The sequence below is a fragment of the Diceros bicornis genome, chromosome 5 (genome assembly GCF_020826845.1).
Source record: "Diceros bicornis minor isolate mBicDic1 chromosome 5, mDicBic1.mat.cur, whole genome shotgun sequence".
Classification (NCBI taxonomy): domain Eukaryota; kingdom Metazoa; phylum Chordata; class Mammalia; order Perissodactyla; family Rhinocerotidae; genus Diceros; species Diceros bicornis.
In genome coordinates this window covers 31,398,558-31,542,736 of record NC_080744.1, presented here as the reverse complement: position 1 = coordinate 31,542,736, position 144,179 = coordinate 31,398,558, and the positions used below count along the sequence as shown (strand labels likewise).

Below are 144,179 nucleotides of genomic sequence, written 5' to 3'. Positions count from 1 at the left end.
AATCCTTTATTAAGAATGATGTTTGCTGTAGATTTTTGGTAGATCTCCTTTTTTGGGTTAAGGATGGTCCCTTGTATACCTAATTAGCTAATTTTTTTCTTTTAAATTATGAATGGGTGGTGAATTTTATCGAATGCTTTTTGTTTGCATTTATGACATGATCAGTTTTTCTCTGTAATCTGTTAATATGGTTATCTACATTAATACATTTTGTAATTTTAAGTCAATCTTATACTCCTAGGATAAATCCAACTTTTTCATTATATATATTCTTTTTTATTCACAAATGGATAAAGTTTGCAATTTTTGGGGAGGGCGTTGTATCTATGCTCAAGATTGAGATTGGCCTCCAATTTTTCTTTCTCGTGCTTCTTTGACTAGTTTTGATTCATGATTATACTAGTCTCAAAGAATAATTGGAGGAATATCCCTCCATTTTGTTATCAAGGAGAGTTTGTATAATATTAGAATTATCAGGCCGGCCCCATGGCATAGCGGTTAAGTGCGCATGTTCCGCTGCTGGCTCCCCACGTTCGGGTCATGGGCACTCACCGACGCACCGCTTGTCAGGCCATGCTGTGGTGGCATCCCACGTAAAGTGGAGGAAGATGGGCACGGATGTTAGCTCAGTGCCAGTCTTCCTCAGCAAAAAGAGGAGGATTGGCATGGATGTTAGCTCAAGGCTGATCTTCCTCACCAAAAAAAAAAGATTAGAATTATCTGTTTTTGAAATTTTGGTAGAACTGCTTCCTTAGTAAAACTACCTGAGCTCTGTTTTCTCTGTGACAAAATATTGTAATTATTTCTTCAGTTTTTCTAAGAATATAAAATTTTTCAGGCCTTCTATTATTTTCTTGAATGAGTGCTGATTAGTTATATTTATACTTAAATAATTTGTCTATTTCATCTTTTTGGTTTTAAAATTCATTGCCATAATTTTTTTGTGGTAGTTTTATTATTATTATTACTTACGATATATCTGTATCATGTAGATATATTCTCTTCTTGGTTCTCTCTCTCTCTCTGTACTTGTCTTTCTCATGTATACAATTTTATGAATTTGAACATATTCAAACATCTGTGATACCATCACCACATTCAAGGTAATAGACATGCAACATCTCCCAAAGTTTCCTTGTGTCTCTTAGTTTTTTTTTCATTTCTCTTTTTTTTGTGGTAAGAACATTTAACATTAAGTTTACCCTTTTAACACATTTTGAAGCGTATAATACAATATAGTTTAAACTTTAGGAATTGTGTTGTACAGCAGATCTGTAGACCTTATTCATCGATAATAATTCAATTTTTTTGCCCATTGGAAAACAATTCCTCATTTCCCAGCCCTTGGCAAGCACTATTTTATTCTCTACTTCTATATTTGACTATTTTAGATACCTTATATAAGTGGAATCATGCAGTATTTATCCTTCTGTGAATGGCTTATTCCACTTAGCATAATGTCCTCTAGGTTTATTCTTGTTGTCACAAATGGCAGGAGTTCCTTCTTTTTCTTTTTAAAGGCTGAATAATATTCCACTGAATGTAAATACCATGTTTTCTTTATCCCTTCATCTGATGATACACACTTGGGTTGTTTCCATGTCTTGGTTATTGTGAATAATGCTGCAATGAACATGGGAGAGTAGTTATCTCTTCAAGATACTCATATGTTAGTTCTATTTTTAATTTTTGAGGAACTTCTATACTATTTTCCACAATGGCTATACCAATTTACATTCCCAACAACAATATATGAGAGTTCCAATTTCTCCGTATCATCACCAACACTTGTTATATATATGTATATTGGTAATAGCCATCCTAACAGATGTGAGGTGATATTTCATCGTAGTTTTGATTTGCATTTGTAGGAAAATTAATGATGCTGAGGATCTTTTCATATACCAGTTGACCATTTGTATGATCTTGAGAAAGAAGAACAAAGCTGGAGGGAACACACATTCTGATTTCAAAGTATATTACAAAGCTAGAGTAATTAAAACCGTATGGTACTGGTATAAAGACAGACATATAGACCAATGGAACAGAATAGAGAACACAGAAATAAATCCATGCATATACAGTCAGCTGACCTTTGAAAAGAACGCCAAGAATACACAATGGGGAGAGGATAGTCTCTTTAACAAATTGTGTTGGGAAACCTAGATGTCCACGTGCAAAAAATGAAATTGGATCCCTAACTTACACCATACACAAAAATCAACTCAAAATGAATAAAGACTTAAATATAAGATCTGAAACTATAAAACTCCTAGGAGAAAACATAGGTGAAACTTCTTGACATTGGTCAATGATTGGCGATGATTTCTTGGATATAACACCAAAAGCACAGGTAGCAAAAATAAAAATAAACAATTGGGACTACATCAAACTAAAAAGTTTCTGCACAGCAAAGGAAACAATTAACAAAGTGAAAAGGGAACATATGAAATGGGAGGAAGTATTTGCAAACCATATATCTGATAATAGGTTATTTTCCAAAATATATAAGAAACTCAAACAGCTCAATAGCAAAAAACCAAATAAGCCAATTGAAAAATAAGCAAAGGACTTGAACAGACGTTTCGTCAGAAAAGACATACAAATATATAATTTTGTTTTGCTTGATTAAGTTGACAAAAGATTTGTCTAATTATTAGTCTTTTAACAGAACCAACTTCTGGCTTTGTTGATCTTCTCTATTTTATATTTATTTTCAGGTTCTTTGGTTTCTGCTCTTTTCTATTCTACTTCCTCTGAATTTTTTCTATTCCTTTTCTAACTTCTTATGTTGGAAATTTAGATATTTAACTTTTTGGCTTTTTTCTTTTCTCAGATATGCATTTCCACTGAAGTACATGTAGGCTTTCCTATTCCACAAGTTCAGTTCTAAGCATTTTAAAATTTCCACAAAGTTTTTATTGAAACACAAATTATTTAGAACTTTGAAAATTTGAAAATGTATGACAATCAGAAAAAAATCTCTTTCATAGACTTATAACTCGATAGTATTGTGATCAGAGATTTAGGTCTAACTGATATCGATTCTTTGAAATATGTTAAGACTTACTATGTTCTCTTCCTTGGTCAGTTTGTGTAATTCCTGCAAGTGTGTTTGAAAACTATGTGTATTATTCAATTGTTGGGTACAGAGTTCCATTATTTCATTTAGATCATGATTGTCTATTCAATCATTAATATTGTTCATAATTGTTCAAATCCAAAGCAATGCTATTTTTTTTGTGTACTTGAGTTATAGATGGTATAAGGAATGTATTGTAGAGTTATAGATGGTATAAGGAATGTATTGTATTCTATTATGTTGGAAAAATTTTGTATTTATTAATTTTTGGTTATATATTTTGGGATTACTATATTAATTATATACAAGATTAGAATGTTCCTGAAGAAATGCATTTTTAATCTTGGAATTGGATGGTTGATATAGATAATTTCTGAAGGTTCATCTCAAGTATTATAATTTTATGTATAAAACACATATTAAGTATATGTTATATTAGGCCGATGTTGGATACAGAGCTGCTGGAAGAAGCAGATGCTAATTTCAGTAAAAAAAATAATAGCACATGAAAGGATTCACCCACTATATAAACAAGACCCTTTGGAGCTGGACAATTCAGGTGAACTTCAACAGGGAATGATTGTTCTTGAAATCCAAATTTGAGGCTGGAAGATTAGATGCAATGGAGATCTTAAAGGACATAGGATAAAGATGAAAATCATGAAAGGTAGCAAAATAGGGAGGATAGATTCAGGAGACATAATATGTAAAACAAATAGCAGTTCCAGAGCTATAAAAAGGAATGGATTTAATTTAAATGGGGAGAGGAGGTGAGAAAAAGGGGAGGAAAATATTTTAAAGATCTCATTTCAATTGGTGTTGAGGGAAAATAGGAAGGAAATAGAACATTTTGGTAGGGAAAATAGTTGGCATCTTATTCTAAAATAAGAGTAGAGGAATGTGTCACTGGAAAAGGGATGATAAACATGAAAAAATAGGAAAGTATGGTAGGACTTCCATGTTAATAAGGGAGTGATGAAGTGAATACCATCTTAATCACATCAGTAAAAACTGAATATGAAAAACTTATCTCTTTTTGCTGATGACATTATTATAAACCTAGAAAACCCAAGATATTACAATAAAAAAACTATTACACTCAATAACAGAATGTAGTAAGGTGGCTACATGTAACAGACAAAAAGAAATAACTTTTTCCATTCTAGCAAGAAGAACCTAGAAATAGAAATGAGAAAAGAGATCGATTCATAATGCCACGAAAAAGGGCTGTAAAATATACAGGAATAATTTGAACAAAGAAGGCATAGAACATATATGGAAAAAAAAAGACAAAATCTTGTTGGAGGACATGAAACAGGTTTGAATAAATGGATGAGTGAACCATGTCCTTGAATGAGAAGACACCATCATAATAATGCTACTTCATTCGAAGTTAATATATAAATTTAATGCAATTCAAATCAGAAGTCCAACGGAAATTTTTTTGGGGGGGATTGAATAAAATGATCTTAAAGTTTATATGGAATAATATATGCTCAAGAATAGCAAAGTATCAAAAATAACAGTGAAGGAGGGACTTGCTTTATCAGATATAATGACATAGTAAAAAGCCACTGTTGTGAAATACTCTGACGTTTCTACAGAAATATACAAATATATCAGTGGAAACAGAATAAAGAATTCAGAAGCAAATCCCAAAATATCTGTGAATTTAGCATAATGCAAAAATGGTAGTTAAATTTAGTGAGGAAAGAATGGATCATTTAACACATGGTGGTTCTATTACAATTCTAGTCATCAGGAAGAAATTACAAGGAGACATATTTTAAAACATATACAAAAATAATAGAGCACAGTTCTAAACAGAAAACAAAAAATGATAAAATATTGAAAGAAAATATAAGGGTGTACAGGTATGATCCAGGAGCTAGAATGATCTTAACTAAGACTCAACTCAGTAGCTATAAAATAAGCAATAGCTGTTTTTAATCATATAACAATTAAAACTTGGGTACAGCAAAAGAAATCATAAATAAAATGAATGGATAATTGATTTAGAAAAAATACATAACAAATGACACAATCTCAAAATCTATAATATAAAAAGAGCCCTTAAAAATTGACAAGAAAAGCATATAAGGAAATAGGGAAAGACATGAATAGGCAATTCACAGAAAAGCAAATCCAAATAACGAGAAAACACATGTTCAAATTCACTGGTTGTCAGAGAGATGAAAATTAGAGTAACAGTGAGCTATCACTTTACATCCACTATACTGGCAATAGTTTGTAAAAGGGTTAACATTTATTCTTGTGGAAATATGTGTTGTTACAGTCTTTTTGGAAAGCAATCAAGAAAAACTACTAAAATTAATAATATATGTACTTTGACCCAGCAATCCCACTCCTGGGAATGTATGACACAGAAAGAAAAGTATTAATACACAAGAATGTATATATACGTATGCATATTCATTTGCAGCGTTGTCTTTTTTTTTTTTTTTGTGAGGAAGATCAGCCCTGAGCTAACATCCATGCTAATCCTCCTCTTTTTGCTGAGGAAGACCGGCTCTGAGCTAACATCTATTTCCAATCCTCCTCCTCTTTTTCCCCAAAGCCCCAGTAGATAGTTGTATGTCGTAGTTGCACATCCTTCTAGTTGCTGTATGTGGGACGTGGCCTCAGCATGGCCAGAGAAGCGGTGTGTCAGTGCACGCCCAGGATCCGAACCGGCCGCCAGTAGAGGAGCGCGTGCACTTAACCACCAAGTCACGGGGCTGGCCCCTGCAGCATTGTCTTTAAGGGCAAAGAAAACAGAAACAAGGTAAATGCTTTTTAATAGGGAAATAAGTAAATGAATTATGGTCTATCCACACTGTGACTATTAGGCAGCCATTAAAAAGAATAAATTAGCTCACCATTCCAGACAGTTGTCTGTGCCTTTTTGCACATATTTCCATTCTGTGGCATATTTAGGTGTAGAAATTAGGAAGTATAATTCCATTTCCTGATGCACCACTCCTTAAATTCTTACATGCCTTTGCCTACTTTTTCATTTCTTGATTATACGCTACAGCCCAAACTAAGTTTTAGGCATATGATTAAATGATACCAAAGATCTAAGCATGGAAAAATTTCTGGTGCTGGCTCTCTGTGATTCTTGTACTATGTAAACTCTAAGTAACTGTGTAAAATAGCAAGACGATCTTTATTTTTTTGACATTTGTGTCACTCCCTAGCCAAAACTTCCCTTTCAACTTAAAAATTATATTTCTCTCCCTCTTATGCTCTTCAGGTAACTTCAGGGTCAGCCTTGCACATGAAGTTGATGGATGGAGGAAATCATTGAGTGGTGTCTGAATTTTTGTTGCTGAGACTCACCAGTTCTTGGGAGATTCAGATTTTTCTTTTTCTGTTTTTCACAGTATTTTATATAGCAAGTATGCTAGGAAACCTTCTCATTGTGATCGCAATCATCTCAGACATTCACTTGCACTTCCCCTGTACATTTCACTGGCAAATCTCTCCTTCATTGATACAAGTGTTTCCAGCATTGCAACCCCGAAGATGATTTATGACCTTTTCAGAAAATATAAAGTCATCTCCTTGAAAGGATCTATTACTCAGATGTTCTTTATTCACACTGTTGGGGGTACAGAGGTGGTGCTGCTCATAGTCATGGCCTATGACTGATGCATTGCTATCTGGGAGCCCCTCCACTACCTGACCATCCTGAGCCTAAGAATGTGCTGTTCCCTTTTGGCTGTTGCTTGGACCATTGGACTCATCCATTCTGTGGCCCCACTGGCTTTTGTTGTAAACTTATCCTTTTGTGGGCCCAACAAAATGGATAGCTTTTATTGTGATTTTCCTCGGTTCATCAAACTTGCATGTGCAGACACATATAGATTGGAGTTTCTGGTCACTGCCAACAGTGGTTTCATTTCCATGGGCACCTTCTTCATCTTGATTGCGTCTTACTTCTTCATCCTGGTCACAGTTTGCAAACACTCTTCAGGTGGTTCATCCAAGGCCCTCTCCACTCTTTCAGCTCACATCACTGTAGTGGTCTTTTTCTTTGGTCCTTGTATTATTGTCTATGTGTGGCCATTCCCTACCTTACCCATAGATAAATTTTTAGCCATTTTTGATACCCTTGTCACTCCTTTTATGAATCCTATTATCTATACATTTAGAAATAAGGAGATGAAGGTGGCAATGAGGAGACTGTTTGGTAAGGTTTTAAATTTCAGGAAGAGTTCTTTCATGCACAGTCCAAGAAATTCAGATTCATCTTGACTACTCTTGGAAATTAATCTCTTTACACTTTTCACAAATCTTTTCAGTTTAGTTAGTGATTTCAATAGCTGTTGTGAAATCTTTCCTCAAGGACTCTGTTCTGGTCAGTTTTTCATAGAGACCCTTGCTCTAAGGATCCTGAAAATATTGAGGAGGAGTCAATTTAGCCTTGGAATGTGATGTCCTTCTAGTGTATTATCAAAGACTTTGGTGAAGGCTGAAATCTCACATTCTGGGCACATTTTCCATTAAACAAAATGTTGGATACTCTTCTCTTTGGTAGTGACTCTTAAAGACATGTATCTCCTAATATACATATGTACTATTATTCATGATCTTTGAGTTTTTCAGTGTCTATACACCTGGTGGAATGAGCAAAATGAAGATAATTGCCTAGGTACCTTTGAAAATGAGACTTCTAACCTCTGGATTTGCCCATCCACACTAAGATTTAGATAGTACTATGGTTTTAGATTTAGTTAGGATTGGAAGGTGAAATTTGGGATAAATCGTAGAGGGACAACTCAGAAAACTTTAAAGTTATTAATTAACCAAATGTTTTGAGACCAACAGATATAAATTCCTACATCACTAACGGTGTATGATCATTATTTTTACACCAATTATTTCCTAAACAACTATGATTATTTTTATATGGCAAATAAAACTATGTGAATATCAAAAAATTATAAATGTATTGAATATTTTGGAACTAGAAGAGGTAACATTGGTTTATGAATAAATGAATAAAATGCAAAATATTCCTATATTATGTGAACCAGGTTTATAACTAAATGAAAAACAAATACAAAGTGTAAAAATTAAAAATAAAATTTATTACAAAACTGGAGATATAAAGCTATAATGAAGCAATATATTAAACTTTCCATGTGATAAAATGTATTATATATAATGATCCTAAAATAAGTATATTGTTCAGAAATAGTATAAATAACTATTCAAAGAATAACTCACTTTTCTTTCTGAGTTAACAAATGTATAGGGACAGGTGTGGAGTGAAGGTATTATTATTCACATGTAGGTTGGTCAACTTGTTATGAAACTAGCCTGCCATCTGTGAGCAGCCAAATGATCATCATCAACAGTAGACTCTTAGTAAAAGATGGGAAGAGTAATATTCAAGGTTGCGATCAATGTTTCTGACAAATCTTGAGCCTCACCCCTGCACAAATTTGCCAGTGAATCTCAGGTGAAAGATCCGACCCTCTCAAGCTTGAGGAAAGATATATTGGCACTCCTCACTTGTAGTCCTTGGCTTTGTGTATTACAAATTTTCTTCTATTTTTTATTGTTATAATTGATATATAACATTATATTAGTTCCAGTGTACAACATAATGATTTGATATTTGTGTATCTTGTGAAATGATCACCACAGTAAATCTAGTTAACATTCATCAGCACACACAGTTACAAATTTCTTTTTCTTATGGTGAGAACTTTTAAGATCTATTCTCTTAGCAACTTTGAAATATACAATATGGTATTATTAACTACAGTCACCATGTTGTACATTACATCACCAGGACTTATTTATTTTACAACTGGAAGTTTGTACCATAATTTTTTTTTTTTTTTTTTTTTTTTTTTTTTTTTTTTTGTGAGGAGATCAGCCCTGAGCTAACATCCGCCAATCCTCCTCTTTTTTTGCTGAGGAAGACGGCCCTGGGCTAACATCGGTGCCTATCTTCCTCCACTTTATATGGGACGCCGCCACAGCATGGCTTACCAAGCAGTACTTCGGTGCGCGCCCGGGATCCGAACCAGCGAACCCCGGGCCGCCGCAGCGGAACGCGCGCACTTAACCGCTTGCGCCACCGGGCCGGCCCCTGTACCATAATTTTTTAAGCCAGCTTTCCTTTGGTGTATATGTAATGAGTCATCAAATTTCACTAATAGGAAGCATGCTATAATACATCATTGTGTACTTTTCTGATTATTTTCTTAGAATAAAATCTTAGATATGTAACTACTGGGCAAAGAGTAACCATATACTTAAGGCTTTTGGTTCATATTACTAATTGTTCTCCTGAATGAGGAGGATTTTGTTTAAAGAGTTGGACACTGATCTAAACGTTTTCATTTTCATTCAAATCAGTATATATTCAAAATTTCCTCGATTTATTTAAAAATTTCAAGCTTAATAGCATTCTACCTTTTACAATTTAGGGCACCTCGTTTGCTAAGTTTTCACCATGAATATGTGTTGTATTTTTTCAAATGTTATATCTTGTTGAACATTTTGTGTCATAGTTTTTTGTTCATTTGTTTCTTTTTGTTTTTTGGATGGGATGATCTCAATCTGGAAAGTCAAGTCTTCTTTTATTTCTGGAAAGTCTTCTTAAGTGGTAGCCTTGAGGATGTGTTCTCTTCCATTGTGTTTCAGTTTGGGATTCTAATTGTGTGTGTATTGCGTCTTTCGTATCTATTTCTTCTCTCTACACCTTTTATTCCCTTAATTCATTTCCATTTCATTAGGCTCTTCTCTCTGTCTTTCTCTCTCTCCTGTTGTGTTTCAACAGTGGTTGCTTTCCCCTGCTCTCTTTCCAATTTTACCTTAACATCTGTGATGAATATTTTTTTCCTACTATTTTTTTTGCGATATATCTGTTCATATTTAATCTCTTTTTCTGGCTTATCTTTTGGAGCTTTTAAATCTCTGTGTCTTTTATAAAGTTGATCAGTCTCGTAAGTTTAAAAAATTCATGGTATCAAATATGGCCCTGACTTTCATCTGCTTTGTGGCAATATTTTTCTGGAGTCTTTTCTTTGCCATTTGTTTTCATGTTTATTTTATCTTTTTCAATTTTGCAGATCTTGTGCTGGATCTTTTTATTTTTAATTTTTTAAATTTAAAGTTTTCATTTTTTTGCATGTGGCTATCCAGTTTTTCCAACACCATTTGTTGAAGAGACTTTCTTTTCCCCATTGTATGTTCTTGGCTTGCCACATGCAAAGAAATGAAAGTAGACCCTTACCTTACACCATACACAAAAATTAACTCCAAATGGATTAAAGACTTGAATGTAAGACCTGAAACTATGAAACTTCTAGAAGAAAACATAGGCAGTACACTCTTCGACATCGGTCTTAGCAACATCTTTTCAAACACCACATCTGACCGGGCAAGAGAAACAATAGAAAAAATAAACAAATGGGACTACATCAAACTAAAAAGCTTCTGCACAGCAAAGGAAACCATCAACAAAACGAAAAGACAATCTAACAATTGGGAGAAGATATTTGCAAACCATACGTCTGATAAGGGCTTAATCTCCAAAATATATAAAGAACTCATGCATCTCAACAACAAAAAAACTACCAACCCAATTAAAAAATGGGCAAAAGACCTGAACAGACATTTCTCCAAAGAAGATATACAGATGGCCAACAGACACATGAAAAGATGTTCAAAATCACTAACTATCAGGGAAATGCAAATTAAAACTACAATGAGATATCACCTCACGCCCGTCAGAATGGCTATAATTAACAAGACAGGAAACAACATGTGTTGGAGAGGATGTGGAGAGAAGGGAACTCTCATACACTGCTGGTGGGAGTGCAAACTGGTGCAGCCACTATGGAAAACAGTATGGAGATTCCTCAAAAAATCAAGGATAGAACTACCATATGATCCAGCTATTCCACTGTTGGGTATTTATCCAAAGAACTTGAAAACACCAATTTGCAAAGGTACATGCACCCCTGTGTTCATTGCAGCGTTATTCACAATAGCCAAGACTTGGAAGCAACCTAAGTGCCCATCAAGGGATGAATGGATAAAGAAGCTGTGGTATATATACACAATGGAATACTACTCAGCCATAAGAAACGATAAAATCCAGCCATTTGTGACAACATGGATGGACATTGAGGGTATAATGCAAAGTGAAATAAGTCAGAGGGAGAATGTCAAATACCGTATGATTTCCTTCATTAAGTAGTAGATAATAACAACAATAAACAAACACATAGAGACAGAGATTGGATTGGTGGTTACCAGAGGGGAAGGGGGGAGGGAGGAGGGTGAAAGGGATAATTCGGTACATGTGTGTGTTGATGGGTTGTAATTAGTATTTTGGTGGTGAACATGATGTAATCTATGCAGAAATAGAAGTACAATGATGTACACCTGAAACTTTTACAATGTTATAAACCAATGTTACTGCAATAAACAAAAAATTAAAAAAAAAAAGTTTTCAATGTTTGTTTTTAATAAATTACCACACATTAATATTTTACAGTTTAGAAAGCAGAGTTCTTTTACTGTGATATCTTACAGGATTTCCTATTACAGAATTTTAATTTGCTTTATTATCTTGTTTTATGTATCCTTTTACCCTCTTTTCATCTCTTTCCTCCTTCTGTTTCTTATGCCTAGGGGTCTACTCTTCATTCTGTCTCTGAGCCTGGGACGGAGGTAGGTAAGGACAAGGCAGAGTGATGTTACACACACGAAGGTATATTGTCTTGGTCACTACAGACTCACACCCTGTCTGTGCTCTTTCCCCCAAGTTCCTAGCTTCTAGGGGCAATGCAGTGTTCTTTCTTTGTTTTTTTGGTGTTGAGTACTTTAAAAATATATTCTCTTAGCTCCTGGCTCTTTTTAAAATGTGTTATATTTTCCTGCACCAACTCTTTGTAGGAGTTTCATGTCAGTGAGGGAATGGAACTGTGTTTTATCTTAGTAGGATTATTTTCCTCACTGTGTAAGCTTTTCTTCTCCTTTACTTCTATGAGCATTTGGAGTTAGTCAGCCAGTTATAGGGCTGTAAATAATGCAAAAAGATTTTCTTTTATCTCTGCCTTTCACATCAAACAGTTATACTATTTCTCACAATTTGTATTTACTACTTCTATAATCAGTAAAAAAAAGGCTAGGATTGCATTGTATTTATCTTCTAAATTTTCTCTTTCTTATGTTTGCTAAGTCATATATGCAACAGTGGACCATCTATCTGATACTTCTTCTTTGATGTTTATCTCCTCTTTTTGTACTCTCTTCCTTTCTCCCCTGAATCAATGGGAATACTACAGCTGTATACGACATAGGAAGCTTTGGAACTGGAAAGGGCTGTAAAAATCATTTTCTATAGCCTGCTCATTTTACAGGTGAGGAAATACTGTAGAGGTAAGAAGTGAGTTATCCAAAGCTATAGAGTGAGTTACTGACCAAACTTGAATAGAATTTAAGTTTTCTGATTCATTATCCATAACCAAGTTCAATACACTACAGTTGTTTCTGACTTAAAAGTATTATTTTTAGTGTGAAATTATGGATAGTGTAATAGAATCTATAGCTAAACATTTCCACAAGGATTATGAATATGCTAGATTTTTTTTATTAATGTCATAATAGTTTATAACATTGTGAACTTTTAGTTTTACATTATTGTTTGTCAGTCACCATATAAATGCGTCCCTTCACCCCTTCTGCCCACCCCCCAATGCCTTTCCCCCTGGTAACCACCAACTGTTCCTTCTGTCAGTGTGTTAGTTTATCTTCCACCTATGAGTGAAATCATGCGGTGTCTGTCTTTATGAATATGCTAGCTTTTGATTGTAGTAAAGAATAGCCTTACAAATAATTAAACCCACACACACACATCCTGGGGGTTTCTGTCAAGTTTTCTGTTTTACATACCAAGGTTCTTTATTGGAGTTGATTTTAATATAAATATAAGAAAATTATATTTACATATTCCTTGGAAATCCTTCTTTAACCTTACTCACGAAATAAATGTTTCAAAGTAAGTAAAGAAAACGGTGTTTCTTAAAATTTTTTTTCATCTCTTTTTCCTCCCTTTTGTGGCTCATTAACAGGTCCCTCTATTGGTGTGACAGGATTCTGGGTGACAATTCCCTTGGATAAATGAACTCATACTGACGATCTCAACTCTCTGCAATATCATTTGGTCAGTACTCTCCTGTGTGCCAATTAGCTGTATCTCCTACAGTAATAGCATTTTTATAGTTATTTGTGCATTAAGTAGTGCTAGTTTTAACCAGGGGGAGGTTGAATGTGGTTAACTCTTTGGAAACAGTCACATGTGAGGTCTTTAAATGAGTGGGTTGGTGGCAAATATTGAAATAGCTTAGGGATATGGATGTACAATGCTGAACTCCCCAAAGGCCAATGTTGGATAGATCTTTCCGGTGATGGAATTGTTTTGTGTAGCAGCTAAATGTTAAGAATTAAACGGTAACTTGTCCGATAGAAGCAGCTTTAATCAAGCTTAATGAGCAAGAATCGATACAAATGAGAAGAAAGAGGACGCACAGTCAGAAACTCAAATTACTTTTTTTGTTTTTATCTATTGCTATCCAAGGTTGAGATCCAAAAAAGGGAACCATAATGGTTAGAAGGCAGACTTGTAAATGGGAATGGAATCTGACGTGGTTTAGTTCTGGGTTTTCTTTCATTTCCTCACACGGAGACAGAGCACCTTTGTTTCTCTATTAGAGAGTAGTGAGAGCTGAGTCTCTTCTATGGGAAGCTAAAGAAGCTCACGTGGATCAAGACAATGGGGGTCTGGAAACTCAACCAGGATGCTCTGAGATGCAGGTATTCTACAGATTTACCTTCTCCTACCCTGGTTATTTAAACAGTCAGGATGAATTATAAATGTATTTGAAGTAGCTTAAGAAACCCACATGCTTATGAACACTTGAGGACAAAGCTTCCTTCTCGCTCACTTAGATCTTCTTAGATTGCCGAGGGTAGAACCTGGGCCTTCCAGAAAGGGACTAAGGTGTGTTCTACAATCAGAGCCATGAGAAAAAAGCAAAGTGTTCTTTACATACTGGTTAAGAGGCAGACAGAGTATTGATATCAGTTCCACCACTTATTGTTATGTTTCCCCTCTCTTAGTCTTGATTTCCTTTACTGTAAAAAGGAGCTAATAATATCAGCTTTTATGGCTTTTGTAAATATCAAACAAGATAACATATGTAAGGGAGTTACTGTGGCGTTTTGCACACGGTGGCCACTGTTTTTTTTTGTTTTTGGTTATTATTATTTTCATAGATAGCTCATCAACCACTGCTCCAGACTGGGAGATGTTCCCTCACTGTGTCTCAGTAATTCTTTAAGCTCAGATGTGAAGCTGTATATCCAAATAAATCATATCTATATCCTAAAGTGCAGCATAGGTCTTGATTTCTTTCTGAAGACAGCCCAGATTGCCCTGGCTTATGGATATCTTTCCTGCTTAAAAAATTATATAATCATATGACTTATTAGACATTCTTTATATAGTACATTTTGTATTATTTATATTTTTTTGTGTGCTAAATTATAAAAACCTTAAGGGGAGTGAATATTTTAGTACTTTAGTAAGTCCATACTGTCCTGGAACAATGCATTATGCATAGTAGGCTTTTAATAAACTTTTGTTAACTGCAGATGAGGGAAAAGATGGTGAATATGGTAGCAGTCTAATGCAGAAAATACCATCATTATGATGAACTTCATTACATACTGGTCTAGCACTGTGTTATAAAATCATAGAAATGTTAGACTTGGAATGATTACGTAGCATAACCCGCCTCAGACCCTTTATTTTACAGATGATGAAACTGAGTTCAAGATATGATCGAATAGTTAACAATGCTGTAATGCAGGTTTGAAAGTTGCTAAGAGAGTAAATCTTAAAAGTTCTCATCACAAGAAAAAATTCTTTAACTATGTATGGTGACAGATGTTAACTAGACTTGTGACAATCATTTTGCAATACACACAAATCTTGAATCATGACGTTATGCACCTGAAACCAATATAATGTTGCATGTCAATTATATCTCAATAAACAAAGATAATTGAATTTCTGACACATGGTACACCATGACTGAACCTTGCAGATACTATGCAAAGTGAAATAAGCCAAACACAAAAGGAAAAATACTGTATGCTTCCACTTATATGAGGTACCTAGAGTAGTCAAATTTATAGAGACAGAAAGTAGAATGGTGGTTGCCAGAGGCGGGGGGGAGGGGAGAATGGGAAGTTGTTGTTTAATGGGTATAGAGTTTCAGTTTGGGAAGATGAAAAAGTTCTGCAGATGGATGGCGATTATGGTTGCACAAAAATTTGAATGGACTTAATGCCACTGAAGTGTACACTTAAAAATGATTAAAACGGTAAATTTTATGTTATGTATATTTTATCACGATAAAAATTCTTTTTCTTGAGTGGACAAAAAGGAGTGAGTCGAGTGTAGAAGGGATGGGAGAAAAAACCTACTCAAGTTCCCACAGACTTAGGGATTGCACTTGATCACAACTCTTCTGATTCCAAATACAGTGTTCTTTCCAACATTCCATGAACCACGAAAATTGAACACGGCACGAACAATGATCTGGAAATATCAATCACATAGGATTTTGTTTGCTACATTGCATTAGCTCATCCATGCTTAGGTTTTGCAGCATAAATCTCTTTTCTGGCTTGTCCTTACTCTATCATATGCTGTCACAGCTCAAGCTTTGTGATCGCTTCCACACCCTGAGCTGGGCAATAGCTGGATACCTTTAGACTTTCTACATTAACTTTTCCCTTTATGAGGAAAAGGTGAATATGATTTGGTAAACCTGCAATAGCATGAGACTAAACATAAACGACTATTAATGAGACTGATAGCATTGCATGTGGAGGCAATCAAAGGCGTAAGAAAAATGAAGGTCATCAGAATTTGCCTGAGGTGCGGGGACATACATGGGCAGGAGTAACAAACTGTGAGGGAGAAATCAATGAGTTCCTTTCCATTTCTTCTTTCTTCTCTGATGTTATTCCAGGGCATTCCTAGTCTGCCTCTCATAAACCTTTGATTCAGCAGAAGATTTTGCCTAATCTTCTCTTGTTAAACCTAGGAATTTTAAGGAGGCTGGGGAATTAGAAGCAGTGCTTTGTAGCAGTGAGTTTTAGCCCTTTTCTGCAACTACTGTTTAAGGGGTTATATTAGAGGTGTTTGGCTGCATGAAGTAAGGCAATATTTTTCTTTATGTATTGAAACTCATGCAGGCAGTAACTCTCCACAAAGTTGATTTCCTCTTTACTCTCTTTTTCAGGTAAAATTTGTGTCAACTCTGCTTGCAGAGGAAATGGATGGAGCCAACGACTCTGTGGTGTCTGAGTTTGTGTTCCTGGGACTCTCCAATTCATGGGGAATCCAGCTTCTTCTTTTCCTCTTTTCCTCTGTGTTCTACACAGCAAGCCTGATGGGAAACCTCCTCATTGTGTTCTCTGTGAGGGCTGACCCTCACTTGCACTCCCCCATGTACTTCCTGCTGGCCAACCTCTCCTTCCTTGACCTGGGGGTTTGCTCTATTGCAGCTCCCAAAATGATTTATGATCTGTTCAGGAAACACAAAGCCATCTCTTTTGGGGGCTGTATAACTCAGATCTTCTTTATTCATGCTTTTGGGGGCACAGAAATGGTGCTGCTCATCGCCATGGCCTTTGACAGATACATTGCCATATGTAAGCCTCTCCACTACCTGACCATCATGAGCCTGAGAGTGTGCATTTTGATTTTGGCTGCAGCCTGGGTCCTTGGCCTCATCCACTCAGCGGCCCAATTGGCTTTTGTTGTAGACTTGCCCTTCTGTGGTCCTAATGTATTGGACAGCTTTTATTGTGACCTCCCTCAACTCATTAAACTTGCTTGCACAGAGACCAATAGACTGGAGCTCATGGTCACAGCCAACAGTGGACTCATCTCCGTGGGCTCCTTCTTCATTCTGATTATTTCTTACATCTTCATTCTGGGCACAGTTTGGAAACACTCCTCAGGTGGTTTATCCAAGGCCCTCTCCACTTTGTCAGCTCACGTCACTGTGGTGGTTTTATTCTTTGGACCATTGATCTTCTTCTACACCTGGCCCTTCCCCTCATCGCACTTGGACAAGTTTTTTGCTATCTTTGATGCAGTCCTCACTCCTTTTCTGAATCCAGTCATCTATACATTCAGGAACAAGGAGATGAAGGCAGCAATGAAGAAACTCTGCCATCAGTTTGTGAGTTACAGGAAGATATCCTAAATACTCTAAGGCTAAAAAAATTTAGCTCTACACTAAATGACAACAGAGAAAATAAAATCATTAAAATTTTATATCTCTATTAATTTTAGGTACTAGGTTGCATTTAGGCATTTACCCTGTTGCTGTGTATCTCTAGTACCCTAATTAATAAGGATAAAGGAGCTAACATTGGAGGCTTCTGTGTTTCAAACCCTGTGCTGGATGTTTTATACAAATTATTTTATTTAATATTCATGATACCTCTGTGCGGTATTTTTTTTTTTTTTGTGGTGAGGAAGATTAACCTTGAGTTAACATCTGTTGCCAATCCTCCTCTTTTTGCTGAGGAAGATTGGCCCTGGGCTAACATCTGTGCCCATCTTACTCTACTTTATATGTGGGATGGCTGCCACAGCATGGCTTGATAGTGGTGTGTACATCCACACCGGGGATCCAAACCTGGGAACCCTGGGCCACCGAAGAGGAGCGTGGGAACTTAGCCACTATGCCACTGAACTGGCCCCTGTGCTGTATTTTTATCTTGAGTTTTTTGATAAGTTAAGAAATGCTTTCTGCTCACATCCTTATAATTACTGTGTAAAATGTTTCAAACCAAAGCTGATTATCACCTTAATCCACCACTTCCAATTGTCTTTTTTCTCAAAAGGTGCCAAACAGAGAACATGTTCAACAATTCAGCATTGGAAATTAGTGTATTATTCCTTGTCATTGTTATACTTTCCCTGCTTTGAAGTGCTTAATGTTCTTTTCTCAAACTGCCTACCAATCTACAATATATACAATTGGTTTGATTCTTTTTCCTCTTAGTTTAATATCTGCTTGCTTCCTATTAGCCCACATCCTTCAGCTACATAGAGAACTATTGATTGCACAATAGAATTGTGGAGTTTTAGAACTGGAGTTTGAGAGATCATTTGTTCCAACCCATTTATTTTATAGATGATAATACTCAGGCACAGAGACATTAAGTGAGATATCTAGGGTGAGAATCAGGTCTCGCACTTCCGCCTCCAACTTTATTGAGGGATAATTGACAAACATAGTTGTATATATTTAAAGTGTACAACATGATGATTTGATATACCTAAATATGTGGAATGATTACCAAATCAAGATAATTAACACATCCATTGCCTGACATAGGTAACTCTTTTCTCATCCCTTTAGATTAAAAAAAATTGAAAAAAAAGTCTAGGTCTACTTGTTAATTTGGATTCTTGAGCTTTCCAGTAGCAGATACACCTCTGGCCTTCTAGTGCCTTTCTCCTGCTGGCCCCAATGATAGCACAAGTGACACCAGTGATGTCATTACTCTTTTCATTGGCATCAGTTTCATATAATTGTTTGTTGTTTCCAAGTTCCTTTTTTATTTGCAGCCCCACAAGAAATTTTTTGAGCAGAGTCCTGGTTATTTTATAACTGGATGATAATATCGTCACTCATCCATGGTCTCATCCATGGCTTTTATTTATGTCACTTACTAACAATCCACAGTTAAACAGTATTCCTCTGTCTGTATTGCTTTTCTACTGTACTGAACACTCGAAAGGGCATTCACCACAACTTTTCTTATTGCTACCAAGGTTTGGCAGTTATCTGAAGTAAGCTTCAAGAATTTCATGTATGAATATTACTGCATTCCTTTATCTGTTTATACTAGTGGATCATGGTTTCCATGACTGAACAGCTGAGACACTTTAAGACTTTTGGAATCCAAAGATAGTATAGACTGGAGACAAAATCATTCTGATCTATAAACAAACTAAGCTATTGATTTACAAACTAATAGCTGTGATAAAATGATACTAATGCCTACTTATTTTAAAGATTCTTTAAAAACGTCACATATATACTGGTATCCATGTAGGTTAGCAATTTTTGGTAGATCCTTGTAGTGAATCTACCTTCTTAAACCACTGAGTTTTCAGACTTCTTTTAGGAAGTTATTTTACTCTTTTACATTCACTTTTCTTCTTATTTTATTTTGGACTTCTTTAAAATTATTAATGCGTTTGTAAAATATGCATTTATTTGGACAATTATAGGGGAAGACATTAGCTTAACCTGGTGAGAAATATTTCTTTTTTGGCAAAATTAGCTTTTGGCTGAGGGTTGTCGTATGTATGAAATTGGTCATTTTTGCTTATGATGAGCTTTGTTTATACTTCTCTTTCTCCTGATGACCTCATACAGTGCTTTTTTGGATATCAGCCTTACAAGTATAATGTGATTCTTTGACTTTCTGTTTGACAACTGGAAACTTAGACGTGTAATTCCTCCAAATAAAATTCAGGTCAGATATATCATCGCTTTGCTTGCCTTCAACTGTTTCATTTACAAGCCTGGTTGAAACTGTCATAGCTCCTTTCTCATCTATCAGCATTCTCACAGGGATTTGAAAGCCCGTTCATTGTTTTTGTTCAACTACCACCATGTCCACCATTACCAACATTTACTGAACACTTATGATGCGGCAGGTACTATCCTAAGTTGTTTACACACATTATGTAATTTAGTTAGCTAATTTTATTACAGGTAGGTAATATTCTTTTTTTTTTTTGTGAGGAAGATCAGCCCTGAGCTAACATCTATCGTCGATCCTCCTCCTTTGTTTCCCTTTTTCTCCACAAAGCCCCAGTAGATAGTTGTATGTCATAGCTGCACATCCTTCTAGTTGCTGTATGTGGGACGCCGCCTCAGCATGGCCGGACATGCAGTGTGTCAGTGCGCGCCCGGGATCTGCGCCCGGGCCGCCAGTAGCAGAGCACGGGCACTTAACCGCTAAGCCACGGGGCCGCCCCAGTAGGTAATATTCTTATCCATATTTAACACATGAGAAAACTGAGGCACAGAAATATTTAGTAACTAGCCCAGGGACACACAGCTGGTAAGCGGTAGAGCTGGATTGTAAATCCAAGCAGCTCCTGCTCCAGCATCTCTGCTCTTAATCTCCATACTCCACCGCCTCCCAAGTAGGTGGGTCCCTCTTACCTGTACTTCTAAAATTTGAACATATTTTTTCTCTCTCCACTTAATAACATAAAGTAACAAACATAGAACATGAATCAATTCAATAAAATATAATGCTATTCGAGATTTGTGTTCTGTCATTTTAATCTGTCATTAAAATAGCCAACTATTTACTATGAAAGGGTGATTTATTCAGAATCAATTTATATATGAAAATAATTTTATAATTTCCTCATATTCAAACACAACTATGCGTGAGTGGAGAGCATGGCACCATCTACACCTTGGAGATATTTAGTCTGTGATAAGAGTCTTGTTATTTGAGGAAAAAATGGAAGGCTGAGTGGATACCTCTTGGGGATCCTTTATTCTCATAGAACCAGAGAATTTGCATTACACCAAGCAGAAGATGAGCCAATTTTAATAAGTTTTTGTTTGATTGACAGCTGGAAATGACTGAGCTGCTTCCTGATTCCACACCATGAGGCTCCTCCAAAGTACCCCAACAAGAGCTTAAAGAAAAAAAAAGAACACTAAGCTTTAAGTACTGCTCTTTCTGGCATACACAAAACTCTCTCTCCTTAGTTAACATATTTAACTAGTATGAGGTTGTTTTGAGAAGGTTTCTGCATCACATTAGTAGGTGTCAAAATAACAAGTGTCTATATTTCAACAGTTAGTGGACAGGAATTTGTCATTATTTCTTTTACCCCCAACTTCATTGAGGTATGATTGACAAATAAAAATTACATATATTAGGTTGTACACATGATGCTTTGATCTATGTATACATTGTGAAATGATTACCACAATCCAGCTAATTAACATATCCATCACCTCACATACTTACCTGCCTCCTTTTATTTGCGGTGAGAGGACTTGTGATCTACCCTCTCAGCACATTTCAAGTATATAATGCACTATGATTAACTATAGTCACCATGCTGTACATTAGATTTTCAGAACTTATCCATCTTGTAACTGAAAGTTTGTACCCTTTGACTAGGATCTCCCCTTTACCCCACCCCGAAGCCCCTAGTAACCACCGTTCTACTCTGTTAGTCTGTTACTTCTTTTTTTAGATTCTACATATTAGTGAGATCATTCAGTATTTGTCTTTCTGAGTGTGATTTAGTTCACTTAGCATAATCTCCTCCAGATTCATCCATGTTGTTGCCAATGGTAGGATTTCCTTCTTTTTTAAGGCTGAATAATATTCCACTGTATTTATATACTACATTTTCTTTATTCATTCACCTGTCAATGAACTTAGGTTATTTCCATCTCTTGGGTATTCTGAATAATGCCGTAATGAACATGGGAGTGCAGATATTCTTTGAGATAGTAATTCCCCCCCCCCCGCCCTTTTTTTTCCCTTTGGATATATATCTAGAAGTGGGCTTGCTGGATTATATGATAGTTCTACTTTTAGTTTTTTGAGAAATCTTCTTACTGTTTTCCATAGTAAATGTACCAATTTACATTCCCGCCAATAGTGTACAAGGGTTTCCTTTTCTCCACATCCTCACCCACACTTGCTATCTTTTGACTTTTTGATAATAGTTGTTCTAACAAGTGTGAGGTGATATCTCACTGTGACTTTGATTTGCATTTCCCAGATGATTAGTGATGTTGAGTATCTTTTCACATACCTCTTGGCCATTTGAATGTCTTCTTCAGAAAAATGTTTATTAAGGTCCTTTGCTCATTTTTTAATCTTTTTTTTTTTTTTTACTATTGAGTTGAATGAGTTCCTTATATATTTTGGATATTAATCCCTTATCAGATATGTTGTTTGCAAATATTTCTCCTATTCTGTAGGTTGCCTTTTCATGTGTTGTTTCTTTCCTTTGCTGTACAGAAACTTTTTAGTTTGGTGCAGTCCCACTTGTTTATTTTTCTGTGGTTGCCGGTGCTTTTGGTGTCAAATCCAAAAAAATCATTGCCATGACCAATGTCAGGGAAATTTCACCCACGTTTTTTTCTAAGAGTTTTATAGTTTCAGGTCTTATGTTTAAGTCCTTAATCCATTTTGAGTTGATTATTGTGTATGGTATATGATAAGGGTCTGACCTCCAAGTTGTCCACATGCCATGGCCTGAATCGCTGGGGACCTGCTCTGGACAGTCAGCTCTTTGCTTGCCTTATGCTTCTCCTCACAGCCTCTTCTCCCACAGAACAGATCTGGATCCTAGTTTCACAGGTCTTTCCTTGTATCACAGCCCTATCATTTGCAGAGAGCACAGGGACAGGCAGGAGTTGGAGTGGTGTGGGAAGGGGTGGAGAGGCTGTGCTAGAGGGTGGTCATGCACACCCTTGCTCTGTACCTGGAGTTACAGCCCATTCTAACACCAGGCCTTGCTGCTTAGTCTGGCCCTACTCTGCCGGATGTCTTTGCTTTCATAGTGACTTTCTCTCAGATGCACCAGACCACCCTCCTTTGGACACCTCAAATTCATCAGACAGTTCTGTATATGTCTGATCTTATTTGTTGATGGTGAGAAATTTCTTTATCACAGGACCTTTAGGCTCCTTTCAAATCAAGTAATGTGACTATGTCTCTGCCTCAGTTTCCTGAATATTCTTTGACAATTAGGAGGTGGGTCTGCCCTGGGCACAGAAGACTCTAGAAGGTCATGTGGCTTAACCTAGTCTCATATATAGTATCAGGATATGAACTCATTAAGAAAATGAAAATTAGGGGCCAGCCCAGTGGCGCAAGCGGTTAAGTGCGCACGCTCCACTGCAGTGGCCCGGGATTCGCTGGTTCGGATCCCGGGCGTGCACCGACGCACTGCTTGGCAAGCCATGCTGTGGCGGCGTCCCATATAAAGTGGAGGAAGATGGGCATGGATGTTAGCCCAGGGCCAGTCTTCCTCAGCAAAAAAAAAAAAAAGAGGAGGATTGGCAGATGTTAGCATAGAGCTGATCTCCTTACAAAAAAAAAAAAAAGAAAATTAATTATTACAAGTCTGTTGAATCTAAGGCAAAATCAGGAAAGGAAGAGATCTGATGCTCCTTTAGTTAGTGAAAGTTGGAGCAACAGCACCTTAGAGCCCTACCAGACACCTATCAGGTCCCTATATTAAAGTCATTTCTAACTGAGACGTAGCCACACAACACAACCAGAATGGGTCATTATAGAGTCTGTAGTTGATTGAAAAACATGGCTACAATATTTTGTACCTCTTCTCAGCAAGGGGTGGAGTTTATTTCCCCAACCATAAATCTGGCCTGGTCTTGTGCCTTGCTTTGACCAATGGAATGTGGCAAAGATGATGTTGCATGAATTCCAGAATTTAGGCATGGTTTGCTTTGCAGCTTCTGCCTTTATCCTCTTGTGATGTTCCCTATCACTCTGTGTGGAAGCTTGGGCAAGACTACTGAATGAGAAAAGGCCCCTTGGAGAGAGAAGCCCAGTAGTAGCCAGCATTAAGGCCCTAGACATGTGAAGGAGGCCATTTTTTTTTTTTTTGTGAGGAGATCAGCCCTGTGCTAACATCTGCCAAGCCTCCTCTTTTTTTTGCTGAGGAAGACTGGCCCTGGGCTAACATCTGTGCCCATCTTCCTCCACTTTATATGGGACGCCGCCACAGCATGGTTTGCCAAGCAGTGTGTCGGTGCGCGCCCGGGATCTGAACCTGCGAACCCCAGGCCGCCCCAGCGGAGCACACGCACCGTTTGTGCCACCGGGCGGGCCCCAATGAATGAGTCCATTTTAAACCCTCCAAACCCAGTCAGGCTGCCAGATAACTGATGCCTCATGGGAAAGCCCAGGTGAGACCAGCAGAAGAACTGTCCAGCTGAGCTTAGCCCTAATTGCAGACTTATGAGCAAGTAAAATGTTATTGATTTAAGCCACTTTGTTATACAGCAATAGATCACTGATCTAGAGTATTGTGTATAAATACGGTGCATCAATGGCCTTTTCACTGACTTTCTGCATAGTTTTCACGTAAGGATATAAAATATAACCAGAGGATGTTTTCTGTTGTGTTGATATTTCTTTTTAATTAGCTGAGAGGCCGGCCCAGTGGCGCAGCAGTTACGTGCACACGCTTTGCTTTGGTGGCCCAGGGTTGTCTGGTTGGGATCCCAGGCACGCACAGACGCACTGCTTGTTCAACCATGCTGTGACAGGTGTCCCACATATAAAGTAGAGGAAGATGGGCACGGGTATTAGCCCAGAGCCAATCTTCCTCAGCAAAAATGGGGAGGATGGGCATCGGATGTTAGCTCAGGGCTGATCTTCCTCACACAAAAAACAAAACAAAACAAACCAAACCAAAAAAAAAAAAAAATAGCAGACCTATGAGAGATTGAACTATTAGTGATTTGCCTCATCCCAGTTCCACTAGCATTTTGTGTTGATCTCTTTGTGCTGCTGTTATAACACCCTCTTCATCACTCCACATCACACACATAATAAAGTCCTAATTAACCATAGATGGACCATCTATATATCTTATTACCTCTAATTTAGTTATCCTTTCTAATAGGATACACATTCTAGTACCACATTGGAGGCCTGGTTTTCTTCCTCTTTCTCTCCCTCTATTCCTTCCTATGGAGATGATAAGCATTATTTTCACTCGTTGGAAGGTATTTGTTTTGATTCTTATGGAGTTTCTTCCTTCACAAACAAGAAAAACAAGCAGGTAACAAGATAAAAATCTGTAATTTTCCAAAAATTCCCTAGTCTCCCTTCCTCCTTCTCCTCAAGTGACCCAGTAACACCTTTTCCCCTAGGTTGCTGTAGCCAGATTTCTGTGGTCCTAGGAAACAATTCCCTTGGCTAAATGTACTCAGGATAGCAATCTCAGGTCTTTACAGGAGCATTTAAGTAGCTTTTCAGTGTTAATAATTAGCTGCTTTCCCTGCTGTGGAGGTGTTACATATGGCTTTTTATGCCAGGCCATGATAACATTTCAATGGCAGAGCTCTGCATTCTGTGGTCCTCTAACTCCATGATCATTTGGACACTGGTCGAGGTAGGTTAGTTGAAAGGAAGCGGTCTTTGATGTAGATCAGCTCTTCAAGTGGAAACAAACACAGCAGTGAGAGGAGGGAATAAAACTAACCAGAAGAAACGACTCAATTCTGTTATTCAACAAGTAGATTGCAGCAGATAAACTCAGAACCACAATACAGAACACAGCAGAGTGACTGGAGTCTAATCTTGACTTTATGTTCCATATTGGAGAAGCTATTCTAATGGCATTTGCACAGATGTCTTGGGTGTTGGTCTCCAGGCAAAGAATAAAGTAGGAGCAGAAGATTTGAGTCCAATGGGAGTAAAACATAAAGAATTTTGGGCAATGTTGAAAAAAGTAGCTTTGACGTATTCTGATTTCCTGGGCCACAGACTGGATGAAAAGTTTGGAACAGCACAGCAATAGAAGCATGGTATAGTGGAAATAACCTAGGTGGTCTGGAAGTCAAGGGTCAAATATATTAATTCTGGATTTAATATCAACTTGTTCCTTAGCTTCAGCAAAGCTATTTATCCTCTCTGTACCTTGGTTTCCTTAACTTCAAAAGAAAATGATTTTACAGTCATTAGCAAAGTTTCATTTAGGTCCTAGCAACAGCAACCTTCTACATGGCTTGCTGCATCGATAGCAGTAAAAATAACCATTTTGAGAGCATGCGTCTGCAGTGCTCATTCCTGTACTTCTTTCTACAATTCTGAATAGTGTCCTGAGCTCTTTTTACCCATCTCAGGAATAGCAAACTAGTGGGACATCTCTAGGATGATCAGATCAAGACGTGTCTCTGAAATTTTATTATATTCCAGTAATTCTAATTTCAACTCAACCTTGTTAGTATTTGAGACTAAGGGTAGGAAACAGGGGATTACAAATCTTTATCTGAGTGATCCCAAACATTGATCTGCTATTAAAAAAACCCACCAGAATTGTCAGCTGCTTGAATTGGTGGTAAGCCCATATTATTTATAATTTGTTTCCTATTTGTGTTGGCCAGCACAAGGATGAGCAGACCTGAGCAGAAAAGAAAGTCAACTGGTCAGTAGATGATCTCTGAGGAATATCTCATTTCATATATTTTATATTCTATATTTTATTGGTGGGAGTGTGGGCAGAGGTCAGTGCTCTGTGTGAAACAAAATTGTGGGATTTAGGCTGGCCCCGTGGCTTAGCCGTTAAGTGCGCGTGCTCCGCTGCTGGCGGCCTGGGTTTGATCCTGGGCGCGCCCGGACACACTGCTTCTCCAGCCATGCTGAGGCTGCGTCCCACATACAGCAACTAGAAGGAAGTGCAGCTATGACATACAACTATATACTGGGGCTTTGGGGGAAAAAAATAAATAAATAAAAATTAAAAAAAAAATTCTGGGATTCAGGACATGACAAAGCACACTGGAATTTAGTTGCTGATCACTATTGATAACCTGCTTTCCTTTCGCAGAAGTGACTTAAGTGGACAGTTGCACTCTGTCTTCACTGAAAAGATCAGATTTAAACTACTATTCTGCCCTTGTTTAAAATGGAAGATGTTTAGTGGAGACAGATACAAAGCATGGCGCCTAGAGACCTCAAGTTTTCAGTATAGACAGAACATGAAGGGCTGGCTAGGAAGCAGTGCCACCAACGAGTGTATAATCCTCTTCTCCAACTTGGTAAAAACTATCTAGAATTACCTAACTTTTTAACCTTTTCTAATCTGATATTAAAAAGTATGACCCAGTTTTTGGAAAGTAAAATAAGGTCTTGTGTAAAAATTAAAGTGTTTGGGCTTGAGTGGGAATTGGAAACATTGATAGAATAACTTTCAGCTTTTAGGTGAGAAGTCTAGAATTCAATTATTTGCCTGATACATTGCACCATTGGGGTGGTTGCTGATGATAACCCCTGTGAAAGGAACTGAATTGATTTCAAGTTGAGTTACTTTATTGTGAATGTGAATATCATTTATATCATTATCAAGAAAATGTCTAAAAATGACATTTTAAAATCATATTTAAAAGACTTTATTTATAGTGACAGAGAATTAAATAGTGGTCTTTGCTAAACCACTGATATAACACTGTTATTATTAGTGTTTTGGGTTTGATTACCACAAATTAAGAAAAATGTATCTTCACCTAGCGTATGTAAAAGTAAGAGTATCAGAGAGGACTTCATGGAGGGAGCTTTGCAGAGTGGGCTGTTGAAGAATGGGACGAATCAGAGAGACGTAACGAAGGCAAAGACATTGCAGGCCAAGGGAAGAATGTGGAGAAGCTGTGAGCTGGGTACTTGAGTGTGTGTGGGAGGGAGAATAGATACCACCTGAGTTCATGTCTAGGGAAGAGGAAGTAGTTTAGCTTAGAGTGCGGGGTATACGGAGGAGTGGAGTAACACAGCTAATTCTGAATATCTTAGGAGTAGCTTTGATCTTTGTTTTAATCTGGGAGGCGTTATGATTGTATCTTTGGAAGCTATGAATCTCTGAGAATATAAGTTGTGCAATTTTCCACATCCACATAATTGACCTTTTTGTGAAAGTGAAATTATGTTCACTCAAAAATTTTAGATAGTAGGTAAGAGCACAAAGTAAAAAGTACAAGATCCCTTTTCCTGAATAATTTTCTCAACCCCACTCCTTAGAGATAATTATTGTTAACATGTTTTTTTGTGTATCAACTTAGGCGTTTTCTATCCACTTATTCTTTTATTTATGAAATCTTATATATGTAATTTATTTATATAATTTTTTGAAAAGCCCAATGAGATAACACGAGTGCAAAGTACTCCCTCCCCCTTCCTTCTCTGTATCCTGTCTTCGTACTTTTGGGTCTACTTCAGCATTATAAATGGCTGCATAGTTCCATGCAAGGGATCTAATAGAAATTATTTAACTAGTCCCTTGTTTCTACGCATTAATTTTCAGCCTTTTGCAACAATGCTTCAGAAAACATCTCTATATCTTTTTTTCATCCACCTTGTTCATGTGCACACATACATATAACCAGAGATTTTTTTTTCTAGAAGTAGAGTAGCTGAGTCAAAATATATGAGCAAATAAAATTTTGGAAGACATTGCCAAATTGGTAAATTACCAATTTACTCTTCCACCACCAGTTATGTGACTACCTGCTTCCCCGTTTCCTCTCAAACCCTGAATTTTGTCAAATGCGTAAATCTCTGCCAAACTGATAAGACAAAACTAGCGACCTGTTATTTTAGTATGCATTTATTTAATCATGAATGAGGGTAAGTATTTTTATATATAATAAACAGAGCCATGTGTAAAGCCTCTGATATTGTCACTCTTACTCTTTCTCTTCTGCTTGGGATTTAAGACTCATTGTCATCCTGGTCCCATATTCTTTCTCCTCTCTACCCTACTCAGAATCTCTTCCACAGAACCCATAACTGGGTCACTTTCTCTAGCACTTATCCTCCCCTCTGGGATGGTGAGGGCCTTGCTCTGGCATCCTCTACTTCTTTCTTTCCTTCATTCCTCTAAATAACTCACCCTGTCTTCTTAATCTACAGAGAAGAGAAATTTACGTCACAGGTCTTAAAAAAACATTTCTAAAGATTTTGAAAGAACTTACTAATGTGATCACAGATATGACATCAATATACTGAGAGATGTCCAAATTAAGAAATCCACTGTCACATAATTATTTAATATAGTTAAGTTATTCATAAAAAGCCTTTTAATTTATAGTCATGTATGAGACATCATGATGAAATAATGACTCATAAATATAAAACAGAGCATTCAAATAAGTAAAAGGATCCTTACTCTATGCATTATTTTGGCAATGACATACAACGGAGGAATATATATATACATAGCTTTGTGATTGAAATGGTCTCCAACGGCATATATCAGCCTTTGCCTAGTTTTCTGAGAAGTATTGAATTTACCAAGATTCAGATCAGTGCCATTTCTTTGAATTCAGTTTCTCCTTACTCTCTCTTTCAGGTAGCATGAGAGCTCTCAGTGCTAAGAGGCAATGGATGAAGCCAATCACTCTGTGGTGTCTGAGTTTGTGTTCGTGGGACTCTCCAACTCATGGGAGATCCAGCTTCTCCTCTTCCTCTTTTCCTCTGTGTTCTATGTGGCAAGCCTGATGGGAAACCTCCTCATTGTTCTAACTGTGACCTTTGACCCACGTTTACGGACCCCCATGTACTTCCTGCTGGCCAACCTTTCGATCATTGACTTGATGTTTTGCTCCTCCACAGTTCCCAGGATGCTTTATGATCTTTTCAGAAAGTGCAAAACCATCTCTTTTTGGGGCTGTGTAGTTCAGATGTTCTTTACTCACGCAGTTGGGGGCACTGAGATGGTGCTGCTCATCGCCATGGCCTTAGACAGATACGTTGCCATATGTAAGCCTCTCCACTACCTGACCATCATGAGCCCACAAAGGTGCATTATATTTTTAGTCATTTCCTGGATTATTGGTCTTATTCATTCAGTGACTCAATTGGTTTTTGTTGTAGACTTGCCTTTCTGTGGCCCTAATGAATTTGACAGCTTTTTCTGTGCTCTTCCTCAATTTATTGATCTTGCTTGCATAGAGACATACGCATTGGAATTCATGGTTACTGCCAATAGTGGCTTGATTTCTGTGGCCTCCTTTTTAATTCTGATCATCTCTTACGTCTTTATTTTGGCGACTGTTCAGAAAAAATCTTCAGGTGGTATATCCAAAGTTCTCTCCACTCTGTCAGCTCATGTCACTGTGGTTGTTTTTTTCTTTGGGCCATTAATCTCTTTCTATGTGTGCCCGTTTCCCACATCACACTTAGATAAATTCTTTGCAATCTTTGATGCAGTTATCACTCCTTTTCTAAATCCAGTCATCTACACTTTTAGGAATAAAGAGATGAAGGTGGCAATGAGGAGACTATTTACCAAAGTTGTGAATTACGGTAAAATCTCTTAAATATACTGAGAAAGTATAAAAAGGCAAAGTATAGTAGAATTTCTGATGGATATGTACTAAACAAAGTTGTCAAATTTAACCAGAATGTCACTGTCTATTAGTAAGTGCTGTTTCCTATCCTTTTTTTCCCTCTCCTAATTGAATTGTGATGTCAATCTCTGGACTCTGCTTATGTAAGAGACTTGAGGACTAAAGGTCGTGGCTTTCTTAGCTCATCAGTAGTCTTACCTCTATATAGTGCCAAATAAAATTAATATAAATGTTGGAGAATCCCTTTTGAATGTCAGTATGTGGCTTATTGTCCATCATCTATGTTTCCCACGTTAAGTAAACTATCTTATTTTAAAAGTAAATATTGAATTTTACTTCATCTGATTTGTCTTACTAGACAGCTGATTTGTTTTCTATCTTTTTAGCTCCCTATCTGTTAGCTTCCCTCATTGTTTTATTGCTAATGTGTCTTTTTCAGGGTCTAGTAAGGAGACAGAAAACATACCCAGTTTTTTTTTTTTTTTTGCTGAGGAAGATTAGCCTTGAGCTAAATCTGTTGCCAATCCTCCTCTTTTTTTGTTGAGGAAGATTGGCCCTGGGCTAATATCTGTGCCCATCTTCCTCTACTTTATACGTAGGATACCTGCCACAGCATGGCTTGATAAGTGGTGCATATGTCTGTGCCCTGGAGCAGAACCTGTGAACCCCAGGCTGCCAAAGCAGAGTGTGGGAACTTAACCACTATGCCACTGGGCTGGCTCCCTATACCCAGTTTTTTGAACAGAGAAAATTTGACATAAAGAATTGTTAACTAGGTATAAAGTTGTTAACTAAGTGTAAAGTTGTTAACTAGTTTTTTGAAAAAGAATGGACTCTAAGATGTCACAGACATGGCATTTGTAGGAAGCAGCTTTCACCTCTAAGGATAGGAAATAAAGGGAAGCAGTTAGAATTATTACAACTTAAAAACAAAACAAAAAAATGATAAAAACTTTGGAGGTAGGACCTATGGATTTGAATCTCAAATATTTGAGGAGGGATGCTGCTTGGCTGGTGCTAGCGTCTCTGAGCTTAGAGGATGGCCTGTGGGGCAGGGACACAACCCCTGAGGAAGGGGGTGCTGCTGGCTAACACAGGTGTTCCTGAGGAGAGTGTGATGAGACGAGTTCCTCTAGTGCTGGAAAAACTGTAACTGGATTCAGCCCTCGCTTTGGAAAGTAATCAAGGTTGCTGAGGTGAGGTGCGTGGTTGGGTGAGGCTCACAGGTACGGTGAGCAGAGAGGAAGCCCACAAGCAGCAAACAGGAAGGAGCAGATAAGTCCCTTTTTCCTCCTCCAGACTTCCAATCTCCCTCTAGTGCCCTCTAGTGGCAGAGCTGACAAAAAAAGAAGGTAGTTTGCAAAACCTCAGCTCTTACATCATACAGGGTGTAGACAAGTACTTTAGACCTGAAAGATAATATAGCACATGTAGTTACATAGCTTATACAGCACATGTAGTTACTTAGAAAATTATTAAAATTCAATTAGGATCATACAGTTTTGGAATGTTAAAGTAAATTATAAATCATCTCATAGAGTTTCCCCATTTTAGAAAGTCTCGGGTACTGGAAAATTAACTACTTAGCTCATGATCATAAAACAAATACATAGAAGATCCAGATTTAGAATATAGGTTGACAGACTCCTGGTCCTTTGCTGTCTTCTGTCATTTTAGATCTTATTTGCTCATTTGCTGAGTCTCATATCTCCTTTAGACTGTTAATTTTTCACTGACACACACCATTATATTATGCATCTTGTATCTTGAACGTCCATTTGTCAAATAGCAGAGTTTCAATAAATGTTCATGAATGATTTTCACTTAATAAATCTATTCAGTCCTAGTTTACATTTCTTTTTCTTTTACGTATGTTTTTTCTTAAAGAAAGCTTTTATTTTGGAATAATTTTAGATTTACAGAGAAGTTGCAAAGATAGTCCAGAGAGTTCCTATATACTCCTCACCCAGTTTTAATTTCAGTTTCCTCTAATGTTGTCATCTTGTGTTTCCTTTTTCACATTTATCAAAACTGAGACATCAATACTGGTGAATAACTATTAACTAAACACAAGACTTTATTCAGATTTTAGTAATTTTTCCATTAATGTCCTTTTTCTGTTTCAGAGTGCAATCCAGGATACCACGTTACATTTAGTTATCATGTCTCCTTAGTCTCCTCTGGTTTGTGAGTTTCTAAATCTTACCTTGTTTGTCATGGCTGGGACAGCTTTGAGGAGTATTGGTCAGGTATTTTGTAGAATGTCCCTCAATTTGGGTTTGTCTGAAGTTTTTCCTTATAATTAGACTGAGGTTCTGGGCTTTTGTAAAGAATACCACAGAGGTGAAGTGGCTTTTTTTTTTTATTAACTCATATCAGGATGTTCTTAATATTCACATGTCATCACTAGTGATGTTAAACTTGCTCAGTTGGTTTATGATCTGATCCTAATATAAGAGAAGTGACTTATTGGATGTTACTTCTGCCATTTGCATTCTTTCTTCCTACTTGAGTTGTCAATCCCTTACCTCAAGTTTTGTAAGGACTTGATGATGGTTAATCATGATTTTTGTATATGTAACATATATTTCTTAGGGTGTCTAAACAAGAGGTTATTTCAACCCCATCCCACCTTGGTTGGACTACAAAGGCAAGCTGTGTAGATGATTGTTTATGGTCCTCTTTCCTTGCTCCTTCTTTGATTCAGCTACTTTTTTCCTTCTATCCATAGGAAACTCTTGACCTCTCTCTTTTTGAGTTTCTGGATCTTATGTCTTTAGAATTGATGTTTGTATCTCAAACCTCTATCAACACTTAGTTTTCCTCAGCATTTCTCATTGGAGTGTCTCTGGTAGTGTAATAGCCTTAGCCAACTCCTAGTGCCCCCACATTTTCTCAAGGCTCTCTAGTCTAATTTGACTTGGGTAGGCATTTGAATATTTTGTCATGAATCTTTGACACATAACTGTTACCACAGCAACACAAATGAATTAATGACTCCTCTCTGTAACCTCAACCTGGGGTTCAGGACAGTACAGATGAAAATTGTCTCCCCCCGTTCCGCTGGATATTATGTCTAGTGCTGGAATTCACTCCTCATTTAGATCAGCCATTTGTTTTATTTGTATTATTTTTTCTGTGCCACAAAAGAGTGATTAATAAAATAATAATTACTAGTTCAAAAGTCAGTGCTTCTTAAAGCATCAAGATGCACGATCATGGGCGTTGCAGATCATCAGGGAGACACATATTAGGGTGTTCATTGTAGTGTTGCTTTTACTACAGGGAAGGATTCAAAATATGAAATAACTGTATGGTATAGGCACTGACCCATCAGAACAGATGCTTGCCACGGAGTTGGAGCAGGGTCCTGGAGATCCCTGCTTTTCCAGGCGTTAACATTTAGCAGCTGATTCCTAAGGAATTCTGGGGAAAGAACTTGGGTGGCAGGTGCAACCCCAAGGGACTTGTGATAGTGGCTATATTCTAACCAGTGCGCACATAGTTTAGAATTTTAACATCCAGTTTTATCACTCGGCAGTGTTCCAGCTGAATATTAACATTATTGGGATGTGGGGGCTGGAGAAGTCAGAGGCACGGTCATCTAGTACGTGTACAATCATGTGTAGTGGCTCTAAAAAACTTGGAGATAATCTGGGTTTCTGTCATTAGGTGATTAGACGTGCAAAAAGTAGTGCATACCCACCATGGATTACTATGCAGCATTTGGAAATAATAGACTAGAGGTACACATAGCAGCATGGGCTAAGTAAAAAAAAAAAAAAGAATTGGAATTATATGTATAACAATATTTTATATGTATATGCATATAAACAGTATACATGTTTATGTGGACACATACAACACCAGGATACATTTTAAAAACACTAGAATGGTTGTCTCTGAGGGAAAGGGACTGGAAATGGAGACTGGAGATTAAAGAGAATAAACAGTAAGCAAGAGAGTGTTCCTTTGTAAACCATTGCTGATAAAGTACCATGGACTGAAGAATATGATCACCTCAATCTTCTGCACCTGAGACTAAAAAAGACAGAAGGAAACAAGTCCTGTTACTTCCTCTCAATATTTTGAAGTGAACCTCCTTATTCGTATTATTCCTACCTGCAAATGACAGGCACAGTAAGAGACAGTGGAATTATTTCAATGACTGGTTTGTTTTGTTAAGTTGAACAAATAAATATTAGGCCACTTTGATTGCAAAAAAGTGTGCAAGTTGTTTTGGAAGAAACAAATACAAGTTAGACAAAGCCTGTATCTTCAGAGAACCTATTATAATGTGGTAGATTTATTATTTATAAAAGTCACATTATGAGCTATTTTAAAATTAATTTTTGGAGTTTATTCTTTCACTTGCTTGGTTTATTTGTGTATAGTGCAAAATGATATTATAAGGCTGTTCCATATAATTTGTATGAATGTCTTGGAAAGTGAATATTATCAAATTACCCAGGGGTGCTTTCATTCATCATGATAGAGTTTAAATTGGCAAAAAAAAAAATGACAGATATTGATGTTCTTAAAGATTCCAGTGTCATTCCTCCCTCCTGTAATTCATTATCAACATTTTCCCTGTTGCTTTGATCACAACAAATATATTTTTAGGAGACGATTTCCTTGACTAATTGACTTTAGTTTTGCAGTCCCAGGTCACTATAGCATTATTTGGTCACTATCCTTCAGTGCAGTTAATTAGCTGCTTTTTGTATTTATAGAAACATTTTATATACCTCTGTGTCCTTGAGAAAATAGTTTGTGAATAGTTGTAAGGGAAGGATGGGGTAAGTTGACAATAGGAGGAAGATATTAAACTAGATAAACTTCAGCAACAAGGAAAACACAGATAACAGTTTGCTTTGTGCGTATATCAATTAAGCTTTGCCCTGGAGGCAGGAAGAAACAAGTGGTGGTGGTGAGATGACCAGCACACGGGAGAATAAATGTCAGTGGTTGTGGATGTGGAGAACAAGCATTATTCTTAATTTTTAATTAAGACTTGGAAATGACTTGGAGATCCAAAGGTGCAACTGAAGATACGCTGCAGAGTCTGGAGTCTACACTGTGGTCAGGACTAGGAGACGGGTTGAGTTGTTAACTGCACCTAGGGATTTTTAGGGAAATTTATTAGCACTGAAAGTAAAGACAAATATGTATGTTGTCTTCATAACAAGCTACTTGTCTGCTTTGCTTCTACCTTTAGAGAAGTAAGATATAAAGAGGAGAAAGCACATTAGGTACTAGTGATAAGCGACATTTTAAAAAATAAAATCCCAATATCATAGGATTAAGGTGGAAAAAGGATGACTGAAAACTTGCTTAGAAGAACAATATGTAGGGATTGTGGGGAGAGAAGGAGAATCCCCCTCTGCCCTTTCCCTTAAGGTTATTATGGCTGGCCAAATAATCAACAAGACGGGTTAGCAGGAGAAAATAATACCGAGTTTAATAACACGTATACGTGGGAGAAACTCAGAAATGAGCAACTCGTCCCTCTGTCTAAGCTGCTTGCTTAAGTCTTGTAGCTAAAGGTGAGGAAGATCTTGGGGGTGGGTAGTGGTCTGGGACTTCAGAGGGCAAGAAGAAAATTCTTTTCAGGGTCATCTATAGATAATGTGGTCAGGGAGAGATAGAGTTTTTTTGATAAAAGAGGCTTGGTGCCCCTTCCATTGTAACATCTGTTTTACATTATCATTACAGCCATCATGATAGAAGATCTGTTCCAGGAAGGAGCCACCATGTCAAATTCTTTAGGCAGTTAGTGGGGGAGGTCAAATGTCCCTCAGAGAAAACAATCAAGGTAAAGAGATATATTTCAGGGTGGCCAATCTTGATCTCCCACAGGATTGAACTTACCTTAAACTAAAGTAATGTAGTATCAGTTAAAATTAGGTGAAGAAGAATGTAGAGAAAATGTAAGAAACTAAATGTATAAAGTTTAACAACCAACAATCAATTCTCCCATTTTTGTTTATATTTTTTAAAAATGTATTAGAATTTTTTTCTAGGTCACTACAGTGAGATGTTTTGTGGTGAAATGGGGGTGGTAGACAGAGTGACAAAGATAAAGGGATAGAAGACGGGCCTGTGAGGAAAGGCTAAAGGAATGGAGGTGATTAAAAGTAGAGTGTACAGATGATGAGTAATATTTATTTGCTTTTGCCAAATTCAAGGATATTAAACATTTATCTGAGACAGTTGCTGACAACATTTTTATATTCACAGAGAAATAAGTAAGTGGACTTTGGCTTTCTTTTTGTAAAGAAGAACCTTTGGACCATTATGTTAATAAAAAGGAGGAAACTAAGGAAGAAAATGAACCTTTGAACTTTGTAAACTGCGGAAGACCTGACACGTCCTGGATGGAGAAACAAAAGAAAGGAACTGGGTCAGAACATATTTTTAGATCTCTTCCACTGAGTTATTTTATTGTTAGGAATAATGAACATCTTTTTTTTTTTTCCCCCAAATTTTAAAATGTAAAAGTACCGGGAATCTATTCTAAAAGGTTGCCCAATTCTAATTCCATGTAGATCAAGATGTTTAAATTATGATTCCATCAAATACTACAGACTCTGAATTTGTCACATATTATAATCGTTTAAGTAGTCTAAATAAATGATGGCTATGATTCATGTCAATAGTTGTGTGAGTATTAGCTAGACCAGAACAAAGAACTCAACAGTGGAATATCTTCTGATGGCAATGGTCTTAGGAGAGCAGCACTCTTTCCATGGAGGGTTGGGGATGCCTCAAAGTGACCAGGCACCCAGAACCTAGCATCTCCCTTTGGAAGCCATTCAGAGACTATAACTCAGAGCCCTTAGATGGATAGTCAAGAAATATGAAGACTTAAGAGAGGAGCTGGGTAAGTTTCCAGATCTGCTGATATTTGCCATTTGTATTACTTTGTCTTCTTTGCTGTTGAATGGATTGTAAAGTAAGTACATTTTGTCTTTGACCACATTTCTCCTTTTCTCAGCTTTAGCTCTCATTCATGAGGTCTGCCCCTCTCCTGCTGAGCTCATCTGCTCTTTACCTGTCTTCTGCAGCAACCTATCCAAGCTAATCCTTCTTGGGTAATGAATCAGGTTTACAATGGATCACTTATTTTTTCATTGTCAAAATTGTAATTTCTTGCATGCATAAGATCTCAGCTAAGGAAGCCGTCTGGTAACTTATTTGTTTGTTTGTAATAGCTAATGGAGTATCCTTCCCTTATCAATGTAAGTAAAACTAGGGAGTGCAGTATGTTAGCCTAAAAGAAGGCCACTCTAATGCTGGGTGCTAGTAGGAAATAATTTTGGGCACTGGGGCTTTTAAGACTGCACATCTGAACAAGCTCCCAGGCTGCCATTTCTTCTCCTTCATCATTGTTTTCCATCTAACTGACCATCTTGGTCTCCCGCTGCATTCAACAATCTGATTTTGCTTTGCCTTCATTTTTCTTATCTTTCTATTAATTTTCTTTCTGATTTAAATGTGTACTTAATTTCTCTTCTAAAAAAATGTCCTTCTTGCCCTCTGGCTAGACCCTGCCTTTATGTAAACTTTACACAGAATATCATATATATATTTTTTCTGAATCACTCAATGAATCTTGTTCTGGTTTTGCTAAGTCTATTTCTTGTAAATTCATTAACTCAAGTTTACCATCATTTCTTTTGCTATTCTCATCTGTTATTTTTTACTACTCAAACTTCTATTTGGAGGAAGCACCACTTATATTTTCACTTCATAGTACATTCTCATTGTTATTCCTACTTCATAGAAGCCTTAAAAAACTTTTGGTTAGAAGCATTTTTTCCCTTAGTGATCAGAAAGAATTCTTTTTGCCTTATTTTTGTGCTCACTCCCATAGAAATTTTGATTAGTTAGTTCATAGTTCATGACATGGAGGTTTGGTTATAAGTCATAAAATGGTTTATACAACTCTTACTTAAAATTGTTCTGACAACCTTAGAGTCCTATTTTGTATATGTTCAATTTCTTATTTCATTACTTTGTTCCACATAATTGATATCCATTATTTTTTCCTCTTTATATTATCTCTAAGGCTTAGCAGACTACTACGCACTTTACAGATGATTCATAAATATAAGTTGAATGAATAAGTGAATAAGCCAAGGAATCCGCTAAACATTATTTTGAGCTGCTTTTCAGTCAGCACAAAGAATTATGATACATGAAACTTGCTCCAAGTGTTTTATAATATATTTGGGGAGAAAAAACCCATGCATGCTTATTAGAAAGCCACTGAAAAATTAGTGTGATAGAAATTATAGATGTAAAACTTCAGATAAAGGAAGAAATCAGAATACTGAAAAGAGAATTCCTGAAGGTGGAAATTGAACCAGAATCAAGCAGAGTGTTTGACACTCCCCGGGGATTTGATAACTATAACATTTCTTCAAGTGTTCTTATCTTTTCTGGAGAAGGAGGATCCATATGTAACAAACCCAAATTGCATTTTCTGTCATGAATACGAACTCTACAAAGGCAGGAATTCTTGTCAATGCTCTATCCCCAATGCCAGGAATGATGCCTGGCATTCTGGGCACTCAAAACTGTTTATTGAATTAATGAACAAAAACCATTCAGAGAACCACTCAGGAGTCAATTGTATACCTACTTCTCCAAGAACATATCGGGTGGCTGATTATCATAGGTTCTCTGTCATCCGTGAACATTAGTTGTTCAGACTTGGTCCTCAATGCAGTTGGAGTCAGAAGACACTTACAGATAGTTTCAGGGGAAAAGTCAGCCCTACCCATCCTTCCTCCTTCAATATCTCTTCCATCTTTCTGGCCGGCTATCTGAGATGCCTTCTGTCAGATTCATTGCTTAGTTTTAAGATTTTTCTTTTTCTCATAAAATATTTGTTCATATGCAGGAAAGTTGTGGTTTACAGAGTAACGGCCCCCAAAGATGTCCATGTCTTAATCTCTGGACCTGTGAATATGTTACCTTACATGGCAAAAGGGACTTTGCAGATGTGACTAAGAATTTTGAGTTGGGAAAATAAGCCTGGATTATCTGTGTGAATCCACTATAATCACAAGGGTCCTTAAAAGAGGAAGACAGGAAGGTCAGAGTCAGAGATACGTGATGACAGAGGCAGAGTTTGGAGTGATGTACTTTGAAGAAGCAGGAAGGGGTCATGAACCAAAGGATCCAGGCAACCTTGGAAAAGGCAAGGAAACGGATGCATTCCTAGAAGGAATGCAACTCTGCTGATGCTTTAATTTTAGCTCGGAAGACACATTTTGGCCTTCTCATCTCCAGAACTGTGAGATAACACATTTGTGTTTTTTTAAGCCACTAAATTTCTGGTAATTTGTTACAGCAGAAATAGGAAACTAATACAAAGTCTATTTAATGCAAAGAACTTTCAACGGGAGTCAAGGGCTCTTGATCCTGGTATAAACTCTCCCACCAGTTACATTTGTGATGATGAGCAAGTCACCTCCTATATCTCTTTCTATGCACATTATTTCACTGAAAAACTATAGGTATTGTACTAAGTCAGGAACACCCCATTAAACAGTGGACCTCTGATGGTTTATCGCTGGCAATTTTTTAATCTCTGAAGAACTGTAATTTTCTCTTTACCTCCTCATGCTGGAATCTGACTACTGTCCCTTAGTTCTTTTTCTGGACTTTGTAACTCAATTATCGCTGTCTCTCAATTACAGACACAGACACTGTCTGGCTCTGTTCACCCAGTATTTTATTTCTGTCACTCTTTTAGCCATTCCAAACTTATTTTGATAAAAAAAAAGAGACTGCTTTTATGTGGCAGAGTTCTTATCTTTGGGGATCCAGTGAGTATGTGTGTGTGTGTATATATATACATACATATATATACTAGAGGTGGACATTATTTGTCTCAGCTTATCACATATTTTATGTTAGAAATTGAAATTTTTTTTGGGGAAGTGAGCATCATTCATAAAATAAAATGTTTTTTGCATTTTGAAACATATCAAAGGCCTTTTATTGATTAAATTAATAATTGATACCCCATATTTCTTCTGATGACTGAATTTTGTCGCACAAAGTTTACATTGTGTAGTTCTGCAACTGCGGGAATGAGGCGTGGGATCCTCTGCTAACTCCTGATTGGCAACACAAAACATACTATCAATATGAACTTTACTGAATTATGATATACTCTCTTGACTCCAGGGTCATTCTTCAGCCCAATTAATTTCTTCCTTCATTCAACAGGTGTGAAGCACTCATTAAACTACTGGTTGTGTTAGTGACTATTGGTGATTGTGATGGATGTAGGGGCTACTCAACTCATATGAACTGGACATGATTCCTGTACCCAAGAAGGTACATTTTAATTGAAGAGATGGAAATTGATATAACCATGAAAGGCAGAGTGAAATAAATGCCAACAGTGCGGAGAGAGTATGGAGATCTGGACAGGTTTGGAAGATTTCACAAATGAGGGAACATTTGAGCTGGGATGTTGAGAATTGGATTTTGTGAATCAGACAATAGAATGACAGAAATTTTGAAAATTGAAAGAAAGAAAATGTTTAAAGTCTAATTGAGCAATATGAATAACAGAACAGAGACTTTGAAAACAGTATACTGTGCATGAGGAATTGTTAGGTGCCTCATATGAATGGCTGAAATCATATCTATTCATAAGAAATCATAGTCAAAAGTGTTTAAAGATGACCTTTTATGTTACTGAAGGTGAAAACACTGGGCAGGAGGAAATGGGAAATATCTATGTAAGAGTAAAAGAAAGCAGAAGGGAAACAGGTCCAGAGATAGAATTAATTTAGTAGTAGTTTTTTTTTTAACTGAGGAAAATTCACCCTTAGCTAACATCTGTGCTAATCTTCCTCTATTTTGTATGTGGTCTGCCACGATGGCATGGCCACCAATGAGTGGTGTAGGTCCATGCCGGGGAACTGAACCCAAGCCACTGAATTGGAGAGTGCCAAACTTAGCCACTAGGCCACGGGGCTGGCACCTAGTAGCAGTAGTTTTGAAAACCATAGTGCCATATGGGAACCAGCTGACTCCTCTAAGTAGAAGTTAGATATGCATGTGATGAAAAATATTTGGCTGTGTGAGATGTTAATATGATTAATGTTTTCTCATGGACTCAAGGCCATCTTTCTTCTTTTTTTTTTTTTTGTGAGGAGATCAGCCCTGTGCTAACATCTGCTAATCTTCCTCTTTTTTTGCTGAGGAAGATTGGCCCTGGGCTAACATCTGTGCCTATCTTCCTCCACTTTATATGGGATGCCGCCACAGCATGGCTTGCCAAGCAGTGCGTCGGTGAGCGCCCAGGATCCGAACCGGTGAACCCCGGGCCACCGCCGCAGAGCACACGCACTTAACTGCTTGCGCCACCGGGCCAGGCCCTAGGCCTTCTTTCTTGAACACCAGTACTCGCCTAGGCAATTCTTTTTCATTTTCTTTGTCCTTTAGTAAAAATGAAAGCTGATTCTGATGTCTGAGGCAGTGGGTGGAAGGAATCACTCCATAGTATCAGAGTTTGGTTGCTGGGACTCGCCAATGCCTGGGAGATCCTGCTTCTCCTTTTCGATCTGCTTTGCAAGCATGATGGGAAACCTTGTCGTGTTCACTGTATCCCTGGATGCTCATCTGCACTCTCCCGTGTATTTCCTCCTGGTTAACCTCTCAGTCACTGATGTTATTTTGCTCAATCACAGCCCCTAAAATAACTTGTGATATTTTCAAGAAGCACAAAGCCATCTCCTTTTGCGGCTATATTACCCAGACCTTCTTGATTCACGCTGTTGGGGGCACTGAGATGGTGCTGCTCGTAGGCATGGCCTTCGACAGATATGTGGCCGTATGTAAGCCTCTCCACTACCTGACCATCATGAGTCCAAGAATGTGTCTATACATTTTTGTCACTTCCTGGATCATTGGCCTTGTCCATTCATTGGTTCAATTAGCTTTTGTGGTAGATTTGTCTTTTTGTGGCCCTAACATATTGGACAGTTTTTACTGTGACCTTCCCCGGCGCCTCAGACTTTCCTGCACAAACACCCAAGAACTGGAGTTCATGGTCACTGTCAATAGTGGGCTCATTTCTGTGGGCTCCTTTGTTTTGCTGGTCATTTCCTACATCTTCATTCTGTCCACTGTTTGGAAACATTCTTCTGGTGGTTCATCCAAGGCCCTCTCCACTTTGTCAGCTCACATCACTGTGGTGGTTTTGTTCTTCGGGCCACTGGTGTTTTTCTACACGTGGCCTTCTCCCACATTACACCTGGGTAAATATCTTGCTGTTTTTGATGTATTTATCACTCTTTTTCTGAATCCAGTCATCTACACATTCAGGAACAAAGAAATGAAAGTGGCAATGAGGAGATTGTGTTGTCTTGTGCACTACAGGAAGATTTCATAAATGGATGGCTGTGAAGATATGGAACTATAGATTCTCCCTCATGCTGGTTGTAGAAAAGACATTATGCAATTTCAGAGAAATACTCAAGACTTAAGCCCTGTTACATGCCTAGAAATCTACTCTCTATTAAAATATGGTGTCTATTTCACCATTAACTTAGAAGTGATGTTATTCTTTGACACTCTGTACATCAAAGTATTAAAACCAAATCATATGTCCTTTGCAACCTACATAGTCTAGGAGAGGGCCATGTAATTGAGCAAATAATAATATTTTATCTTTTTTTTTTCTTGGTGAGAAAGATCAGCCCTGAACTAACATCTGTTGCCAATCCTCCTCCTTTTTTTTTCCCCAAAGCCCCAGTAGATAGTTGTATGTCATAGTTGCTCATCCTTCTAGTTGCTCTATGTGGGATGCCGCCTCAGCACGGCCAGACAAGCAGTGTGTCGGCACACCTGGGATCTGAACCTGGGCTGCCAGTAGTGGAGCACGTGCACTTAACTGCTAAGCCATGGGGCTGGCCGCAATATTTTATCTTTTCCTATATGGACAGATCATTCTGTTGATAGACAAACTATGCACTCATATTATCATTCATCTACTTATTACCTTACTATCTTGATTTTAATTCTCTTTGTTCCTACTCTGTTTGCTTCTTATTTCCCCAGTTTTTACATATTTTGCCTTCTTATCTGGTGCTTCTATCTGGCAGTCTGCGAAATTGTTAGTCCTACGTTAGAATTTTTTTTTTTTTGCGAGGAAGACCAGCCCTGAGCTAACATCCGATGCCAATCCTACTCTTTTTTGCAGAGGAAGACTGACCCTGGGCTAACACTTGTGCCCATCTTCCTCTACTTTACATGGGATGCTGCCACAGCATGGCTTAACAAGCGGTGCGTTGGTGTGCGCAGGGGATCCAAACCGGCAAACCCCCGGCTGCCGCAGCGGATCTCGCGCACTTAACCGCTTGCGTCACCGGGCCAGCCCCAGAATTTTATAATTTAAAGCCGAGATGTATACCCAACATCATTTGTTTTAGTCCCTTCAGTTGCACATGCTAAAACCCGGGAATTGAGGGGTGACTGTAATTTGCCTGAGGGCACATAGCCAGAAATCAGCAGAGAGAGTCAGGCTCCAGAAACCACGCTTCTGGTTGCTAGGTCAGTGCCCTTTCATTTTCAAATCAATTTTGTATTTGAATTTCTGCTCATATTCCTCTCTTTCAGATTTTTCCTGTAGGTCTGTTTGAAGAGAGAGGTTTACACTCCTCATTTGTGTTCCTTCTTCCTAGTAAATTGTCATTAGCATTCAGCACTTTTTGTTTTATCATTTATAAATCTTCTCCTAATTTCTACCACTACCATACATTTCCTTGTTCAGGTCCTATCAAAGCCAAACTTTAAATCGTTGCTTTAATCATGAAAAAATGTTTAAAATTCATTATTAAACAGCATTCTTTTATCTACAGTGGTATTCAGGGAGATCTTTGATTAAACTGTATTTTGTATGGCTGAAATCCCCCAAAATACTTACAATTAATGATGTTCTTTCTTTTGTGGGAAACAAATGTGATTGGTGAATTGTGTACTCTGCTTAAGTCACCTCTCCTAGAAAGAAAAATTTAAAATATTTCAGCAAATAATAAATGAAATATTTATAAAATATCTGTGAAGTTCCTCTTTTTCCAGAAATCTTGCAGCCTGTTATTTAACATGGTTACTAAGGAACAGAAAGGGATCTATTCATTGAAGTTTCCTTCATGAAGCAATGGATTGTCTCTCATCATTTGTGTCCTAGGGGAGGTAATAACTGATGTGATTCATGTAATGATTTTTACAGTCTAGGCATTGTTCTAAGTCCTTTACCTTCAACCTTATGAAGCAGATACTCTCATTATCCTTATTTTACAGAGGAGGGATCTGAGGCACAGAGATGTTAAATATCCTCAAGGTCTGTTAGATAGTTAGCCTGGACACAAAGTCTTGCTGTTTGGGTCCCCTCCCTGCACTATAATGTCTCTCTGGTAATAAAAGATATCAGAATAACTCCTTTACTTGAAAACAATCCCTATTGGTGGGCCTTCCACTGGTGACCCCATCACCTCCAAAAGCCAGAATTTATAGAATTAATGAATTTACAAATATTTATTGTGTATAAAAACCTACCAGGTATTTTGTTCTAGGCACTCACTACTATTAAGGACGTTGAAACGCCACAATTCCGCTGATAGGTAGAGGAAGTAGTCTAGAGGCTTAAGAACATATCTGAGTGGATCTATTATGTGTAATCTACCTGGATAACCCCTAATTGTATGCTTCTGGGAGGAGCTCGGGGACATGGCATCACCAAGGCTGCTTTAATAAAAATGCCAGGAGGAACGACTGTGCAACAGCTCAGTAAGAATACATGGCAATGATTCTCCCAGTACTTTTTCCAAAAGTGCCAGTGACCATGTATTTGCGTAGTTATACACCAGGAAAAAAAGGAATATCACGACATTTTGAAGACTGTTGGACCAGGGTCTCAGTTGATATATACACCTAGATTCCTCAAGGGTCGTCATGGTCCTTTGTTTGAATGGAGTAGTGTGGGAGTTAGGTAGGTATACATGAAGTCCTGGTCTAGGTCTGGTGCATAGTGGGTTCACCGAATGACAACCCCCCAGTCATCATTACACCATTTCCTGAATGTATAATTTGAATGGGTATATTGGGTAGTTGGTACAACTCCCAGTGTTTGTCCTAGCTTTGTGGGTTACAGCTACTGAAGAGGGGTAGATACTGAAGCAGTCCATCCCCAGGCCAAGATAGCATTTCAAAAAGTTTATTACGTTCTTTAGAGGTAGGTGGCTAAAAGATACCCAAAGGTACAGAAACAGTGATCCCCAACATATCTCCATTTAGTTCACCACTGTGGCCCCTATAAAAGCCAGACAGATTCTGCAGAATGACAGTGGACTATTGTAAACTCAACCTAGTATTAGCCTTAATTGAGGCTGCTGTACCAAAGGTGGTATCTTTGCCAGAGCAGATTAATATAGGCTTGGGTATATGATATGTTATCATTGATCTTATAAATTTTCTTTTCCATTTCTATCAGAAAGGAGAAACAGAAACAGTTAGCATTTGCATGGAATGGAGAACAATATACATTTGCAGTTTTGTTCTTTGTTGTAATATAGTCTGAAGAGATCTGGACCATCTGAATATCTTATAGATCATAATAATTATCTATTATATTAATGACATCACACTATCAAACCACACGAGGAAGAAATGGTAAGTACATTGGATGCTTTGGTAATATACATGTGCTCTCAAGGGAGGGAATAAATTCTATGAAGAATAAGGAAATTGCCACATCATTAAAATTTTAGGAGTTCATGAAATAGATCAAAGACTTAAATGTAAGACTTGAAACCATAAAACTCCTAGAAGAAAACAGAAAAAGCTCCTTGACATTGGTCTTGGGAATGATTTCTTGGATAACACACCAAGAACACAGGTAACAAAATACGCTATTCACAGGAATATGCTATTCCTTCTGCATAGCAAAAGAAACAATCAATAAATTGAAAAGGCAATCCACAGAATGGGAGGGTTTTTTTTGTATACCATATAGCTGATAAAGGGTTGTATCCAAAAGATATAAGGAACTCACACAATTCAATAGCCAAAAAGCAATTATTCCAATTAAAAAGTAGGCAAAGGATCTGAACAGACATTTTTCCAAAGAAGATGTACAAATGGCCAATAGGCATATGAAAAGCTGCTCAACTTCAGTAATCATCTGGGAAATGCAAATCAAAACCACAATGAGATATCATTTCACACCTGTTAGAATGACCATTATCAAAAGGACAAGAGAACGAATGCTAGTGAGGATATGGAGAAAAGAGAACCCTTGTGTTGGTGGGAATGTAAACTGGTACAGCCACTATGGAAAACAGTATGGAGGTTCTTCAAAAAATTAAAACTAGAACTACCATATGATCCAGCAATCCCATTTCTGGGTATATATTTGAATGAAATGAGATCAGTATCTTGAAGAGTGACCTGCACATCCGTCTTCATTGCAGCATTATTCACAGTAGCTAAGATATGGAAACAATGTTAATGTCCTACAACATTAACAACATTATGGATAAAGAAAATAATGTGTATATATATACACACAATGGAATATTATTCAGCAATAGAAAAGAAAATCCTGCCATATACGACAACTTGGATAAGCCTGGAGTGTATTATGCCAAGTGAAATAAGCCAGACAGAGAAAGACAACTACTGTATGGTAGTCCTTTTATGTGGCATCTAAGGGAAAAAAAGCTAATTTTGGCTGGGGGGAGGGAACAATGAGGAAATGTAGGTCAAAATGTACAAACTTTCAGTCATAAGAAAAAGTTCAGAGGATCTAATGTACAGTGTGGTGACTATAGTTAATAATATGGTTATTGTGTACTTGAAAGATGCTGAAAGTAGATCTTAAGCAGCCTCACCACACACACGTACACACACACACACTTACACACAAAAGAGTTAATTCTTTGAGGTGATGGATGTGTTAATTTTCTTTATCTTGGTAATCATTTCACAATATCAAATCATCACGTTGTACACTTCAAGTATATACAATTGTATTTGTCAATTATTCCTCAATAAAATTGGAAAAATTTTTATGAGTTCAATATTTTGGAGCATGCCAGGGCATCCTCTTCAAAGTAAAGGGAAAACTATTGCATCTTGCTTCTCCTATCACTAATAAGGAAGCACAGTGTCTGGTAGATTTCTCCTGTTTCTGGAGGAAACATATTTTATACCAGGAATACCTCTCTAGCCCATGTATTAGAAGAAATGAAAGCCTGTCAACTTTGAGTGGGGTGCAGATCTGAAACAGATGTTTTTGCAGCAGTTCCAGAATGTGCAAATAGCCCTTCTACATGAACCATTTTACCTGGAATACCTTATGGTATTAGAAAAATTGGTAGTGAGAAGGGAAAAGATGTGAAGTTTACAGCAAGCACCACCAATTGGATAATCACAATACAAACTTTTAGGTTCTGGATCAACCATATTCTTAGGATTACAGAGTAATTAGTATACAGACATGGGATGCCACAAAACATCACATCATACTGTGGAACCACATTAAAGAAAAGGAGGTGTGGAAGTTGGCACATGACCTTGGATCTACTGGTCCTATCACATACTGTACCTCCCAGAATCTGCTGGTCTAATAGACCAATGGGATAGCTTACTGCAGGTGCAACTGAAGCAACAGCTTGGAGATAATATTTTGAGATATATATGTAAAATATATATTGTTGATGCTGTGTCCCCATTAGGTAGCATGCATGGGTCCAGGATCCAAGGTACAGTTGGGGAATTTGAGCTTCCCATCCCTGAAACTCTGGGCACTATGAAGTCCTGATTTCAATAACAAGAGAAAACATTTCCACCAGAGACACAACAAGAGTTCCATTAAGTTTTGGTCTATGACTATTGCCCAGGAAATTCAGGCTTCTTGCACCAAAAGCAAATAGAGAAGAGGAGGAATTACCACCCTGGCAGGGGTAATTGATCATTAGGAAGAAATAAGGCTGCTGTTATGCAGTGAGAGTAGGGAAGATGCAGTTTGGCACCAGTTGATCCACATGGGTGACTTTGAGAACACCCTTAACCAATTTTGGTGGTAAATGGACAAATGCAACAGCCATGGCTTAAGAAGAACATAGTAAACAGGGAATTGGAGTGCTCATGATGAGGGTCTAGTTCACCTTTCAGCTGAGCCAACTGGGCCAGCAGAGTTGTCAACTAAGGAATCTAGACCATATGATAGAGGAGAGATATGAGTACTAGTTGTAGTATCACCACCCACTTCAGGGGCAGGTGCTGTAATTCATCCTGTTAACTTTCTTCTTCTAAGACGCCCACAGGATAAGAAGTTTGCCAAAGTTCTTAAGAAGCTACTTCTAGAACTCAAATGAATCAAGGAGATGCAAGTAGCTTGGGGATGATTGTCACATATGTTATGTCTGTCACCAATATCCCCCTCTTCAGGACAGAAAGATTTATTCGGGACAGAAAGATTTATCCCCTAGCTGTCGGGAGTGTTGCTGTCTGACACTTCTCATTAATCTGCCCTTTTGGGAATGCCTGTGGCTAAAAAGAGCTGAAATACACAAGGCCATACACACTGTCTGTGTTAGTTTGTATCCAATGGTTGGTTATCAGTCCACTTGGGACAGTTCTGGAAACCCATTCCAGGTTCAGAGCTCCCTGCAAGTTTGGCTGAGGCCTTGTTGTAACTGTACTGTCACTTAACTTCCTCTTCTACATCCTGCTTAATTTCCTACCTCCAAACAGAATTGATCCTGATAGTGCTCCCTAACAAGCTTCCTGTGTGCTGATCTTTATCACAGAATCTGCTTCTCTGGGAGCCCAAACTTTGACACAATTTTCCTGATCTTTCTCATATTATTGTCAGAGAGGATACTTGAAGGTTTTGGTATCATATGGGATACTATGTTTGTCCATTACTCTAATGACGTCATGTTAATTAGACCTAATGAGCTAGAAGTAGTAAGACACACGTGTGCAGGATGATGAGATGAATCCATGAGAATTTCAGGGACGTTCCACATCAGTGACATCTCCAAGTGGTTTGGAACATTGAAGGTATCTCTTCAAAAGTTTCTGCATCTTGCAATACCCACCAGAGAAAGAGGAACAATACTTGGTGAATTTCTATATATTTTGGAGGCAACATATACCATAGTTGAGTATGTTGCTTCAATCTTTTTATTGAGTAATTCATAAGGCTGCCAGTTTTGAATTGTGACTGGAGCAAAAAAAGGCTCTGTAGACAGTCTGGAAACCAAAAGTAACCTATAAGAGCAGGAGGCTCAGACTCGGATGGTCTCCTCCCCTTTCACTACATGTCTCTCTTTGGACGTTGGAAATTCTCTATGACCAATTAATGGTGACAGAGAAAACACAACCTGGTTTATGAAGAGATATGCATGTTATGCTGGCATCAGCTATAAGCAATTGCCTTGAAGGATAGTGGTGAAGGAAAACCCTCCTAATGGGAAGAACCTAGGGAATACCTTTAGTTGTACACTTCCCTTGGAAAGAAGGAGGACTTGTGGTGCAAATCTTACTTATTTGTGGGCAGGCCTAATGATTCGTTTGGTTGTTCAGGGCCTAAGAAAGAATAAGCTTATAAAATTATTGGCACGGGGTTCTGGGGAGAAGTATGTAGCTGGACTTCTCAGAAAAGCACAGAGAATGACGGTATTCCTGTCTGTGTAAAAGCCTATTAGAGGTTATTCACCGTGCAGGAACAAGATGACCTGCCCCTGAGGATGTCAGTCAGCCTCTTTCACTCACTGTCCTAGAACTGCTTAATTGGCACTAAAAGTGGCCATAGCAGCATAGTTGATGTCTTTGCATAAAATGAGCAACGTGAATTTCCTCTCTCTAAGGCTCATCTGCCTATTACCACTGCTGACTGCTCAAGCTGCCAACACAAAAGTAAATGATCAGCACCCTGTATAGTACCACATCTCACCCTACTCTGAGAGGCGTAGCTGTCTTATCTTGTGGCAGGTGGAATAGAGTTAAACCTTTATTTTTTATTTATTTTTTCTCCCCAAAGCTCCAGTTCATAGCTGTGTATCATAGTTGTAGAGTTGCAGCTCTTCTATATGGGACACCACCTCAGCATGGCTTGATGAGTGGTGAGTATGTCCACGCCCAGGATCCGAACTGGCAAACCCTGGGCTGCCAAAGAGGAGTGCGCAAAATTAACCGCTGCACCACTGGGCTGGCCCTGAGTTAAACCTTTATTTTATGGAGTAGGGAGATATTTATCTTCATAGAGATATTTATCTCTACTTCTATTGATCTCTATTTCTCTATCTCTAATCTCTCTTCACAGGATAAATATTATATATATATAAATATATCTGATAAATGTATATTTTATATATAAATATATTATAAAATATTATAAATACATAAAACATGTAAATATATATTATATAAATATATAAAATACACATATTTATAATATATATGTAATATATGTCATAATGTAGAATATACTTACATAACATAAATTATCTACCGATATGTCTATTTTGAGTACTGCTTTGTCTTTCCCACCCATAGTACTGCTGCCAGCACTATAATTTATTGATTCACAGAATAAATTTACTGCCTTATCTGTTGCTATGGTGTCACATACAATATTTCATCTGGACATATTCTTATAGGAAGTGAAGTGTGACCATGGGCTTACACCCATAGCATTCACTGGACTTACTTGTGTTCCAACACCTGGAAACAATTGGCTTGATAGAGTAGTGGAATGGCCTAGAGAATGCTCAGCTTTTGTGCTAACTGCGAAGTGAACACTTCGCAAGTTTACGATGCTGTCAATTTGATGCGGTACCTATCTTAAACCAGTGGCCAATATATATATTGCTATCTGTCTTAAAACTGGAATATATGAACCCAAGGTGGAAAAAGTCACTCTAAAAATAAGACCAAAGAATTTACTGGGGAAATTTATGCTTCCTATTCTTGTGGACTTTGGTTTAGTGGGTTCAGAGGTACTAGGGCCCCAGGAAAGAATCTTTCCAAAGGGAACACTGCTGAGACTAGCCTTTGACTCCTTTGGGCCCCTCATGTCACTGAACTAGTAGAGAGAAAAGGACCTGCCTCTGACATTTGTGGGGACTGAGGGAAGAGTAAAAACGGAAGTCCATAAGCTATATGTTGAAATATTTGAAAGTTACAAATCAAGGTAACAAAGTATTGAGTTCAGTATGTTCTTTCCATCTATGTTGATAAATATGTATATGCTAACTATATATACATATCTATACCAAATCCTGGAAAGCCAAGTTTGTGTACTTGGGGGAAATTTGGAAAGAAATTCTTGGGTTTTGGGGACCACAGCCTCATCTAGAAGGATGGGTATAGGCTCCAGATAAAAATATCTCTTTGGTTCCTTGAAATCTTCACACCATGGTGAAGGGCATGACTGGGAAGGGGCCAATTTAAGGTCTTCTGTAAGGTAGGGACTAGGGCAGGGGATTCTCTTATTTGGGTCTAAGAATGGTACTGCTTGTCAGGTTGACAGATCTCAGTTACCAGGGGTAAATTTGTTTCCTGTTTCATATTGGCTACAAGGAGTATTAAGTCCAGAACTCAGGGGCTTTATTGGAGTACTTCTTAGAACTCCTTTGCCCAAATAATTCCCATCAATGGAAAATGGTGATATCTCATTAAACAAAGGATTATCTTGAGTGCCAGCCCGGTGGTGTAGTGGTTAAGTTCGCACACTCTGCTTTGGCAGCCTGGGTTCCCAGGTTCGGATCCTGGGCACGGACCTGCACACTGCTCATCAAGCCATGTTGTGCTGGCATCCCACATACCAAATAGAGGAGGATTGGCAACAGATGTTATCTCAGGGCCAGTCTTCCTCACCAAAAACAAAATAAATAAAAAAATAAAGGATCATCTCAGCACTGATCACCTATAGGAATGAAGTTTTGTTCATCCCACCAGCTAGAGTACCCTGTCCAGCCTAGGTACTGATGGAAGACAAGAAGGAATGAGAGAAACTCTATTATCAAAATAGGCCTCATGACCAGCTATACAAATGTGGCTTTTGATAGCTATGTTTTATATTAATTATCTTTTTCTTCCCCCCTTTTCCCTTCCATTATTCATACGAAGTACACTGGTGGAGGCTAATGCTTTGGGTTTAGATCACCTTGCAATGATATAATAGCTAATTATTCTTCTATGATGCTCAATTTCTTCTATTCTTATATTGTCTTTCCTGCTTTGTCCCCTGGATAAAAGACAAGAGTGGATGCAGAGGGTAAAAATATAGCTTCCACTTGCCCCTCCGATTCCACTCAACATTTTCCAGCTTTTATTGTGTTTATTGTGCTTTTATTAAGCTCTTTGCCAGTTACCTAATTTGGGTGTGCCATTTTTTGTCCTGGCAGGAACCTGACTGATACAAGTATACAAAATCGAAAGTCAAAATCCTTATTTTCTCACCTAACAATCCCGCTGTCCTGAAGTACTTATTGAAAAAAGTTTATTATTTATTTGTTCAAATATGTATACATATTTATAAAGTAGTCCTCCTTTGTGTGCAGTTTCACTTTCCATGGTTTCAGTTACCCGCTGTCAACCATGGTCTGAAAATACTAGTTGGAAAATTCCAGAAATAAACAATTCATAAGTTTTAAATTGTGTGCTGTTCTGAGTAGCATGATGTATTCTCTGCCATCCTGCTCCATCTTGCCTGGAAGGTGAATCATCTCTTTGTCCAGCGTGTCCACATTGTATATGCCGCCTACCTGTTTAGTCACTTAGTAGCCGTCTATTGACCGTTATGGTATAGCAATGCTTGTGTTCAAGTAACCCTTATTTTACTTAATAATGGCCCCAAAGTACAAGAGTGGTGATGCTGGCAATTTGGATATGTCAAAGAGAAGCCATAAAGCGCCTCCTTTAAGTGAAAAGGTGAAAGCTCTTGACTTAATAAGGAAAGAAAAAAATATTGTATGCTGAGGTTGCTAAGATCTACAGTAACTTTTGTTACAATATATTGTTATAATTGTGCCATTTTATTATTAGTTATTGTTGTTAATCTCTTACTGTGACTAATTTATAAATTAAACTTCATTACAGGTATGTATGGAAAAAACGTAGTGTATATAGGGTTCAGTACTACCCGCAGTTTCAAGAATTCACTGGGGGTCTTGGAATGTATCCCCGGCAGATAAAGGTGGGACTACTGAACGCACAGCAACATACTATACATGCTATTTTGCTACCCAGAGTTTCATTCAACAGTGTGCTATGGTTGTCTTTAACTATATAGAGTTTGAACTTGATTTTCAATGGCTTCAGAGAATTTGACCATATGGATGTATCATAATTTATTTAATTTATTGTCAGTTGACATATGTTTCAGTTGTTTCATTCACTTTTAAGCTCTATCCGTTGGAATAAGCTTCATTATAGCTAAATCTTTGTATACATCCATAATTACTCAATACATGATTGCATAAAAATGAAGTCTTGTGTACATTCGTCTACTATTTAAACTAGACTAAAAAATTAAACACATTGGATTTTTTGGAGATGATCAAGATGTTTATAGTTAATCTTTTGAGTTACTATTTACCTATTTTCAGAAATTAATTCTAATGTGTAATTACCAATATTTATAAAATTTCCAACAAAGTAGCACAAAGATATTAAACAAAAATATTCCACTCTTGTGTTTGTCTTCCTCTCCAGTGTATTATTATGAGTTTTTAGATCCTTTGTTTGCTCTGGTCAAACCAATAGTTCTCTAGGGGCAAAGTCCCCTGATCCATGAGCTTCTTCTCAACTGCCATGTTTTTGAAGTATCACTTGGTCACTGTTTTCTAGAGCTTTAACTGGCTTTATTTCTTCTTATGGCAAGATTTTATATACCACTTTCTGTTGGAGAAGACGGGAAAATCTCAGACTCTCTGAAGAAGCTGTTCCCTTTATACAGGTAAAAGGGAAGGACGGAAATAAATTTAACAATGCAAAGAGTGGCTTGCATTTCAGACATGATTTTGTGGTTAGAATTGCTATGAATATGAGTCATATCCTCAAGTACATGAGTGTTATCCTAAAACAAATTAGATAGATAAGGAACTGAATAGAACAGAAGAATAATTGTGAAAAAGTTTATTGACATATTGGAAAAGGTTAACTTGGCTTTTAGCTATAATTACATTGTGCCTAGGGTAATGTGAAAGACATTAGAAAAAGTCAAATGGCTTTGGAATATTTTGGATTCAGCATAGGTTGCAATTAATTACTCTGTTCCCAATGCTGATTAAGTGAAAGATTCTTACCATCTGCCACTTGACACACAGGCAAGAAAAATGATGATACCTGAAAATATTAAAAAAAGGGTAATTTTATTTTTATCTCCATCAGCTTTTCAAAAGAGATGAGTATAAACTGATCATCTTCTGTAAAAAGGGAAGCAAATTAGGCACTTATCAAATTTACAAGATGGAAAAGGATTTCATAGACATCCCAATAGAAAAAAAAGACATGGAGACCAAAAAATCCAAAGCTGAATCAATAATTTCCAGTGTAATGTCATTTTAAAATATGATGTGGAAAAATAAAAAAATAAAACATAAAACTACCAGGAGCTTGAACTAGTTTTCCCGGTCTCTTATGTGGTTTACAGTTAGAGCGTTTTAGAGTAATTTTATTTCTAAGCTGTAAGTAGAATGAAGAAAGGCTTAGAGAAGGCTGACAAAGGATTTTTTTTTTAGATGGAAGGGAGTAAGTGATCCTAAGAGGAAATATAAAAGGTATGGAATTTGTTGAATGCTGTGAACAGATAGCTAAGGGGTGACTTAATTTGTTGCACTTTTGTACATAAAAGGTCATTTGAAAAGGGCATGTAACTTTTTATATTTCCTACAGGTATAAAAAGTAAAAGTAGAAGTGGTCTTAAATTAGAGGAGGCAGAATTTTACTTGGGTGTAAAGAAGTTTTTGTGACAATTTGCAATAAAAAAATGCAGAAAGTTTGAACTGTGTGTTAAACTCACAATATTTTTAAATTGATGAGGACATTTATATGGGCAATGATTTAGATTAGTACCTTGCTCAAATCTCACGGCTGTCTGTAGATCCCTTTCAACTTGTTGATTCTATTATTTGGAACTTCAGTTACCAGTATTACCTTCATCTATAAAGGAGTGATTGTCTGGGAATCTGTTTGGAGGATTAATCAATTCTATATGGATCAAGAGAAAGGATTAATCACAACAGACGGCAAAGAGTCAGGCCTTGTTTTTCACATCATGGATATTTAATTAGTTAAAATACTGTATGATCTCACTCATTAAGTAGTAGATAATAACAACAACAAACAAACACGTAGGGACAGAGATTGGATTGGTGGTTACCAGAGGGGAAGGGTGGAGGGAGGAGGGCGAAAGGGATAATTCGGCACATGTGTGTGGTGATGGATTGTAATTAGTATTTGGGTGGTGAACATGATGTAATCTATGCAGAAATAGAAGTATAATGATGTACACATGAAATTTATACGTTATAAACCAATGTTACTGCAATAAACAAAAAATTAAAAAAAAATAAAAAATTCTGGGTATAATTAGTACATTTAAGAAAAGTTATTTCAAAGCATAGCCAATCTATAAGAGAAGATGATTTCAGGACACCATCATTCAGGAGTTTTTCCCTACGGGTATTTGATGACTTTTAAGTGAATAAACATCATATCCTTGTGCGTCCATTTAGAAACTTCTCTCTGACTTTTCTTGTGGACTAAGATTTGAATCCTGACTCTGTCTCAAGTGACTTTAACACTGTGATGACCCAAAGTTTTCACGTTTCTATATTCCCTGATATTTGAATGGGTATGTTCTTATCCTTTTAGTACATCTACGTTCCATGTTTATATCTTGTTCTGCTTTAAACTCGCTTTTCCTAAAATTCCCAATTCTTACCTAGTTGATGGTGAGTGGAGAGCCAAAAGACAAATAAATTCACAGCTTATGTGTATAGCTGGTACAGGTTTATTGAGAAACTCTTCCAAGAGCCTTAGCACTTAAAAGACACCTGGAGATATAATACTATAATTCGTTTATAATTATAGAATTTCTGAAGAGTTGGTCCAGAAAGTCATGCAAATCATACCTCGTAAGCTACCTTTACTTAATGTAAACTTTGTCCTTCTTTTTTTGTCATTATACATGTATTTTCTTAATTTCTTTGTCCTTTTTAGATTTTCCTTTTAATCTTGTTGATTTCTTCTTTTCCTCGAATTCTTCTTCCCCTTTGTAATCCTTTATTTTCTATTTTTTTTCTGTCACTTGGGAACTATGCACAGTCTCTATCCATCTTCCTTAGTTATATAATTAGACATATTTCCATGTATTTTTTAATCATCCAAATACATCTTCTTCAATCTTTCATCAAATACTTATTTCCTAAAATATTTACACATCCCTATTATGTACCTGGTGTAATTCTAAGTTTTGAGATACACTGGATAACAAGACAGATGTGGTCCTTAATTTATGGGAGTTACAGTCTCATCAGGAAGGAGAACAAAGAATCAATGAATCACATTTGCGGTCAGTACTACAAAGAAATATAGCGTGTTTTGAGAGCAAATATACTAAATCTACACAAGATGGTTTTTATTTTGATCATTAAAAGAGTATGAATACTATAATCTCCTACTATTATGTAGAAGGAGATAATCATAATATATTATTGAAATATCTTTTAGACATCGAATTTTGATGCTCTCTGCTGGCCAATACCATTTTGTATTCTTATCCATTCACTTATCTCATGTGTTGACCACTATTATGGACAAGTGAAAGAAAGGGAAGTAAAATGAACATTTACTGAATATTTACATATTAATACCTACACGCGATAAAATGATTGAAGTTTTGTAATTGTGTATTCAGTGTGTAGGTCCACTTACTGCTTACTCAGTAAGGAAGGGAGGAAGCAGAAGTTAATATTGTTAACTAAAATTTCATAGATAAACTGAGGTTGAAGATTTAAGTAACTTGATCAATATCAACTTGTCAGTTGCTGAACCATATCTAAATAAAACTAAAATTACAAGATAATGTGATGAGTCTTTACATAGAGGTTTGAACAAAATGATTTTCACTGTACCATGATGCCCATCACAGTTTTAAGATTCTCAGATTATGTATTAAATACAGTGTTTCTCAAATTATCTTTGGTGAAGAACCAGTTTTTTTTTTTGCCGAATCCTTCATGGACTGATACTTTAGTAAAGACAAACTCATACACTTGGGTTTTGTTGTGATGTAAAATTGCTAGAGAAGTTTCTAAACACTAACTCTGAATTTCGGCATGCAACATGATGCAAACTGGTAACAGACAATTCATGGACCTGCACCTCTGTGTGGACCACTTTTTCATTGTCTCAGGGAATCCAAATATGAATAAGTCATAATCCCTGCCTTCAAGAAGCTTTCAGTCTACTTGGTGATGTAGAACTGTATTCAGTTTACTAAAATACAAGAGATAGTAAGATAAATGCTAGTACTATAAAGCAAGACTTCACAGATATGGTTAAAATTTAATAAATCTTGAAGATAAATATGTTCTAGAGGTGGGGAGTCAGGAGGAAGTGTTTGTTTGCCAGAATAAGGCTTGTAGTTTTGGAAGCGGATGGAACAGTTGAGAAGTGGTGGAATTTTGTGTCACTGGGGCCAGATCATATTAATTTTGAATCTAAAATCAAAAGGTTTGGGGTTGAATTCCTGTTACTCCTGTTGACCATCTTGTATCTCATGAACAGTATCATGGTGTGGGAGGAAGCAGAGGGTATTAACTTCAGAGACAGCTTGGTGGTAGAGAACAGCTCCACATGACAGCCACCCATTTCTCTGTGATCCCATTTCAGAGGCCATGAGCATGTTAGGTCAGTTTTAATGCTAAAGTAGAAACAGACTTTCATAACCTTGACCTTTCTTCTTCTAATTTGTTAACCTAATCACCATAATTTACATTTTCTCCTGTTATTCTCCTTCAGGTAGCGATGCCAATAAAGCCAATGGATGGAGCGAATCACTCTGTAGTTTCAGAGTTTGTGTTCCTGGGACTCACCAATTCCTGGGAGATCCAACTTCTCCTCTTTGTGTTCTCTTGCACGTTTTATGTGGCAAGCATGATAGGAAACTCCCTCATTATGCTCACTGTGACCTCTGACCCTCACTTACACTCCCCCATGTACTTTCTGTTGGCCAACCTCTCCTTCATTGACCTGGGAGTTTCTTCTGTCAGTTCTCCCAAGATGATTTATGACCTTTTCAGAAAGCGTAAAGTCATCTCCTATAGTGGCTGCATCACTCAAATCTTCTTCATCCATTTCGTTGGTGGTGTGGAGATGGTGCTGCTCATAGCCATGGCCTTTGACAGATATGTTGCTGTATGTAAGCCTCTCTACTATTTGACCATCATGAACCCAAGGTTGTGCATCTTCTTTTTAGTGGCTGCCTGGATGACTGGCTTTATCCATTCCATGGTTCAATTGTTTTTTGTGGTAAACTTACCTTTCTGTGGTCCTAATGTGTTGGACAGCTTTTACTGCGACCTTCCTAGGTTCATCAAACTTGCCTGCACAGACACTGACCGACTAGAGTCCATGGTCACAGCCAATAGTGGATTCATCTCTGTTGGCTCCTTCTTCATACTGATTGTTTCCTATGTTGTCATCATTCTCACTGTTCAGAAACACTATTCAGCTGGTTCATCCAAGGCTCTGTCCACACTGTCAGCTCACATCACTGTGGTAGTCCTGTTCTTTGGTCCTTTGATATTTGTCTATACATGGCCATCTATGTCTATACACCTGGATAAGTTTCTGGCCATCTTTTATGCAGTTCTCACTCCTTTCCTGAATCCTCTCATTTACACATTCAGAAATCAAGAAATGAAGGTGGCAATGAGGAAAGTGTGCAGACAGTTAGTGAATTACAGGAAGATCTCTTAAGCGAAGCCTGTATTGTGAAGACCCCTTGTTGATTATTGAAGTTCATTATTGATAATCAAACTCAGAGAGAAACTTTTCTTTGTCCTACTTTGTTTTGAATAGACACACTGATATTGAGTCTATTTTGTCTTTCATGTAGGAGGGAGGGACATTCACTTCTGAAAAGAGAGATGGAGTTACATATGAAGTATTTACAATCAAAGATTATAATAATCTTGAGCCCCCATTCCTAAGGAATAATATGTATATGAAGTAATTATTAAAAATACAAAAGAGAGCAGGCTTCTTTAAGGCCTTCAGAACAGGGAAAACTCTCCCCCTCTCTTATTACAGACATCTATCTCACAGACAGGAATTCAGCTCTCAATGTGGGATTTGCTAAGGGAGGATTGAACTGAATGTTCATATTGCTTACTGCAGTTTGCTCACACTCTTTCCCTCCTTTGGGTCTCTGCCAGGGCTGTGTAAGAGGGCAGAATTCTTGAGAGCACACACACAGAATCTTTCAGAACACACATACAGGAGCCCAATGAGTGCACATCTCTGGATAGAAGCGATATGAGCTGTTCTTGGAACACAAAGAACTGGGAAAACACCAGGATTTTTCTCCCCAATTACCATTGTGCTACTCAAACCCATTACATTTCCATCCTCTTTTTCCTCCTATTTTTTCCTTTTCATTTTTCATCAGCCACTTATGGTCTCTGGGCTAGGAAGGTGTTTTCCTCTTTTCTCTCTCCTTTTCCAGGCTTCCATCCTTCTTCTTCCGTTCCATCATTCGCTCCTCTTTTCCCACTTCCCTTCACTTGCTGCTCTGCCTACTTCTAATTTACCCTACTGCTGTCCATTTTATTCATTAATTTTCTTCTTTTTTTTCATTGAGGTATAATTGACATATTCTATTAGTTTCAGGTGTACGACAAAATTATTCAATAATCATAAATATTGCAAAATGATCACCACAATGTCTCGTTAACATCCATCACCATACATTACTGCTGTTCCTTTTAAATTGCTCTATTATAATTATTATAAATTGCTTCCTCCACAGGTTTCATGTCTTGAAGAACTTGTTTTTGCCACAAGAGCTCAGCTGTGGAGTGTGAGTGAGGGTAGAATAGCTAAATGGCAAGTGTAGAGTCACTTAGAGTAGTGGCTTTCACACTTTTTGACAGTGACCCACAGTAAGGAATACAAGACGCATTGCAGTGTATGCCCTGCCCATCCCCATAAAGAATAGAACCAAAGTTTCATGTAACAATATTTTTTATGAAAATGTTATTCTTTCCTTTCCTTTTCTCTTCTATTAAAAATGTCTGTGTACAACCCACTTTGTGAGCCACAGAATCTGTTTACTAAGAATATTACACCAAAGCTGGAGAATTACATGTACTACTTTTACTTAAGAGCGGAATGAATAAATCAAGATAAATTCATGTCATCTAACAGAGAAAACCAAATTTTAGCCTTGCTTTAATATCCTATTAGATAATAAAGCATTTCTGTTTGTTTAAATAACCTCATCAAAGCTGAGCTGTGCAAACTTTGCCAAAATTTTAACATATATCATTGCCTCTTTTCAAACTCATTATTTGAAGTTCTACATATCACCAAAGCAAATAGAATACGCATCCTGAAAACCATCTACAGTTTTCTATATCCATTCAGTTTTGTCTTTTTTTTTTTTGTTTTTTTTGGTGAGGAGATCAGCCCTGTGCTAACATCCGGCAATCTTCCTCTTTTTTTGCTGAGAAAGACTAGCTCTGGGCTAACATCCGTGCCCACCTTCCTCCAGTTTACATGAGACGCCACCACAGCATGGCTTGCCAAACAGTGCGTCAGTGCGCGCCCAGGATCCGAACTGGCAAACCCTGGGCCGCCGCAGCGGAGGGCATGCACGTAACTGCTTGCGCCACCAGGCCAGCCCCCAGTTTTGTCTTATACTACCTTCTTTCACACTCTGGAATAACATTTTATCTTAAGATAAATGTACCTTTTTTCCCTTTAATAAACAAAACCAGATCCTATTACTTGCATAGTCAGTAAATTTTTTGGTCATGTTACTTCTAGTACAGTCTCAGTCACCCCTGTTAATTATGATTTTAATCAACATAAATAATTTCTATTTCACTGAGAGTTCTTGACAGTAATTGAGAATTTCTGTCATATACAATCATTTTAGTAAACCAGCAAAGCTCATGAGCACACTACATATAACCCCCAACAGACACCCCCATCCTACTTACATCTTCCTATAGGCAGCAAATGTTATTCTTTGGTTTTTTTGAGGAAGATTGGCCCTGAGCTAACACCTGTTAGCAATCTTTCTCTTTTTCTTTTTTTTCCTCCCCAAAGCCCCAGTACATAGTTGTATATCCTAGTTGTATGTCCTTCTAGTTCTTCTATGTGGGATGCCACCTCAGCATGGTTTGATGAGCAGTGAGCAAGTCTGTGCCCAGGATCCGAACCAGTGAACCCTTTGCTGCTGAAGCAGAAAGCACCAACTTAACCGCCATGTCATGGGGCTGGCCCCTTCAAATGTTATTCTTAACGTAGGAAAAATGAACACTTTGACTACCTTGATCAAAAGATACAGATACTATATAAGGATGTAAGAAAGTCACACATACACACATTTGCACACACACACAGTGACCAGTGTTTCAATATTTAATCTTATTTTAAAATTATCCAAAGAACGTCCACTAATTACTGTACTTAACACTAAACCAAGGTCTTAAAATTGCTAAGGATATTAGACATTATGTTTAAGTGGATACACTACAGAACTGTCAGAAGTATAACTCAAGTTGATTGAACACATAATGTTACATTTTTTCTAATTTTCATTGCTTGTTTTATACACTATACTGGTAAGGTCAGGGAGAAGACACAGCTGTTTCATAAAAAAATTATCATATCAGTCTGAATTATCCAAGAATTTATTTTGATTATGTGAATTTAGATTCTCACATAAAAATGCCTTAGAGCTAGTCATTTCTATGAGAAATCTTTGCCTGAATATTTAGCACTTAAAATAGTAGAAGTTCAGTTTTTAAAGTTTTTTTTTGGAGTATATTAGACTCATGTCAGCATTTATTAGTCTCTATAAACCAAGTCTTACAGAGCCTCTTTGTTTTTGGGCACTTTGTATAAAAGTTGTTAATGTCTCCTTGAGGTAGGAAAATATTTCACATTCACACAATGAGAGTAAAAGTTTTCTTAATTACAGAAACACAACCACACATAAAGTTGTGAGGTTCAGTTTTACAACCTCAGTTACAGATCAAAAGTAGAGTCAGATTTACCAATATCAAAAGTGGAGACACGAGGGGGCCGGCCCAGTGGCATAGTGGATAAATGTGCGTGCTCTGCTGTGGCGGGCTGGGGTTTGGATCCTGGCGCACCCACGCACCGCTTATCAAGCCATGCTGTGGCGGCATCCCATATAAAGTGGAGGAAGATGGGCACGGATGTTAGCCTAGGGCCGGTCTTCCTCAGCGAAAAGAGGAGGATTGGCATCGGATGTTAGCTCAGGGCTGATCTTCCTTACACACACACACACACACTAAAGTGGAGACACAAGACATTTGTTGAAGATGGTGGCCTAGGTGGACCCTGAACTCACCTTCTTCCATGGACACAACATATCTACAACTACTCTTGGAACAATTACCCCTGAGAGAGAACTGAAAACTGGAGAGGGGGAACCCTTGCAACAAATGACAGTCCTGATTGAGGTGGAAGAGGCAGAAATTTCCTTCTGGAGAGGAAAAAAAAAACCCCATCTTCACAACTTGCCATGCTTCACATCTGCCCTGGAGCACTCCAAAGGTACACAGCCTTCCCTGGAGGAGGAGGGGACCCGCGCCAGAGAGCCTTGCCCCTATAAGCATTTTTTGGACCCAGCACAGCTGAGATGAGTGTCATAATATCTGGCTTTCTGGCTACTTACAATAAGAGGGAATATCCCCAGAAAAGCTGGGATATAAGGAAATTAAAGCCGGCTCTTAAAGGGCCCGTGCACAAATTCACCCGTTTTGGAAAGCAACCTAAAATCACCAGAAAGAAAGGTACACAGTTCTTTGGTGAAAAAAGACTCACCTGATAGGCTCTAGGTGCATCTCAGTGAGAGGTGACACCTCTCCAGGGACTGAGACATTGGTAGTAGCCATTGTTGTGACCTGGAGCAGGTATGCTGACAAAGACACTGGCAGACACCATTGGAGTTCTTCCCTTGGCCTGCTAGCCCAGGGTCTGCCCCACCCACTGGAGCACGGATTTAATCCAGTTTAGCCAAGGCAAGCAGCCTGCTCTAGGGACTGGCCCCACCCAAGAACAAGCCCTCGGGCAACTTGTGGGCCTGTATAGGCTAGGTGTCTGGATTCTCTGCAGCCTGGCGAGTGGGTCCATGTCTGTGGGGCAGGTCATGTGTAAGGAGTGGGTGGAGTGTGTGGGGCTTAGGTGAAGTATGTGGTGCCTCTGTTGTGAGGCGAGTGGGTCCATTTCAGAGGGTTGGGGCATGCACACGGGGCAGGACTGTGTGGACAGTGTGTATGGCCCCGTGGGCGGTGGGGCTTGTCAGCTGCATGAGACTTGTGCTTCTCACACAGCCACATAGGGGATTGGCCCCACCTTCCAAAGCCTGAAACAATTGAGTGGTCCTAGAACCAGCCCCACCCAGCTGTAATCCTCAGAGAGCTGACAAGAGCCTTGTAGGCTGGAGGTCTATAGCAATTGTAAGCCCCTGAGCCTAACAACCAGCCACACTGGGGACCTAATCACTTAACAGAAAAACTGCAGCAGGAATGTACTATTAGACCTTGCAGCCAACTGTGCTGGGGCTCCTCCACAACCAATAGAGACTGAAAGGTCCACAACAACCACATGCAGCTGAACATTACAACCAGCCAGCCTGGGGTACAGCTCAGCCTCCCTGGGCACCTACAACAAGAGCCACAACAGAAGGACACATGTAGCCCACATGAGAGCCACTCCTGGAACATTTGGAGCTGGTGATGAGAGGAAGCACACTGCTGGGCCTCATAAGGCATGACTTACATCAGGCCACCTCTCCAAGATTAGGAGACATAGCTGACCTACCTAATACACAGATACAAGCACAGAGAAAGAGGCAAAATGAAGAGGCAAAAGAATATGTTCCAAGTAAGAGAACAGGACAAAAACCCCAGAAAAAGAACTAAATGAAACAGAAATGAGCAATCTACCTGACAAAGAGTTCAAGCAAAGAGTCATAATGATGCTCACTGATCTTTGGAGAAGAAGGGATGAACTCAGTGAGAATGTCAAGAAAGAAACAGAAAATATAAAAAAGAACCAATCAGAAATGAAAAATACAATAATGGAAATGAAAAATTCACTAGAGTGACTCAAAAGCAGAGTAGATGATCCAGAAGAATGGATCAGCGAGCTGGATGAAAGACTAGAGGAAATCACCCAAGGTGAACAGATAAAATAAATAAGAATTAAAAAGAGTGAGGACAGTCAAAGGGACCTCTGGGACAACATCAAGTTCACTAACATCCATGTCATATGCGTCCAGAGGGAGAAGAGAAAGACAAAGGGGCAGAGAATCTATTTGAAGAAATAATAGCTGAAAACTTTCCTAACCTAAAGAAAGAAACAGATATCCAGGTACAGGAAGCACAGAGAGCACCAAAAAAGATAAATCCAAAGAGGCCCACACCAAAAAAACATCATAATTAAAATATCCAGAATTAAATATAGAAGCTGCTGCATTTTAAGACATTTAAGAAGTTTAAAATAAATGGTCAGTATGCATAATGCTCAACTTAACTATTAGTTAGGGAAATCCAAATTAAAACCAGTCTCTAGGCTGAAAATGCTGAGTGGAAAAGACATTGTTTTTAAGACCTGGGTTGGAAATTTCCTCAACTTTGTGGCATAGTGAGAGATTCTGTTCTTGGAACTTGGAAAAAAGTCCAGATGATGTGGCAGGTAGGGTGTAGGTTGATTGGTAAGACATTGATGATGTCTTTCTGGGTGAGTCCTAGAATGTGAGTCCTAGAATGATACACCCCGTGTTCCTCTGTTATGGTAGCGCCACTTCTTACTGGTCATAAGTCCACCAACCCAGCAGAAAAGAAGGCATCAATAAACTGTGTCCATTTGGTAATGTAATTTATCCTTTGCTCTAATCAATAAATATCTCATATGAGTAAACATCCGAATGTATTCTTTCAAATAAACAGTTGTGATCATGAGACTTCCATATAGGACCATTTAGCAGTACATATTAAAAGTGAAACTGTGTATACAATATTTCAGTGCTGCTATTCAGTTGTCTTCTCCACTATGCAAGTTTTATACATGCTTTTTATGACAGATCATAATATTATTCTAAAAGTAAGAGCTCTGAATTCTGTGGTCATTTGACTCCATCATGATTTGGATATTGGTCCAGGTAGGTGAAATGGATGGAAACTGTCTTTTATGGAGAAATAGAGGAAGGAGAGACAATTCTGATCAAACCAGAAATGAATCAATTATGTAATTCAATAGAGGATTTGAAGCAGAAAAACTGACAGCCAAAATATAGAAGACAGCAGGATGAGTGGAATCAAATCATGACTTCATGTGCCATATTGAAGAAGTTATTCTAGTGACACTTGCACAGATGACTTGAGTGTTGGTCTCCAGGCAAAGAATTAAATAGGAGCAGAAGAATTGAGTCCAATGGGAGTAAAATGTGAAGAATTTTGGACAGTGCTGAAGAAAGTAGCTTCGATATATTACGGTTTCCTGGGCCACAGACTGGATGCAGAGTTTGGACCATCCCAGCAAAAGAACCATGGTGCAGTGAAAATAACCTGGATTGTCTAGAAGCTAAGGGTAAAACATATTATTTCTAGATTTGCCACTGACTTGTTCCTCAGTTTGAGCAAAGCTATTTATCCTCTCTGTACCTTTGTTTCCTTAACTCCAAAAGAAAAGGATTTTATAGTCACTAAGTAAGTTTCATTCAGGTTCTAGTAACAAAAGCCTTCTATAAGGTTGCTGCATTGACAGCAGTAAAAACAATCATTTTGGGAGCATGCATCTCCAGTGCTCATTCCTGTACATCTTTCTACTAGTCTGAAGAGTGTCCCAAGATCTTTCTACCCACCTCAGGAAGAACAAACTAGTGGAGAAACTTCTAGGATGATCAGATTGAGATATTTCTCTGCAAATTTCATTATTTCCGAGTAACTCCAAGTTAAACCCATCATTTGTGAGTAACTCCAGACTAGGGTTAAGAAGTAGAGGATTACAAATTTTTATCTAAATTACCCCCCAAATCGATCTTTTGCTGTATCTCCTCATCCACTAAAACTGAATTGTAATATCATTCTGTAGACTCAGCCTATATAAGACACTTAAAGACAAAAGTCATGGCTACTTTAACTCATCATTTACAAACGGTTTACTCTCTCCATATATTTTTAAACCACTTTATTGTGGTATGAATGACATACAAAAAACTAAACTTATTTAATATACACAGCTTGATGAATTTGGAGTTAGGTATACATTCATGAAACTGTCACCACAATCTATGCTGTAAACATATCCATCACTTACAAAGTTTCCTCCCTCCCTCTTTATTTTTATTGTTATTACTTTTCGTGATAGAAACACTTAACATAAGATCTATCCTCTTAGCAAATTTTTAAATGTACAATATAGTACTGATAGGCTTTTATTTCTAGGATTTATCATCTTGTATACCTGAAACTTTTTACCCTTTCACTAATAACTTCCCATTCCCTCCTCCCCCCCAGCATCCAGAAATCTCCATTCTACTGTCTGTTTCTATGAATTTGACTATTTTAGATACCTCATATGAGAGAAATTAAGCAGTATTTGTCTTTCTGTAACTGGCTTATTTTACTTGGCACAGTGTACTCAAGGTTCATCCATGTTGTCACGTATGACAGGATTTCCTTTCTTTTTTAAGGCTGAATAATATTCTATTGTGCGTGTATGTGTGTATATACATATATATTACATTTTCTTTATCCATTCATCTGTTGATGGATATTTAGGTTATTTCCTTATCTTGACTATTGTGAATAATGCTGCAAAGAATATGGGTGTGCATATATCTCTTTGAGATCTTGATTACAATTCTCTTGAATATATACCATGAAGTGGGACTGCTGGATCATATGGTAATTCTAAAGTGTTTCTATCCGTTAACAGTGAACTGTCCAATATAGAAATTAAGAAAACAGTCACAGTTAGAATCAAAAAGAATAAAATACTTAGAGATAAATTTAACCAAAGAGGTAAAAGACTTGGAGGAAAACTACAAATTAATTATGAAAGAAATTAAAGCAGATGCAAATAAATGGAAACACATCCCATGATAATGGATTGGAAGACTTAATATTGCTAAATTGTCCATATTACTCAACATGATCCACAGATTCAATGCAATCTCTACCAAAATTTCAATGATAATTTTTACAGAAATAGAAAAAACAATCCTAAAATTCATATGGAACCACAAATGACCTTGATAGCCAAAGCAATATCAAGATAGAAGAATAAAGCCAAAAGCATCATATTTCCTGATAACAAAACATCCTACAAATCTGCAGTGGTTAAAACGGTGTGGTACTGGTGTAGAGACAGACATATAGACCAAATGAACAGACTCTAGAGCCCAGTAATAAACCTACACAGTCAACTGATCTTTGACGAGGGTGTCAAGAATACACAATGGGGAAATGATAGTCTCTTCAACAAATGGTGTTGAGAAAACTGGACATCCACATGAAAAACAATGAAATTAAATCCTTACCTTACACCATATACAAAAATCAACTCAAAATGGATTAAAGACTTCAAAGTAAGAGCTGGAGCTTTAAAATTTATAGAAGAAGCATGGGAGAAAAGACTCATGTCACTGGGTTTGGCATTGATTTCTCTGATATGACACCAAAAGCATATGCAACACAAGCAAAATTAGAAAAGTGGAACTACATCAAACTAAAAATCTTCTGAACAGTAAAAAAAAAAAATCACAGAGTCAAAAGACAAGCTATAGAATTGGAGAAAATATTTACAAATGACATATCTGATAAAGGATTAATATCCAAAATAAATAAGGAACTCAAACAACTCAAAAGCAAAAAGCAACCCAGTTAAAAAATGGGCAAAGGATTTGAACAGACATTTGAATAGACATCGAAAGAAGACATACAAATGGACAATAGGTATATGAAAAGATGATCAATATAACTAATTATCAGGAAAATGCAAATCAAAAACAAAATGAAATATCACCTCAGATCTTTTGGGAAGGCTATTAGCAAAATAAAAGATAACAAATGTTGGTGAAGACGTGGAATGTAAAATGGTACAGCTGTTATGGAAAACAGTATGGTTTCTTCCTTTTCTGGAGGAAACATAGTCTATATCCAGGAATACCGCTCTAAGCCATATACCAGATGACATGAAAGTCTGTCAGCTTTGAGTGGAGCCCAGATCTGGAAAAGGTTCTTTTGCAGCAGTTCCAGTCTCTGGGCAAAGGACCCTACTGCCTGGGCCATACTACCTGGACTACCACGGAATTAGAAAAATTGTTAGTGAGAAGACAAAAGATGTGAAGTTCATAGCAAGTGTCAACAGGATAATCAAACTGCAAATTGCTATGGTCCTACAGCAACCATTTTCCTAAAATTCACAAACAGACATGGCATCCCACAAACATCATAGAATACCAAGGATCTACATTAAAGAAAAGGAGGTGTAGGAGTTGGCATATGACATTGGATCTACTGTCTCCATTCTACAGTACCACCCAGAATCTGCTGGCATAAAAGAGCAATGAAATGGCTTACTGCATTTGCAGCTGAACCACTAGCTTGGAGATTATATTTTGAGAATGTGGTGGTATTCTCTAGAATACTATATATATATACAATAAATAATTTTTATTTGGTGCTGTGTCCCCATTAAGTAGCATACATACAGGAACCAGAGTACAGTTGGGAAATTTGAGCTTCCCATCCTTGGAACCCTGGGCACTATGGGTTTAGAAGTCATGGTTTCAAAAACAAAAGGAAACATTTCCATCAGGGACACAGTAAAAGTTCCATTAAATTTTTGTCTATGGAAAAATTCAGGAAATTTTCCTTGTCCCAGGAAATTCAGGCTTCTTGCACCAAGAACATACAGGGAAGAAAAGGATTCACCACCCTGGTTGGGGTAATTGATCATTAAGAAGAAGAGTAAGGCTAATGTTACAGAGTGAGATTAGGGAGGATGCAGTCTGGCACCAGTTGATCCATATAGGGGACTTTTAGAATTCCTGTAACCAATTTTGGTGGTAAACAGACAAATTCAACAGCCATGGCTTGAGAAGAGCATAGTAAACAGGTGCTTGGAGTGTGCATCAGGACTTAGGTCACCTTATCAGCTGAGTCATCTAGGTCAGAAGAATTGACAACTAAGGAATCTAGACTATATAGTGGATGAGGGACATAAGTACCAGTTCTGGTCTCACTACTCACTTCAGGAGCAAGTTTTGTAATTCATTCCATTAACTGATTAACTGATTAACATCTTCTGATAAGATGCCCACAGAATAAGAGGTTCACCAAAGTCCTGAAGGAGCTGATCCTAGAACCTAAATAAATCAAGAAGATACAAGTGTTAGGGGTGGATGTCACATGAGCTATGCTCTGCCACCCAAATCCCCTCTTTAGGATAGAAAAATTTATACCTCCAGCTGTTGGGAGTTGTTGTCTGACATCTCTCATCATTCTGCTCTCTTTGGAATGTCTTTGGCTCAAGACAGCCAAAGTACCCAAAGCCATGCCCTCTTTCTGTGTTATTTTGCATCTAATGACTGATTAACAGTTAATTTGGGACAATTCTGAAAGGTCATGCCAGGTTCAGAGCTCCTTGAAAGGTTGACTGAGGCCTTATTGTAACTGTACTGTTGTCTAACTTCTGCCTTTGGCACATCCTGCTTAATTTCCTACCTCCAAATAGAATTGATCCTGATAGCACTCTCTAACAAACTTCCCATACGCTTATCTTCATCTCAGAATCTGCTTCTCTGGGAACCCAACTTGTTTTTTTTTTTTTTTTTGAGGAAGATTAGCCCTGAGCTGGCATCTGTTGCCAATCCTCCTCTTTTCTTGCTGAGGAAGACTGGCCCTGGGCTAACATCCGTGCCCATCTTCCTCTACTTTATGTGGGATGGTGCCACAGCATGGCTTGGTGAGTGGTGCGTAGGTCCACCCCAGGGATATGAACCAGCAAACCCCAGTCAGCCAAAGCGGAGCAGGTGAACCTAACCATTACGCCACAGGGCCGACCCCTGGGAACCCAACTTTTGACACAATTTTCCTGATCCTTCTCACATTATTGTCAGAGAGAGTACTTGAAGGTTTTGGTATCATAATATGTTGGTCCGTTACTCTAATGACATTATGCTAATCAGACCTTGTGAGCTAGAAGTAGTAAGACATGTGTGTCAGATGATGAGATGGATCTGTCAAAATTTTTGGGACCTTCCACATTAGTGATATCTCCATTTGGTCGGGAACGTGTCATGATATTTCTGTTAAAGTTGCTGCACATTGCAATACCCAGCAAAGAAAGAAGAACAATCCTTGCTGAATTTCTTTGTATTTTGGAGGCAACATATACCACACTTGACTGTGTTGCTTCAAACTATTTATTGGGAAATGTATAAGACTGCCAGTTTTGAGGTAGTTCTGGTGCAAGAAAAGCCTCTGTAGACAATCTGGAAGGCAAAAGTAGCCTATATGAGCAGGAGGCTCAGACTCCCATGGTCTCCTATTCTTTCACTGCATCTTTCTTCCCACATGGATTATTCTCTATAACCAATTAACAATAGAGGAGAAAACATGAGCTTGGTTTATGAATGGATGTACGTGTTATGCTGGCACTACCTGGAAGTGAATGACCACTGTATCAAACCCTACCCAGAAACTGCCCCGAGGATTGTGGGAAAGGAAAACCCTTCTAATGGGAAGAACCTCAGGGAATACTTTTAGTTGTACACTTCCCTTAGAGGGAAAGATGGCCTGTGGTACAGATCTTACTGATTTGTGGGCAGGCCTAATGGTTCATTTGTTTGTTTAAGGCCTAAGAAAGAACAAGTGTATAAATTTTTTGAGATGGAGTCTAGGGAGAGTTATGTGGATGGACTGTTCAGAAAGGGCACAGAGAATACCCATGTAAAAGCCTATTAGAGGTTATTCACTGTACAGGAACAAGATGTCTTGCCTCTGTGATATAAATCAGCCTCTTTCCCCAGCTTTCCTCGTATGGCTTCATTGGTACCATGTACTAATTAAGTGCCTAATTCGTTCTTTTTATTTTATTTTATTTTTTAAAAATTTTTTGTTTATTGCAGTAACATTGGTTTATAACACTGTATAAATTTCAGGTGTACATCATTATTCTTCTATTTCTGCATAGATTACATCATGTTCACCACCCAAATACTAATTACAACCCATCACCACACACATGTGCCAAATTATCCCTTTGCCCTCCCCCCTCCCCACTTCCCCTCTGGTAACCATCAATCCAATCTTTGTCTCTATGTGTTTGTTTATTGTTGTTATTATCTACTATTTAATGGAGGAAATCATATGGTTTTTGACCTTCTCCCTCTGACTTATTTCACTTTGCATTATACCCTCAGTGTCCATCCATGTTGTCACAAATACCTGGATTTCATCGTTTCTTATGGCTGAGTAGTATTCCGTTGTGTATATATACCACAGCTTCTTTATCCATTTGTCCTTTGATGGGCACTTAGGTTGCTTCTAAGTCTTGGCTACTGTGAATAACGCTGCAATGAACACAGGGGTGCATGTATCTTTACCTATTGGTGTTTTCAAGTTCTTTGGATAAATACCCAGCAGTGGAAACTGGATCATATGGTGGTTCTATCCTTGATTTTTTGAGGAATCTCCATACTGTTTTCCATAGTGGCTGCACCAGTTTGCACTCCCACCAGCAGTGTATGAGAGTTCCCTTCTCTCCACATCTTCTCCAACACATGTTGTTTCCTGTCTTGTTAATTATAGCCATTCTGACGGGCGTGAGGTGATATTTCATTGCAGTTTTGATTTGCATTTCCCTGATAGTTAATGATTTTGAACATCTTTTCATGTGTCTGTTGGCCATCTGTATATCTTCTTTGGAGAAATGTCTGTTCAGGTCTTTTGCCCATTTTTTAATTGGCTTGTTAGTTTTTTTGTTGTTGAGATGCATGAGTTCTTTATATATTTTGGGGATTACGCCCTTATCAGATGTATGGTTTGCAAATATCTTCTCCCAATTGTTAGGTTGTCTTTTCGTTTTGTTGATGGTTTCCTTTGCTGTGCAGAAGCTTTTTAGTTTGATGTGCTCCCATTTGTTTATTTTTTCTATTGTTTCTCTTGCCTGGTCAGACATGGTGCTTGAAAAAATGTTGCTAAGACCAATGTCGAAGAGCGTACTGCCTATGTTTTCTTCTAGAAGTTTCATAGTTTCAGGTCTTACATTCAAGTCGTTAATCCATTTGGAGTTAATTTTTGTGTATGGTGTAAGGTAAGGGTCTACTTTCATTTTTTTGCATGTGGCTATCCAGTTTTCCCAACACCATTTGTTGAAGAGACTTTCTTTTCTCCATTGTATGTTCTTGGCTCCTTTGTCAAAGATTAGCTGTCCATAGATGTGTGGGTTTATTTCTGGGCTTTCGATTCTATTCCATTGATCTGTGTGTCTGCTTTTGTGCCAGTACCATGCTGTTTTGGTTATGATAGCTTTGTAGTATATTTTGAAATCAGGGAGTGTGATATCTCCAGCTTTGTTCTTTTTTCTCAGGATTCCTTTAGCTATTCGGGGTCTTTTGTTGTTCCATATAAATTTTAGGATTCTTTGTTCTATTTCTGTGAAAAATGTTGTTGGAACTTTGATAGGGATTGCACTGAATCTATAGATGGCTTTAGGAAGTATGGACATCTTAACTATGTTAATTCTTCCAATCCAAGAGCACGGAATATCTTTCCATTTCTTTGTGTCTTCTTCAATTTCTTTCAGCAGTGTTTTATAGTTTTCCGTGTACAGCTCTTTCACCCCTTCTTGAAGTTTATTCCTCGGTATTTTATTCTTTTTGTTGCAATTGTAAATGGGATGGTATTCTTAATTTCTCTTTCTGCTACCTCGTTGTTAGTGTATAGAAATGCAACTGCTTTTTGTGTGTTGATTTTGTATCCTGCAACTTTACCATATTCATTTATTACTTCTAAAAGTTTTCTGGTGGATTCTTTAGGGTTTTCTATAGATAAAATCATGTCATCTGCAAATAGTGACAGTTTCACTTCTTCCTTTCCAATTTGGATCCCTTTTATTTCTTTCTCTTGCCTGATTGCTCTGGCTAGGACTTCCAGTACTATGTTAAATAGGAGTGGTGACAGTGGGCATCCTTGTCTGCTTCCTGTTCTTAGAGGGATAGCTTTCAGTTTTTCACCATTGAGGATGATATTAGCTGTGGGTTTCTCATATATGGTCTTTATTATGTTGAGGTACTTTCCTTCTACACCCGTTTTATTAAGAGTTTTTATCATAAATGGATGCTGTATCTTGTCAAATGCTTTCTCTGCATCTATTGAGATGATCATGTGATTTTTATTCTTCATTTTATTAATGTGGTGTATCACGTTGATTGATTTGCGAATGTTAAACCATCCCTGTATCCCTGGAATAACTCCCACTTGATCATGGTGTATAGTCTTTTTAACGTATTGTTGTATGCGATTTGCTAGTATTTTGTTGAGGATTTTTGTATCGATGTTCATCAGTGATATTGGCCTGTGGTTTTCTTTTTTGGTGTTGTCCTTGTCTGGTTTTGGTATCAGGGTAATGTCGGCTTCATAGAATGAGTTAGGGAGCTTCCTCCCCTCCTCAATTTTTTGGAAGTGTTTGAGAAGCACAGGTATTAAGTCTACTTTGAATGTTTGGTAGAATTCATCAGGGAAGCCGTCTGGTCCTGGACTTTTATTTTTGGGGAGGTTTTTGATTACTGTTTCGATCTCCTTACTGGTGATTGGTCTATTCAAATTCTCTACTTCTTCTAGATCCAGTTTTGGAAGGTTGTATGACTCTAAGAATTTATCCATTTCTTCCAGATTGTCGAATTGGTTGGCATATAGCTTGTCATAGTATTCTCTTATAATCTTTTGTATTTCTGAGGTGTCTGTTGTAATTTCTCCTCTTTCATTTCTGATTTTACTTATTTGTGCCTTCTCTCTTTTTTTCTTGGTGAGTCTAGCTAAAGGTTTGTCAATTTTGTTGATCTTTTCAAAGAACCAGCTCTTGGTTTTATTAATTTTTTCTATTGTTTTTTGGTCTCTATTTCATTTAATTCTGCTCTGATTTTTATTATTTCCCTTCTTCTACCGATTTTGGGCTTGGTTTGTTCTTCTTTTTCCAGTTCCCTTAGGTGCATTGTTAGATTGTTTATTTGAGATTTTTCTTGTTTGTTGAGATAGGCCTGTATTGCTATAAACTTCCCTCTTAGAACCACTTTTGCTGTATCCCATAAATTCTGGCATGTCGTATTTTCATTTTCATCTGTCTCTAGGTATTTTTTGATTTCTTCGTTGACCCCGTCGTTGTTCAGTAGCATTTTGTTTAATGTCCACGTATTTGTGGCTTTTCTAATTTTCTTCCTATAGTTGATTTCTAGTTTCATACCGTTGTGGTCAGAAAAGATGCTTGGTATTATTTCAATCTTCTTAAATTTATGGAGACTTGTTTTGTGGCCTAATATGTGAACAATCCTGGAGAATGTTCCATGTGCATTTGAAAAGAACGTGTATTCTTCAGTTTTCGGATGGAATGCTCTGTATATATCTACTAGGTCCATCTGTTCTAGCGTATCGTTTAAGGCCAATGTTTCCTTATTGATCTTCTGTTTGGATGATCTATCCGTTGGTATAAGTGGAGTGTTAAAGTCCCCTACTATTATTGTGTTACTGTCTATTTCTCTTTTTATGTCTGTTAATAATTGCTTTATACATTTAGGTGCACCTACATTGGGTGCGTAGATACTTACAAGTGTTATATCCTCTTGTTGGATTGTTCCCTTGATCATTATGTAATGCCCTTCTTTGTCTCTTTTTACAGTTTTTGTTTTAAAGTCTATTTTGTCTGATATGAGTACTGCTACCCCAGCTTTCTTTTCATTGCCATTTGCATGGAGTATCTTTTCCCACCCCTTCACTTTCAGTTTGTGAGTGTCTTTAGGTCTGAAGTGTGTCTCTTGTATGCAGCATATATATGGGTCTTGTTTTTTTATCCAATCAGCCACCCTATGCCTTTTAATTGGAGCATTTAGTCCATTGACATTTAAAGTAGCTATTGATAAGTATGTACTTACTGCCATTTTTTAACTTTTGTTTTCTCAGTGTTTTAGTAGTCCTTCTCTGTTCCTTTCTTCTTCTATACAGAATTGATGGTCTCTTTAGTTTGACCTCTGTCTGAAAGCTCTACTCTTTAACTTACCTCCTCCCTCATTTTATGTTTTTGATATCATATCTAACCTCTTTTTTGTGTATTTGTATCCATTACCATCTTATCATGGAAATAGATAATTTTTCCCATTTGTGGTCTTCTCTTTTCCCCTTAACTCAGTCCCTTTAACATTTCTTGTAGCACAGGTTTCTTGGTGACAAACTCCTTTAATTTTTGCTTGTCTGGGAAATTTTTGATCTCTCCTTCCATTTTGAATGATAACAATGCTGGGTAGAGTATTCTTGGCTGTAAGTTTTTTCCTTTTACTACTTTAAATATTCATGCCATTCTCTTCTAGCCTGTAAGGTTTCTGCTGAGAAGTCAGCTGATAGCCTTATGGGGTTGCCTTTGTATGTAACTTGACTTTCTCTTGCGGCTTTTAGGATTCTCTCTTTATCTTTAATTCTGGACATTTTGATTATGATGTGTCTTGGTGTGGGCCTCTTTGGGTTTATCTTGTTTGGGGCTCTCTGTGCTTCCTGTACCTGGATGTCTGTTTCCTTCCTTAGGTTAGGGAAGTTTTCATCTAGTATTTCTTGAAATAGATTCTCTGCCCCTTTGTCTCGCTTTGCTCCTTCCGGGACACCTATAACATAGATGTTAGTGCACTTGATGTTGTCCCAGAGGTCCCTTAGACTGTCTTCACTCTTTTTAATTCTTTTCTCTTTTACCTATTCAGCTTGGGTAATTTCTTCTAGTCTTTCTTCCAGCTCACAGACCCGTTCTTCTGTATCCTCTACTCTGCTTTTGAGTCCCTCTAGCGAATTTTTCATTTCCAGTATTGTATTCTTCATTTCTGTTTGGTTCTTTTTTATATCTTCCATTTCTTTGTTGACATTCTCACTGAGTTCATCTATTCTTCTCCCCAGATCAGTGAGTATCCTTAACACTCTTTGTTTGAACTCTCTGTCAGGTAGGTTTCTCATTTCTGTTCACTTAGTTCCTTTTCTGGGGTTTTGTCCTGTTCCCTTACTTGGAATGTATTCCTTTGCCTCCTCATTTTGCCTCTTTCCCTGTGCTTGTCTCTACGTATTAGGTAGGTCAGCTATGTGTCCTGGTCTTGGATAGGTGGCCTTATGTAAATGACGGCTTAGGAGGCCTGCCGTGTGCTTCCCTCAGTTCTCAATGTTCCAGGGGTGACCCCTATGTGGGCTACGTGTGTCCTTCTGTTGTGGCCTGTTTGCTCTCCCTTATGCGCCCAGGTAGGCCGAGTTATATTCCTGGTCAGCTGTTGTAATGCTCAGCTGTTTTAGTTGTTGTGGGCCCTTCAGTCTCTTTATCAGGTATGGGGAGCCCCAGCACAGTTGGCTGCAAGTTCTAATACCACATTTGTGTTGCAGTCTTTCTTTTAAGTGAGTAGGCCCCCAGCGTGGCAGGTTGTTAGACTCTGGGCCTTACAATTGCTATACGCCTCCAGCCTTTAGGTCTCTTGTCAGCTCTCTGAGGATTGCAGCTGTGTGGGGCTGGCCTCAGGCACGGGAGCACCCAATTGTTTCAGGCTTTAGAAGGTGGGGGCAAACCCCCTATGTGGGTGTTTGAGAAGCACAAGTCTTCTGCAGCTGACAAGCCCTGCCCCCCACAGGTCCACACACACAGTCAAACAGTCCTCCCCCCTGTGTGCTCCCCGACCTCCCGAAGCGGACCCAGTCTCTCCACGGTGGGAGCCCCACACACTCTACCACTGCCCCACACTCTCCACCCGCTCCTTGTGCATGCCCTGCCCCACTGAAGTCAGCTCAGTTGCCTGGCTGCAGAGAATCCAGTCACCAATCTATGCAGGCCCACAAGTTGCCTGAGGGCCTGCTGTTGGGTGGGGCCAGTCTCTAGGGTGGGGTGCCTGCCCTGGCTGAGCAGAATTAAATCAGTACTCTATTACTTCTAAAAGTTTTCTGGTGGATTCTTTAGGGTTTTCTATATATAAAATCATGTCATCTGCAAATAGTGACAGTTTCACTTCTTCCTTTCCAATTTGGATCCCTTTTATTTCTTTCTCTTGCCTGATTCCTCTGGCTAGGCCTTCCAGTACTATGTTAAATAGGAGTGGTGACAGTGGGTATCCTTGTCTGGTTCCTGTTCTTAGAGGGATAGCTTTCAGTTTCTCACCATTGAGGTTATTCCTTTCCTTCATTAAGTAGTAGATAATAACAACAATAAACAAACACATAGGGACAGAGATTGCATTGGTGGTTACCAGAGGGGAAGAGGGGAGGGAGGAGGGGGAAAGGGATAATTTGGTACATGTGTGTGGTGATGGGTTGTAATTAGTATTTTGGTGGTGAACATGATGTAATCTATGCAGAAATAGGAGTACAATGATGTACACCTGAAATTTTTACAATGTTATAAATCAATGTTACTGCAATAAACAAAAATTAAAAAAAAAAAAAAAGACAGTGGCAAGCTCAAAAAAAAAAAAAAATAAATCGGTGCTCTAGCGGGTGGGGCAGACCCTGGGCTAGCAGGCCTCAGGGAGAACTCCAATGGCGTCTGTGTCAGCACACCCACACCAGGCCACATCAATGGCCACTGCCAATGTCCCAGTCCCTGGAGAGGTCTCACTTCTCACTGAGATGCACACAGGGCCTATTAGGTGAGTCTCTTTTCACCAAAGCACTGTGCACCTTTCTTTCTGGTGATTTTAGTTTGCTTTCTGAAACGGGTGAGTTTGCACGTGGGCCCTTTAAGAGTCGGTTTTAATTTCTTTGTGAACCAGGCTTTCTGGGGGTACTCCCCAATGTTTTAGTAGCAGGCAAAGTCAGATATTATGCCACCTGTCTCGATTGTGCTGGGTCCACAAAATGTCTACAGCGGGGGCGCTCCCCAGCTCAGGACCCTGCTCCTCCAGGGAGGCTGCGTACCTGTGGGCTGCTCCAGGGCGGTGACGCTGGCTGCTTGTGAAGGCGGCCTTTTTTCTCTCCAAAAGGTAGTTTCTGCCTCTCCTACCTCAATTAGGATTGTCCGTTGTTGCAGGAGTTCCTCTTATCCAGTTTTCAGTTCTCTCTCAGGGGTAATTTTTCCACAAGTAGTTGTAAATTGGCTGTGTCTGCGGGAGGAGGTGAGTTCAGAGTCTGCCTATGCTGCCATCTTGACCCCTCCCTCCTAATTCGTTCTTAATTGGTACTAAACAATGGCCATAGTGGCATAGTTGATGTCTCTGCATAGACTCAACAATATGAATTTCCCCCTGCTAAGGGTGATCTGGCTACCATCATGGCTGAGTGCCCAAATTGCCAATGCAAAAGTAGAGCCTCAATACCTTCTGTGGTACCATACCTCACCATACTCTCAGGAGACTCACTGCCCACTTTTTCTGGAAGTATTAGAGACTTTTCTTCATAACACTATACATTTATTCTGGATACTGATTTTTTTTTCCCACTCATGATGCTTTTGCTAGCATTACCATTCATAGACCTATAGAATCCTTTCCTGCCTTATCTAATCCTATGGTGTCCCATTCAACTTCGGTTCTGGGCACATTTTTATAGAAAATGAAGTGTGACTATGGGCTTACACCCATAGCATTCACTACACTTACTCATGCTCCACAACCCAGGAACAACTTACTGATAGAGTGGTGGAATGGCCTGGTGAATGCTCAGCTTTTGTCCCAACTGGGAGGTGAACACCTTGCAAGTTTAGGATGCTGGCTATTTGATGCAGTACTTATCTTAAACCAGTGGCCAATATATATTGCCCTCTGTCCTATACTCAGAATATATGAACCCAAAGTGGAAAAAGTCACTTTAAAAATCATTTTATAAATGGACCAAATCATTTACTATGAAGATTTATGCTTCCTAGGAGGATCTATGTTTCCTTTTGACGGGAACTTTGGTTTAGTATGTTCAGAGGTCCTAGCGTCCCAGAGAAGAATGTTTCTAGAGGGAAGACAGCTGAGACTGGCCTGTGACCATTTTGGGCTCCTCATGTCACTGAACCAGCAGATGAAAAAGGGCTTGCCTCTGACATTTGTGAGGACTAGGGCAAGAGTAAAAGTGGAAACCCATAAGCCATATGTTGAAATATTTGAAAGCTATAAATCAAGGTAAGAAAATCTTGAGTACTGTATGTTCTGTCCTTCTATGTTGATAAATATGTATTGTTTCCTCTTCTTCTCCAGTGTCTTATTATGAGTTTCTAGGACCTATGGTTTTTCTGGTCAAATTAAACAGTCCCTAATTGTAAAGTCCCTTGACCCATGAGCTCCTTCTACACACCTGTGTTTGCAGTATCACTTGATCACTGTCCTCTAGACTGTTAATTAGCTTCCTTTCCACATATGGCAAGATTTTATGGCACTTTGTGTTAGAGAACACAGGAATATCTCAAACTCCGTGAAGATGGTCTTTTCTTTATAAAGGTAAAATGAAATAATGACAATAAATTTAACAATAAGGAAAGTAGCTAGTGTCAGGCAAATTAACTAGTAGTGGAGAATAGTTGTGAAAAGGGGTATTGACGTGTTGGAGAAGGTTAACACCTTGACTTTTAACTAGAATTACACAGTGCTAGGGTGATGTGAAAGATAGAAAAAGTCAATGGCTTTATAATCTTTGGGATTCAGCACTCTGTTGCCAGCAACGATTATATGAATAATTCTCATACTTTGCAATTTGATAAACAGGTAAGAAAAATTGATGACATATGAAACCTAGAAAACAAGAGTTGTTGTACTCTCCATTAGCTTTTCAAAAGAGATGAAATACAAACTGACTATCTTCTGTGAAAAGGCAGGTATTTATTAGATACTTGTAAAATTTTGAAGATGGAAAAGAGGATTACAGAAACCTGAATAGAAGAGACACCCAAAGACCCAAAGCTGAATAAATTATTTCCAATGTAAATATCATCTTAAAATATGATGTGGAAAATTTGCAAGCAAAATGAAAACTATCAGGAGATCAAATTAATTCTCTTGCCGTCTTACGTATTTTGGAATTTTAGAATGTTTTGCTAATTTTGTCTCTAAACTGTAAGTAGAATGCAGAAGGGTTTAGAGAAAGTTGGTAAATTTTATTTTTTTTTTTGGAGGGGCGAGGTGGATGAGAAAGAGATTCTAAGAGGAAATATAAAAGGGACTGAGTTTTTGAGTTTCAGATATAGAAAGCTAAGGGGGAACTTGGTTGAGTTTATGTGTGTATAAAGTTAATTGAAAGGGACACTGAAAATTATTTATATTGCACACAGTTATAAAAAATAAGGAAATGTCTTAAATTAGGGGAGGAAGACTTTTATTTAGGTATGCAGAAGGATTTTATGACAATTTAAAAGAAAAAATACAGGATGTTTTACCTAGGGAGGTTCTAACCCTGCAATATTTTTAGATTGAAAATTTATAAATGATGGTTTAGATATTTGACCCTAGGACATGTCTGTAGGTCCCTTTAAGCTTGATAATTCTATTATTTGGAACCCCAGCTACCAATATTTCCTTCATCTATAAAGAATTAAGTGTCTTGGAAGACTGATCAATTCTGTATGTGTCAAGAAAAAGAATTAATCACAATAAAAGGCAAAGAGCTAGGTCTGTTCTTTTATATCATGGATATTTAATGTGTTAAATGGTTAAAATTAACATGTTTGAGAAAAGCAATTTAAAAATGAGCACAACTAATTTATAAGAGAAGGTGGTTTCAGAACATAGTCAACCAGGTGGTTTATTGTAGGTATTTGATGACTTCTAGGTCAATAAATATCATATCCTGGTTACTTCATCTAGAATCCTACCTTTGACTATTGCTCAGGGTGGAAAACTGGATCCAGACTATGCCTCAAGTGGAATTAAAACTTTTGAATTGTAAGTTTCACACATCAAACGGTGAGTTTCTATATTCTCTGGTATTTGGTTGCGTATTTCTCTTTCTTTTAGTACATCTAGAGAAAATTTATTTTTGACTTCTAACTTTTTATTCCATTACTCATTCCAGGGTAACTAAAGAACACTTAGTGTTGTTCTATTAGGTTCCATATTATAGCTCCTTCTCCTTCAAACTCACTTTTCCTCAAATTGCCAGTTCTTATGTAGACATGGATACCCACCCCACCTACCCCTGGCTGTGCTGTGACCTGAGGTTCCAAAAAGCTGACTGGTGCCTGAGACCAGAGGCTGCAGGAACAGCAGTGGTGGGTGGGCACCTGTGACCTGGGGTTTCAGGAGCCATAGAGGTACTTGGCCCAGCTCCCAGTGAAAGCACTCCCACACTGGCCCTACCAGCAGCGGGGGGCTGCCTACAAAACCCCTGGACCCCAGCAGAGGCCGTGAAACCCATGAACCCAGCGCCCTCAGCTGGTGTTGCCAGCACCTCCTGATACCTGGGAGCAGCAGTGCTGGTGGTACACGTGGCTGCAGCACCCGGGCTGGTGGAGAGCCCATGGAGAGCCTGGTAACAATGACAGCAGAGCCCATGACCCAAAGTCCCCCCAGCTGCAGAGGCACCCACAACTTCAGACCCCTCACCCGCAGCAGCACCTGCAGACCCAAAAAAATCCCTGTGGTGGAGGTGCCTGTGAAATAATTAACAATATAGTAAAGTTGCAGGGTACAAAATCAACATACAAAAATCAGTTGCATTTCTATACACTAACAAGGAACTAGCAGAAAGAGAAATCAAGACTACAATCCCATTTACAATAGCAACAAAAAGAATAAAATACCTAGGGATAAATTTAACCAAGGAGGTGAACGACTTGTACATTGGAAACCATAAGATGTTGTTGAAAGAAACTGAAGAAGACATAAAGAAATGGAAAGCTATTCCATGTTCCTGGATTGGAAGAATTAACATAGTTAAAATGTCCATATTACCTAAAGTGATCTACAGATTCAATGAAATCAGAATTCTAATGACACTTTTCACGGAAATAGAACAAAGAATCCTAAGATTTATACAGAATAACAAAAGACCCCAAATAACTGAAGCAGTTCTGAGAAAAAAGAAGAAAGCTGGAGGTATCACACTCCCTGATTTCAAAATATACTACAAAGCTATAGTAATCAAAACAGCATGGTACTGACAGAAAAGCAGACACACAGATCAATGGAACAGAATTGAGAGCCCAGAAATAAACCCACACATCTATGGACAGCTAATCTTCAACAAAGGAGCCAAGAACCTACAATGGAAAAACAAAAGTCTCTTCAATAAATGGTGTTGGGATAACTGGACAACCTCATGCAGAAGAATGAAAGTAGACCATTGTCTTACACCATACACAAAAATTACCTCAAAGTGGATTAGAGACCTGAATGTAAGGCCTGAAACCATAAAACTCCTAAAAGAAAGTATAGGCAGTATGCTCTTTGACATCGGTCTTGGCAGTATCTTTTTGAATATCATGTCTCCTTAGGCAAACGAAACAAAAGAAAAAATAAACAAATGGGACTATATCAGACTAAAAAGCTTCTGCACAACAAAAGAAATCATTAACAAAATGAAAAGACAACCTAACAATTGGGAGAAGATTTGTAAGTCATATCTATGATAAGGGGTTAATATCCAAAATGTATAAATAACTCATACAACTTAACGACAAAAACACAAACAACCCAATCAAAAAATGGGCAGAGGATATGAACAGACATTTTTCCAAAGAAGATACACAGATGGTCAACAGGCACAGGAAAAGACTTTCAACATCACTAATTATTAGGGAAATGCAAGTCAAAACTACAATGAGATATCACCTCATACCCGTCAGAATGGCTATTGTTAAAAAGACAAGAACTAACAAGTGTTGGAGAAGATTTTTCAGAGAAAGAGGAACCCCTGTACATTGCTGGTGGACATGTAAACTGGTGCAGCCACTATGGAAAACAGTTTGGAGATTCCTCAAAAAATTAAAAATAGAAATACCATATGATCCAGCTATTCCATCTCTGGGTATTTATGCAAAGAACACAAAAACACTGATTCGAAAACATATATGCACCCCTGTGTTCATTGCAGCATTATTCACAATAGCCAAGACTTGGAATCAACCTAAATGTTCATCAATGGATGAATGGATAATGAAGATGTGGTGTATAGATACAATAGAATACTACTCAGCCATGAAAATGATGAAATCATGCCATTTGTGACCACACAGGTGGACTTTGAAGGTATTATGCTAAGTGAAATAAGTCAGAGGGAGAGACAATTACTGTATGATTTCCTTCATATGTGGAAGATAAACAAAGAGACACATCGATATGGAGAACAGATTGGTGGTTATCAGAGCAGAAGGGGGTGGAAGGAGGGTGAAACAGGTAAAGGGGCACATGTGTATGGCAACAGATGGCAACCAGATTTTTGGTGGTGAATACTATGCAGTCTATACAGAAGTTGACATATAGTGACATACACTTGAAATTTATATAATGTTATAAACCAATGTAACCCCAATGAAATAAGTTAAAATTTAAAAAAATGTATTGTAGTAGTAGAAATTAGGAAAGAATTTAGAAATGATAAAAGAGTGCTAAATGCTAGTGAAAATTTACTAGGAAGAAGGAATACAAGTGAGAGGAGTAAAGCTCACTCTTCAAACATACATACAGGAAAAGTATGAAAGCATGGAATATAAGCAGAAATTCAAATACCAAATTGATTTGAAACTGAAAGGGCTCTGACCTGGCAACTAGAGGCATGGTTTCTAGAGCCTGGCTCTCTCTGGTGATTTCTGACTGTGTGCCCTCAGGAAAATTACAGTCCTCCCCCAATTCCTGGGTTTTAGCATGTGCAACTGAAGGGACTAAAACAAATGGTGTTGGTAATCTATCCCAGCTCTAAATTCTAAAATTTTAACATAAGATTAACAACTTCCCAGACTGGCAGATAGAGCCTGATAAGGAAGCAGAATATGTAGAAACTGGGGAAATAAGAAGCAAACAGAGTAGGAACAAAGAGAATTAAAATCAATACACTATGTAATAAGTAGATGAAAGATAATATGAAGGCATAGTTTGTCTATCAATAGAATAATCTGTCCAATATAGGAAAAGATAAAATATTATTACTTGCTCAATCTCGTGGCCCTCTCCTAGACCATGTAGGTTGCAAAGGAGATATGATTTGGTTTTAATACTTTGATGTACAAAGTGTCATAGAATAATATCACTTCTAATTTAAAGGTGAAATAAATACCGTATTTTAATAGAGAGTAGATTTCTAGGCATATAACATGGCCTAAGTCTTGAGTATTTTTCTGAAATTACATAATGTCTTCTCTGCAACCAGCATGCTGGAGAATCTATAGTTCCATATCTTCACAGCCATCCATTTATGAAATCTTCCAGTAATGCACAAGACGACTATGCAGTCTCCTCATTGCCACTTTCATCTCTTTGTTCCTGAATGTATAGATGACTGGATTCAGAAAGGGAGTGATAAATACATCAAAAATAGCAAGATATTTATCCAGGTGTGATGTGGGAGAAGGCCATGTGTAGAAAAACATCGGTGGCCCGAAGAACAAAACTACCACAGTGATATGAGCTGACAAAGTGGAGAGGGCCCTGGATGAACCACCAGAAGAATGTTTCCAAACAGTGAACGGAATGAAAATGTAGGAAATGACCAGCAAGACAAAGGAGCTCACAGCAATGAGCCCACTACTGACAGTGACCATGAACTCCAGTTCTTGGGTATTTGTGCAGGCAAGTCTGAGGAGCTGGGGAAGGTCACAGTAAAAACTGTCCAATACATTAGGGCCACAAAAAGACAAATCTGCCACAAAAACTAATTGAACCAATGAATGGACAAGGCCAATGATCCAGGAAGTGACAAAAATGTATAGACACATTCTTGGACTCATGATGGTCAGGTAGTGGAGAGGCTTACATATGGCCACATATCTGTCGAAGGCCATGCCTATGAGCAGCACCATCTCAGTGCCCCCAACTGCATGAATTAAGAAGGTCTGGGTAATACAGCCACAAAAGGAGATGGCTTTGTGCTTCTTGAAAATATCACCAATCATTTTAGGGGCTGTGATTGAGCAAAATAACATATCAATGACCGAGAGGTTGACCAAGAAGAAATACATGGAAGAGTGCAGATGAGCATCCAGGGATACAGTGAACACAACGACAAGGTTTCCCATCACGCTTGCAAAGTAGAACAAGAAGGAGAAGACAAAAAGGAGAAGCTGGATCTCCCATGCATTGGTGAGTCCCAGGAACACAAACTCTGATACTATGGAGTGATTCCTTCCATCCATTGCCTCACACACTAAGAGGATGAGTTTTCATGTTACCTAAAGGACAAAGAAAATGGATCAGAATTGCCTAGGCAAGTATTAGTGTTCAAGAAAGAAAGCCTCGAGTCCATGAAAACAATTATCATATTATCATCTCACATGGCCAGATAATCTTCATCTCGTGCATATCTGACTTCTACTTAGAGGAGTCAGCTGGTTCCCATATGGCACAATGGTTTTCAAAACTACTACTACTAAATTAATTCCATCTCTGGACCTACTTCCCTTCTGCTTTCTTCTAGTATTACATGGATATTTCCTATTTCCTCCTGCCCAGTGTGTTCAACTTCAATAACATATAAGGATATCTCTAAACACTTTTGACTTTGATTTCTTGTAGATGGATATGATTTCAGCCTCTCATATGAGCCACCTAACTATTCCCCATGCACTGTATATTGCTTTCAAAGTCTCTATTCTGTTATTCGTATTGCTCAAACTTTCAAATTTTCTTTCTTTCAACTTTCAAAATTTCTCTATTCAGTTCTTCAATTCACAAAATCCAGTTCTCAACATCCCATCTCAAATGCTCCCTCATTTGTGAAATCTTCCAAAACTGTCCAAGTCTCCATACTTCCTCTGCACTGTTAGCATTTATTTCACTCTGCCTCTTATGATTATATAAATTTCCATCTCTTCAATTAACATGTAGCTTCATTCGGTTCATATGAATAGCTTTCCCTCCATCACAATCACCAATAGTGAGTAACACAAGTGCTTCTCACCTGTTGAATGAAGGAAGAAATCAATGAGACTGAAAAATGACCGTCGAGTCAAGAGAGTATATCATAATCCAGTAAGTTTCATATTAATAGTATGTTTGGTGTTGCCAATAAAAAGTTATCAGAGGATTCCAAGCCTCATTTCCACAGTTGTTTATCTACACAAAGTAAGATTTGCACAGGAAAATTCTGTCATAAAAAGAAATTGGGAGTATCAATTATTAATTTAAAATAATCAATAAAAGGCCTTTGATATGTTTCAAAATGGCAAAAACATTTTATTTTATAAACGATGATCACCTCCCCCCAAAAATCTCAATTTCTAACATAAAATATGTGATGAACTGAGACAAACAATGTCCTTCTCTAGTATATATATACACACTATATATATACAGTATATATACATATACAGTATATATATAGTATATATACATATACAGTATATATATAGTATATATACATATACAGTATATATATAGTATATATACATATACAGTATATATAGTATATATACATATACATACATATATTCATTGGATCCCCAAAGATAAGAACTTTGCAACATAAAGGCAGTCTCTTTTCTTTTTCAAAATACATTTATAATGGTTAAAAGAGTGACAGGAATAAAATACAGGGTGAAAAGAGCCAGACAGTGCCTGTGTCTGGAATTGAGAGAGGGTGATGATTGAATTATAAAGTCCATAAAAATAATCCATGGAAGGTAGCCATGTCCCAGCATGGGGAGGTAAAGACAAAATTACAATTCTTCAGAGATTAAAATATTGCCAGAGATAAACCGTCACAGGTCCACTGTTCAATGGGTTGTTCCTGATTTAGTACAACATCCATGCTTTACCAGTGAAATTATTTATGTAGAAAGAGATATAGGAAGTGACTGCTCATCATCACAAATGTAACTAGCGGGAGAGTTTATACCAGAATCAGGAGCCCCTGACTCCCGTTGAAAGTTCTTTGCATTAAATAGCCTTTGTATTAGTTTCCTATTTCTGCTGTAACAAATTACCAGAAATTTAGTGGCTTAAAAAAACACAAATACATTATCTCACAATTCTGGAGATGAGAAGGCAGAAATGTATCTTCTGAGTTAAAATCAAAGTATTGGCAGAAGTGCATTCCTTCTGGAGGATCTAGGGGAGAATCCGTTTCCTTGTCTTTTCCAAGGTTGCCTGCATCATTTGGTTCGTGACATTTTCCTCCCTCTTCAAAGTACATCATTTGAAATTCTGCCTCTGTCATCACAGCTCCTCTCTGACTCTGATCTTCCTGCCTTCATCTTTTAAGGACTCTTATGAATACATTGGGCTCATCCAGATAAACCAGGCTTATTTTCCCAACTCAAAATTCTTAATCACATCTGCAAAGTCTCTTTTGCTATGTAGGGCAACATATTTGCAGGTCCAGAGATTAAGACATGGACATCTTTGGGGGCCATTATTCTGTATACTACAACTTTCTTACATGTGAACAAATATTTTAGGAGAAAAAGGAAAATCTTAAAACTAAGCATGGAATATGACAGAGGGCATTTCAGATAGCCAGTTAGGAAGACAGAAGAGATATTGAAGGAGGAAGGATGAATAGTGCATCCTGACTTTTTCCCTGAAACTACAAGTAAGTGACTTCTGACTCCAACTACATCGAGGACCAAGTCTGAACAACTAATGTCCACTGATGACAGGGAACCTATGATAATCAGCCACCCAACATGTTCTTGGGCAAGTAGGTATATAATTGACTCCTGAGTGGTTCTCTGAATGGTTTTTATTCGTTAATTCAATAAATATTTTTGAGTGCCCAGAGTGCCATGCACCATTCCAGGCATTGGGGTACAGCACTGACAAGAATTCCTGCCGTTGTGGAGTCCACGTTCATGACAGAAAATACAATTTGGGTCTGCTACCTATGGATCCTCTTTCTCTAGAAAAGATAAGAACACTTGAAGAAATGCTGTAGTCATCAAATCCCTGGAGAGTGTCAAACACTCTGCTTGCTTCTAGTTCAATTTCCACTTTCAGGAAGCCTCTTTTCAGTATTCTGAATTCTTCCCTTATCTGAAGTTTTACATCTATAATTTCTATCACACTAATTTTTCAGTGGCTTTCTAATAAATATGAATGGGTTTTATGTCCCCAAATATATTATAAAACACTTGGGGCAAGATTCATGTATCATAATTCTTTGTGCTGACTGAAAAGCAGTTGAAAAATGATGCCTATAGGATTTCTTGGCTTAGTCACTCATTCACCCAACAAATATTTATGCAGTGTCTATAAAGTGTGTAGTACTCTGCTAAGCCTTAGAGATAATATAAAGATGAAAAAATAATAGATATCAGTTATGTGGAATAAAGTAATGAAAAAAGAAATTGAACATATACAAAGTAGGAATCTAGGGTTATCAGAAGAATTTTACTAAGAGTTGTATAGACCATTATGACTTGTAACCTAACCTTCATGTCATGAACTATGAACTACTCAAAATTTCTGTTGGAATGAGCAGAAAAATAAGGCAACAGAATTCCTTCTGATCACTAAGGGAAATACTTGCAGCCAAAGATTTTTAAGGCCTCCATGAAGTAGGAATAACAATGAGAAATATACTATGAAATGAAAATACAAGTGGTGCTTCCTCCAAATTGAAAATTGAGTAGCAAAAAATAACAGATGAGAACAGCAAAAGAAATGGTGGTGAACTTCAGTTAATGAATTTATAAGAAATAGAGTTAGCAAAATCAGAACAGGATTTATGGAGTCATGTGGAAAAAACATATGTAATATTCTGTGTAAAGTTTACATAAACAGAGTTCAGCCAGTGGGCAAGAAGGCATTGCCTTTTTAAAAGAAGTAAAAAGGTTTTTAAAATCAGAGAGAAAATTGACAGATAAGAAAAATGAAGGCAAAGCAAAATTGGATTATTGAATGCAGCAGGAGACCAAGATTGCCATTTAGATGGAAAACAATGATGAAGGAGAAGAAGTGGCAGCCTGAGGGGCTTGATCAGATGTGCAGTCGTAAAAGCCCCAGTGCCCAAAATTATTTCCTACTAGCACCCAGCATTAGAGTGGCCTTCTTTTAGACTAAGCTACTGCACTCCCTAGTTTTACTTACATTGTTAAGGGAAGGGTGCTCTGTCAGCTATTACAGAAAAACAAGTAAGTTACCAGACGGCTTCCTTAGCTGAGATCTTATGCATGCAATAAATTAGAATTTTGACGATGGAAAAATAAGTGATCCATTTTAAACCTGATTCATTACCCAAGAAGTATTAGCTTGGATAGGTTGCTGCAGAAGACAGGTAAAGAGCAGATGAGCTTAACATGAGAGGGGCAGACCTCAGGAACGAGAGCTAAAGCTAAGAAAAGGAGAAATGTGGTCAAAGACAAAATATACTTACTTTACAATCCATTCAAGAGCAAAGAAGACAAAGTAATACAAATAACAAATATCAGCAGATCTGGAAACTTACCCCCTCCTCTCTTAAGTCTTCATATTTCTTGACTATCCATCTAGGGCTCTGAGTTATAGTCTCTGAGTGGCTTCTAGAGGGAGATGCTAGGTTCTGCGTGTCTGGTCACTTTGAGGCATCCCAGACCCTCCATGGAAAGAGTGCTGCTCTCCTAAGACCATTGCCATCAGAATATATTCCACTTTGAGTTCTGTGTTCTGGTCTAGCTATTACACATACAAATAATAATGACATGAATTATAGCCATCATTTATTTAGACTACTTAAAAGATTATAATATGTGAAAAATTCAGATTCTATAGTACTTAATGGAATCATCATTTAAATGTCTTGATCTATATAGAACTTGACCTATATAGAATTGGGAAACCTCTTAGAATAGATTTACAGTAATGTTACATTTTAAAATTTTGAAAATAAAATGGAAGAGATGCTCCTTATCCTAATTAACAAAATCATTTAGCTGGAAGAGATCTAAAAATACGTTTCTCTTTTGTTTCTCCATCCAGGACATGTCAATTCTTCCACAGTTTACAGAGTTTGAAAATTCATTTACTTCCTTGGTTTTCTGCTTTTTATTAGTGTAATAGTCCAGAGGTTCTTCTTTACAAAAAGAAAATCTCTCATCCTTTCAATGAAGTTGATGTCCACCTAAATCTTACTCCGTGAATTTATAGATGTTGTCATCAACTCTCTCAGATAAATGTTTAATATCTTTGAATTTAGTAAAAGCAAATAATATCACACATCTATACCCTCTAGTTTTAATAACTTCAATTAAGTTAGACTTTTTTCATAGGCCTATCTTCTATCCCTTTATTTTTGTCACTTCGTCTATTCCCATTTCTCCACCAAATATCTCACTGTAGTGACCTAGATAAAATTCTAATAAATGTTTGAAAAACATAAACAAAAACAGAAGGATTGGTTGTTGGTTTTTAAACACAATACATTTAGTTTCTTACATTTTTTCTTAATTCTTCCATCACCTAATTTTAACTGACACTACATTATTTTAGTTTAGGGTAAGTTTGATCCCTAAATATTTTTCTTCCAAGAAGTTTTCAATCACCCTTTCCCCACCTTGATTCTATGAAATTGGTTTTTTTTTTTTTAAATTTCATTTATCACTAGTACCTAATGTACTTTCTCCTCTTTATATCTTAGTTCTCTGAGGATAGATGTAAAGCAGAAAACAAGCTTGTTATGAAGACAACACATACATTTGTCTTTACTTTCAGTGCTAATAAATTTCCCTAAAAGTCCCTAGGTCCAGTTAACAACTCCACCTGCTTCCTAGTCCTGACCACAGTGTGGACTCCAGACTCTGCAACGTATCTTCAGTGGCCGCTTTGGATCTCCAAGTCATTTTCAAGTCCTAGTTAAAAATTAAGGTTAATTCTCTTTCTCCATATCCACAATCACTCACATTTATTCTCCTGTGTGCTCATCATCTCACCACCATCACCTTTCTTCGTGCCTCAAGGGCAAAGCTTAATTGATATATACAAAAAGCAAAATACTACCTGGGTTTTCCTTGTCACTGAAGTTTATCTAGTTTAATATCTTCCTCTTGTTGTCAACTTACCTCATCCTTCCTTTCTAGCTATTCACAGACTATTATCTCCAACACATAGAGGTATATAAAATGTGTCTGTAAATAGAAAAAGTAGCTAATTAACTGCCCTGGAGGATAGTGACCAAATAATGCTATAGTGACCTGGGACTGCAAAACTAAAGTCAATTAGTCAAGGAAATTGTCTCCTAAAAATATATTCATTGCGATCAAAGCAACAAAGGGGAAATGTTGATAATGAATCACAGGAGGGAGGAATGACTTTGGAATCTTTAAGATCATCAATATCTGTCATTTTCTTTGCCAAGTTAAACCTTACCATGACAAATGAAAGCATCCCTGCGTAATTTGATAATATTCACTTTCCAAAGGATTCATACAAATGGTATAGAATAACCTTGTAAATATAAATTTTCACTACACATAAATAACCTGAGCAAGTTAAAGAATAAACTGCAGGAAAGTAATTAAAAAAATAGCTTATATGGGGCTGCCATCATGGCCTAGTGGTTAAGCTGAGCATGCTCTGCTTCAGTAGCTGGAGTTTGGTTCCTGGGTGCAGACCTACACCACTTGTTGGTGGTCATGCTGTGGTGGTGACCCACATACAAAACAGAGGAAGATTGGCACAGATGTTAGCTCAGGGCAAATCTTCCTCGAGCAAAAAGAGGATTATTGGCAACAGATGTTAGCTCAGGGTGAATCTTGCTCAGCAAAGAAAAAAAAAACTATATATATAACTTATAATGTGACTTTTATAAATAATAAATTTACCACATTATAATAAGTACTTTGAAGATACAAGCTTTGTCTAACTTATATTTGTTTCTTCCAAAACAACTTGAACAGTTTCCCGCAATCCAGGGAGCCTAATATTTATGTGTTGAACTTAACAAAGGAATCCAGTCATTGAAATAATTCCATTGTCCCTTCCTGTGCCTGTCATTTGCAGGTAGGAATAACATGAATAAGGACGTTCACTTCAAAATATTGAGAGGAAGTAACAAGACATGTTTCCTTCTGTCTTTTTTAGCCTCAGGTGCAGAAGATTGAGGTGATCATGTTCCTCAGGCCATGGTACACTATCAGCAATGGTTTACAAAGGAACTCTCTCTCATTTACTGTTTATTCCCTTTAATCTCCAGTCTCCATTTCCACTCCTTTTCTCTCAGAGGCAACCATTCTAGTGTTTTTAAAATGTATCCTGGTGTTGTCTGTCTTATCATAAAACATGTATGTTGTTTTGTATGCATATACATATAAAACATATTTAGACACACTCCAATTCTCTTTTTTCACTTATCCCACTCTGCCATGTGTATATATAGTCTAATATCTCCAAATGATCAAAGTAATCCATGGTGGGTATGCACTACTTTTGCCTGTCTGATCATCTAAGGACAACACCAACAAGATTTTGTCCAAGTTTTGCAGGGCCACTGAATATGATTGCACAAATACTGAATGACCCTGCCTCCAAATTCTCCAACCCCTACACCCCAGTAATGTTAATATTCAGCTAGAATACTACTGTATGGTAAAACTGGTTGTTAAAATTCTAAACTATGTGCACGCTGGTTAGAATATAGCAATTGTCACAAGTCCCTTGGGGTTCCACCTGCCACCCAAGTTGTTTCCCCAGAATTCCTTAGAAATCAGATACAAAAGTTAATGCCTGGAAAAGCAGAGGTCTCCAGGACCCTACTGCAACTCTGTGGCAAACAACTGTTCTGATGGGTCAGTGCCCACACCATACAGTTATTTCATATTTGGAATCCTTCTCTATGCTAAAAGCAACACTGCAAGGAACACCCTAATACATGTCTCCCTGAAGATGAGCAGTGCCCATGATCATGCCTCTTGATGCCTTAAGAAGCATTGACTTTTGAACTAGTAATTATTATTTTATTAATCACTCTTTTATGGCATAGAAAAAATAATACAAATAAAGCAAGCGGCTGATCTAAATGAGGAGTAAATTCCAACACTAGAAATAATATCTGGGGAGAAGAAGACAATTTTCCTCTCCACTTTTCTGAACCCCAGGCTGAGGTTACAGAGAGGAGTCATTAATTCACCTGTGTCAGGTGGGTAACAGTTAGCTTCAAAGATTCATGACATAATATTCAAATGCCCACTCAAGCAGAATTAGACTAGAGAGTCTGGATAAAATGTTGGTGCACTAGGAGCTGGATAAGGTGATCACACTACCAAAGACACGCCAATGCGAAGTGCTGAAGAAAACTAAGAGTTGATAGACAGAGGTTCAAGATACAAACATCAGTTTTAAAGGCATAAGATCAGGAAACTCAAAAAGAGAAGGATCAAGAGTTTCATATGGATAGAAGCAAAAAGTGACTGAATCAAAGAAGGAGCAGGGGAAGAGGACCATAAACAATCATCTACACAGATTGCCTTTGTAGTCCAACCAAGGTGGGATGGGGTTGAAATAAACTTTTGCTTAGACCTCCCAAGAAATATATGTTATATATGCAAAAATCATGATAAACCATCATCAAGCCCTTAGACAACTTAGTGTAAGGGATTGACTACTCAAATAGGAAGAAAGAATGCAAATGGCAGAAGTAACAACCAATAAGTCACATCTCTTTTATCAGGATCAGATAATAACACAACTGAGCAAGTTTAACATCACTAGAGATGACACATGAATATCATGTACCTCCTCATAAAATGTTGTACAAAAAAAAAAAAAGCTACTTCACCTCTGTGGTATTCTTTACAAAAACCCAGAACCTCAGTCTAATTATGAGGAAAAACTTCAGAAAACCCAAATTGAGGGACATTCTATAAAATACTTGACCAATACTCCTCAAAGCTGTCACGGTCATGATAAAAAAGGTAAGACTTAGAACCTCACAAACCAGAGGAGACTAAGGAGACATGATAACTAAATGTAATGTTGTATCCTGGATTGCACTCTGAAACAGAAAAAGGATATTAATGGAAAAACTAGTGAAATCCGAATAAAGGCTGGTGTTTAGGTAATGGTTATGCATCAGTGTCGATTTCTCAGATTTGGGAACCTAGGATAATAATATTAGAGGAAATTGAAACTAAAACTAGGTTAGGGGTTTATAGGAACTGTATGGACTATCTTTGCAACTGTCTCTGTAAATCTAAAATTATTCCAAAATAAAAGCTTTATTTCGAAAAAACATAGGATCAGAAAAAGAAAAGTAAACTAGGGCTGAATAGATTTACCAAGTGAAAATCACTCATGAACATTTATTGAAACAGCTATTTGACAAATGGATATTCAAGACACAAGGTGCATAATATAATGGTGCGTGTCAGTGAAAAATTAACAGTCCAAAGAGACATGAGACTTAGAAACTGAGGAAATAAGATCTAAAATGGCAGAAGACAGCAAAGGACCAAGAGTCTGTCAACCTAGATTCTAAATTTGGGTCTTCCATATTTTTCTTTTATGATCTTGAGCTAATTAGTTAATTTTTCAGTACCTGAGACTTTCTAAAATAGGGAAATTCTATGAGATGGTTTAAAACTTACTTTAGCATTCAAAAGCTGTGTGATCTTAACTGAATTTTAATAATTTTCTAAGTAACTACATGTGCTATATAAGTAACTACATATGCTGTATAAGCTATATAACTACATGTGCTATATTATCTTTCAGCTCTAAAATACCTGTCTACGCTCTATATGATTCAAGAGCTGAGGTTGTGCAAACTACATTTCTTTTTTGTCAGCTCTGCCAGCTCTAGAGGGCACTAGAGGGAGATTACAAGTCTAGGGGAGGAAAAAGGGACTTAACTTGCTCCTTCCTGTTTGCTGCTTGTGGGCTTCCTCTCTGCTCACTGAGCCTGTGAGCATCACCCAACCACACTCTCCTCAGCTACCTTGGTTTTTTTCCAAAGTGGGGGCTGAATCCAGTTACGGTTTTTCTGGCACTAGAGGAACTCATCTCATCACACTCTCCTCAGAAACACCTGTGTTAGCCAGCAGCGCACCTTCCTCAGAGGTTGTGTCCCTGCCCCACAGGCCGTCCTCTAAGCTCAGAGACACTAGCACCAGCCAGGTGGCATCCCTTCCTCAAATATTTGTGTTTCAACTCCACAGATCCTTCCTCTAAGCTTTTAATCTTTCTTTTGTTTTTAAGTTGTAATAATTGTAACTTTGTCCCTTTATTTCCTATCGTGAGGGGTGAAAGCTGCTTCCTACAAATGCTATGTCTGTGATATCTTAGAGATCATTCTTTTACAAATAACTACTTAAGAACTTTATGCTTATTTAACTATTCTTTGTATCAAACGTTGTCTGTTCAAAAAAACTGGTATGGTTTCTGTCCCCTTATAGGACCCCAAAAAAGTCAGATTAGCAGTTAAACAATGAGGGAAACTAACACACAATGAGCTGAAAATATAGAAAACAAATCAGCTGTCTAGTAAGACAAATGAGATGAAGTAAAAATTAATATTTATCTTTAAATTAAGATAGTTTATCTAACATGGTAAAAATAGAAAATGGACAATAAACCACATACTGACATTCAAAAGGGCTTGTTTAACATTTACATTAATTCTATTTGGCACTATATAGAGGTAAGACCACTGATGAGATAAGAAAGCCACAACCTTTAGTCTTTAAGTCTCTTACATAAGCAGAGTCCAGAGATTGACATCATAATTCAATTAGGAGAGGGAAAAAAATAGGACACAACACATTCTAGTGTATAGTGACATTCTGGTTAAATTTAACATACCTTATTTAGTACATATCCATCTGAAATTCTAGTATACTTTGCTTTTTTACGTCCTCAGTATATTTAAGAGATTTTATTGTAATTCACAACCTGAGTGCATAGTCTCCTCATTGCCACCTTCATCTCTTTATTCCTAAAAGTGTAGATGACTGGGTTTAGAAAAGGAGTGATAACTGAATCAAAGATGGCAAGGAATTTATCCAAATGTGATGTGGAAAACGGCCACACATAGAAAAAGATTAATGGCCCAAAGAACAAAACAACCACAGTGACATGAGCTGACAGAGTGGAGAGGGCTTTGGATATACCACCTGAAGATTTTTTCTGAACAGTAACCAAAATAAAGATATAAGAGATGATCAGAATCAGAAAGGAGGCCACAGAAATCAAGCCACTATTGGCACTAACCATAAGTTCCAATGTGTACGTCTCTATGCAAGCAAGTTCAACAAATCGAGGAAGGTCACAAAAAAAGCTGTCTAGTTCATTAGGGCCACAGAAAGGCAAGTCTACAACAAAAGCCAACTGAGTCACTGAATGAATAAGGCCAATAATCCAAGAAGTGACTAAAAATATAATGTACCTTTGTGGGCTCATGATGGTTAGGTAGTGGAGAGGCTTACATATGGCAACGTATCTGTCAAAGGCCATGGCGATGAGCAGCACCATCTCAGTGCCCCCAACGGCATGGGTAAAGAAGATCTGAGCTACACAACCCTCAAAAGAGATGGTTTTGTGCTTTCTTAACAGATCATAGATCATCTTGGGAGCTGTGGAGGAGCAAAATATCAAGTCCATGATGGAAAGGTTCGCCAGCAGAAAATACATGGTGGTCTGTAAATGAGGGTCAGAGGTCACACTTAGCACAATGAGGAGGTTTCCCATCAGGCTTGCCACATAGAACACAGAGGAAAAGAGGAAGAGGAGAAGCTGGATCTCCCATGAGTTGGAAAGTCCCAGGAACACAAACTCAGACACCACAGAGTGATTGGCTTCATCCATTGCCTCTGTCAGCAGTGAGAGCTCTCATGCTACCTGAAAGAGAGAGTAAGGAGAAACCGATTTAAAAGAAATGGCACTGATCTGAATCTTGGGATATTAAATAGTTGTCAGGGTGATGGCCCCGTGGCGTAGCGGTTCAGTTGGACCATTCCCCCTGGTCAGCCTGGGTTTTGCTGGTTCAGATCTTGGGCGCTGACCTACTCACTGCTCATCAAGCCATGCTGAGGCAGCGTCCCACATAGAAGAGCTACAACTCTACGGCTATAATACACACATATCTACTGGGGCTTTGGGGAAAAAAAAGAAAAAGAGGAAGATTGGCAACAGATGTTAGCACAAGACCAATCTCCCTCAAAAAAAAAAAGGAATAGTTGTTAGAAAACTAGGCAAAGGTTGATGTATGTCTTTGGAGACCATTTCAGTCACAAAGCAATATAGTTATATATATATATTCCTCTGTTGTATATTTCATTGCCAAAATATATTCCACAGAATAAGAATCCTTTTACTTATTTGCATGGCTAGTTCTGTTGTATTTTTAAGTGTCATTATTTCATAGTCATATGTCATATATGACTATAAATTAAAAGGCTTTTATAAATAATTATATGAAATAATTAAGTAAAAATGGATTTCATAATTTGGACATCTCTCAGTATATTGATACCATATCTATGATCACAATAGCAAGTTCTTTTAAAATCCTTAGAAGCATTTTTTTTTTAAACCTGAGATGTAAATTTCTCTTCTAAGTTAGGAAGACAAGATGAGTTATTTAGGGGAATGAAGGAAAGATAGGATTAGAGGATGCCAGAGCATGGCACTCACCATACCAGAGGGAGGTGATAAGTGCTAGAGAAAATGACCCAGTTATGGGTTCTGTGGAGGAGATTCTGAGTAGGGGTGGAGAGAGGAAAGAATGTGGGACCAGAGTGACAATGATGAGTCATAAATCCCAAGCAGAAGAGAAAGAGCAAGAGTGACAATATCAGAGGCTTTATACATGGCTCTGTTTACTTATATATAAAAATATTTAACCTCCTTCATAATTAAATAAATGCTTACTAAAATAACAAAACACTAGTTTTGTCTTATCAGATTGGCAGAGATGTAAACATTAGGTAAAATTCAGGGTTTAAGGGGAAATGTGGAAAAGATAGAGTCATAACTGGTGATGGGAGAGTGAACTGATGAAACATTTACCAATTTGGCAATACCTTCCAAAATTTTATTTGCTCATACAATTTGACTTAGCTATTCTACTTCCCCCCCAAAATCTCTGGATATATGTATGTGTGTACATGAACAAGGTGGATTAAAAAAAGGTACAGAAATGTTTACTGAAGCATTGTTGCTTCTCAGAGAAAAAGGCTGAATAACTTAAATGTGGAGAAATAGGGATCTAGTTAAATAATTTCTATTAGGTCCCTTCGATGGAATACTATGCAGCCATTTATAATGCTAAAGTAGACCTAAATGTACACAGACAGATAGATAGGAGGAAGGGGGAGGGAGTACCTTGCACTCATCTTATCCCATCAGGCTGTAAAAAAAATTATATAAATAAATTACATATGTAAAATTACATAAATAAAACAATAAGTGGATAGAAAATGCTTAGGTTGATATACGCCAAAAATCTGTTAACAATAATTATCTCTAAGGAGTGGAGTTGAGAAAATTGTGCAGGAGAAGGGATCTTTTCATTTTTACTTTATGCTCTTATTTTTTTTTTTTTTTTTTTTTTGTGAGGAGATCAGCCCTGAGCTAACATCAGCCAATCCTCCTCTTTTTTTGCTGAGGAAGACGGCCCTGGGCTAACATCTGTGCCTATCTTCCTCCACTTTATATGGGACGCCGCCACAGCATGGCTTACCAAGCAGTGCGTCTGTACGCGCCCGGGATCCGAACCAGCGAACCCCGGGCCGCTGCAGCAGAGCGCGCGCACTTAACCGCTTGCGCCACCGGGCCGGCCCCTTTATGCTCTTATTTTTTATCTTATATTTTTGCAGTGAACATATCTTGATTTCAATTTTACAAAAAGGTCAATATAAATGAATATGGAAAATTACACAGCTTTTATCCTCAGAGATTCAAAGCTTTCAAATATGGAATCATAATATATCTCCCACATTAAAACAAAGATCAAAGCTACTCTTAACATATTCAGAATTAACTGTCTTACTCCGCTCCTCCGTATACCCGACACTCTAAGCCAAACTACTTCTTACCTGGACATGCACTCAGGTGGTATCTATTCTCCCTCACACACACACTCAAGTACCCAGCTTACAGCTTCCCTCCACATTCTTCCCTCAGCCTGCAATGTCTTTGCCTTCGTTACGTCTCTCTGATTCTTCCCATTCTTCAACAGCCCACTCTGCAAAGCTCCCTCCGTGAAGTCCTCTCTGATTCTCTTACTTTTACATACACTAGGTAACGATACATTTTACTTAATTTGTGGTAATCAAACCCAAAATGCTAATAATAACAGTGTTATATAACAAAGACCACTATTTAATTCTCTCCCTTTTAAAGATGATTTTAAAATGTCCTTTTTAGACATTTTCTTGATAATAATATAAATGATATTCACAGTCATAAAAAAGTAACTCAACTTGAAATCAATTCAGTTCCTTTCACAGGGATTATCATCAGCAACCTCCCCAGTGGTGCAATGTATCAGGCAAATAATTGAATTCTAGACTTCGCACCTGGAAGCTGAAAGTTATTCTATCAATGCTTCCAATTCCCATTAAAGCCCAAACACTTTAATTTTTACACAAAACTTTATCTTCCAAAAACCGGATCATATTATTAAATATCATATTAGAACAGATTAAAAGGTTAGATAATTCCTAGTGTTGCTAAAAAATTGGAGAAGAGGATTATACGCTCATTGTTGGTGGCGCTGCTTCCTAGCCAGTCTTTCATGTTCTCTCTATACTGAAAACTTGAGGTCTCTGGGTGCCATACTTTGTATCTGTCTCCACACTAAGCATCTTCCCTTTTAAACAAAGGCAGAGTAGTAGTTTAAATCTGATCTTTTCAGTGAAGACAGAGTGCAACTGTCCACTTAACTCACTTCTGCAAAAGGAAAACAGGTTACCAGTAGTGATCAGCAACTAAATTCCAATGTGCTTTGTAGTGTCCTGAGTCCCACGATTTTGTTTCACACAGAGCTCACTTCTGCCCACACTCCCACCACGAAAATATAAGACATCAGAGATTCCTCAGAGATCATCTAGTGACCAGTTGACTTTCTTCTCTGCTCAGGTCTGCTCATCCTTGTGCTGGCCAACACAAATAGGAAACAAATTATAAATAATATGAGCTTACCACCAATTCAAGCAAGGATGACCACTCTAGAGTATTTTTTAAAGGAGATCATTGTTTGGGGTCACTCAGATAAAGATGTGTAATCCTATCCTTCCTAACCTTAACCTCAAATTACTAACAAGATCGAGTTTAAATTAGAATAGCTGGAAAATAATAAAATTTGCAAAAAACATCTCAATCTAATCATCCCAGAGGTTTCTCCCCTAGTTTGCTCTTCTTCAGGTGGGTAGAAAGAGCCCAGGACACTATTCAGGATCACAAAAAGATGTATAGGAATCAGCAATGGAGCTGCTTGCACCCAAAGTGTTTGTTACTGCTATCAATGAGGCTAGATTGTAGAAGGCTGTTGTGCTAGAACCTGAATGAAACTTTGCTAGTGACTGTAAAATCTTTTTCTTTTGGGTTAAGGAAACCAAGGCACAGAGAAGATAAGTAGCTCTGCTTAAGCTAAGGAACAAGTTGGTGACGAATTCAGAATTAATATATCTGACACTTGCCTTTCAGGCAATCCAGGTTATTTTGACTATACCACGCTTCTATCGCTGTGACGGTCCAACGTTTGCATCCAGTTTATGGCCCAGGAAATCATATTACATCAAAGCTACTTTCTTCAGCATTGTCTAAAACTTTTTACCTTTTACTCCCACTGGACTCAAATTTTCTGCTCCTACTTTATTCTTTGGCTGGAGACCAACACTCAAGACATTTGTACAAATGTCACTAGAATAACTTCTCCAATACAGAACATCATGTCGTGATTTGACTTCACTCATTCTGTGTCTTCTATATTTTGATTGTGAGTTTATCTGCTGAAATTTCTGTATTGAATAACAGAATTGAGTAATTTGTTCTGGTTGATTAGATTCTCTTTCACTGCCATGTGCATTTCCACTAGAAGTTCTGATCTGCATCAAAAACCGTTTCCATTCATCTGACTACCTGGACCAATGTCCAAATGATCATGGAGTTAGAGGACCACAGAATGCAGAACTCTTGCCTTTGAAATGTTATTATCACCTGGCATAAAAAGCCATACATAATACCTCCATAGCAGGAAAAGCAGCTAATTAACAGCACTGAAAAGCTACTTAAATGCTGCTGTAAAGACCTGAGATTGCCATGCTGTGTACATTTAGCCAAGGGAATTTTTTCCTAGGACCACAGAAATCTGCCCACAGCAACCTAGGGGAAAAGGTGTTAATGGGTCACTTGAGGGGAAGGAGGAAGAGAGATCAGGGATTTTTTGGAATATTAGAGATTTTTTTTTTTTTTTTTTTTTTTTTTGTGAGGAGATCAGCCCTGAGCTAACATCCGCCAATCCTCCTCTTTTTTTGCTGAGGAAGACGGCCCTGGGCTAACATCCGTGCCCATCTTCCTCCACTTTATATGGGACGCCGCCACAGCATGGCTTGCCAAGCAGTGCGTCGGTGCGCGCCCGGGATCCGAACCAGCGAACCCCGGGGCCGCCGCAGCGGAGCGCGCGCACTTAACTGCTTGCGCCACCAGGCCGGCCCCTGGAATATTAGAGATTTTTATCTTATTACCTGCTTGTTTTTTTTTTATTTGTGAAGGAAGAAACTCCATAAGAATCAAAACATGTATCTTCAAACAAGTGAAAAATAATGCTTATCATCTCCATAGGAAGGAAGAGAGGGAGAGAAAGAGGAAGAAAACCAGGCCTCTATGTGGCACTAGAATGTGATCCATGTCCCATTAGAAAGGATAACTAAATTAGAGGTAATAAGACACACAGAGGGTCCATCTACAGTTAGTTAGGACTTTATTATGTGTGTGATGTGGAGAAATGAAAAGATGTTATAACAGCAGCACAAGGGGATAAACTCAAAATGCTAGTGGAGCTGGGATGAGGCAAATCACTAATAGTCCAATCTCCCATAAGTCAGCTTCTTGAAAAGAAACACCAACACAGGCAAGAACATCCTCTGGTTATATTTTATATCTTTACACCGAAAATACGCAGAAAGTTAGTGAAAGGGCCATTGATGAAGTATAATCATACTGAGTACTCTACATCAGTTATCTATTGCTGTGTAATAAAGTAGCTTAAATCAATAACATTTTACTTGCTCATAAGTCTGCAATTAGGGCTAAGCTCAGCTGGGCAGTTCTTCTGCTGGTCTCACCTGGGCTTTCCCATGAGGCATCCGTTATCTGGAAGCCTGACGGGGGTTGGAGGATTTAAGGTGGACTCCTTCACATGTCTAGGGCCTTAATGCTGGCTATTAGCTGGGTCTCTCTCCAAGAGGTCTTTTATCATTCAGTAGTCTTGACCAAACTCCTTACAGGGTGGTGGGGAACATCGCAAGAGAACAAAGGCAGAAGCTGCAAAGCAACTATGTCTAAATTCTGGAATTCATGCAACATCATCTTTTACACATTCCGTTGGTCAAAGCAAGGCACAAGACCAGGCCAGATTTAAGGTTGGGGAAATAGACTCTTGGTAAGAGGAGGTGCAAAATATCCTAGCCATGTTTTTCAATCAACTACAGACTCTATAATGACCCATTCTGGTTGTGTTGTGTGGCTACATCTCAGTTAGAAATGACTTTAATATAGGGACCTGATAGGTGTCTGATAGGTCTCCAAGGTGCTGTTGCTCCAACTTTCACTAACTAAAGGAGCATCAGCTCTCTTCCATTCCTGGTTTTGCCTTAGAGTCAGCAGATTTGTAATAATTTTAATTTCCTTAATGAGTTTATTTTCTGCTACTATATATGAGACTAGGTTAAGCCACAAGACCTTCTAGAGTCTTCTATGCCCAGGGCAGACCAGCCTCCTAATTGTCAAAGAATATTCAGGAACACTGATGTAGAGACATAGCCACATTTCTTGATTTGAAAGGAGCCTAGAGGCCTTGTGGGAAAGAAAGTTCTTACCATCAACAAACGAGATCAGACATATACAGAATTGTCTGATGAGCTTGAATTGTCCAAAGGAGAGTGGTCTGGTGCATCTGAGAGAAAGTCACTATGAAAACAGAGACATCTGGCAGAGTAGGGCCAGGCTAAGCAGCAAGGCCTGGTGTTAGAGTCGGCGGTAACTCCAGGTACAGAGCAAAGGTGTGCATGACCACCCTCCAACACAGCCTCTCCACCACTTCCCTCACCACCCCAGATTTCTGCACATCCCTGTGCTCTCTGCAAACGATAGGGCTGTGATACCAGGAAAGACCTGTGAAACTAGAGCCCAAATCTCTTCTGTGGGAATCCATTCCCACAGAAGAGGCTGTGAGGAGAAGCATGAAGCAAACAAAGGGCCAGAAATCCAGAGCAGGCTCACAGTGTTTTGGGTGGTGGCATGTGGACAACTCAGAAGTCAGCAGCTGGGGAGAGGTGGGCAATGACCCAAAGAGATGGCCATGGACCCCAGAGTGGCCTCTGTACTTGAATCAGAAGAATGGCTACAGCGTGGCCAACAGAAGGAAGGATCTACTCTCATTACGTGAAGACCTTCCCATCCGACTGCTCTTGAGAGAATACTTGAGAAGGAGAACCCAGGAAAAGGTTAATTTTCTGCTTCTCAAGCAGCTTAGAGAAGTGAGACTTGGAACGTTGTGGTAAATGGGACACATTAGTATTCCACAGGTCCTGCAGCCTGTTGTTTTCATTGTCTTATTTTTACTTTCTTGACTTGATTCTGTGCCTGCTTTATTAAATAGTGTGATGATATTTATTAAAATGTTGAATGCCTAGATAAATATTTTACTTACCCCAAATATTATTCTAACTCTTTACCAACCAAGATACTCAAAAACTATGTTTACAAAATGTATAAATCACTGTGGGGAAGGTTTTCCTTACAAAACCCTTCATTTATGGCTGAAAGCATTTGTGGCCATCATTCATATAAATGCCTATGAAGAAAGAATACTAATTTCTGTCTATTTTAGATTGTATATATTCCACCCAGTAGAGCCCTTTAAAGGAGAAATGAACAATTTTATATATGGAAGCTATGATTATTAATTGTGGCCATAAGAAATCAGTGGAGTTTTGGGAAAATCCCACTTTCTAATTAGTTCCTATTGCCAGGTTGTTCACTTAATAAGTGAACATTGTATTGTAATCAAAGCAAATTCACAGTAAATTTGACTCTTCCTCCAAAATACATCCTGAGTTCAACAACATTTAGCATCTGCTTTGCTGTAACCCTGGGCAAAGACACTTGATTTGCACCTGGGCAAATGTAACAGCCTCCTTTTCCTACTCTTCCTCCTGAAATATAACCTCAGGGAGAAGTTGGAATGATGTCTCTAGTTTGGAAGTGATATCTTGTCATTCCTCTGCTTGAAACTCCCCAGTAGTTTCCAATAAAAAAAGCATAAGATGAAAGGGGGAGTGGAAAAATAGAAGGCTGAAGACTATACAAGGACCATATGATGAAGGCCATATAGCCACATTCATGAGTCTAAACTTTCTCCTGAGGGCAATGGGGAGACAATGAAGGTTTAAACAGGGAGTGATGTGGTAAGATTTTCAGTTTAGAAAGAATAGTTGGTGGCTGGGTGGGGAATGGATAGAAGGGAATCATACTAACTACAGAGAAATCCACTAGGAGACCATTTCAACAGTTTGATAATGGTCCCTGAACTAGGAAAGTTGCATTGAGTAATGAAATAATTGAAGAAACTAAAAAAATACTGAGGAGGTAGAATTTATAGGCCTTAGTAAGTGATTGGATGAAAAGGAGATTTTATCTGGATGAATAGTGGTACCAGCCAGTAAGATGGGACACTGATATAGAAGCTAGTTTTGAAGAGGAAAGTGATAAATTCAACTTGGGACTGGTTGGGTTTTAGTTATTAGTCAGACATCTAAGTGGCAAAGTCCAGTAGGCAGCTAGATACATAATATGTGGCTGTCGCTCAGCAGAGATATCTGGGTTCAATATTTATATTCTGGTGTCATAAGTACACAGGTTTATTTGATGCCAAGAAGAAGAGAAAATCATCCAAGGAGGTTGTTTAAAATGAAAAGAAAATAGGCCTGAGACAGAGCCCTAGGAACACCAGGATTTAAGGGGTAGTCAGAGGAACAAAAACCGACAAAGAATACAGAGAATAAATAGGACAAAGAATACTGAGAAAGAGCCAGAGACAGAGGAGGAAAACCATGAGAGTGACAGGGGAAAAGAGAATTTTTAAGAAGATGAAGTTATCAACAGTGTTGAATTCCACTCAAAAAATCAAGTAAGAAAAACACTGGACTAGTATCAAGGAAATCATTAACCAAGAGTAACAAGCAAGAATAGCAAGGTCACCATAAGGGTGTAACACTCTCTCAAGGTATTTGCTTGTGGATGAGGAAGACAGAGATAGTGGGAGGCCAAAAATGCCCCCCTCCAAAAGATAGCCGCATTTTATTCCCTGGAACCTGTGAATGTTACCTTATATGGAAAAAAAAGGAAAAAGACCAGAAAACAAACCAACAAATGAGAGTCTTTGTAGATGTGATTAAATTAAGGAATTTGACATGGGAGATTATCCTGGATTATCCAAGTAGGCTGTAAACGTAGTCACAAATATCCTTATGAGAGACAGTCAAGAGAAGATTTGAGACAGACAGAAGAGCAAGAGGCAACATGATCACAGAGTCAGAGATTGGAACGATGCTGCCACAAGCTGAGGAAGACCTACAGTCTCCAGAAGATGGAAGTGGCAAGGAAGGGATTCTCTGCTAGAGCTTCTGGAGGGAGCATGGCCCTGCTGACACCTTGATTTCAGCCCAGTGAAACTGATTTCAGACCTTAGGCCTCCAGAACTATGAGAAAATAAATTTCTATTCTTTCAAGCCACCAAGATTGTGCAAATTTTTTATAGCAGTCTTAGGAAACTAATACAGAGATTAATCTGTAATTAGAATTAAAATGGATTCAAAGGAGAAATTTTATTTGTTTTGTGTTTTTAAGCATAGGAGAGATGTGGCCTTATTTGAATACTGATATAAAGAAACCAATAGAGAGGACAGACTAAAGACGCAGTACTCAGAGGGAATATTTACCAGAACAAGGGCCCTGAGGAAATAAACAGGAATGAGATCTAGAACTCATTCATAGAAAAGGCCCTGCACTGGTCCTGACTCCCCCTAGCCAATCAAATTGTGTCCCCTAGAAGTTTGAAATTCAGGATTCATAAATGCTGGTCAGACTCCGCTCTCCGCTTAAACTAAAGTGATGTAGCTATAGGGGTGGGACATAGAGAGAAGTACAAATGAGAGACCGCACGACCTCAGCGGGTTGGAAGAAAAAGTGGTTTTAATTTCTTATTCTGCTCCCATTCCTCTTCCAGTTCCTGGTGGTTCTGCCCTTGGGTTCCACAACATACTTCTGCATGAAAATAACTCCTCTCTTCTTGTTTCTGTTACTTGCAACCAAACATTTTGACTAAGAAATCAACAGGATTGGGTTTTGACCCCAACTTGATCATTTTCCAGGCATGTGACTTCTAGGCTGAGGCTTCTCCATTTATGAAGCAGACATAACAAAACCTACCTCACAGGGTTCTATGAGCTTTAAAAGACAACATACGTGACGCCCCTGGAGTGTCATAGTTGCTCAGTTATTATTAGTTCCTTCCCTTTCACCCAGAGATGGCTTGAGGAAAACAGAAAACTCTGCACAGATAGTTCATTTTATATATAGTACTGAGCTCTTGGGAACAGATACTAAAGAAAATCCCATGAACAAAAGTGGTTGTAGATTATAGAGAAGCCTGAAGCTTCCTGTGGAAATCTGAGAAAAGATGAGGCATAATGCAAGATGACCTTTCCATCCAAGGCAGCCACATAAGCATCTCTTCCCCGTGTCTCTGCCAAGCACCCTAGCCTCTGTTTCTGCTCCCACCCCACCGTCAAATAGTTATAAAATAACAATTCACCTAGGAACCTATCAGGAAGATATATTCTGTCAAAGCATTCTGGTTTCTCTCTCTTTAACCAAAGACACACATTCCTTAAATTGTATTCTCCATAAGAAACAAGATTGTGTCTCATATCCTACTCTTCACAGCACCTAAGAGTGTAATTCCCATAACAGGAAAACTTTAGGCAAAATGATAAATTCATTTTTCCTCCCCAAATTTTCTTTTATTTTCTTTTTTCCTTCCTAAAATGGGGAAAATAACAGTGCTTGCTCCATAGAATCGTTGTGAGGAATATACGAGACTGTGCTTGTAAAATATTCACTGTCTCACCAGTGATGACAAAGATGAGGGTGACAGTCCTATAAATCACTCTTAGGCTTTATTCGTTCCTTGGAATACTTGATCGAGATTTGGTGATGTCTCATGTTGATTTTACGAAGGACTTCTAAGATATCTGTTTTATTGTTGTAACTATTTTTAAATAACTCCAAATGCTTTTGAATTAAATTCCAAGATCTCTTGCCACAAACATGGATGTGAAACTAAGATTTGCATGACACAAGTTGCCAGAATTGTTATTTATAAAAGTCAATTTGCATATATCTAATTTTAAATCAAATAACAAGTGAAAAGAAATCTGATTTGATTCATTATATAATATTTACACCATGAAGACTGAGGGATAGACCTCAGAAACCTAGGACTTACACTCAACTCCACATTTTCCTTTACTACCAATAGAAGTAATCACTACGTTAAAGCAATTTATCTTCAACTCATCCCCACTTTCCCATTGCCACTTCTGCTCCATTAGTTCATTCTCCTGTAATTTTTTTACCTGCACTACAGAAGCCATTTCCTCACAACTGTCCTGCCTGCTTCTAGCTTTGGATCTCTCAAATTCATCTCCCACACTATCATCGAAGTCATCTTCTAAAACCCAGACCTGACCATGTTACTCTCATGCTCATGTTACTCCCATTACCTACTACTGCTAATAATCCAAGCCACTAGATATATCTATATTGCACCCTCCATCATATGACCTCTTCCTAACTCTCCAACCACACCTATATACCTTATGATCCAGCAGAAAGAAGACTTTTAGAGCTCCGTAATTATACCTGCTCTTTTACAGTACTCCACACCTTTGTTTGCACCCTTGTTGTTTGCACTGTATGCAATGTCCTTCCATACCTAGCTGGCAACCTCTTATTCAACTTCCAACGACAAACTCCACTTTATTCTCCTCTGAGACTTCTTTTTTTTTTTAATATATATTTTATTTTATTTTTTTTGGTAAGGAAGATTGGTCCTGAGCTAACATCTGTTGCCAATCTTCCCCTTTTTGCTTGAGGAAGATTGTCGCTGAGCCAACATCTGTGCCCATCTTCCTCTACCTTGTACATGGGATGCCGCCACAGCACGGCATGATGAGCAGTGCGTACGGAGGTCTGCACCCGGGCATCCGAACCCGCCAATCCCGGGCCACCAAAGCAGAGGGCGCGAACCCAACCACTACGCCACTGGGCCAGCCCCTCCTCTGAGACTTCTAAGCAGAGTTGTTCATTTTGTCTATGTCACCACTGTACTACAGATATAGACATAGATAGATGCATCGATAGATACAGATATATAGGTATAGATATGCATCACTTATGATATTTATATGCTGTATTGTGATAATTTGTTTCCATGTCTCTCTCCTCTACTATGCAGTGATATCCTAGAAATCTGCAATTATGTATTATTCATCATTTTGTCTCCATTCCTAACTGGTGCATATCAAATTATTCTGAATACTGCTTAATGCCTTTAGACTTTGAGATTGTTGACCTACCTCCAACTTTCTAATTATAATCCAAGTTACTGCATCACTGTTCCTGGAGAGAGAGAATGAGCTAACCAGAAGCCTCCAGGATAGGATACACTTTGGCATTTATGTCTTCTTACAACTAAATAAATAGTAACTTGAGGATACACATTAGTTACTTTGAGTTTGGTTATCAGAATTTATTTTTCCAAACAGAGGTTACTTCTGGGAATGTTAAGGAAATTAGGTTTCTAGGCAACCAAGTGGAGATCCAGTTCTTACATTGTAATGAACCTACAAAGTCCATCCAGAATTTCTAGATGACTCTTCTGTCTCTTTACACTACAATGTCAACCATGGTTAATTATTAATAAAAAATGTTTAAGCCTCTACTCAACTTTTCCTATTCATATGTAGTTCCGGATTCTCAAGACAAATGAGGGAATTGTCAAAAGTAACTCTGTCTCCATCTATGTTTTTTATCCTTGCTGTTTACTATGCAATTGGACTACATCGAGTCTCTTTCATTATTATTGCCATCACAGGCTTCACAGTATGTAAAGCTAGAGTAAAAACAGTCATGTCATCATCATATTGGCCAAATATTTCTTCCAAGGTTGATTTGTTACAGCAGCATCACTAAAATTGCCTTCTTTAGAATCATTTTATGTAAATTTTTAGCTGTATCCCTTGAAAATTCAACAGAGGCACAAAATTAAAGAAATAAAAATATTAATAAAGTAATACTATTTACAATAAACCAAAAAGAATAAAACACTTAGGAATAAATTTAACCAAGGAGATGAAAGACTCATACATTGAAAACTATAAAACATTGATGAAAGAAACTGAAGAAAACACAAATAGAAAGATAGCATGATTTCATGGATTGGTTGACTTAATTTTTTCAGAATGTCCATACTACTCAAAACCATCTACAGATTCAATGCAATCCCTATCAATATTCCAATGACATTTTTCACAGAAATAGGAAAAGAAATGCTAAAATTTGTATGGAACTACAAAAATCCAAATAGCTAAAGGAATCTTGAATAAGAAGAATAGGCTGGAGGCATCACACTTTCTGATTTCCTGTTATATTACAAAGCTATGCTAATCAAAAGAGTATGGTACTGGCATAAATAAAAGACATCAATGGAACAAAATAAACCAGTGGGACAGCACAGGGAGACCAGAAATAAACTCACACATACACAGTCAACTAGTCTTTGACAAAGGCACCAAGAATACACAATGAGGAAAAATAGTCTCTTCAATAAATAGTGTTGGAAAAACTGGATATCCACATGCAAAAGAATGAAATTGGAGCTTTATCATACGCCATGCACAATAATCAACTCAAAATGAATTAAGGACTTAACATGTAAGACCTGAAACTTAAAAACTCCTAGTAAAAAACATAGAGGAAAATTCCCTTACATTGATCATGGCAATGATTTTTTGGATTTGATACAAAAAGTACAGGCAACAAAAGCAAAAATAAACAAGTGAGACTGCATCAAACTAAAATGTTTCTGCACAGCAAAGTAAACAATCAACACAATAAGGCAACCTACATAATGAGAAAAAATATTTGCAAACCATAATAAATACATATTTTAACAATGAATTAACAATTTTAAAGAAGTCTAAAATAAAATATGAAGAAAAGTGAATGTGGAAGAGTAAAATAACTTCCTAAAAGAAATCTGAAATGTGTCAGTGGTTTAAGAAGATAGATTCATTACAAGGATCTACCAAAAATTGTTAACCTACAGGGATATCGGTATACATGTGACATTTTTAAGGAATCTTATAATAAGTAGGCATTAGTATAATTTTTATCATAATTATTAGTTTGTAAATCAATAGCTTTGTTTGTTTATAGATTAGAATGATTTCTTGTCTGGTCTATATTATTTTTGGCTCCCAAAAGTTCTAATGTGCCTCAGCTGTTCAGTCATGGAAACCATCATCCACTAGTAGAAACAGATAAAGGAATGCAGTAAAATTTATACAGGAAATTCTAGAAGCTTACTTCTGATAGCTGCCAAACCTTGGTAGTAATAAGAAAAGTTATAGTGAATGCCCTTTAGAGTGTTCAGTAGAGTAGAAAAATGATAGAGACAGAGGAACACTGTTTAATTGCGGATTGTTAATAAGTGACATAAATAAAAGCCGTGGATGAGACCATGGATGAGTGATGATATTATTATCCGACTATAAAATAACCAGGACCCTGTTTAAGAAATTTCTTGTTGGGCTGCAAATAAAGAAAGAACTTGGAAACAATAAATAATCACGTGACACTGGTACCAATGAAAAGAGTACTGGCGTCACTGGTGTCACTTCCGCTATCATAGGGGTCGGAAATAGAAATGCAATAGACGGCCAGAGGTATATCTGTTAGTGGAAAGCTCATGAATCCAAATTAACAAGTGAGCTTAGGTTTTTTTTTCAACTTTTAAAATCTAAAGTGAGGAGAAAAGAGTTAACCAGGCGAGGTGATGGATGTGTTAATTACCTTGATGTTAGCAATCATTCCACAATATATATGTATATCAAATCATCATGTGGTACTCTTTAAATATATACAGTTATATTTTTCAATTATCCCTCAATAATGTTCGGTGTGTGTGTGCGAGACCTGATTCTTACCCTAGATCTCTCACTTAACATCTCTCTGCCTGAGTATTTTCAGCTATAAAATAAATGGGTTGCAACAAATGATCTCTCAAATTCCAGTTCTAAAATTCCGTGATTCTATTATACAATCAATAGTTCTCTAGGTAGCTGAAGGATGTGGGCTAACAGGAAGAAGGCAGATATTAAACTAAGAGGAAATAGAATTAAACCAACTAGGTATATGGCAATTTGGCAGGTAGTTTGAGAAAAGGATGTTAACCAATTCAAAGCAGAGAAAGCATAACAGTGAAAAGGAATAATAGACTAATTTTGAACACTGAATTGTTGAACACGTTCTCTGTTTGGCATCTTTTGAGAGATAAGACAATTGGAAGTGGTGGATTAGGGTGATAATCAGCTTTGCTTTGAAACATTTTACATAGTAATTATAAGGACATGAGAAGAAAGCATTTCTTAATCTATCAAAAAAATCAAGATGAAAATATTGTACAGAATTAATATGCATATTAAGGGAAATAATTTACATAAAAATACAGCACATGGTCTGAAACACAGAAAGCTCCAATGTTAGTTCTGTTTATCCTTATTATTTAGGGTACTAGAGATACACAGCAACAGGGTAAATGCCTAAATGTAAACTAGTACATAAAATTAATAAGGAGATAAAATTTCAATGACTTTATTTTCTCTGTTGTTATTGAGGGTAGAGCTAATTTTTTTTTTAATGCTTAGAGTATTTAGGATATCTTCCTATAACTCACAAGCTGAAGGCAGAGTTTCTTCATTGCTGCCTTCATCTCCTTGTTCCTGAACGTCTAGATGACTGGATTCAGAAAAGGAGTGAGGACTGCATCAAACACAGCGAAAAACTTGTGCAAGTGTGATGAGGGGAAGGGCCAGGTGTAGAAGAAGATCAACGGTCCAAAGAGTAAAACCACCACAGTGACGTGAGCTGACAAAGTGGAGAGGGCCTTGGATAAACCACCTGAGGAGTGTTTCCAGACTGTGCCCAGAATGAAGATGTAAGAAATAATCAGAATGAAGAAGGAGCCCATGGAGATGAGTCCACTGTTGGCTGTGACCATGAACTCTAGTCTATTGGTCTCTGTGCAAGCAAGTTTAATGAGTTGAGGGAGGTCACAATAAAAGCTGTCCAATACATTAGGACCACAGAAGGGCAAGTCTACAACAAAAGCCAATTGGGCCACTGAGTGGATGAGGCCAAGGACCCAGGCTGCAGCCAAAATCAAAATGCACACTCTCGGGCTCATGATGGTCAGGTAGTGGAGAGGCTTACATATGGCAATGCATCTGTCAAAGGCCATGGCGATGAGCAGCACCATTTCTGTGCCCCCAATAGCATGAATAAAGAAGATCCGAGTTATACAGCCCCCAAAAGAGATGGCTTTGTGTTTCCTGAACAGGTCATAAATCATTTTGGGAGCTGCAATAGAGCAAACCCCCAGGTCAAGGAAGGAGAGGTTGGCCAGCAGGAAGTACATGGGGGAGTGCAAGTGAGGGTCAGCCCTCACAGAGAACACAATGAGGAGGTTTCCCATCAGGCTTGCTGTGTAGAACACAGAGGAAAAGAGGAAAAGAGGAAAAGAAGAAGCTGGATCCCCCATGAATTGGAGAGTCCCAGGAAGACAGACTCAGACACCACAGAGTCGTTGGCTCCATCCATTCCCTCTGCAAGCAGAGTTGACACGAATTTTACCTGAAAAAGAGAGTAAAGAGGAAATCAACTTTGTGGAGAGTTATTGCCTGCATGAGTTTCATATTGTGAATAAAAAATATCGCCTTACTTCATGAAGCCAAAACACATCTAATATAAGCTCTTAAACAGTATTTGCAGAAAATGGACAGTAACTCATTGCTACAAATCACTGCTTCTAATTCTCCAGCCTCCCCCAAATTCTCTAGGTTTTGATAAGAGAAGATTAGGTAAAATCTTCTGCTGAATCAAAGGGTTATGCTAGGTAGGCTAGGAATGCCCTGGAATAACATAAGGGGAGAAAGACGAAAGGAACTTATTGATTTCTCCCTCACAGTTTGTTACTCCTGCCCGTGGATGTCCCCACACCTCAGGCAATTTCTGATGACTTTCATTTTCCTTACTTCTTTGATAGCCTCCTAAATGCAGTGCTATCAGTCTCAATACTCACTCATGTTTAGCCTCATGCTATTGCAGGTTTATCAGATCATGTTCACCTTTTCCTCATAAAGATAAAAGTTAATGTAGAATTCCTAAAGATATCCGGCTATTGCCCAGCTCAGGGTGTGGAAGCGATCACAAAGCTTGAGCTGTGACAGCATATGATAGAGTAAGGACAAGCCAGGAAAGAGATTTATGCTGCGAAATCTAAGCATGGGTGAGCTAAAGCAATGTAGCAAGCAAAATCCTACGTGATGGATATTTGAAGATCATTGTCCACACCATGTTCAATTTTCATGGTTCATGGAATGGCGGAAAGAACATAGTACTTGGAATCAGAAGAGTTGTGATCAAGTCCGATCCCTAAGTCTGTGGGAACTTAAGTTCTTTCTCCCATCCCTTCCACACATGACTCACTTCTTTTTTTTTCCATTTAAGAAAAATATTTTATTGTGATAAAATACACATAACATAAAATATACCATTTTAACCACTTTTAAGTGTATAGTTCAGTGGCATTAAGTCCATTCACCTTTTTGTGCAACCATAACGTTTTATCTTCCCGAACTGAAACTGTATACCCATTAAACAACAACTTCCCATTCTCCCCTGCCCCCCGGCCCCTGGCAACCACCATTCTACTTTCTGTCTCTGTAAATTTGACTACTGTAGGTATCTCATATACGTGGAGTCATACAGCATTTGTCCTTTTGTGTTTGGCTTATTTCACTTTGCATAATATCTGCAAGGTTAATCCATGTTGTACCATGTATCAGAATTTCAATTCTCTTTATTTATTGAGATGTAATTGACATACAACATTATATTGGTTTCAGGTGCACAACATAATGATTCAACATTTGTGTATATTGCAAAATGATCACCACGACAAGTCTAGTTATCATCTGTCACTGTACACTGTTAACAGAATTATTTTCTTGTGGTGAGAAATTTTAGGATTTATTCCCTTAGCAACTTTCAAATATGCAATACAGTATTATTAACTATTCGACTCACTTGAAATCAGTTCATCATCTGTGAAGTAAAGGGGCTGAGGCGGGTGATGCTGTGTAATCCATTCAAGTCCAACATTTCTATGATTTTATAACACAATGCTAGCCCAGTATGTAATGCAGCTCATCCATAATGATGGTATTCTCTGCATTAGACTGCAACCATGCTCACCATCTTTTCCCTCATCTTCAGTTGGTTATAAGTCCCTTATCCCATAGAAAGGCCTCTCCTCGTATTAATCCCCCGCTTCTCTAATTCTTTTTGCACTATTTATATGACTCAATTGGCAAATTATTGTAAATTTGCTATTTCATTTACTTTTCCCTTTATCATAACCATCTGTAATCAATCAGCAAACATTTACTAAAAGCCTACCATGCAAATGCATTGCTCCAGGACACTATATTGAAGTACTAAAATATTCACTACTCTTAAGCCTTCTATAATTTAGCACAAAAAATATATAAATAGTAAAAAATGTACTGTATAAAGAATGTCTAATAAGTAGTATGATGATAGAATTATTGAAGCAGGAAATATATCCATAAGCCAGGGCGATGAGGGCTGTCTTCAGAAAGAAATCAAGACCTACGCTGTGCTGTAAAATAAGAATATGATTTATGTGGATATGCAGCTTCACATTTGAGCTTGAAGAAGTACCAAGACATAATTAGGGAACATCTCCCACTCCAGAGCAGTGGTTGATGAGCTGTCTAGGGAAAAATAACAGCCAAAACCAAAACAAAAACAGTGGCCACTGTGTGTAAGACACCACAGTAACTCTTTTATATACATTATCTTGTTTGAGATTTACAAAAGCCATAAAAGATGGTATTACTAGCTCCTTTTTACAGTGACAGAAATCAAGACTAAGAGAGGAGAAACATGTTATAACAGTAAGTGATACAGCTGATATGGATACTCTGGTCTGCCTCTTAACCAGTATGTAAAGAACACTTTGCCTTTTTCTCACAACTTTGCTTGTAGGACACACCATAGTCCCTCTCGGGATGCCCCATGTTCTACTCTGAGCAACCTAGGAAGATCTAAGTGAGTGAGAAAGAAGCTTTGTCCTCAAGTGTTCATAAGCATCTAGGTTTCTTAAGCTACTTCAAATGCATTTATAATTCATCCTGACTGTTTAAATAACCATGGTAGGAGAAAGCAAATCTGTATAATACCTGCATCTCAGAGCATCCTGGTTGAGTTTCCAGACTGCCATTGTCTTGATCCACATGAACTGCTGTAGCTTCCCATAGAAGAGACTCAGCTCTCACTGCTCTCTAATTAATAGAGAAAACAAAGGTGCTCTGTCTCCAAGTCAAGAAATGAAATAAAACCCAGAACTAAACCAAGTTGGATTCTATGCCCACTTACAAGACTGCTTCCTAACCATTCTGATTCCCTTTTTGGATCTCAATCTTGGATAGCAATAGGTTAAAAAAAAAAAAAGACTTGAGTTTCAGACTGTATGTACTCTTTCTTCTCATTTGTATTGATTCTTGCTCATCAAGCTTGACTAAAGCTGCTTCTATCAGACAAGGTAACATTTGATTCTTAACATTTAACTTCTACACAAAACAATCCTATCACCAGAAAGATCTATCCAACACTGGCCTTTGGGGAGTTCAGCATTGTACACCATATCCCTAAGCTATTTCTATATTTGGCACCAACCCACTCATTTAAAGACCTTGCATGTGACTATTTCCAAAGAGTTAACACATTCAACCTCCCCCTGGTTAAAACTAGCACTAACTTCATGCACTAATAGCTATAAAAATGCTATTATTGTAGGAGATATGGCTAATTGGCACACAGGAGAATACTGACCAAAGGATCTTGCAGAGACTTGAGATCCCCAATATGAGTTCGTTTATCCAAGGGATTTGTCACCAGAATCCTGATGGACCAATAGAGGAAGCTATTAATGAGTCACAAAATGGAGGAAAAAGAGATCAAAAAGTTTTTTAAGAAACACCATTTTCTTTACTTACTTTCAAATATTTATTTTGTAAGTAAGCTTAAAAAAGGATTTCCAAGGAATATTTGAATATAATTTTCTTAAATTTGTACTAAAATCAAGTCCAGTAAAGAACCTTGGCAGGTAAAACAGAAAACTTGATAGAAACTTCCAGGGTGCACATGTGTGTGTTTTAATTATTTGTGAGGCTATCCTTCTCTACAATCAAAATCTAGCATATACATAATTCACATGGCAATGTTTAGCTATAGATTCTATTACATGATCCATAATTTCACACTAAAAATAATACTTTTAAGTCAGAGACAACTGTAATGTGTTAGACTTGGTTATGGATTATAAATCAGAAGATCTAAATTCTATTCAAGTTTGGCCAATAACTCACTGCATAGCTTAGGATAACTCACTTCATATCTCTATAGTATTATTTCCCCATCTGTAAAATGAGTAGGCTATAGAAAATGATTTTTACAGCCCCTTCCAGTTCCAAAGCTTCCTATGTCATGTACAGCTGTAGTATTCCCATTGATTCATGGGAGAAAGGAAGAGAGTACAAAAAGAAGAGATAAACATCAAACAAAAAGTATAACATAGAAGGTCTTTTGTTGTGTATATTACTTAGCAAACATAAGAAAGAGAAAATTTAGAAGATAAAGACAAATCAATCTTGGCATTTTTACTCCCTTTAGAAGTGGTAAATACAAATTGTGAGACATAGTATATCTCTTTGGTGTGAAAGAGAGAGAGAAAAGAAAACCTTTTCACGTTATGTACAGCATTATAACTGCCTAACTCCACTGGCTCATATAAGTAAAGGGGGAAAAAAAGCTTACACAGACAAAGGAAAAAAATTAGCTAAATGAGAAAAAAAATCCTGCTAAGCTAGAACATAGTTCCATTCATTCACTGACATGAAACTCCTACAAAGAGTTGGTGTGGGAAAGAATATACCACATTTTAGAAAGAGCCAGCGGCTAAGAGAGTGAGTGTTTAAAGTATGCACCACTGAGAGAAAGAAAGAAAGTAAGACAGGAGAGGAGAGGAGAGGAGAGGAAAAGAGAGGAGAGGAAAGGAAAGGAAAGGAAAGGGAAGGAAAGGAGAAAGAAAGAAATACATTACCCCTAGAAGCTAGGAACGTGGTGGAAAGAGCTTGGACAGAATGTGAGTCTGTAGCAACTGGCGCAATATGTCTCTGCATGTGGAACATCATTCTGCCTTGTCCTTACCTACCTCCACCACAGGCTCAGAGACAGAACGTTTGACAACAAGCAATGATGGATCCAGAATGAAGAGTAGACCCCAATCTAGGCATATGGAAAAACTACATATTTGGAACTCTCATGCTGAATTTTCATCAAAAAAGAGGCTAAGAGAAAAGAGAAAGGAATGATTGGAGGAAAGAGATGGGAAGAGGATAAAAGGATACATAAAACAAGATGATAACGCAAATTAAAATGTAGTAGGAAAAAGTGTGAGATTACAAGTGTGCTTTTTAAACTGTAAAATGCTAAATAAATGTGAGGCAATGTTTTAAACACAAATATTTAAAAATTTAAATTAAAAAAATTAAAAATAAAAAGAGAGCTAGCACAAGATCTACACAATTTAAAAAGGCAAAATAAACATGGAAACAAATAGCAGAGAAAAGGCTCCAGAAGAATGTTGCTACAAAGCAGATGAAATTCGGGAGCAAATATACCACCATGAATTTTTTAAACTTACAGGATTGATTAACTTTATAAAAGACATAGAGTTTTAAAATCTCAGAAAGATATGCCAGAAAAAGAGATTAAATATGAACAGACATATCTCAAGAAAGAAACAGTAGGAAACAGGGGCCAGCCCGGTGGCATAGTGGTTAGGTTTGCGTGCTCTGCTTCGGCAGCCTGGGGTTTGCAGGTTCAAATCCCGGGCACGGACATACTGCACCGCTTATCAAGCCATGCTGTGGCGGCATCCCATATAAAGTAGAGGAAGATGGGCACGGATGTTAGTTCAGGGCCAATCTTCCTCAGCAAAAAAAGAGGAAGATTGGCAATGGATGTTAGTTCAGGGCTAATCTTCCTCAAAAAAAAGAAAAAGAAATAGTAAGAAACAATTAATCACCATTAATATTAAGGTAAAATTGGAAAGAGGCCAGGGAAAAGCAATCACTGCAGAAACGCAACAGGAGAGAGATAAAGACAGGGAGAAAAATCCAATGACATGGAAATGAATTAAGAGATTAAAAGGTGTAAGAGAAGATATAGATATGAGAGATTCAGTTTGCACAAAATTGGGGTCCCAAAGAAAACACAGCAGAAGAGAACACATCTTTAAGGCTACCACTTAGGAAGACTTTCCAGAAATAAAAGAAGACTTGACTTTCTGAATTGAAAGAGTACCCCATCCGAAAAACAAAAACAAAAAACTCTAACACGAAACGTTCAACAAGACATACATTTGACAAAATACAACATATTTTCTTCATGAAAACTCTTAGAAAACCAGGTTCCCTAAATTGTAAAGAGTAAATTGTAAAGTAAAGCTATTTACTTTGTAAATTGTAAATATACAATTTACAATTGTAAATTGTAAATATACAATTTACAATTGTAAATTGTAAAGCTATTAAGCTTGAAATTTATAAATGACTCAAGGAAATATTGAATATATATTGATTTGAATGAAAATGAAAATGTTTAGATCAGTGTCTAAATTTTCAAACAAAATCCTCTTCATTCAGGAGGACAATTAGTAATATGAATCAAAAGTCTTAAGAATATGGTTACTCTTTCCCCAGTAACTACATATTTAAGATTTTATTCTAAGAAATAGAAAAGTGCAAAATGACGTATTATAGCATGCTTCCTATTAGTCATATTTGATGACTCACTATATATAACACAAAGGACAGCTGGTTTAAAAAATTATGGTCCAAACTTCCAGTTATAAAATAAATAAGTCCTAGGGGGTGTAATGTACAATATGGCGACTATAGTTAATAACGCTGTAGTATATATTTGAAAGTTGCTAAGAGAATAGATCTTAAAAGTTCTCACCATAAGAAAAAAAAATTTTGTAAGTATGTGTGGTGATGAATGTTAACTAGACTTATTCTGCTGATTATTTCAATATCATTTCAAATATCAAACCATTATATTGTACACTGAAACAAATATAAAGTTATATGTCAATTATATCAATAGAAAAATAGGATACATTTTTTTTCGGTGAGAAAGATTGGTTCCTGAGCTAACATTTGTTGCCAATCTTCCTCTTTTGGCTTGAGGAAGATTGTTGCTGAGCTAATATCTATGCCAATCCTCCTTTATTTTGTACGTGGGATGCAGCCACAGCAGGGCTTGATGAGAGGTGTGTAGGTCCATTCCAGGGATCTGAACCGGTGAACCCTGGGCCACTGAGGCAGAGTGCACGAAGGTAACCACTCTGCCTCCGGGGTGGCCCCGAAAAATTTTAATACACAAAGGGAAGACCAAAAGAGGAGTGCCAACATATCTTTCCTCAAGCTTGAGAGGGTCTGATCGTTTAGCTGAGGTTCACTGGCAAATTTGTGCAGGGGTGAGGGTAAAGATCTGTCAGAAACATTGATTGCAGCATTGAACATTACTCTTCCTGTCTTTTACTAACAATCTATTGTTGTTGATCGTTTGGATGCTCATAGATGGCAGCACAGTTTCATAACAAGTTGCCCAACCTACGCGTGAATAATAACGCCTTCATTCAACACCTGCTGCTGTTCATTTGGTGACTCAGAAAGAAAAATGAGATACTCTTTGAATAGTTATTTATACTATTTCTGAACATATATTTATTTGTCAAACTAGTTACTAGATGTATATAATATACTTTATCACATGAAAGTTTAATATATTTCTCCATTATAGCTTTCTATCTCCAGTTTTGTAATAAATTTTCTTTTGAAATTTATACACTATGTATTTGCTTTTTATTTAGTTATAAAGCTGGTTTAAGTAATATAGACATATTTTGCCCTTCTATTGATTTATTCATAAATCAGTGTCACCTCTTTTAGGTCCAAAATATTCGATCCGTTTATAATTTTTTGATATTCACCTAGTTTTCTTTGCTATATAAAAATAATCATTGTTTGGGAAATAATTGGTGTAAAACCAATTATCATACACACTGAATGGTGCAGTAGTTTACATCTTCTGGTCTCAAAACATTTTGTTAACTAATAATTTTAAAGTTTCCTGAGTTGTCACTCTATGATTTATCCCAAATTTCACCTTCCAATCGTAACCAAACCTAAAACCCTTAGTACTAACTAAATCTTAGTGTGGATAGGCAAATCCAGACGTTAGAAGCCACATTTTCAAAGGTACCTAGGCAATTATCTTCATTTTGCTCATTCTACCAGTATATAGACACTGAAAAACTCAAAGGGCATGAATAACAGTACATATGTAGATTAGGAGAGATATGTCTTTGAGAACAACTACCAAAGAGAAGAGTAGACAACATTTTGTTTTAATGGAAAATGTGCCTAGAATGTGATTTCAGCCTTCACCAAAGTCTTCAATCATAAACAAAAAGGACACTACATTCCAAGGCTGAATTCATTCCTCCTCAATATTTTCATGATCCTTAGGGCAAAGGTCCCTATGAAAACTGACCAGATCAGAACAGAGACTTTGAGGGAAGATTTCACAGTAGCTATTGAAATCACTAACTAAACTGAAAAGATTTGTAAAGAGTGCAAAGAGATTAATTTCCAAGGGTAGTCAAGATGAATCTGAATTTCTTCGATTGTGCTTGAAAGAACTCTTCCTGAAACTAAAAAACTTACCAGTCTCCTCATTTCCACCTTCATCTCCTCGTTTCTAAATGATAGATAATAGGATTCATAAAAGGAGTGCTATAGGCATCAAAGATGGCTAATATTTTATCCACATGCATAAGGTAGGGAATGGCCATGCATACACAATAACACAAAGACCAAAGAAAAATACCATCACAGTGATGTGAGCTGAGAGAGTAGAGAGAGCCTTGGATGAACCACCTGAAGGGTGTTTGTGAACTGTGACCAGGATGAAGACGTAAGACACAATCAAGATGAAGAAGGTGCCCATGGAGATGAAACCACTGTTGGCAGTGACCAGAAACTCCAGTCTATATGTGTCTGTACACGCAAGTTTGATGAACTGAGGAAAATCACAATAAAGGCTATCCATTTTGTTGGGACCACAAAAAGATAAGTTTACAACAAAAGCCAGTTGAGCCACAGAATGGATGAGTCCAATGGTCCAAGCAACAGCTAAAGGGAAAAGATGATCTTAGGCTCATGATGGTCAGGTAGTGGAGGGGCTTACAGATAGCAATGTGTTGGGTCATAGGCCATGACTATGAGCAGCACCATCTCTGTACCTCCAACAGTGTGAATAAAGAACATCTGAGTGCTACACCCTTTCAAGGAGATGACTTTACTTTTTCTGAAAAGGTTGTAAATCATCTTCGGAGTTGCAATGCTGGAAACACGTGTGTCAACGAAGGAGCGATTTGTCAGCAAAATGTACATGGGAGAATGTAAGTGTTGGTCTGAGATGATTGTGAGCACAATGAGGTTTCCTAACATACTTGCCATATAAAATACTGTGAAGAAAACGAAAAGAAGAATCTGAATCTCCTAAGAATTGGTGAGTCCCAGCAACAAAAATTCAGACACCATTGAGTGATTTTACTCCATCCATCAACTTCATGTGCAAGGCTGATCCTAAGTTACCTGAAGAGCATAAGAGGGAGAAAAACATAATTTTTAAGTTGAAAAGGAAGTCTTGGCTATAGAGGGGCACAAATGTCGAAAACTAAAGATTGTCTTGCCATTTTACACAGTCCCTTAGAATTTACATAGTACAAGAACCACAGAGAGCCAACAGCAGAAATTTTTCCATGCCTAGATCATTGAATCATATGATAAAGGCCAAACTAAATTGTCTGGGCTTTAGTGTGTAATCAAGAAAGGAAACTGTAGGCAAAGTCACCTTAGAATTTAAAGAGCGGCACATTAGGAAATAGACTTATACTTTCTAATTTCTACACTGAAATATGTCACAGAATAGAAATATGTGCATAAAGGCACAGAGAACTGTGTGGAAAGGTGCTCTAATTTATTCTTTTTAATGGCTCCCTAAGCTAGGGAGCTTATATGCTTCCCTATAATAGGGAAATAAGCACTTTCCTCGTTTCCAATTTCTTTGCCCTTACAGACAATTCTGCAAATAAATATGAATATATATATACGTTCTTGTATGTTAATGCTTTTCTTTCTCTGTCATAGATTCCCAGGAGTGAGATTGATGGGTCAAAGTACATATATTTTTAATTTTAGTAGTTTTGCCTGATTGCTTTCCAAAAAGGTTGTAACAACACATATTTCCACAAGAAGAAATGTTAACCCCTTTTAAAACTGTTGCCAGTATAGAGAGTGTAAAGTGATAGCTCATTGCTACTCTAATTTTCATTTCTCTGACAATCAATAAATTTGAACATGTTTTTTCTTGCTACTTGGATTTGCTCTTCTGTGAATTGCCTATTTGTGTCTTTTCCTATCTCCTATTGTGCTGTCTTTTTCTTGTCAATTTGTAAGTTTTCTTTTTATATTACAGATATTAAGCTTTTGTCACTTGTTATGTATTTTTTCTAAATAAATTATCTTTTAATTTTGTTTATGATATTTTGCTATACCCCAGTTTCAGTTTTTATATGATTGAAGACAGCTATTACTTGTTTTATAGCTACTGAGTTTAATCTTGTTTAAGATCACTCTAGCTCCTAGAGCATACTTGTACACCCTTTGATTTTCTTTCAATATTTCATTATTTTTAATTTTCTATTTAGAACTGTGCTCTAATATTTTTGCAAATGTTTTAAAATATAAGTCCACTTTTAATTTCTTCCAGATGAATAGAATTATAATGACACCATATGTTATATGATCACTCTTTCCCCACTAAATTTAACTACCATTTTTGCATTATGCTAAATTCTCAGATATTTTGGGATCTGCTTCTGAATTCTTTATTCTGTTTCCACTGATATATTTTCTACTTCTGTAGAAATATCAGAGTATTTCACAACAATGGCTTTATACTATTCACTATATCTGTTAAAGCAAGTCCCTCCTTCACTGTTCTTATAGTTCATTCTTTCTTGGCTATTCTTGAACATATATTATTCCTTATAAACTTTAAGATCATTTTATCCACTCCCCCCAGAAAATTCCTTTGGACTTCTGATTTGGATTGCATTAAATTTATATATTAACTTTGAATGAAGTAGCATTATTATGATGGTGTCTTCTCATTCAAGAACTTGGTTCAGGGCCGGCCCTGTGGCTTAGCGGTTAAGTGCGCGCGCTCCGCTACTGGCAGCCCCGGTTCGGAGCCCAGGCACGCACCAACGCACCGCTTCTCCGGCCATGCTGAGGTCCGTCCCACATACAGCAACTAGAAGGATGTGCAACTATGACATACAACTATCTACTGGGGCTTCGGGAAAAAAAAAGGAGGAGGATTGGCAATAGATGTTAGCTCAGAGCCGGTCTTCCTCTGCAAAAAGGAAAACTAGCATGGATGTTAGCTCAGGGCTGATCTTCCTCACAAAAAAAAAAAAAAAAGAACTTGGTTCATCCATCGACTTGTTCAAACCTTGGGTCATGTCCTACAAATAAGATTTTGTCTTTTTTTTTCCATATATGTTCTCTGCCTTCTTAGTTAAAATTATTCCTATGTATATTATAGCCCTTTTTCTTGGCATTATGGATGGAATATCTTTTCTCATTTCTATTTCTACGTTCTTCTTGCTGGAATGAAGAAAATGTTTATTTTTGTCTGTTTTATGTAGCCACCTTACTACATTCTGTTACTGGGTCTAAACTTTTTACTCAAATGTCTTGGGTTTTCTAGGTTTGTATAATGTCATCAACAAAAAAGGAGAACTTTTTTCATATCAATTTTTGCTGGTTTGATTAAGATGGTATTTACTTCATCATCCCCTTGTTAACATGAAGTCCTATACTAGTTTTTTCATGTTTATCTCTCTTGTCCAGTGATACATTCCTCTACTCTTATATTAAAATAAGATGCCAACTATTTTCCCTACCAAAATGTTCTACTTTGTTCCTACTTTCCCCCAACATCAATTGAGATGAGACCTTTAAAATACTTTTCTCCCCCTCTTCTCACTTCTTCTCCCCATTTAAATTAAATCAGTTCCTCTTTATCCTTCTGGAACTGCTATTTGTTTTACATATTATGCCTCCTGAATCTATCCTCCCTATTTTGTTTCCCTTCATTATTTCCATCTTCATCCTATGTGTTTTAAGATCTCCATTGCACCTAATATTCCAGCCTCAAATTTGGATTTCAAGAATAATCATCCTCTGTTTAAATTCATCCAAATTGTTCAGCTCCATAGGGTCTTGTTTATACTGTTCGTGAATCCTTTTACAATGTATTATTAGTTTTTATTGAAATTAGCTTCTGCTTCTTCCAACAGCCCTGTATCCAACATTAGCCTAATATCACATATGCTTAATCTGTGTTTTATACATAAAATTATAATACTTTAGATGAACTTTCAGAAATCGTCTATATTGACCATCTGATTCCAAGACTCATTCAATATATCCAGTCTAGTCTGATATTGTTTTCACTCTCTAATCTCTCCAGGGTTGTAAATGCCACCTAATACATAGCATTAGACTCTGTGTTAAGTGTTGTTGGAATAATAACTTGACAGTAGAAAAGAGCCTAGAAATCTGTGAAATAAATAAATATCATGGCATTGGGGTTTGAAGTAAACTATAGCTCTCAATAACAATGTTCTTATTTATTGGTTTGTGATGATGTAATTTAAAAAAGCTGACTTGAAAGTTTGATTTTTTTGAGGCTCCTAACTTAGAATTAATCTCATCCCAAATATTTTCTGTCACAATGAAGGCTGATCTTGAAGACAAGTGAATTTTTCTCAACAAGATAGCAAAGACCTAGAATATAAAATAAAAACCCAATCTTGTTAATCTTTCCAAATATCCAAATTTGGGTATTATGTAGTTTATTCAAATTGGTTTATTCATTTTCCTTTTTATTTTTAATGTTCTGGAGAGACAGTTGTAAAACATCGGTTAAAAATGAAGAATCATAAGCCAGACTGCTGGGTTTAAACTTGTCTCGATCGCTCGCACTACCATTTACCTTGACGTTAGACAAGTTACTTAATCATATTGCGTCTAAACTTACTCATCTGTTAAATTAGAGTAATAATAGCTTTGGCCTCTAAAATTGCTCTGAGTAAAGGGCTTAGAACAGTATTTCACACACATAGCCAGAACGCCATAACTGTTAGCTATAATGATATTATTATAAACATCCTTAGTGGCTGGCAATCCTAAATCTCAATCTCCTCCTTTTGTCATTCCCCAGTTTTTCATCCTTCATTCACTATATAAATAACAACATTATTTAAGATCTCTCCTTGTTCTCTTCTCCTAATGGGCTTTCTTTATATTCAGATTATTCCCTCCCCAAAAGCTTGACCACTGCGTGAAAGGCAATATATATGAAAGGGTCTAGTAGTTTTGTTAGCATTTAAATGCCGGTTGAATCTGAGTAGGTATATCGTTAATCTCCTAATTGTAAACTAAACAGTATAGTCATATTTCTCATAACCTACTAAGCACTACCACCTAGATGCTTACATATGGATCTTGTGCATGTGAAATTTCAACAAAACTCATCACCATCTCTCTACTCCCCAATGCAGCTTTCCCTCCAGATATGTTATGTATAATATCACAAGCATCTCATCCATCCTGCTCTTCTCCAATCTTCCATTTGCTTTCACTAACCATTACTGAAATCCTACAATACAGGACAACTGATCTCTCCCCATCTATCCTGAACGTGGCCATCAGATTACTCTTTCTAAGTAGCACTTTCATTATATAGGTATAATTGCTTCTGAAAGTACAAATTCCTAATTTAAAATATGCTGCTATAATTTGGCTCCATACCATCTTTCCAGAATGAACTTCCTCTATGCTCCTACTTTCAAGGAACATTTATTCCCCCTTAATACTATCTGCTCTACTGCCCAATGATCACCTCCACCTTAATTTCTTTCAGTCTGATAGCTGTTCCCTCCACCTTCTTGAAACTGGTCTCATGAAGATCACCAAATACCTCAGAGTAACTAAATGTTTATGCTTATGATCTCTCTGCATCATTTCATACTGTTTACCATTTTCTGCATTCTGAGAAGTATTGTAGGTAGTGGGATGTGAAAAGACTTTGTCATCTCTCCCTATTGGTAATGTCTATTCTACAGGCTGGACCTAAAGAAGATAACTCTTCAAATAAGTATTCTAACTAGAGTCATTAACTTAGGGAAGGACTTAAATCCTTGTAGCTTAGAGGCCAAAGAGCACATTGTACCTAAATACACAATGCACAACTTAACTTTAAATATATGCAAATACATGAATTCTAAAACCTGCTTTGGGCATTCTGTTGAGGGTTTCATAAATGGTTTTCTGTTCCTCTCCAAACCCTCAGACACAATTTACTTAAGATGATTATTAGGACCATTTACTTCTGCTGAGTCTTTGGTAGAGATGGAAACTATTATTATCTACTAGATACTGATCTTTTATACACGTGAAAAATGGTAAAGGAGCCATCAACTAAATCAACTGGTCAATGACACAGCCATATAACTTTAAAAAAAACTATTATACCTCTCCTTAATCTTATGATATCCGGAATAAATTAAAAGTTTTTATTATTAATGGCATCTCCTCTCAGTCTTTTTAACATATTAGTAGTTCTCTGGTTCTCTTCACTACCTACACATCATTTCCATTTCCTTAATGTGCTAATGAATCTTGGTTATAAAACTTTAATGAGACTATATCATTACAAATATAATACAATTATTTCCTGAATCTTGCAGGTCATACTTCTGTTCATTCTGATCTCATATTAGCTTTAGAAAACTTTAATATTATATGACTATTATACATTATAGTTATACTACATCCTATGGAAATAAAGATAGTGTATGTTAGAATATCGTTAGTTCTCATGAGTAGCCATATGAGTTATAAACTCATCTGAATTGAGAATGTTCCTATTCTCTCACATCAAGTTCTTTTCTACCATAAATGCTGCTATCTTTTTTATCTAGTTTTAGTAATCATTTCCTATGAGATATAAATACCAGAATTTATGACATTAATTTGCTTTTTTCCTAAAAGTTTAAAGCCTCTAAAAACCTTTCATATCTTTTTTTGCCCAATAGCCAGGGAAAAGTGTAGGAAAGAGGAATATGATTCAAATTTTACAGATTAGAAAATAAAGACTCAATGAGATCAGGTGAATTGTCCAATTTTGCACAGCTAAATGTCAAATTCAAACCCAATTCTTGCAATTGTAAAGATGAAAGTGAATAAAAACAAAGAAAATGTCAAAATATTAACAGTTGCTGTCTTTCTACGAAGGGGCTTTGGATGATTTTTTCCTCTTCTTTATACATTTATAAATTTTCTATTTGGCACATATATTTCTGTTTAAAGAAAACAATATTAATTTAAAAAACAAGTTGACTCCAGACTTCTGACTTTCTTTACTGCACTACTCTGTAAGTCCCTGACAGCCTAAAGTCAAAAATAACTTCAGCGGGGGCTGGACCCGTGGTGTAGTGGATAAGTTTGACACACTCTCCTTTGGTGGCCCAGGTTTGTGGGTTTGGATTCCGGGTGTGGACCTACACCACTCGTCAAGCCATGCTATGGCAGTGACCCACATACAAAATAGAGGAAATTTGGCACAGATGTTAGCTCAGTGACAATTTTCCTCAAGCCAAAAAAAAAAAGAGGAAGCTTGGCAACAGATGTTAGCTCAGAGCAAATCTTCCTGACCAAAAAAAAAAAAAAAAAAAAAAAAAAATAACTTCAGGAGCATGAGGAAGTAGTTTTTACTGTCAAGGTACTTGATAGAATTTCATGAAGGCAAAATAGGTCTTGGTATCCCCCACCTCATCTCCAGCTCCTCTACTATCTCTTGTCAAACTGCTTTCTATTCTTGCTCAGTTATCTACCATCGTCATACTGTCCTCTGGTTGTCCAAGACCTCCACTACGTCATTCTTGTCCACATCTATCTCTTTTAAATTCCTACTCTCCAGAATTATGCTTTACAGATCCTTTTCAATTAAATTATTTACATGTTGAGCCACTTCTTCATGAGGTGTTAGGAGGAAATCAACACAGTTACCTGAGTTTATATAAATTTAACTGTCATAATATCTTTATTTTAGTTATACATTTCCCTAACTGTGCCATGCTTCCTGACTATTCCAAGCTGCTACAACTCACCCACTCTCAACCTGCCTTCCTTGCACACCAGAAAGAGACATCAACAAGTTGGCACTCAACTTCTGAAATGTTGCCTATACTCGATATTAGTTCCCTATCATGAAGTTTTCACATTGCAGTTTACTGGATTCCACTGTCTGCTTCATCTGTGTGGAATCAAAAACAGCACAGATGAATCTTCTCTGAGCCCTAGAAATGACTCATACCCAAGGATGAAAATGTCAGTAATCCTATTTGCAAAGAAAGGCAGTGGGATCTAGAACTTTCTCTTACCTGAGTTATACCCAAGAATCTATTCTCTTCAGATGATAGATCAATTCCTTCTAAATTTTCTGAGAATATAGAAAGCTTCCATTATATAAGAGCTATAATTTCTAAAAGAGAAAAATAAGAATTAGTTTGATGGATGCTGAGAAACAAATGAGAGAAATTGGGAGTTTATAAAACACAGAAACTGAAAATTTCACTTAGGAATTTATCTACTGTGAAAAACTAAAAGGAAATATGGAACAGGGAAATACAAAGGAAAAAGAAATAGGAAAGATAAAACTATCACGCTGTTTGGTCTTCTTAAAGCATTGTCTTCTAGTCAAAATCCCACCCTTCATCCACCATTCTGCTTAGTATCATCTCCTCCAAAAACGTCCTCCTCGAAACACTTAGCAAGAGCCATAGCTTTCTCATCTTGATACTCCTGTCCATGCCTGGCCCAGAATATATAAGAAATATGTTGAATATCAATACTACTGTAGATTAAGTTAAGAGAGGAAACAATTACTGAGCAGTAGTTGGAGAGACACCCAAGGATAGGTTGGATTAATGTTCAATCTGCTAAACCGTAAAACATGTTTTACATGATAGTATTTGAAGTAAGAGCGTTTTTCTAGCTTCAGGGGAGGACAATTTCACATTCTGACTGAGACTGTAACCTTTCCCAAAACAAAGAGCTTAATATTGTTTCTCTCAAGTAAAACAGATTCTAATTAGCAACCTTGAATACTGGTGACTAAATGACGGTTTTGGGAATAGCCAGACCTTTCTTGATTGGATTTTCCTGGGAATTATACTTCAGAGTCCACACTGATTTTCACACAGGGAATAAAAAGAGCAAAAGAACAGAAGAAAGAAAAGTAGCGCCTGGGTACGAGATTTAATGGTGCCTTAGATGGACGTACAGAAATGTCTTTGCTTTAAAATGAGTCAATAGAAGTAACTGGGTAAGAAACACAACACTTTAGAACGCTTAAGAAGCAGCTGGAAAGGGAAAGAGCATGACTCTACTCTAGCACTAACTAGAGATTTTGTGGCAGAAACACTCCCATCAATGAGAACAAAGAGGTAACAGCAAATGAGAAACCACAGGACACAAAACTGTCTCTTACTGTAGCAATTTTGGCTTTCTAGATGCTTTTCAGTCCCACAAGACCCAAAACCCAAGCTTACGCTACAGAAATTTTCCATCATAGTGTTGTCAAGTTATAAAGTGCTAATTACTGGAGAATAAGTGGAACTGTTATGTCAGCAAATTTTAAAATAAATATACCTCTTCCAGAAAGCATTCCTTGACCACGTTTAATAAAAGAAGTTCTTGTGTTTTTCTTTCATTGTCCTATAATTTTTTCCTCTGCTTCCACATTACCATCATTTTTCAGGTATTATTGCCTCACATTAACTCTTACAAAGAATTACAATTGATCGGCTCCAACACCACCACCACACCCTGCCATAACCTGATCGGTAAAGGCCAGTAAACAGTGGTGCACAGTGCAGAACACATGGTCAAAATTTAATAAACATTCATTTAAAAAATATTTGACTAATTTTTTCTGATGCAGTTTAGAATAATTTTCACAATTAATTGATGTATGCAAATGTTTCATCTCTCATGCACACAGTTTCTACCAATGAGCAGCTGTTAGAAGAAATCAGTGAATTAAAGCTATTGTCTGAGCTTAGCATATTTGTAGAGAACATCAAAATGGACTTTCAAAGTCCATCTATTTGCTGTTTATAAGACACATACTGGAAAACATAAAGATACAGAAAAGGTGGATGTAAAATAATAGGCAAATGATCTACCCAGAAAACCCACAGACCTCTAACGTGGCTATATTTATGTCAGACAATATATGTTAAGTCAAAAGGCATTATCAGGAGCAGAGAGTGCTACTGCACAACTAAGAGTGCGTTTCACCAGGACCATTCTAATCTTGTATATAATTAATATGATAATCTCAAAATATATAAACCCAAAATTAACTAAATACAGCATTTTTCCAACATAACAGAAAACGTCAATACATTTCTTATACCGTCTGTAAGTCAAGTAGAAAAAAAAATAGGAATGCTATGGATTTGAAAAATATTAACGATTAAATAGATGATCATGATGTAAATGAAATATATGGAACTCTCCTCAACAATTAAAGAATACACATTTTTTTTCGAACACACATGGCGCAATTACCAAAACTGACCAAGGAGAACATGTCAACATATTTCAAAGAATCAATATTAGGTAGACCTAAATTTCTGACCACAATACTATCAAGTTATAAGTTCATAATGAGATTTTTTTCCCTAATTCTCATACATTTTCAAATTTTAAAAGTTCTAAATAATTTGTGTTTCAATGAAAATTTTGTGGAAATTTTAAAATACTTAGAACTGAATTCATGGGGTATGAAAGCTGGCGTGTATCTCAATGGAAATGCATATATGAGAAAAGAAGAAAGCCAAAAAGTTAAATATCTAAATTTCCAACATAAACAGTTAGAAAAAGAATAGAATAAATTCAGAGAGAGTAGAATAGAAAAGAGCAGAAATCAAAGCTCCTGATAATAAATATAAAATAGAGAAAACCAACAAAACCAGAAGTCAGTTCTTTGAAAAGACTGATAACTAGACAAACTTTTAGTTAATTTGATCAAGCAAAACAAAATTACACATTTGTATGTCTCTTTTGAAGAAATGTCTGTTCAAGACCTTTGCCCATTTTTTTAATTTATTTATTTATTTATTTATTTATTTATTTATTTATTTATTTAGTGAGGAGGACCAGCCCTGAGCTAACATCCAATGCCAATCCTCCTCTTTTTTGCTGAGGAAGACTGGCCCTGGGCTAACATCCGTGCCCATCTTCCTCTACTTTATATGGGATGCCGCCACAGCATGGCTTCATGAGCGGTGTGTCGGTGCGTGCCCAGGGTCTGAACCAGCAAACACCGGGCGCCAGCAGGGAAGCACGCTCACTTAACCGCTTGCGCCATTGGGCCGGCCCCCCTTTGCCCATTTTTAAATTGGGTTTTTGTTTTTTTGCTATGGAGTTGAGTTCCTTATATATTTTGGAAATTAACATCTTATCAGATATGTGGTTTGCAAATATTTTCTTCCATTTCATATGTTGCCTTTCTACTTTGTTAATCGTTTCCTTTGTTGTGCAGAAACTTTTCAGTTTGATGTAGTCCCACTTGTTTATTTTTACTTCTACTATCTGTGCTTTTGGCGTTATATCCAGGAAATCATGCCACAACCAATGTCAAGAAGCTTTTTCCTTATGTTTTCTCCTAGGAGTTTTATAGTTTCAGGTCTTACATTTACATCTTTATCCATTTGAATTGATTTTGGTGTATGGTGTAAGTTAGGGATCCAATTTCATTTTTTTGCATGTGGGTATCCAGTTTTCTCAACACAATTTGTTAAAGAGACTATCCTTTCTCCATTGTGTATTCTTGGCACTCTTTTCAAAGATTGCTTGACTGTATATGCATGGATTTGTTTCTTGGCTCTCTGTTCCGTTCCAGTGGTTTCTATGTCTGTCTTTATAGCAGTGCCCTACTGTTTTAAGTACTGTAACTTTGTAATATAATTTGAAATCAGAAAGCGTGTTGCCTCTTGCTTTGCTCTTCTTGCTCAAGATCATGCAAATGGTCAACAGGTGTATGAAAAGATCCTCAACATCATTAATTATCAGACAAATACAAGTCAAAACTAAGGTGAGATATCGTCTCCTATCTGTTGGGATGGCTATTACCAAGACAAGTGTTGGTGAGGATGTGGAGAAATTGGAACTCTCAAGAATTGTTGATGGGAATGTAAATTGGTATAGTCATTATGGAAAACAGACGTTCCTCAAAAAATTCAAAATAGAACTACCATATCAGTATCTTGAAGAGACAGCTACACTCTCATGTTCACTGCAGCATTATTCACAATAGCTGAGATATGGAAACAATCCAAGTGTCCATCATCAGATGAATGGATAAAGAAAACGTGGTATCTACATTCAGTGGAATATTATTCAGCATTAAAAATGAAGGAACTCCTGCCCATTTGTGACAACAGGAATAAACCTGGAGAACATTATGCTAAGTGAAGTAAGCCATTCATAGAAGGACAAATACTGCATGATTCCACTTATATGAGGTATCTAAAATAGTGAAATTTATAGAAGCAGAGAATACAATAGTGGTTGCCAGAGGCTGAGAAATAAGGAGTTGTTTTCCTATGGGCATAAAATTTGAGTTATGCTCAAAGAGTAAGTTCTAGAGATCTGCTGTACAACATACTTCCTAAAGTTTAAACTATATTGTATTGTATACTTCAAAATTAGTTAGAAGGGTAAATCTCATGTTCAGTGTTCTTACCACAAAAAAAAAAAAAAAAAGAGAAAAGGAAAAAAAAACCTAAGGGACACAAGGAAACTTTGGGAGGTGTTGCATATGTCTATTACCTTGATTGTGGTGATGGTATCACAGGTGTTTGCATATATTCAAACTCATAAAATTGTACACATGAGAAAGATAGAGACAGAGAGAGATAGAATCAAGAAGGAATAAATCTACATGATATAGATATATCTTTAAGAATAACAATAATAAAACTACAAATACACAAAAATTTATGCCAATGAATTTTATTTAATCTTTTTTTTTTTTTTTTGTGAGGAGGATCAGCCCTGAGCTAACATCCATGCTAATCCTCCTCTTTTTGCTGAGGAAGACCGGCTCTGAGCTAACATCTATTGCCAATCCTCCTCCCTTTTTATTCCCAAAGCCCCAATAGATAGTTGTATGTCATAGTTGCACATCCTTCTAGTTATGCCAATGAATTTTAAAACTGAAAAGATGAAATAGACAAATTCTTTAAGTCTATATATAACTTACCAGAACTCATTCAAGAAAATAATGGAAGGCCTGAAAAGTCTTATGTCCTTAGAAAAACTGAATAAATAATTACAAAATTTTGTGAAAGAGAAAACTAAGCTCAGGTAGTTTTACTAAGGAAACATTTCTACCAAAATTTGAAAAACAGATAACTCTAATCTTATATGAACTCTCCTTTGTAACAAAATGGAAAGATATTCCTCCAATTATTATATAGGGCTAGTATAACCATGTACCAAAACTAGTCGAAGCATGAGAAAGAAAAATCAGAGGCGAATCTCAATCATGAGCATAGATACAACCCCTCACTCCCAAACTGCAAACTTTATCCAGTAGTGTATAAAAAAGAATATACATCATGAAAAAGTTGGATTTATTTTAGGAGTAAAAGATTGAGTTAAAATTATAAAATATATTAATGTAAGTAACCGTATTCACAAATTATGGAGAAAAACTGATCACGTCATAGATGCAAACAAAAAGTGTTTGAGAAAATTCACCTCCCATTCATGATTTAAAAGAAAAAAAAATAGCTAACTAGGTATACAAGGGAACATCCCTAACCCAAACAGGAGCTCTACCAAAAATCTACATCACACATCATTCTTAATGAAGAAAGATTTTATTAATAACGATGAAAATGCAAACTAAGACCACAATGAGATACCATTTCATATTCACCAGATTGGCAAAATTAATGAATCTTATAATGGAAATTGTTGTTAAGAATGGAGTAATTGCTGGATGTGGAAATTAATGCAACCACTCTGGAATATAATTTGACATTATTGTATAAAGTTGAACATTCTCATTCCCTATGTCCCAGAAATGATAATCCTAGGAATATGTCCAAAAAAACTATGGAAAGTGTTTATCAAGAGACATGTACACGAATGTATACTGTTCTATTAGAAAAAAATCTGTAGAATGTCCATCACAAGAGAATTAATAAATTGTGGTATATTCTCATAATGGAATATTAAACAGAAGTACAAGTGAATAAACTACAGTTACATGAAACAATACAAACAAATTTTGGAAACATAATACTGAGGGAAAGATACAAACAGCAAAAGTATTCATACAGAAGGGGGCCGGCCAAGTGGCGTAGGGGTTAAGTTCACGTGCTCCACTTCGGTGGCCCTGGGTTTGTAGGTTCGGATGCTGGGGGCAGACCTCTGCACTGCTGATCAAGCCATGCTGTGGTGGCATCCCATACACAAAATAGAAGAAGATGGGCACAGATGTTAGCTCAGGGTTGATCTTCCTCAGCAAAAAGAGGAAGATTGGCAATGGATGTGAGCTCAGGGCCAATCTTCCTCACCAAAAATACAAAACCAACCAAACAAAAAAAGTATTCACATAGAATAAAACTGTAAACTTTACAAATGAGCAAAATTAAACAACTTTGTTTAATTGTATTGTTTATAGATATATACTTTTTTAATAACATTATTTTTCAGAAAAGCAAAAGAAATATAAACAAAAAAATCCAGAAAAGTGATTGCTTTTGGGTGGGTGGCAAGGTAAAGGGATAGGAGATGGGAGAGTGGATACAACGATAAATGAGCTCACAAGTATTTATCGTAGTATTCTTTTTAACTCAAATATATGTTATATATTCTGTACATGTGTAATATTTCATAACAAAAAGTAGGGAAAATTTTAAATTAGATAAGTACATAACATCTTTTATCTTTCAGATTTGCAAAGATTCAAATTAATTATATATCCATTATTTGCAAAGATGGGAGCAATTAGTGCTCTAATTCACTGTTGGTGATGGACTTTTAAGTCAGACCAACCATTTTAAAGCACACTTTTGCAATATGGAATCAAGCCTTACAAATACATTTTGGCACAGCAATTTCATTTCTATTAAGATGTCATGAGGAAGTAATCAAAGCTGTGATATATAAGGAGGTATGTTAAGAAAGTACATAGTAGAGCTGTTGCTAACTAAAAATTTGAAATAACTGAATGTCAGCAGTGAAGTATGGCTATATCCATACAATAGATTACCTTATGGCCACCAAGAACTACATACTAGTAGATTTATCAGCAGGAAAAGACTTACGTGTCACATTATGAAGTGGATTGTAGAACAATGTGATTCTATTTTGTATAATTTTTTAAATAAATAAAGGAAAATCCAAAAAGAAATATACCAACATTTTGACAGTTATATTTGAGTGAAATGATTTTTTTTTCTTTTCTTCCTTGTGCTTATCTATATGTAACTTGCAAATGTACTTTATACTCCACCAGTTTGTTATCCTGAATAAGTTTGTTTCAACATTTGTGCTAAATCTAGATTTCCCCATTCATTTTTATTCCTCATGATTTGGAAGGAAAGAGCTGTTTCTTTTTCCTTCTCAGCTTTTATTTACCATTGCTCATTGAACAAAAACAAATCATTATTGACTTCCCACTGTAGGCCAGGCATCCCTCTAGATAAAAAGAACAAAAAATCATGTTTTCTACTTTATGGTCCTTTTTTATCTTGTGGAGAGAAACAAAAAATAATTAACAAAACAATCTTTCAAATAGAGATAAAGTTATGAAAACATTAAACAAAGCATACGATAGAGAATGACTGGAGTAGGAAGGCAAGAGGAAACATCTTTAGATGGGAAGTCTTTTTTGGAGTCAGTTTTCTGGAGACACTCAAGCTGAAACCTGAGTGGTGAGAAGGAGGCAGCCCTGCATATACCCATGCAAAGCACTCTGCAGATGGAGGGAAGGGCCAGTGTACAGGTCTCAGCCCACGAGCGTGGTGTATACAAGCATCAGAAAGTCCAAAAAGGCTAAGAAGAGCGAAAAAGGGGTCAATGAAGTAGGCAGGGACAGATTCGGTCGGGACTGGGGACCCTGGTTAGGCAATGAGGTAGACTAGGTCTCCATCCCCCATCATGTTGTGGTGTCAACCTGTCCTTAGCCTCCCGAGCTTCAATGAACTTCTCTCCTTCCCAGGGCCTGCACTTACCTCAGAAGTCTGGTCAGCATGGGCTCTAGCCCTATTCCACAACATTGACAAATCCATGAATCCCCTCTACTCAGCCTCTCTTGAGTCTGCCCATGTTACCATGTCTCTTACTTAACCTCAGTGATTTTTTGCCTCGGAGACTGTTGACCTTCCTACAATTGGATTGTATACTTCTAACACAATTTTCTACAATTCCTGACACAGAATTTAGAACATAGTGAGCATTCAATACCTTTTTAGATTAATTGAGTTTCTATTAAGGTAACTTTTTTTAAGCTAATCAGCTTGGTAATTTCTTCCCCATCACATTTAAAAAGCACCGTAGATAACAAAACAAGCATCATAGAACTATGACATAGCATATAGGAAGGCAATTTGAACATAAGAGAAAGAAAGTAGAGAAAGTGAATTGAATTATGGCATTTTGAAGTCTCTACATTCGAGGAATTTTGTCATTTGGAATACTCTAGTCCTGTTAGGTAAAGAGCAAGTTTTTGATCAAAGTCTGATGAATGGAGTTAGAAAAGAGAGAAATAATTTGCAGACAGCATGAAAGAAGGTTATCAAAACTGAGGAACAGTTTTAATATTTTATTTCATTTTATTGAACACACACTTATATAACACTATACATCAAGAATTGTTTAAAGTACTTTACAAATATTAATTAAATTCATCCTTGTAACCTTATGAGGAAGGTACCTTTAGCCATTGTTGCGAGTCAAAAAACAGTCAAATTTCAGAAATTTCAGATGGTTCAACTTATCTCTGTTTTACAGAGGACAGAATTTGGGGCCAAAGAGATTAAGCAATTTGTGTGTTAGTAAAAAGCAAAGCTAAGGTTTGACGTCAGGTAGTTTGGCTCAAGAGTCTCTGTAAACATGTCACTGAAAAAGAAAAGAGTTTATGTAACTCTGAGTAATCTTGCTGATTTCAGTGTAATTAGGGCAAAGCTTAGCACTAGCTGGGGCAGAATTATTAAATAGGTCATTGTCTTTGCCTGTTACCTGGCCCCATTGATCAAATCCCCTGACAGTGCAGGAACACAGCTTTAGAAACAACTGGAGTAATTATAAGGCTCAATTCATAGTTACTACATGCACTAGCTGAACTGCTTAAGAAGCCATAACCCAGTGATCCAATTTCAGGCTGATGTGATAAAAACAATAAAAAATAATTCAAAATAGCTTTAGTTCTTTCCTTTCATTTATTGAAGGGGCAATATATATTGAAGGGTTAGAATTAGACAACACTGTCTCTTTAAAATCCCCTTTTAATCTTTCATCTGTTTTCTTCACACATTACAGCTGTTCCCATATGTGTCTCACTACAGAACCTCAAAAAAAAAAAAAAAACTCAAAAAACTATCCCTAACTATTGCAAACTTTGTCATATATCCAAAGCACTTTTCTTGAGATTCTGCATCACAAACCCCCAAAATCAATCTAACAAGGGAAGATCCTCCTCAGAACACAGAGTACGAAAAGACACACAAGAGGCCAGCCTGGAATCCTCCTTATCAAGGAGGGGCAAGAAAATGTGGAAACAGTCCCATATTAATGCTTTTTGTTCCATCACATTGCGTGAGAAAGAAGAGTACCATAGCTTCCTTGGTTATGGGCGTAAAACACATTAGGAAAGTCCTGGACATTGGTAGCTAAACTAGTAAGTAAAGCATCCCTGTTGCTATCTTTCATTGGATTGGTGTCTGCAGCATGGGCAGGGAGTGTTAGAGATGTTTGTCTCTCTTTCCTTTTTTTTTCTTTCTTTTTTTTTTTTTTTCAACTGAGGAAGATTAGGCCTGAGCTAACATCTGTGCCAATCTTCCTCTATTTTGTATAAAGGTTGGTGCCACAGCGTGGCTGATGAGTGGTATAGGGCAGCGCCTGGGATCTAAACCTGCAAACCTGGGCCACTGAAGTGGAGATCTTTAACCACTCGGCTATGGGGCCAGCCTCGGAGATGTTTGTCTTTCTTGATATCAAAATCACTTAAAACACCTTCCTGAAACTCAATACCTGACTGAATATTCTCCTCATTGCTTCCTTCATCTCTTTGTTCCTAAAAGTGTAGATGGTGGGATTCAGAAATGGGGTGATAATTACGTAAAAAATGGCAAGGAATTTATCCACTGGCATTGTGGGAAATGGCCATGAGTATACAAAAATACATGGACCAAAAAATAAGACCACCACTGTGATGTGAGCTGACAGTGTAGAGAGGGCCTTGGACAAACCATCTGAAGAACGTTGCCAAACAGTGACCAAGATGAAGATGTAGGAGATGATCAAAATGAAAAAAGTTCCCAGGGAGATGAAACCACTATTGGTAGTGACCATGAGCTCCAATCTGTAAGTGTCTGTGCAGGCAAGCCTAATAAGTCGAGGAAGATCACAGTAAAAGCCGTCCACTTCATTGGGGCCACAGAATGGTAAATTCACAACAAATACAAGTTGGATCAATGAGTGAATGATTCCAATGGTCCAGGCAGCCACCAAGAGTAAAATACAAGTTCTGGAGTTCATGATGGTCAGGTAGTGGAGAGGCCTACGTATAGCAACATAACGGTCAAGGGCCATGGCAATGAGCAGCACCATTTCAGTTCCTCCAATAACATGGATGAAGAACATCTGAGCAATGCAGCCTTGGAAAGAGATTACTTTTCTCTCCTTGAAAAGATCAGAAATCATCTTGGGAGCTGTAATGGAGGAAACCCACATGTCAATAAAGGAGAGGTTGGCCAGCAGGAAGTACAGAGGGGAGTGCAAGTGAGGGTCAGATATCACTGTGAGCACAATGAGGAGGTTTCCCAAAATACCTGCTACATAGAACACAGAGAAAACCAGGAAGAGGGCTAGTTGTATCTCCAAAGAACTGGTGAGTCCCACCAACACAATCTCAGACACCACTGAGTGATTTCCTCCCACCACGGTCTCAGTCACTTTGGGCTTCAAATTTGCCTGCAAGAACAGGAAAAATGAGAAATTGGAATTACTGGCCGTATCAGTCAGGGTTCCATTAGAGAAGCATAACCACTAGAAGATAGTATACTCAGGGATTTGTGACAGTGACTCGACCTTACATAATCATGGCGGTTGATTCAGCAGTCTCTGCGAGTCTGTTGTCTTTGCTTCTGATGCTGTAGCTTGAAGTCCACGGCACAGGCAGTCAGGAAGGGAAGATGGATGTAAAATGGGGAAGAACAAAAGTAAACTGGAACCCACAAGCAAGAGCTAAAGACTGCAAGGACAGACTAAAACCAGTGTCAGTGCTCATTGTCTCTGTCCTTGATGGTAGGGCATACCGCAAAAGCCAGGGCCCTTCACCACAGAGCTAAACACTCACCTGGCCCAGGAGTCAGAGACACTAAAGAAGGATTCTAAGGAAAGTGTGGCACTTGCCATCCCGGCCATTGCCTCACACCAGTGAGACAAGCCAGCAGAGAAATGATAATGTGTGTGAGCTACAAATATGGTTGCAACTTCACTTCTGCCCTCCAAATATTGCAAAACCATCTCTCTTGCAACTGATTCTCGTTGGAAACATAACAGAAATGGGAATTCTGGGGAATGTAGTTCAATCTAGACAAGTTGACACAATACAAAGCCACCACACTGGCTGTTTAGAAGAATGTAAAAATTTCAAAAATTATGTTGATACTAAAATTTGACCAGGGTAATATGAGAAAAAAAGTTTTCAGGCCAATATCATCCACGGATAAAGATGCAAAATGGACAAAAATGGTTTTGGTGAAAGGAGGAAAAGGGAGCAGTGTAGCAGCTTGGGTTCCCCAAAAGCAATCCTTGAGGTTGAGTTTGGGATACAAGATGCTTGTGAGAGGTCAGCACCTTTAAGGGAAGTCAGAGGAAGCAGGATTGGGCAAAGGAAGAAGTCTAACGACAATGCAGACCCAACAAAGCCCTACCACATGGAGCTCTGGAGTGAGTTTTGCTCCATCACATTGCCCCATGTGGAGTCAAAATAGCAGGGCATTTATACCCCACCTTCACTCAGTCATCCACTACACGTGGGCTGCCCTGGGCAGTGTGTGACCTCAGGGCTCTTTGCTGCTGAAGCAGACGCCAGGGAGCTGACAGCTAGAGGCTGTGTGCTGATGGCACTCCCCACAGCTGAGCAGCATGTCCATCATGGAAGGGAAATCTGGTGGCAGGGAGGGCTGGAGATGATGGATTCTGGTCTAGTCATGTAACATTTGAAGTGAAAGATGGACATCCAGGTACCAGTGTCCAGCAGTACACATCTTTAAACAGTACATATATATTTTTTGCTTTGCCTACTTTGCGTACATTGACGATAAAAAGAAAATGAAACAGTCAGGGATTATTAACACAAAATTGGGAAGTAGTTAACTATAGAAGGGAGAGAGAGGAATAAAAATAGAGAAACATGGTGCTTTCTAATGTACTAGAAAAATTCTATCTTTTAACCTGTGTGATAAGTGCACAGAAGTTTATTTTATCATTTTAATATCCACTAATGTTTTATATACTCCTCTGTCTGTAAAATATATTTCACAATTTTTTAAAAATAACAAGAAGAGGAAAAGGTGGATAGGGACATTCCAGAGAGAGGGAAACAGCATTTGCAAAACTACACAGGTGAGAGTGAACAAGCAGTGTTTTGAGAAAATTGATGAGGTTTTTGGCTTCAATAGAAGGTTGTGCAAGAGGGACGTAGGAGATAATATGTAAAGATATGTAGAAAACAGATTGTAGAGGCCCTGGAAAACCAGGCTATGGAGGATGAAATTCTCCATGGTGGCGGAATAGACATTTGGGGTTTTTAAATTGAGAAGCGCATTATTTATGTGAAGTAGTGTTTTTAGAAATAACCTAAGGCTAGAGGGGTAAATTTAAAATCATCTGCATGAATATAATAATTGAAGCCACAAGAAATATATATCTAGAGAAAAAGTCAGATATACTATTGGAAAAGCCCAAGATTTAAAGTCTGGGAAAAGGAAACGGAAACAGTGATGCAGGCAGAGAAAGGGTGCCAGAGAGCCAGGAGAGTTCAGGGCTCTGGAAGCCAAAATATGAGATTATTTCAAGAAGGTGTAGAGTGTTGCAATGGAGTCAAGGAGGATCAGGATTAATTCAGTGTTTCGGGGTCATTAATACGAAAATAGGTATTTGAAGGAAAGTGCCTTCTAGGAATTCTTCACTAATGTATTTCCAGTGCCTAGAACATTCCGAACACATCAGATATGCTCAATAAATATTTATGGAATGAATGAATAAATAACAGAGGGAGGAACTCAGATTGCCCAGGGTTAAGGTAAAGGTAGGTTGTTAAGAAAGTTAGTCTATTGAGAGTATACAGTTTAGAAATGAAAAGATGAAGAATACATAAAGAGAGTATAAAATAAAAGGACTTTTTAACAATAAATAAATGGGAGAAATAAGTGTTTCATAGGAGCCAGTGGAGGAGAATATGAAAGTGCATAAGAGTCACAGGTAATTGACCGTAAACTTCTAGACTAGCAGACATGGATGGAATCAAAAATAAAGATAAGAAGGGTTAGGCTTGCAAAATAAAAGAGCCATGTCTTGTTCTGAATCAGGAGGGGTGAGGGAAAAGAACGTGTGAAGATACAAAGAAATGTTATCTATAATAAGGCTTTTTGTCATAGCAAAACAAAACAAAACAAAACAAAACAAAACAAAACAAAACACTAAAGTAGTGACAGGTGAATTTTAACCGTACTAGAAACCAGGAGGTCTATCTTTTAGTGGCTATACTGTCAATGAGTTGTATGAACTTTAGATTTTCAAGGAGATATACAAAATTATTTCTGCCTGTTGGTGTCCCTTTTTCATTTGATCATATCACCATCAAATAAATAAAGGGAAAACCCAAAAGCCAAGTTAAAGATCATAAGGTATCCTGGAGTTTGAGTATTTGAGAAATATAAAAATCAAAATTTTCCATGATTTATCTGGAATCTGATTGAGATGGAGTGGGATGGACGGAGGCAAGGAAGAGACACTGAAATAAGAAATGGGAAATGAACCAGCAGATCAGAACTTCAGGATGACAGAGTAGGGAGAATTAACCATCCAGAGATGGGAAATCCAAGGGT

General features: G+C 37.5%; 6 protein-coding genes and 4 pseudogenes across 7 annotated transcripts; 5 read left to right on the top strand and 5 right to left on the bottom strand.

The window, feature by feature from the left end:
• The first annotated feature begins 6,371 nt into the window (after positions 1-6,371).
• LOC131405557 (olfactory receptor 4F3/4F16/4F29-like) lies at positions 6,372-7,342 on the top strand (annotated as a pseudogene).
• Positions 7,343-16,078: 8,736 nt separating this feature from the next.
• Positions 16,079-17,403, top strand: LOC131405389 (olfactory receptor 4F15-like). 2 transcript variants are annotated; one of them, XM_058540440.1, is made up of 2 exons: positions 16,079-16,088; positions 16,475-17,403. In XM_058540440.1, the coding sequence occupies exons 1-2, from the start codon at positions 16,079-16,081 to the stop codon at positions 17,401-17,403; spliced, it is 939 nt and encodes a 312-aa protein (XP_058396423.1). The 2 variants fall into 2 exon arrangements, with proteins under 2 accessions (XP_058396423.1, XP_058396424.1); XM_058540441.1 differs by lacking the exon at positions 16,079-16,088 and having other exon boundaries at positions 16,456-17,403.
• Positions 17,404-29,343: 11,940 nt separating this feature from the next.
• LOC131405388 (olfactory receptor 4F6-like) lies at positions 29,344-30,282 on the top strand. Its single transcript, XM_058540439.1, has one exon. The coding sequence runs from the start codon at positions 29,344-29,346 to the stop codon at positions 30,280-30,282; it is 939 nt and encodes a 312-aa protein (XP_058396422.1).
• An 11,544-nt stretch (positions 30,283-41,826) lies between these two features.
• LOC131405556 (olfactory receptor 4F15-like) lies at positions 41,827-42,736 on the top strand (annotated as a pseudogene).
• A 15,656-nt stretch (positions 42,737-58,392) lies between these two features.
• Positions 58,393-59,346, top strand: LOC131405387 (olfactory receptor 4F3/4F16/4F29-like). The gene has a single exon (XM_058540437.1). The coding sequence runs from the start codon at positions 58,393-58,395 to the stop codon at positions 59,344-59,346; it is 954 nt and encodes a 317-aa protein (XP_058396420.1).
• Positions 59,347-85,185: 25,839 nt separating this feature from the next.
• Positions 85,186-86,133, bottom strand: LOC131405386 (olfactory receptor 4F15-like). The gene has a single exon (XM_058540436.1). It carries the CDS (start codon positions 86,122-86,124, stop codon positions 85,186-85,188), a length of 939 nt encoding a protein of 312 aa, XP_058396419.1. The 5' UTR covers positions 86,125-86,133.
• Positions 86,134-96,760: 10,627 nt separating this feature from the next.
• On the bottom strand, positions 96,761-97,708 carry LOC131405385 (olfactory receptor 4F6-like). The gene has a single exon (XM_058540435.1). The coding sequence runs from the start codon at positions 97,697-97,699 to the stop codon at positions 96,761-96,763; it is 939 nt and encodes a 312-aa protein (XP_058396418.1). The 5' UTR covers positions 97,700-97,708.
• A 15,444-nt stretch (positions 97,709-113,152) lies between these two features.
• LOC131405383 (olfactory receptor 4F15-like) lies at positions 113,153-114,061 on the bottom strand (annotated as a pseudogene).
• Positions 114,062-122,363: 8,302 nt separating this feature from the next.
• On the bottom strand, positions 122,364-123,129 carry LOC131405555 (olfactory receptor 4F3/4F16/4F29-like; annotated as a pseudogene).
• Positions 123,130-140,067: 16,938 nt separating this feature from the next.
• Positions 140,068-142,046, bottom strand: LOC131405554 (olfactory receptor 4F3/4F16/4F29-like). Its single transcript, XM_058540527.1, has 2 exons — positions 142,002-142,046; positions 140,068-141,036 (listed from the first exon to the last, which is right to left on the bottom strand). The coding sequence occupies exons 1-2, from the start codon at positions 142,044-142,046 to the stop codon at positions 140,068-140,070; spliced, it is 1,014 nt and encodes a 337-aa protein (XP_058396510.1).
• Between the last annotated feature and the right edge of the window lie 2,133 nt (positions 142,047-144,179).

Coding starts and splice junctions, on each gene's coding strand:
- LOC131405387 (XM_058540437.1), top strand. CDS start 58,393: ATGCCAATAAAGCCAATGGATGGAGCGAATCACTCTGTAGTTTCAGAG.
- LOC131405386 (XM_058540436.1), bottom strand. CDS start 86,124: ATGGATGGAAGGAATCACTCCATAGTATCAGAGTTTGTGTTCCTGGGA.
- LOC131405554 (XM_058540527.1), bottom strand. CDS start 142,046: ATGGGGCAATGTGATGGAGCAAAACTCACTCCAGAGCTCCATGTG. Junction 141,037..142,001: donor TCACTCCAGAGCTCCATGTG/GTAGGGCTTTGT, acceptor CTGTTCTTGCAG/GCAAATTTGAAGCCCAAAGT.
- LOC131405385 (XM_058540435.1), bottom strand. CDS start 97,699: ATGGATGAAGCCAATCACTCTGTGGTGTCTGAGTTTGTGTTCCTGGGA.
- LOC131405388 (XM_058540439.1), top strand. CDS start 29,344: ATGGATGAAGCCAATCACTCTGTGGTGTCTGAGTTTGTGTTCGTGGGA.